The following is a 103,808-nucleotide window of genomic DNA, read 5'->3' as shown; positions in this document are numbered from 1 at the left end:
TTCTTTTTTTATAAATTTATTTATTTATTTATTTTTGGCTGTGTTGGTTCTTTTTTGCTGCATGCGGCTTTCTCTAGTTGCAGCCAGCAGGGGCTACTCTTCCTTGCGGTGCGTGGGCTTCTTTTGTTGCGGAGCACAGGCTCTAGGTGTGCGGGCTTCAGTAGGTGTGGCTCACGGGCTTCAGTAGTTGTGGCTTGTGGGCTCTAGAGTGCAGGCTCGGCAGTTGTGGCGCGTGGGCTTAGTTGCTCCACGGCATGTGGGATCTTCCCGGACCAGGGCTCGAACCCGTGTCCCCTGCATTGGCAGGTGGATTCTTAATCACTGCGCCACTAGGGAAGTCCCAGGCTTATTTTCTAAGCACTTACCATTATCTGAATTTATCTATATCTCTTGTCCTACTGACTGACGTAGAACATCAGCTCCATGAGGGAAGGACGGTTTGGGTTTTGTTCTCTTCTGTATCCCCAACTCCTAGGACGGTGTTTGTTCTATATATACCAAGCACTAAATAAATGTTCACTGAATGACTTAACAAAACACACGTACAGGAATCTATTTCTCATGATGAATGAACAGTGGAGTAGGTGAAATATAACCAAGTCAAGTGAGAAACGGAAGGACTTTCCTATAATAAATACATTTTATTTTATTTTTTCTTCCACACAGTTTAAGAAAACCAGACATTAGTATTGGTTGGAAGAACATCTCTGAGTTTGGACATAGGTCTCTGCCTTTTCATCCATAATGGATTGTCGACTGGAAAATCAGAGGCTGGCATTCAACAATATGTTATAAAGTGTTGTTATACCGTGTTAATAGCTGTTTCATATAAAAAGGGTACCATGCCCACAACAAATCTGGGACACAGCAGATCCAAAGGAAAGTTTTCTCCAATGTATCCGAAAACAGCATCATTTTTCCCCACCCTGTCTTCCTCAGAACATCTCCTGGGAGCCGAGTTCCTTCCACAAAAAACACTTTGAGAAAGATTGCAGCAGACCAAATATTTAAATCACTTTGTACTCAAAAGGCTTCTAAACATCCCACTTCTAATTCTAATCAACAATGACAAATTCACGTCCTTAGAAAGAAGAGGGAGAGTTCCTTTCTAAGAACCGAGCAAAGGAAAATGAAACTCTGGGGCAGTTGATTAAATGGCTTCATTCAAACATATCTGAGTTGTATCACAACAGAAATGACTGGCAAGTTTTATAGTAGTGTTTCTCAAGCAGGAGGAGGGGGAAGAAATACATCTCTTTAGGAATTCTCTCCACCGTCGCTCCCCCGCTGCCTTTGGAGACAGCAGTGGGAATAGGGTACATCTCTAAAGTGTATTTACATCTCTAAAGTGTATGTACATGGTACATTCTCTCCCCCGTCGCTCCCCCGCTGCCTTTGGAGACAGCAGTGGGAATAGGGTACATCTCTAAAGTGTATGTACATCTCTAAAGAGACATGAAAAAAATGCGAGAACTGCTACATTAAAAGACATCTTCCCAGTGAGGTTTCAACTGACCCACTGCCAAACTTTGTAATTTCCGGAACGGCTTAGGCAAAATTATACTCACATTAGACTTCATAATACTCAATGATAATGAATATATTTGAACCCATTCTCACTCAACATTAAAAGCTTCCAAATCAGTGTACTGCACTCTGTTGTAAAATTTTAATTTGTAACACTGTCCAAAAGTATACAATGGGACTCAGTTTACCAAACTTATAAAAACGTTACGAAACACCTGGTCTTATTTTGTTGATTTAACATTTCATTTTCATCATAAGGCACGCTGAAAAAGCAATGTAACCAAAGATGAAATTAAATAATCTAAAAGTCCTTCAAATTAGTCACCCGTTATCTTTCAACTACTTCTGAGCTAAATGAAGAACGTTACTTTACTCTCTATAAACAAGAGAATTTAAAAGCCTTCATGCCTTTGGCACTACTAGAATGGAGTATTTAAACTTTGTACCTTTGTCCACCATAAGACTGAAGTTACAATAACATGAAATGGAAGCCCACAGACCCTGCTGGAGTAAGATTCCACTCACAATGTCAGCCTCTTGCCAAAAAAACAAATTTTATCATGCAGCTGGCAAAGAATGTACCCAAAATTTACCAGCCCGTGTAATTTTATCAGCCTACCTTCCCCAGAGGAAGTAAACAAATAATCAAACGAATGAAATCATGTTTCTTGACCACTCGCATCCAATGTAAATTGTTACTTGTCCTCAGAAGATTGGACGATGATCTATTTATAAGGCCATTCGAGTGTCTGCGCCAGTAAACCATAGAGGCAGTATACTAAGATATGGGGGTGCTCCTGAGTCAGCAAAAGAGGATCCCGCATTGTGATGGATGGCCCCTTAAGTCAACAGACAGGTGCACAACAGGGGGTGATGGGCTTCTGTTAAAAGCTGTTTTGTGTCAGCATTTCTGTACTCTCCGAAAACATCATGAAACAGTGAACTTTCATTAGTGATGCAACAGATGAGAAAATACTCAGTGTTTTGTGATACTCCACACAGTAGAAAGCAGGGGACACATTCTTAGGTGGTGGGTTGCTAAAAGTTAGACCAATCACAACAAAGCTGATAGGCTCAGTACCTTCTGGAGTTTGTGACATCAGCGTTTCTGCAAGTTTGGCCCATGGCCCTCCTGACTCAGAATCACCCGGGGGACTTTCTCCAGTAGATTGTCTCCAGGAAACCAACATTTTAAACCAGTAAAGCAGCATCTCCTGATTTGCCTGGGGAATCTACATTTGTCACAAGCTCACCAAGGGTTTCCATCCCTTTGGCAAGGTCTTTAGCCTCCTCTGCACGTGAACCCGAAGCTCAGCAGCATGTATGAAATGCTGAAGCAACATCAAACGTATAATCTCCCCAAATATCGTGATGTCATTGGCTTAAAAGGTGACAGACAAGCACAACCAATTGGGATTGACTCAGCCAATGCCCACTGGGTAACACATGTTTCCTGTGCTGTGGAATACTTGGCAGCATCAAACCGGTGACAAGAAAACAGAGCAAAACAGAACACATAACACTTAGCCACAGGCTGTGGACTTGTGAGAAAATCCAAATCTATCATGACATGGGAACCTTGCATTGTGAAAAAGAATGTACTTGTAGGAAAAGAGGACTCTCTTTCTATTTATTCCCTTCTCTAGGTGGGGAAAGGAAGAAGACCGCTCCCCAAGCCAGGTTTCTTCATTCTGGAATTGCCTTCCCAGCCCCCAGGGCTCCCACAGACCCAACTTACTCTTTCTCAGGTTCCCCTACTGACCTTTCCAGCTCATTCTCTTCCCACTGTGGGAGCTCTTGGGAGAGGCTTTGTTACATGAAACTCATCAGATGAAGCACATTGCATTCTGCAAGAGTAATACTACAAGGGTAGTAAAGCTTAATCCAACTATTTCATAGTAAAGCTACAAGGGAGGTATGCTTAATCCAATTGGTTAAATAGGATTGGAGAACTCACTTTAAATAAATTAAAAACTAAATGCAATATTAATGATTTGCCTGAATAAGGACTTACTTGAACCCACGTTCCCCTTTTAAAACCACACATACGGAACCAATGCACGTCTAGAGAAACGTCCCCACGTCAATACCTTATTGACATGAATCCATTCAAAAATGCCAAGACACCAACCATTATAAATATTTTAGGCCGTTATAACCTGGTACCTTGACACTGGCTTTTGGTGGTTAGGAAGTTGTAGCTTAATGTTGACACTTGGCACAAAAAGCTTATGGTCTGAGTTATGTTTCTTTTTTATGTAATTCTGGCTCAGGAATCCGATACAGAGCAGCTGAGAAATAAGTTATGTTGCTCAGGCTGAAGATGAGGCACAGAAGTATGGCTCCGGCTATCTGAGAGAACAACAGGGGCCTGGAGTGGGCCAGGAGCCATTCCTTCCTGAGAGTCTTGTCCAGAAGGATGGCTTCCATCTGCATGTGTGTGGCTAGGATCACACACACATGAAACAGCTGGTGACTATGACCTACAGCAAACACACAAAAGACCACCAAGATCAGCAATACAACAGGAATGGATTGATACATGCTATGGCATGGATGCTAAAAACACTATGTGGTGTGAAAGAAGCCAGATACAAGAGACCATAAATTGTATGATTCCATTTATATCAAATGTCCAGAAAAGGGAAATCCACAGAGACAGAAAATAGAGTAGCGGTTGCGTCAGGCAGGGGTGGGAGTCGGGATTAATAGTACATGGGCACAGAGGATCTTACTGGGGTGATGAAAATGTTCTAAAACTCCTATATGGTGACGGTTGTACAATGTGGTAAATTTACTAAAAAATCATTGAATCATATACTTGAAATTAGGGTATTATGTAATATATACTTTAAAAATTTATTTTTTAAATGTAACATGAGAAAAATAAAAGGGCCATCAGAGCAAACCAAATCCATTTTTAAAACAACTTATCCACCAGTCCTGTTTTTCACGTGAAAAAGTTCTGCCAAAGGTTACCTCTTGAGAGCTGTCACTGATCAGCTCAGATTCTGGCTTCAATCCCAAAGGAGAAGCCAGCCAAATTTTCTGTTGGCCTCTTATGAGGTGCTCCTCTCCCCACTGCTGCTTAATCCCAGACACAACCAGGGGCTCTTCCTCTCCGATAACTTGCAGGACCCCAGTCACCATGTATGCATCCCCAGAGGGTGGGAGTCCAGTGCAGGGTGGTTGGAGTGAGCAGGGATGTGCTGACTTGGTGATTGGTGAGAAAAGGAGTCCATTGCCCGGGGCTGGGGACTGCTTTGGGGGACAGCCTGCAGAAACCATGTTTCACGGGCTGAGTTGTATCTCCCCCTCCCAAATACATATGTTGAAAGTCCCAACCCCCAGTACCTTAGAATGTGATCGTATTTGGACATAAGGCCTTTAAGAGACAATTAAGTTAAAATGAGGTCACTAGCGTGGGACCCACTCTGACTGGTGTCCTTCTAAGAAGGGGAGATTAGGATGCAGACATGCACGTACACAGAGGAGAGACCATGTGAAGAGAAACGGAGATGGCCATGGGCAAGCCAAGGAGAGAGGACTTGGAAGAAACCAACCCTGCCGTCCCCTTGATCTCAGACTTCTAACCTCCAGAATTATGGGAAAATAAATCGCTGTTGTTTCAGCCACCCAGTCTGTGGTTCTTTGTTACGGCAGCCCTAGCTAATACGACACAAGGGTTAAAGATTCTCCTTCAGTTAAAGAAAGAAAGAAAAAAAAGGATTCAGTGTTGTACCCCCAGGACTTAACCCAGAGTAAGTATTCAATAAATGTGTCCCCAGAAGGGACCAGCCTGGCCATCTGCCCAACTGAACAAGAACAGAGTCAGGAATGAGGATGTAGGAGAGTTGAGTAGATGGCCAATGGATTCCTTAGGGCAGGGAGCTGCCAGCACTCCAGCCTGCATGCCCCAGGGAGGAAGTGTGCCTGGAGGGGCCACCCCTGCCTCACTCAAGCCATACTACTGGGCTGTATCCAATTTCCAAATCTGTGTGTGATGCAACGAAGTGGTTCCTTATCCGGCAAGAGCCGTGTACTCTAAGGACACAGGGCCAAGAAGAAGGAGGTGATCAGCTGTGCTCACCAACTGAGGCACAAACCTGTCTCTGTTAGGGCAGCAGATCAAAAGACAGAAGAGCCACGAGCACCGAACAGATGTGAAATGTGCCTGCAGCAGGAAGAGTGATTTCAACAATCCCTCCTGGCAGGAATAGGGAGGAACTTCCTGTGGGCGTTGGAGAGGGAGCCCAGCATCTGACTGACTGTTATTTAGGGGCGGAGAACTTTCCAAACCCTTTGTTAAAGATCTGTTACTAACTGCCCGTCTGGCCAATTTCCCCCCATAGGAGTGTCTTTCTGCTCTAGGCCCAAGAGGACAGGATAGAGGCGAGTCAATAAAATGTTATTAAGAAGCCAGAGCTGGCAAAACAAGGCCCCCCCACCCAGACTTCGCACACTACCACCTCTATTTCATCTGGCTGGAGCTGGGGCGGTGGACGTGCTGGGCAGGTTCCCTAGGCAGGTTCCAATCCCCTGGCCCTCTCATCTCCCTCCTTTTTTGAAATGTGCCCTCTAAGTATTTTGCTCATTGTAATCCCTTCTGGCAGGAGAGAAGAAGTAAAGGAGATGAAACTCTAATCAGAGCAAACAAAGAAAAATCTGGCCATGTGTCTTGGGCGGAAGATGGAAACCCATGGACAAAATGGGCTTGGGGAGAACTGAGGTTCCTGCCCGCCACCTGGGAGTGAGGATCTGAATCCCCATGGTATTGGGAGCTTATCTAAGGAGCTCTCACCCCAGGACTCATCAGCCTCACCAGAAGTGGCCCAAGGGTCCCTCCTCCAGCCAGTCCCAGAGCCAGGGTGGAGGAGACACGTTCCGCAGTGCCACCCACTTCCCTAGACAGAGAGGAAGGAACCCTGCCAGCAGGTGTAAACCCCTGTGGTTCCGACACCTCCTCTCCACCACGTGGCTTCTCTAACTTGAGTGAGCTCAGGCTCACCTGGAGAATCACACAGCTTCTGAGACACGGGATGTCTGGGGGCTGGGAACCGAGAATCTGCATGTTCCCGGGTGACGCTGAGACTGCTGGTCCAGGGGCCATACCTGAGCACAGCTCCCTGCCAGCCGGTATTCTCAGAGCCAGCTGTACTGTCTTTCCTCTTCCTCTTTACGGCTGCCTTACATGTTCATTTAATAACGGGATTTCACATTCTAGGTAATAATGGGACTCTCCTGTCCCCATACCTGCTGGAAATGCTTTAGAATCCTAGATCCACCTCCTCTCCATCCTCCGCCATCCTCCCTGGTCATCCACTGGCTATGTACATCCTGGCCTCTGTCACCTTACAATTTCACTAACCTTGGTCTGTGCCTGGAGAACTTCCTGAAGAATCGCTTCTCTCCCTGCCCCGGCCTCTCTTTGCAACTATGTGCACTGGTGTCAGGGATTGGGAACCCTCCCTGGACGGGAGGGCAAGGGGCATCGGGGCCACCAGGCACTCACCGATGTAGTCGAAGCGTCCAGGAGCCAGGCGCTCCGGCAGATGTGCGGAGTAGAGGAAAGAGGCCAGGAGGGTCACGGCCATGTGCTTCTGGTGGTACAAGGTGGCTTCGTTCTGTGCACTCTCCCCAGGGAAGAGGAATAGCTGCAGGTATTTAAAGAAAGGTCAGGTCTTAAAATAGATAACCCACAAGGACATACTATATAGCACAGGGAACTCAATATTCTATAATAACCTAAACGGGAAAAGAACTTGAGAAAGAATAGATACATGTATATGTCTCACTGAATCACTTTGTTGTACACCTGAAACTAACACAACATTGTTAATCAACTATACTCATTATAAAGTAAAAATTTTTAAAAAGAGAGAGAGGAAGGAAGGAAGGAAGGAACGTATGTCAGGTCTTGAGAGGAGGCCTGCAGACATCCCCACGCATATGTGTGGACTCTGTGGGCCAAGGCCGTTCCCTCTCCAGTTCTGAGGCTTGGAAAGGGAACTCGCAGGGACTGTGTGAGCAGGCTTCCTGTTCTGAGTGTGGTCAGCTGAGACCCAAGGCAACTGTCGTTTAATCCCCCGCATGCTCATGAGAGCCTTTGGATTATTTAATTCCAAAAAAAAAAGAGGAAAGAAAGAAAGGAAGGAAGAAAAGAAAAACAGCAGAAGTGAAGACAAAATTAAAGGAAAAGAAAAATCCAGTTAGATATATCGCTACTTTCTTCCTGGGGCTAAAACGTAAGTATCATAAAAAATAGCCTATTCACACTTGAACTCACTTCTAACCAGCACATCCCCTGAATTGATGCTCCTAATTAAGGCTTTAAGGCCTAAAAATCCCTGGAAGGCCTTCTGAATCATCACAGACTATTAATTATGGACATTACCCTGGTGTGGAGTTCAGTACGGTTTTTGTACGATTGTTATAAATAGCGGCGGCAGCCACCACTACGGAGGGCACTAGGCCAGGCCTTTTACGTGCATCACTTCAGAGCCTCAACAGTGACCACAAGGCAGACACTCTTCTCCCCATTTTGCAGATGAGGAAACTGGGCTGGAGGGTGACTTGCAAACCACTAACTAACAGCGAAGTCAGGCTGATTCCAGAACCTGTGTGCTCAGCCACATCACCATTTAGGGTAAGCCCTCCCCTCCCCTGCTGCCCACTGGCTGGTGCAGTGCCAGGAGCACCCAGCGCTCATAATAGCAAGAACCTGTGCTGTATGCTTTGGCGGCCTTGTGGGACCGGATTGTTCTCTGCTCTGGTTTCCTGTGTGTGATCTGTGTCCTCGAAGAAGGATTCAAGGAAATGGGCTGCATCCCCATCTCTGGGTCCCCCCCAGGCCCACATGAACTCAGCAGGAGCACACGGTCAGTGCCTCAGCTAATGAAGCCAGCTCGACCCCTCTCCTTTATCCCTGGGCCCTGCCATCCTGGCCTCATGCAGCGGACCCTTACGCTGCCTCTGGGAGGGGAACTCCACCCACTGGGCCTGGGCTTGGCATTGCTGAGCCCATCAGTTCTGTTTATTTGATTATTCTCCCCTACCCCCTGTGAAGGACAGAATGTCAGCCTCATTTAAAGATGAGGAGGGCTTCCCTGGTGGCTCAGTGGTTAAGAATCCGCCTGCCGATGCAGGGGACACGGGTTCGAGCCCTGGTCCGGGAAGATCCCACATGCCGCGGAGCAACTCAGCCCGTGCGCCACAACTACTGAGCCTGCGTGCCACAACTACTGAAGCCCGGGCGACTAGAGCCCGTGCTCTGCAGCAAGAGAAGCCACTGCGATAAGAAGCCCGCGCACCGCAACAAAGAGCAGCCCTGGCTCGCGGCAACTAGAGAAAGCCCACGTGCAGCAACGAAGACCCAACACAGCCAAAAATAAATAAATAAAATAAATTTATAAAAAATTAAAAAAAAATAAAGATGAGGAAACCAAGGCTCAGAGAGCTTCTGTTCATTGCCTAGGGTCACACAGCCAGCGAGCAGTGGGACTGGGATTTGAACTTTCCCCCTTCTTGCCTTTCCTCCTACACCCTCTTCCTTTGTGTTCTCCATCTAATTCCCATCTATCCTTTAAGACCTTCATTCATACATTTTCCTTCACTACTACTACTATGTTAATTGATGATAATATATAACACTGCATTTACTGGACTCTCACCACCAACTAGCACTTTACACATTGTCTCATATAATCCTCCCCACAGCCTGACAAAAGGAGGTGTTATTACCAGGCCATTTTACAGATGAGGGAAATCAAGACACAGAGGTGGAAGATAACTCGTCCAATGTCTTGCAGTGAGTAAATATTACAGATTTGCCTCCAGAGCCCACTCTCCTGGTCACTCTACTGAACCCCAGGCTGCCTCCCCTGCCCAGCCCTCTGCGATTGCTCCTGAGCCCCCAGTCAACACTGGCCACTGGTGCATCTCCTATGTTCATCAGGGCCTCTGTGTTCATGCCGTCTCTTAACTAGTCTGCAAGTGCCATTAAAGGAGCATCTGGGGCGGGGGGGCTTCCCTGGTGGTGCAGTGGTTAAGAATCCGCCTGCCAATGCAGGGGACACAGGTTCGAACCCTGGTCCGGGAAGATCCCACGTGCTGCAGAGCAACTAAGCCCGTGCTCCACAACTACTGAGCCTGCGCTCTAGAGCCTGCTAGCTACAACTGCTAAGCCCGCGTGCCACAACTACTGAAGCCCGTGAGCCTAGAGCCCATGCTCTGCAACAAGGGAAGCCACTGCAATGAGAAGCCCACGTTCTGCAATGAAGAGTAGCCCCCGCTCACCACAGCTAGAGAAAGCCCACGCGCAGCAAGGAAGACCCAATGCAGCCAAAAAGAAATAAATAAAATAAACTTATTAAAAAAAAAAAAAAAAGGAGCACCTGGGACTCTACTCTTGTGTGTCCCACTGTGACCAGGACGGCGCTCTGACCCCCAGAGCTCAGGACACAATTGATTCCCTGATGCTGCCAACAGGCAGAGAGGGGTTGGAGCCGGGCCCTTACCCTGGAGAAGATGGGAAGGGAGTCCCAGGTGTAGGGATAAGCAAAGGCCAGGACACGAAGCATCTTACAGAGCCTGGGCTTCTGGACCTCAAGAAACCTAAATCAGGGAAGAAAAGGGGGGAGAAATGAGAATGAAAAAGGAATTTCAGTAAATAACACACACATGCACATTAAAAATAACCAAGCGCGAGTAACCCACGAAGGACAAGCATTTTTGCACAAGCTCCTCCTACGGCCAGCAGCTTCTCCCCCAGCGCTCTCCACTTCTCCCACCCTGATGGGAACGGCTCAGTCTCAGATGTGGAAAGAGCTCAGGGTGGGCGGGGAGGGGGCAACCATCTCCCAGCATCCTGAGAGGCTCCTGGGGCGAGCACCTCTGCGAAAGTTGAGATGCTTAATTAGTCAGAGGCGCCAGCTGATGACCCTGCAGAAGCCCTGGGTACAATTAGGTGTTTAATTACTTAAGAGATTTCTGGAATATTTAATACCACACACAGGGATACTGGGCTGGGGAAACTGAGTAAGCATGGTCCTTCCTTCTCTCTTTCATCATCACCCCCACCTGCCTCCGGTTCCAAGACAGATGAAGCCAGCATTAAAATGAGTGGTGCTGACTGTGGCAAAGACAGGCAGCTCCTCCTGGATGGAACACGATGGGGCCTCAGCTGGCTTGGGCCCAGCCTGAGGAGGGGGCAGCAGCTGAGGGTGTGCGGAGCCGGGCAGCACAGATGGCAGGCTGGATACTGGGAGGGGAGGGGTAAAGAGAAGCTCCACATGAAACCACAGCCCTGAACTGGGGCTTGAGCGAGGGAGAGCTCACACGCCCAGGCTGGGCCAGGAGGCAGGGCAGGTACCCGCTTCAGCAGCACAGCGTATTGTGGGGGATGGATCCTCCCTTGGTGCCCACAGGGCTGTGAGGCCAGAGGACCCCCAAGGGTGGTGTGCAGAGCCTGGGCGCCGAGGCTCGTGGGGTAGCTGTTCTAGTGCAGCCCGTAAGATGAGGGAGGCGCTGGGGCCATCTCAGCCCCCCGTCGACAGTTCTGCCCCTCATCGCACTCTCCAGCGGGGATGGAGTCTATGTCCCACCACTGCTCTTCACCTCTGCTCCCCAGATACCCTGTCCCAGCCCACTGGCCTGCCCTTTCTGCACCAAACATAGACTGCTGCCCCTGCAGCCCAGGCCCACTCCCCCTCCAGGTTATTCACGTCCCCTACGAGCCAGTGCAGTCACCTGACTACAAGCCCCACTGTGCCCACATCCTTTGGTGTGGAAAATGGCAGAGACACCCACATCTGCCTCCTGAGTGGTCGGGGAACTCTCCTCGAGGGCAGAGCTGGGTCTGCTCAGCTTTCCATCCCCAGCGTCCAGCTCAGAATCGTGTCTGAGGACATGACATCGCCAGGCTGCTGTGTGCCGTCCAGCTCTCAGGGCAGCCCAGCCTGGGGATCCCTGTTCTAGGTAAGAGGCGGCCACCGTGGACCCCGAGAAGCCCCATAACCTCCAGAGATCAGCTCCAACTTTGCTCCAGCCCATGGGCATGTCCCTCCTTCTTTCCTGACCCTGTGGACACTGGGCAGAGATGGAAGAGAAGTTCAAGAAGGAGGGGGAGACATAAGGGACCTCAATTCACCGTCCCCCAGAACAGAACCCCAGCCTTGGAAGGAACCACAAACCCCGGGATTGGTGAGGCTGCACAGGGTCACCATCTGGCAGACACCCTGAGTCTGATCCTGTCCCCGCCCTTTGTGACCATGTCATCCAGCAGGTGATGTAACCCTTGTGTGCCCCAAAATCCTCATGTGTAACATAGGGACAACAACAGAATCCCTGCAAGGGATTGTTGCAAGGGTTTGATAAAATGTTGCTCGCAAGGAACTTACAGCTGTGCACAGCACAGAGTAGCACTCGCGAAATGGCAGCTTTTAAAAAGAACCTGTGTTGTAGGAGCCATCCTGTCCCCATCCCCATCCTGTAGCTACGTTGTACCAGAAAATAGGAACAGGAGGGACCAGGTGAGTTCTGCGTGATTTGCCTAAAATCACAGGAGCTAATAAGAGGCAAAGCTAGGATTTACAGCCAGGGCCATCTGGCTGGCTTCCCACCCTCTCCCCTCGTGCGGGGAGAGCAGGCATCTGACCACTACCCAGCCTCTGTCCTTACCTTACAGACACCCCTCTGCCCGAGGAAGCAATCGGAACACACTCCCGCTGCCCCAGGAACCAGGACCCATCTCGATGGCCTTCTCAGTCCACGCTGGCAGACCCTGTCCAACCACGGCAAGCCCACTCCCTCCCTCCCCATGCACTGCCACCGCCTATCACCTCTGGGTGCAAAGAGACTCGCTATTAAAGCACGCTCTTTCTGCGGCCACTTACACAGGAAGAAGGCTGGCTCTGGCTGACGAGGACCATCCCCCAAACCATGGAGTTCCTGCAACTTGAGACATTTCGCCCGGCCTGATAAAGTACTTCCCCAAGGGCAAACGAACCAGCCTCTCCAGCTGCAAAGCCGAGTCTACAGAGGGAAAAAGGAGAAAAAGCAGAACAGACGAGAGACAGCAACAAAGAATAAGAGGCAGAAGGGCCAGCAGCCACAGAGGCGGAGGGGGGCGGCTCCCACTACCAAGGTGCAATTCCAAATCAGGCCACACGGTGTCGCCACAGCCAGAGATTCCGAGAGGGACGGGAGGGAGCCACAGCATCCTGCAAAGCACCCCACACCACAAAGTCTCCAAAGCCTCGCCTGGTAAGGCAATCCCTGCACCCCAGAGCTGGGAGTCAGGGAGCCAGGCCTCCTCTGCCTAGAACCAGGTGGGCAGGAAACACTGGATTTGGGGAGAAGCCTCCAGCAAGAGAGGGTTGATACAATACCAGTCTATTCTAAAACCTGATAAATTCTTGGTGCAACAAAGCTGGAAAGGTTTGCAGGTGAATTCTGGAACTAGTGCTTGAAAGAAGTGGGCCTTTGGAAATATCATACTGTTGCAGAGGTGTGTCTGTATGTGTGTTGGGGGCGGGTGTTATGGTAGTTTGGTTGTTGTGTGGGTGACATAGCAGGAATGTGGACATTTCCACGTGCTGGCCCCTGGCCCTAGCAGCACCCTGTCATCTGACTGAGCCCTCTGACCTCCAGATGTATCTGAGAACCACTGTCTGCTAAGCCTCCTGTCTCCGGCTCTGACCTCCAAACCCCCTTCCAGGCCTGCCCCACGCCTCTCTGAGCTGCCACGACGGCACTGCCACGGCAAGGCTCTCACAGCACAGCTCACTATCCACCAAGGATGAAAATTCATCTCTCCCTCACAGCACCGACCACAAGGCATTTCACTGAGCAAGTATGTGTCCAACGGTTGGATGCTTTGAATGGATGAACAGAAAAGTGCGTGCAGTGACTCGGGGTGAACAGCAAACACTGTGTAACTAACATTCCTGAGAGAGTGGTGGTGCCTTCCTGGGCTTTCGGGCTGTCGGCGGGTGTGAGCAGGCAGGGTCTCTGTCACCCTCACCTGGCTCCGAGAGCCACAGAGAGGTCACCCGTTCTGTCATTGCCCCCTTCAAATGCTGCAGAACAAGAAAGCGGTTTTCTGGAACGTGTTCCTTTGAACTGAATTCCATGATAAGGATCGAGAGACCAGTTGGGGGAGTCCACGTCTCCCTGGGTGGACTTTACCTAATGGACATGTATCGTAAGGGAATGAACGCCAGTAGGACCATGCTACTCTGGGAAGCATGTGGATAACTAAAGCATGACTCCTGAGCTCCACGGTCCGCTGCTCAGGGAAGGAGGTGGTTCTCAGCCACTCCCGGCCATACCACGGACGGATAGAGTGGGAGCGGGGAGGCAGACGTGGGCCTGGGGGGTAGAGAAGAAGGCAAGGAGAGAAAGCTTGGAAAAGGCGCTGAAGCGAGCATCATAGAATGCCCACACCAGAAGGAACCCAGGGGACATCTTCTTAGATGTCCCTGTTTAAAGGCCGTGATCGGCCAGAGGCAGCACAGCAAGTCTGTGAAATCGGGACCCCAGACGGCCCTCGCCCTCCTCCACCTGCTCTCTTGAAGTTAATCAGGGCCAGAGCCGCTCCGCACACACGAGTCCCCGTCCTCACTCCTCAGACACTGAAGACAAAGACAGAGAATGAAAACAAAGGGGACGGGCCTTGTAAGAGCAGGGATCCACGGACACACGGAAAGAAGAGCGGACAGGATGCGAAGGAAGCCGGACGGGCCCACAGAGGGACATCCCACTCTATCCCTGACTCTCAGCATGTGGCGATTGCCCCTCTCTCCCTTTCTGTCCCCCAAGCCCCCACTTAAGCCCCGCAGGGCACGGGAGCTGAGCCCACAGAATTGTCTTCCTAGGAAGTTGACTGTCCTTCACGAGGACAGGGCCAGTCCTCTGTAGGACACACGAGGTGCTTCCATTTCCCCCGCCTCTCTCTAGCCCCCCTCTAGCTTCTCTCCCCGCTTCCAGCCCCACAGGCTCTGGCAACTCTGAAGCTCCTTGTTGCCTCCCAATGCCATCCCATCCTCTCCAGGCCCTCGCCCTTGTCCAGGCTGTTGGCTCTGTCCAAAAGGCCCTTCCCTCCTCTCCAGCTAACGTGTTCGACCTTCCTCAACACTCATTCCTAAGGCCACTTTGCAGAAGCCTGGGAATCCAAGCAGGTGTCATTTTGTATTATCATTATTTGCTTACGTTATACCCTGTAATGCTACACACTGAAAGCCTTTTCCTCTGGCCTTTAAAGGAAAAGATGACTCCATCTGGACTTTTTGAGGGTCTGCAGTCTGCTTCTCATACTGCATGGGGCACTCTCTGAGGATGAGGACTGAGCCTCACTCATCCCTGTCTTCCCAGGTCTCAACATGACACTTGGAGCATGGCAGGCATTTAAGGAATGTTGAGTGGTTGGTTGGATGCATTGATGGAAGGATGGGTGGTTGGGTGGGTAGATCAATGCATGAATGGGTGGGTGGATAGATGGATGGATGGATGGATGTGTGGGTGGATGGGTGGATAAACTGAATAAGTGGATGGGTGGATGAATAGATGGCTGGGTAGATGGATGGATGGGTGGGTGGGTAGCTGGATGGAAGCATGGATGGATGGATGAATAGGTGGATGGATGATGAACGGGTGGATGGATGAATGGGTGGGTGGGTGGGTAGATGGATGGATGGGTGGGAAGATGGATAGGTAGGTAGATGGATGGATAGATGGATGGATGAAACAGCCACAGATGTGCCCCATAAACAGAAATAATCTATTTCATTGACAAGGGAGAAGCCCCAAATGGACATTCAAGAGATTCCTGGCCAAGCTGCCCTGCCAAACAAGTTTGTCTAAAGGTGCCAGGCATGTCACATCCAAAAGACCCATTCAGGGACTTCCCTGGTGGCACAGTGGTTAAGAATCCGCCTGCCAATGCAGGGGACATGGGTTCGAGCCCTGGTCCGGGAAGATCCCACATGCCGCGGAGCAACTAAGCCCGTGCACCACAACTACTGAGCCTGCGCTCTAGAGCCCGCGAGCCACAACTACTGAGCCTGCACACCACAACTACTGAAGCCCACACTCTCTAGGGCCCGCATGCTGTAGCTACTGAACCCACGAGCCACAACTACTGAAGCCCGCACACCTAGAGCCCGAGCTCTGCAACAAGAGAAGCCACCGCAATGAGAAGCCCACGCACTGCAACAAAGAGTAGCCCCCGCTCGCCACAACTAGAGAAAGCCCGTGCGCAGCAACGAAGATCCAACGCAGCCAAAATTAATAAATTAAAAAGAAACCAAAAAAGACCCATTCATTGTACCCGAACAATCAGGGAGGACTCCGGGCTAGAAGAAAACAATATACCCTCATGGCTTATAGGTGATTCAGGAAGATTAAAAAAAAAAAAAGTTCCAAGAATTGGCATTGGGAGTTCATGGGAAAGCAGTCCCGGATCATGAATGGCGGGACTGTTTCTTCCACCCATGAAGCCCACCTGCCCCACCCGTCCACAGTGCTCGCCTCCCTCTGATCCTAAGTTCGCAACAGCAGAGCCACACAGCCCCGCAGAAGCTAAGCAGGCAGGACAGTGGCTCGTCCAAGGACCTGATCCAGGTGTGTCTTTGGCCCAGGCCTGTCGGTGAGCCCTCACATCCAGACACTGTGCCTCCAGGCCACGCTTCATCTCTCTTGGGCTGTTTTAGCATCAGTGTTACTTTTCTATGTATGTTACACCTTGTCTCACCCGAGGCAGGGACCCGATCTCCTCCTCTCCCCCACCCGTGGCAGCCCTCACAGCTCTGGCCTGGCACAGAGGTTGCGCTTCAGAAAGAGCTTTTAATCGCCAGAGCCCTTGAGGAATTGGGGGAGAAGGAAATAATAACACCCCATGATGTCTGATTCCGTTTTCTACCCTCTGGGCAGACCCTATCTCCTCACAGCTGGAGGGGCGCTCTGATTTCCAGGAAGAGGGAAGGGGGAGTTTACCCCCCACTCCCACCCCAGGGACGAAGGAACACAAAGCCCAGTCTTGAGACTGAGCCTGGAAATGAGACTCACCCCCATGGCAAGCGGCTCTGTGCTTCCCACCACCTGCCTCAGGACAGGTAAGTGGAAGGCAAGTTGGGACAGGCATCCCCGATGCTGTTTAAGGCTCTATCCTTTGGTTTTTAAAGAAAACCAACCTGTCAGGTTTGGGGAACTTGCCTACCTCTGGATCCCACAAAACCAAAGTGTCACCCAGAGAAAGCTGGAGCCAAAATCATTGCGGGGAAGTTGCAGAAGCATACCTCTCCCTCCCTGTTTTCTCCTGGGGAGGGAAGAGGTGGCGGCTGCCAGGAATACGAATTCTATGAGGCCAGCAGCAGTCTATTCCGGAAGACTCAGACTGGCTCAGTGGAGTCGCGGGTAGGGGGACAGATGGCCAGGGGTGACCGCCACCCTTCCTTCGTGCTCTTCCTAACCCACCATGAAAGGCCCCCGGCACCCAGCACCATCTACACAGGGATGTTACCCCAACACCACCATTCCAGAGGTTTCCCAAGTAATTTCGGGTAGCTCAGTTTTATACCAAGAGCTGAATAAACTAGAGTAGTTATCCTAAAAAATGCCTCTTGTACTCATACTCCAATGAGCTTCCTTGAGTGGAAGGAAAAAAATAGAAGGAATAAGAGCCAGTGAGCTGGGCATGACTCATGGCCACCGGTCTTCCCCTGGGGATGTGTTGGACATTTGAATATCATCCATCACCCACCACACAGACAGGGATATCTTGTTTTACTACACTTTGCTTTATTGTGGTTTTTGCAAATTGAAGGTTTGTGGCAACACCGTGTTGTCAGATGATAGCATTGTTAGCAATAAAGTTTTTTATTTTTTTGTTTTTTTGCGGTACACGGGCCTCTCACTGCTGTGGCCTCTCCCGTTGAGGAGCACAGGCTCCGGACGCGCAGGCTCAGCGGCCATGGCTCACGGGCCCAGCCGCTCTGCGGCATGTGGGATCCTCCCGGACTGGGGCACGAACCCGTGTCCCCTGCATCGGCAGGCGGACTCTCAACCACTGCGCCACCAGGGAAGCCCAATAAGGTATTTTTTAATAAAGGTGTGCACATTGTTTCTTTAGACATAATGCTATTGTACACGTAATAGGCTATAGTGTAAATATAACTTTTATATGCGCTGCGAAACCAAAAAGTTTGTGTGACTTGCCTTATTGTGATGTTGGCTTTATTGCGGTTGTCTGGAACCGAACCTGCAGTATCTCCGAGGTGTGCCTCTATCAAGAAGCCGGCCCCCTCTGTCCCTATTAGCAGATGGCCAACGTATGGGGCACCTCCTATGGGCCAGGCTTGTGTTAGGTGTTCTGGATACATTACCCATAATCCTTACATCCGTCTCACAAGGTAGCTGTGTTGACCCCACTTTTTTTTTTTTTTTTTTTTTTTTTTTGGCCACGCCACGCAGCTTGCAGGATCTTAGTTCCCCAACCAGGGATTGACCCTGGGCCACAGCAGTGAAAACACCAAGTCCTAACCACTGGACCGCCAGGGAACTCCCTTGACCCCATTTTATAGATGAGCAAACTGAGGTTCAAGGAGGGTAAGTGACTTGTTCAGCAACAGGACAAGCTGCATAACTTGTAGAGCCCAGGGCAGAAGGAAAGTAGGGAGACCCCCTTGTTCAAAACTCATTAAGTGTTTCGAAACAACAACAGCAGGGAATTAAACCAAGGGTGGAGCCTTGTTGCTCACAGGGCCCTGAGCGCCTGCACGGGCGTGTGCCTGTGAAGCTGGTCCTGCCCGGCCACTGGAAGTCCATCTGGAACTGAGTCCCAGGTTCCCGAGCATCTTTTCCACTGTCCCCTCCAACAGTCCAGGGAGCTGTGTGCTCTGTGCCGCCCCCAACCCCATCCCACCTGAGACAGAGCAGCCGGGTACCTGGAATAGCAGGAGAGGCCGGTGCTAATGATGATGTTCAGCACTGCCAGGGCCACGTAGTAATCGTGGAAGACGGTGTTCACCAGGGCGTCCGGGAACACATAGGCAGAGTAGGCGATGGCCGAGCCTGGGAAGAAAAACCAGCCTTGGGCAATAAGCCAGGACTCAGCACTGTCCGGACTCCTTGGGAAGACCAACACCCCCCCACACATCTGGCTGAGCCCCCCCATCATCCCCACAGACCATGAGCAGTCCTGCCGCTCTCCCCTTGCTTATGCCATCACGCATCACCCCCCCCAGCACGAGAATGTTCTGTGAGCCCAGCACTGCTCCAAGGGCTTGACATGCATTAACTCACATAAACTTTACAACCACCCTCTGACATCAATCCTGCACTTAGCCTCATTTTACAGATGAGGAAATGGAGGCACAGAGAGGTTTAGTAAGCCTCCCGGGGCGCACAGCTAGAAAGCAGCAAAGCCAAGCTTCAAACGCAGGCAGTTCAGCAACGGTCCCTGCTGTTAACTATGGTCCACGATGACACCCCAGTGTGCTCAGCTTTGCTCTGAGTGTGCACATCTCACCTGCCTGATGATATGGGTGTCCCCTGTGGAACGATCAAGGCTGCAGGGGAGAGGGGGCTGGGATGGGGGACTGGCCAGCTGAGAGGCTGGGCGTGAGATGCTAGCATCTCAGCATTTTGTTTCGTTTTAGGTTTTGGAGTCTGTGAGAGAAGGGTTACTGAAGGACCTTTTAGAGACCTGTCTGCTGCAGCTTTTGTTTGAAAGAACAGGGGAGATCACTGTCCTTTTCAAAGGGGACAGATGTGTCCAGGAGCCTGGACCAGATGGCCTCCCCAGACACCCTCACCTGCTGAGGTCCCTTTTGAGAGAGGCAGCTGCAGGCCTGTCAGCCCAGAGCCTAAGATCAGGCCTAAGGACACCTGTTATCCAAAAACAAAGAACCCTGGAATGCTAGTTCAAGGCTGAACTCAGGCCATGCAAGTTCAACCTCTGCCTTTGATCCCATGTGACTGGTGAAATCTAGTGAAGCCCAGGGATGTGCCCAGGGTCATACAGGCAGAAAGGGCCAAGAATCACTACCCCTGGTACAACGCTCCCCACTCCTGCAGGCTACCTGTGAGATTTCAGCTGGAACTGCCTCCAGGGGGACAGATTCCTGCCTCAGCCTGATACCATGGGGAAGCTCCCATGTGGACCAGGATGCATCTGCTCTGGGTCTATTGGCTGGGGCCAAGCTCCATGGGTGATATAAGAGCGAAGGAGACTCAGTCCCTGCCAAAAAGCGCAGTGGAAAGGGAAACTGGTGAGTGCCTCCAGGCGGGTTCCAGGGTGAGGTGGACGTTCAGGATGGGCACACATGCAGTCAAGCGGCTGACCTTGGAAGCATCCTTGGAAGATGGGGGATTCTTACGGGTGCCTGAGGGCAGGGACGGCTTTCCAGGGAGCAGGACCAGGAGACACCTTGGGATGCCAGACTGAGGAAAGTGAACGTCCCCTTTCAGGCAATAGGGGGCCCACTGAAGGTTTTTGAGCAGGGGATTAAGATGGTCAAAGCCTAGTGAAAGTGCGCGGGAGGTCCAAGAGGGAGGGGAACAGCTGCACATCGGGGAGGAAGCTGAGCAAACGCCACCCTCCAGGGATTGAGGGTTTCCATGGGGTCGGGGAGGAGGAGAGATGGCTGCAGACAAGGGAGTCCCAGGTGGATCCCACAGGCTGTCTCGACTGACTAGACCTTCCTTCCAGGTTTACTGAACACCCCCATGTCAGGCTCTGGGCTACGGACTGGAAAACCAGATGTGAAAGACGCATGGCTGTCCTCAGGGAGTTGTTCCCAGTGCGGAGCAGAAATGAAGGAATCAGACAGAGCTCCACGGAGGTGGATCCAGGCCCGGGGACTTGGAGGAAGCCACAGGCAGGGGCCCTGAGGCTCCCAGGCCCTGGCTCTGCCATTTACAAGCTGCGTGACCCGGGTAACTTACCTTTAGTGTTCTCACCTGTAGCGTGGGTATAATGATGGTCCCCACCTCAGGGGCCTGCTGTCAGGGTTAACTAGGTAATCGTGGTAATCGCTACCTTCTGTTGCTTACTAAGTGTCAGGCACTGTCCGACACGCTTCATTTACAAAATGCATTTAATCTTTATAACACTCCCATGAGGAACATACTATGCCAACTGTATCTTGCCTAAGAGCATATAAGTATTGGGGGGGGGTGGGGTTAGGCCGCTAAGCCCCGTGTTATGCCACCCCTTGGTGATGTGGGAGGTGGGTCGGGTGCTCGGCATGGAGCCTGCCGTGATGCCTCTGAAACGCTTGCCCTTATCATAAATGAGTCTGGGGCAGGCGATCGAGGGTGATGGAAGCTGCCGGGTTAAGGAGTTTGGACTTCATCCCAGGTAACCGGGAACTTGGAAAAGTTTAAGTGGGAGGGGTGCCATGGTCAGAAGGCCTGGAGGAAACCCCGCAGGGCAGCTGGGTGAAGCCCAGGGGAGAGGTGTGAGGGACTGAGTCAAGCCAATGGGGGCACGGCCGATTTGAAAAGTATGTAGGAGAAACTCAACTGAGTTTGCCAACCGATTAGACAGGATGGTGAAGTGGGATGGGTGGCGAGCGAGAGGCAGGGGGAACTTGATTATTCATAGATTTCTGACTCGAAGGGGAGTAGATGCAAGGGCGGGGCAGGGAGGATGTAGACAGTCTCGGTCCCAGGGCTGGATGTGGTGTAGAGCTTGGGTGAGCAGTTTACTAGAGATGGGGTTTGGGAGTGTCCCCCAGAGGTGTTGGGGGATGGTGTGGGCGCAGAGATCTCCCAGGGAGCCTGACCACGGAAGAGCAGAGGCCCCAGAATGGACTCCCAGCTTGCGTACCCGTGGGGGGACGGAGGAAGGGGAACTGGCCAAGCAGGATTAGCATGTGAATGGGTGGGAGGAAAACTAGGAGGGAGTGATGTAACAGGGGCCAGAGGAAGCGGGGGAGGTTTGAGGAGCACGGGGGTGCCCCTGCATCAAAGGCTGGAGAGAGAGCCCACGGGGCCTGCGTGGATCCTGTGAGCCAGGAGGAGGCTGGGGCCTCGGCAACCAGAGTTTTAGTGAACAGTGGGGACTGGGCAGCAGAGCACTGAGGACTGGTGAGCATGAGAGACTCGTGTGTGTGTGTGTGCGTGTGTGTCTATGTTTGTCTATGTATGTATGTTGGTGTGTATGTATGCACGTGTGTGGTACTAGTGAAGAGAGAGGGAGAGGGGCGGGAGAACAGGTTGGAGGTAGGTTCCTCACACACCCTCTTGGGCAAAGGGAAGACGGTGACTTTGCTTTCACACCTGGAGCAGGACCAGGTGGGAGGAAGCGGCTAGAGCTGGGATGCCCACAACTGGGGGAGAGGAGAGGAGACAGGAGGAGAGGGTGTCAACCCCCCACCTCCCCTCACTCTATCCCTGCAGCTCTAATCCCTACAAGCCTCCAGACCGATGGGGTCTGTGACCACCCCCTTCTCTGCGGGGCACAACAGAGACCAGCACTGATGAGTGGCGTTGGCTCACCCCGGCCTGTGACAGGAGATCGTTAGCGTCAGAGAACTCGCAAGCCAATTGTTAAACACAGCCATCATTAAAAGTTGAATGACACGGCTTCCCTGATGGCGCAGCGGTTGAGAATCCGCCTGCCAATGCAGGGGACACGGGTTCGAGCCCTGGTCCGGGAAGACCCCACATGCCGCGGAGCAACTAAGCCCGTGCACCACAACTACTGAGCCTGCGCTCTAGAGCCCACGGGCCACAACTACTGAGCCCGCATGCCACAACTACTGAAGCCCGCACGCCTGGAGCCTGTGCTCCACTACAAAAGAAGCCACTGCAATGAGAAGCCTGTGCACCACAACGAAGAGTAACCCCCGCTCGCCCAAAGTAGAGAAAGCCTGCACACAGCAAGGAAGACCTGACGCAGCCAATACATACATACATACATACATAAAATTTATAAAAAAAAAAAAATTGAATGACATAAACTTACAATGCTATCCATCATATTAACAAGAGTAACAACTGTTCAGTCAATGCACCCGCTGTATCTGTACAGAGGAATTGCTACGTAATGGGGACCTACCATGCATCTCTCCCCAGCCCCGTGTTCAGTGATGTTGTCGGCTTGAAGCCGGCCGTGGCAGGAGTATTTACACCACAGCAAACCTGCCAACACCACGGACCGGGACTTTTGTCCACAGAGAGCCAGTTGTTAAATATTTGCCAGAAGGCCTTTGGACAAGTTTCTTATAAAACACTCATCAGGCACCCGGGCCGGGGCACTGGCATTGCGGTGACTCTTCCGGAAGCCCACCAGAGCCTCATGGTGACCCCAGCTCCCAGGGGAAGATGCAGGTGGTTCAGTCCCAGGGAAGAGGAGACAAGAGCAGCACCTGACGTACCCAGGCTGAAGAGGTTGACGGCGCCGTAGTCCAGGAAGTAACAGATGTGCCGGGCGTTCCTGGACATGGAGCTGAAGGTGTGTGCACAGCTGGATGCGAGGGGGTACACACAGCTGGCGCCCATGTACACAAGCAGAGGCCAGGAGTAGCTGTCATTCAGGACGTCCGTCACACGCAGGGTGCTCACAAACCTCCACATGAAGAACCTGGAACACAGGGGGACACCCTCAACCTCCGAGACAGGGGCCCCTCTTATAGTCCTAAGCCGACCGTCGTCTGCCTTCCATTTCCCTGGGATGACCGGCTCCTACATGGTCTCGCTTTGGTGACATGCCATGAGCAAGGAAGGGTGAGTGGGGTCCTTTTTGGTTGGAAATATGCAGGATGGGCAATGGTCCAGTCCCCTCCCCCTGCGTGTGGTGACAGATCCCTTTTACAGCATCTTGCCCAGGTGACTCTCCAGCTTCAGCTTGCATGCTTCCAGGGATGGGGAGCTCACCATCTCTTGAGGCAGCTCTGAGTGTTGCAAAGTTTCATTGAGACTCCGTCTGTCTCCCTGGAATCTCTCTCCATTGGATCAGCCCTAGGTCTCCCCATCAGCGCAACAGAAAACAAACCCATCAAATATCTCAAGGCTGTCTTCATAATCCCTCACACCTCTCTGAGCTTCACATTAAAAAACCTCGGTGCATTCAACCATTCCTCATGGGATCCAAATTTGGCCTTGTCGTCATCCCTGTGGTTGGTCCAAGTTCCCCTTGCAGGAGGGCACCTCAAAGAGGAGCAATCTCCTCTGTGGGGTCTGGAAAGTCTGGAAGACAACAGGACGATTTTCTCCCCCCTCTTCCATGCTATTCCTCCACGAATCTCACCATCTCTTTTCTGAGGGGCCTGGTCCCACGGCTGAGTCTCGGCTAAGCCTAGGCCTCCAGACCCTTCTCTACATGGAGACACTGCACAGTTCTGTGTCAGATCTGCCTAACCTATAACCCATGCGTGGGGTTCTTGCTTATAGAGCTGCCCACTTCCACAAACCTCTACTAGAGAGCCAGGCCCCTTGCCCACAAACTCTCCCAGGGAAGGGACTAAAAGCTTTTCACGCAGGAACCCCAAGAGCATCGCTAACTTCTCTGGCTACATTTGTGATCTCTTCCCTCCTGTCCCAGCAGAAATCAAGCTTAAGCTATCTGCTATTTTTCAAAATGTACCCTTTTATCATCTCGAGATTACTCCCAAGTCCCGCTTCCCTGGGGCATCTTTCTCCGGCTCTCCCAAGCCCTCCTTGCTGCTCTGTGTTGCGCTCTCAAGGCCTGGCAGTACAGGGGCGTCATGCCCGGTGGGGCGGCCCCTGCCAGCACGTCTCAGCTGTAAAACAGCGACAACGGGATCTGCGCACAGCAACTCAAGCCCCGCAAACAGGGATGGTCAGGCTGGCACTGTGTGGTTGGCACAAACTTCAAAATAGCCTAAGTCACCTGTGGTTCATCCAGAAAATGGGACACCGCTCAAAAGCCGGAGAGGCTTCTGTGAGGGTCAGACAAGAGATCTCTGAGGGAAAAGCAAGGGAGGAAAGAACCAGGTGCTGGGTGTACACACATGTCACAGATGCTCGAGTCTCTAGAAAAGCGTTCTGGGAGGATGCACGAGCAGCAGGTCACCCCGGCGGCTCCAGAGAGGACGAAGAGGGGCCGGGGGAAGACGCCGACTCTACTCCCTTCTGCAATGTTATAATTTATTATCATTTAGACTTTTTACCCTTCTGGGAGGTACCAGAAGGCCAGCAAGTGCATCCAGTTGACTTAAATTTAAAACAACGAGCAGCCTCCGTGAGTAGATCTTGCTGCCACCCGGACCAGTCTGCAGGCGCTAGGGCTTCTTTACGGGTGGTCCTATCCCACCCCAAGCCTGAGCTCTCCCTCTTCTCCACTGGCGACGTTTCTGGCACCAAGCAGACTTCCCCTGCCTTTTGCCCTGGGTCTGTCTCTAACTGCTGGCCAGGCAGGCCCCCGTCCTCGGGCCCCTCTCTGCCTGCAACACACCCTGGGGTCCTTCCTACTCTCTTGGCTTCTCAATATGATTGGGAGGGGGAGTCCAGAGACCAACCCGTGCCAGAACTTGCCAGGGGATGTAAGCAAGTCACTCCTGTCTCTGGGCCGCATCTGTGTCAGCCAGTGGTGGTCTGAGTCGGCTGGTGGCCCGCATGACTCCCATGGTCCTTCCAGCTCTCGTATACTATGACCCCATCTCCACCCTTCACTCGCTATGCACAGGCACCAGGTATGTGAAGCTGGTCTTCGGTCCTCACCTTTCTCAGCCAGGTCCCTCCTCACCTTCCTGGCAGCTCCCATTTGTGTGTGTGCACGTACCGGAGCGTTCTCTTGGCTGGCTCCATTTCAGTGCTGCCTGACCACGTGCCTCACGGCTGCTGTGGTCCCAGGCACCCACAGCTCCGTGCCCGATGCCTTTCCCAATGCCTCACCCCCTAATCCTCAGGGCAACCCCAGGAAAGGCGCAGACTGAGCTGCCTGGCATGTGGGAAAATGCGAAGCCCAGAGAGGTTAAGTGACTTGCTGAAGCTAGGGAATTTTAGCCAGGGCTTCCAAAAGACCCAGAAAGCCTCCAAGACCGAATAAGACAATCCTCTCAAATCAGGCCCCGAAGCAGGGGAGCAGGGAAAGACCGGGGAGCTTCCAGGAGCCCCTCCAATCCTACCACAATCTGGGTCCTAGAGCTCACCCCAGCAGCAGACCGCCACGCCTCCCAGCACTACGGGGGAGTCCCCCAAATGCCATCACGGAATCTCAGCTCTCTCCACCCCAGCTGTGTTTAAAGAAGCCCCAGTCCCCAGGCTCTGAGTGAGCAGCTGGCCAAGGGGGCTGGGAGGTACCAGAAGGGCAGCAAGTGCGTCCAGATGTTGAGGGTCTCATTGGTCATTTGGAAAAGGCTGAGGAGACAGGCCGTGGCGGAACTCTGTGGATGTCGGTAGCCGAAGAGGATGCCCTGCTCATGGAACACCTGCAGGGGGAAGAGAAAGGGGCGCCGAGGTGAGACGAGAAGGGTGGCGGGAAGGTCTCAGGAGGAACATCTCCGGTAGTCTCTAGTTTTCTCCCAGGCTGTGCACTTGTACACTGGAGCCTGGAACACTTGACCCCGAGTCCTTCACCTGTCAAGCTGCTCCTGCCTCCCTCCCATCGCTTCTAAACTCCCATGTCCTTCCAGAAGCCTGCAGTCAGGGGGAGGAGAGGATTCAAGGCCCTGACTCCCTTTGGGAATCCAGCCTGTCTTTGCATTCCAGATGCACTTACTCCTGTCATGAATATTGCCTAGGAATCTGCTTTGGCACCCTGTGCCTGGGGCCTACAGCCCAGTCTTCGGATGCCGTCGTGGTTGGTTGACATATATGCTGCCTGTTCGAGCCAACAAGCCTTGGATGTCAGGGGCTGGTGGGATGACCTCTGCAGAAGATCCCTCCCCGCCGGGGCCAGGATATATTCACCAAGGTACTTCATAAAGGCCTGTTGACGATGAAAACTATGATGGCATCAGCCTGCACTGCAGGTGGAGGAGAAGGCTGGTCACAGCAGGGCCCACGCGAGCTCCCCACCCCACGCAGCCCGCCTGGCAAGGCTCTCAGTAACCATCCCGGATGAGAACTTGGACGGGTCAGGTAAAAAAGGGGATGTCAACCTGCTTGGAGGACTGCATCACATCCATTAAAAATTATGGAGACAATGAGGCATGAGGGACAAAAGCTCAGGATGCGATATTACGTGAAAAAAAGTGGGATGTCAGCTGTATTCCTGCCATGATGATAGAACTATAGAAATTTTAAGTACACATAGTGGGGTGGAGACTGGGAGAAACACAGAAAAGGAAAGAGTTTTATTTGTTGAACTAGCAGGATTTGCAGGAGATTTTCTCCCTCTTTTGTGTTGATCAGATCAGGGTTTCTCAATCTCAACCCTGTTGACATTTGGGGCCAGACAATTCTTTGTGCTGGGGGTGGAGCTGTCCTAGGCATTGTTTAGCAGTAATGTGACAACCAAAAATGTCTCCCGAAATTGCCAATGTCCCTGGGGGCAAAATCTCCCCCAGTTAAGAACCACTGACTTAGCCGAATGTTGTTATAACTTTGAGAGGTAAGTAAAAATGAGTAGATTAACTGAGGCAAATAATGACAATGACAATATTAGTAATCGTAACGTAAATTGAATCACAATCAATTTTAAAGGTTTCCCTCTGATTTTCTAGGGCTGTGGGAGGAATGGAAGGCTGGGAGAATTCCTACCTAACCACCCATTTCCCATTTGGGTTACCAACTTCTTAATTTAAGAGAGGATCTTGATTCAAAAATACACAGTATTTGTAATGACCTATAATGGAAAAGAATCCGAAAAAGAATATATATGATAATAACTGAATCACTTTGCTGTACGCCTGAAACTAACACAACATTGTAAATTAACTATACTTCAATTTTTAAAAATGGTTTAAAAAATAATAAATAATCAAAAACAAAACAAAAACCACAAGAATAGACAATGTAGGGACTTCCCTGGTGGCACAGTGGTTAAGAATCTGCCTGCCAATGCAGGGGACACGGGTTCAAGCCCTGGTCTGGGAAGATCCCCCATGCCACGGAGCAAATAAACCTGTGTGCCACAACTACTGAGCCTGCGCTCTAGAGCCCGTGAGCCACGACTACTGAACCTGCAAGCCACAACTACTGAAGCCTGCACGCCTAGAGCCTGTGCTCCGCAACAAAGACAAGCCAGTGCAATGAGAAGCCTGTGCACCGCAAGGAAGAGTAGCCCCTGCTCAACACAACTAGAGAAAGCCTGTGCACAGAAACAAAGACCAAACGCAGCCAAAAATTAAAAAAAAATTTTTTAAAAGAATACACAATGTATGGCATAACTTGGACTATCTCTTGAGGTTCTGAGTCAACAGGTCTCATGGAATAGTGGAGAAATTAGTAAAGGGATATCAGAGTAAAGAGTCAAATCTGGGCCCATTAGGTGCCCTATGACCTTGAGCTGGGCCACAACTCTCAGGGCTCAGTGTCCACACCTATGAAATGGGGGGCATTTGCTCACCAGACGGTGAGCACATTCCCATCTTGGTTCAATTCTGGGTGAAACTAGTCAACTAGGGACAGGGGGAGAATGAAGTTGGCTCACGGTCCAGTGAAGAAATACTGTTTGAATTAGGTTTGGGTTTTAGCTAATTAAAGCGATTTGTTCCAGTTTTTGATTCACTGTGCATTTCTGCTGACATCCCCGGTTTTCAGTGGACAAGCTTCTCTAATGGGCAGCGGGCAGCTCGGCTTGCAGCTGCCCACCCACCAGGGTTGCTGACAAGGCGGCAAACGGGCTGATGGCCTTCAGCCTTTGATTCAAGCGAGGACGATGGCGCGTGCTTGGCAGGCACGCGTAAGGCCCTCCAGCAGAAACTATAGGCCTATCATTCTACCTGTTATGTTTATTGCTTTCTTCCTTAAAAAATTTTTTTTAAATAAATTTATTTATTTTATTTTTGTCTGTGTTGGGTCTTTGCTGCTACGCACGGGCTTTCTCTCGTTTTGGCGAGCGGGGGCTACTCTTCGTTGCAGTGCGCAGGCTTCTCATTGTGGTGGCTTCTCATTGCGGAGCATGGGCTCTAGGCGCGCGGACTCAGTAGTTGAGGCAAGTGGGCTTCAGTAGTTGTGGCGCGCAGGCTCTAGAGCGCAGGCTCAGTAGTTGTGGCGCACGGGCTTAGCTGCTCCGCAGTATATGGGATCTTCCCGGACCAGGGCTCGAACCTGCGTCCCCTGCATTGGCGGGCGGATTCTCAACCACTGCGCCACCAGGGAAGCCCTCTTTTTTTTTTTTTTTTTTATTAAAGCATTGGCCTCTTGTTAAAATGCAAGGACTCCAGAAAGGAGCAATTGTTATTAATTATTCACTGCTTCATGCGAATAAGTTCAGCAGATCCCGTATAGCAGGAGATCTTACGACAAGGGGCCTACGGAGCCCTGGGCATGTGAGGGTGACACACAGGGAGGAAGCAGGGCGGGGCTGCAGGACAGCTCAGATGCAGTGACAGCCACAGCTGGACGGTGGATGGACGGGACCCAGAGCAGGGGGGAGTCTCCCACATTTTGTCCACGGTGACTCAGGATATGACTACTGTCCTTCTCTCTTTGGACCCTGCATTCTGGGAGGCAAGAGAGGATGCTGATAGAGTCAAAAGCCAGAGGGGAACGAGGAGCTGGGAAGTCCACAAACTAGACAACTTGACCACACGGAAGAATCTAGCCCCAGACCTGGGGAGAATGCCTTACCACCAAGGCCAGGGTTGGGCGCAGATTAAAAGAACCTGCTTCCCTCTGACCGGCTATCCTGACGCCAGACATGGGGGTAGGATTTTAAGCAGCCCCTCCAAAAAAAAAAAAAAAAGACAGATGCATAAAGGATGGATAAAAGAAAGGGAGCCCCTCTGTCTCAGAAGAGAGATTCTGCCTCTGAGCCCCTCCAAGCACAGGAAGGGAGACACGTTCTCTCCATTGTCCGGCTCCAGCCTTAGCAAAGCACTTTGCATAGAATAGATCCTCACAGGATGCACGCTACATAAAATCTGAACAGCAAAACACTCGAAAACAATTTTGCGTTCGTGCCTAGTTTGACCCCCAAAGGCAAACTGTGGTCACGGCCTTAATACTCCGTAGCTGGGCCTCATTTGTAAGCGGCCCAAAGTTAGCAGGCGCTGGCATATTTGCACAGCAGAATTGATTTCCTCCCAGGTTGCAGGCTGGACAATTTAGAATGAAACGAAATCAAACTGCGTGTGGCCTATAATTTAGGAGCGAGAACCCCCAGGCAGCCAGATGGAAGGGCAAGGGCACGTCAGCGGGTTTTTCTCTTACTGCCTGTCACGAACTCGGCTTTCAAGAACAGCCCTGTGCCCCTGCCAGCTGATGCCTGAAATTCCACTGTGACCATTTTAAACCCTTGGTTTTTCCAGCTATTACACTGCAAATCACCTGGGGAAAATAATCAGGCATTCTGGCTAGCGGTAAATAAGAGAGGATTTTGACGGCAGGCAAAGCACAGAGGCTGTCAGAGCGGGGTCAGCAGGTCTGCAGCTATCTCCGGCTTCCCAGCCCAGGCTCCTGCCTCAGCATCGTGCTGTCACCTCCCCGTCCAGAATCTGTAGTTCATCACAGAAGAGGAGGTGCCCTTTAGGTACGTTAAGATGAACCCAAAGACACAGGCATGAAAAGCAAGGGAGGGGACAGTGAGAGACCAGCGAGGAGTCTGGTGAGGTGCTGGTAGGCAGAGGCATGGATAGAATGGGGAGGAAGAGAGCAGGCCACAAATTGCTGTATCGAGTATAACCAGTCATTTAGTGAGTATCTGCCACGTGCCTGACACTGGGTCGGACACCGAGCCACTGTCTCATGCAGGACGGACCATGCTTGGTCCTGGTAAAAGAGAACACTTAGGTTCTCAATCTAAAACACATAAAACATCAATGGTATACAACCCACATGCAATTACTAGAACTGAAAGTTGGCTGAATTAATAGCCAACCATTGTTGGTATTAAGCAATTACAGATAAAGGTCAATTTAGAACACTGGGGTGATGTTCTTTAAAAAATACGTGTCTAATATTCAGTCAAGCATAACGATGCTTTCCATACGTGCAGGACAATATTTATACAAGATGATGGCAAACTTCTTCTGGCCGAACATGTAAGATGGATACAAAGTAGTGAAACAAATGATCACTGTATCTAGGATGGAGGATCTGAAGGATATTAGTACTTAAATGAGCAATAAAGTGAAAAAAACAAAGACACATAGGATGTTTTTAAAAAGTAAATGTTACTCAGTACAGGTAGGTGTGCCAGGGTGAGATGCCCCCACTGAATCACGAACATTATACGGAGTGTTGATCCGCAGAAGAATAAAGTGACGAAGTTGAAACAATGGAGCATTCCATCAGTTTTACTTTATTATAATAATACAGCCTTTGATTTAAGAACTAGAAAAAGAATCTTAAAATTTAGGCATTGATTTAAAAATCTGCCATGGGCAAGCTTGTGATAATATGATTTGAGAGTCTGTGGTAGGCAAAATAATTGCCTCTCAAGGATGTCCATGTCCTAATCGCCAGAACCTGTAAATATGTTAGGTTACACGGCCAAGGGGAATTAAGGTCACGGGATGGTATTAAAGTTGCTAATCAGCTAACCTTAAAATAGGGAGATTATCTTGATTATCCAGGTAGGCCTAATGTAATCATGAGGGTTCTTAAAAGTGGAAGAGAGAGGACTTCCCTGGTGGCGCAGTGGTTAAGAATCCGCCTGCCAATGCAGGGGACACGGGTTCGTAGCCCTGGTCCGGGAAGATCCCACATGCCGTGGAGCAACTAACCCGTGCGCCACAACTACTGAGCCTGCGCTCTAGAGCCCGCAAGACACAGCTACTGAAGCTGGCGCGCCTAGAGCCCGTGCTCCGCAACAAGAGAAGCCACCGCAATAAGAAGCCCGCGCACCGCAACGAAGAGTAGCCCCTGCTCACCGCAACTAGAGAAAGCCCGCGCACAGCAACGAAGACCCAACGCAGCCAAAAATAAATAAATAAAATAAATAAAATTTTTTTAAAAACCTTTAAAAGTGGAAGGGAGAGGTAGAAGGGGATGTGACTATGAAGAAGGGTCGAGAGATGCAACATTGCTGGCTCTGCAGATGGAAGGAGTGGGCCAGGAGCCAAGGACTGTAGGTGGCTGCCAGAAGCTGGAAAAGGCAACAGGTTCTCCCCAGAGAGCCTCCATCGACACTTTGATTTTAGCCTAGTGAGACCCATGTGAGATTTCTAACCTACAGAACTGTAAGTTAATCAATTTATCTTCTTTTTTAAGCCATCAGATTTGTGGTAATTTGTTATGGCAAAAACAGAAAACTAATACAAGGTCAGGATATGTCCAAAAATCCAAAAGCATTCTTAGAGCTGGAGATGGCAGCACATGCTTTCAATTTCTTACTAGGAGAATTGATGCCTTCCTTTGGAACAATTCAAAGATTATATATGACATCCACAGAATCTTCCCCAATATGGGATAACTTCCTGAAACACATATCAAATTTGACCACAAACTACTCTTATTCTTGCAATGGGAATGCCAAATAAATATCATTAAACACTTAGGTAAAATGTAGGCAAGATGCAAGATGACTGAAAGAAATCAGCAAAACAACAGAAGGTCCTCAAATACAGAGCAAATCCCATCTTTGGTGGGAAATGACATTAGGTTTGAACCTGAGCTGTCCACAGATATATGTTATGGGATGTTGTTAGCAAAAGCCTACAAAAAAAAAAAAAAAATCTAGTTTGGCTATTTCACTTTTAAAGGGATTAAAAATGCGTATTTATTATTTTAAATATGTCTAGGACTTTTCTAAACTAAAGGAGCCACACATGAAATATGCAACAAAAATGATATTCCAATAAAATAAAATTCAAATAAGGAAACAAAGATGTCTGTGGACTATGAAAGAGAAGGTTCACATACAAACAATCCTGCAATTGATTCCAACAGAAATTATTTTTCTGGCCATTGCAGACTGAGGTATAATTTTTTTTTTTTTTTTTGCCATTCTATCAGCTTTTGCTTTGTGTATGTTGAAGCTCTTTTGTGAGGTTTATTCTCATTTATAATTGTTATGTCTTACTGATAAATCGACTATTTTGTGTGTATGTGTGTGTGTGTGTGGTACGCGGGCCTCTCACTGTTGTGGCCTCTCCCGTTCCGGAGCACAGGCTCCGGACACGCAGGCTCAGCGGCCATGGCTCACGGGCCCAGCCACTCCGCGGCATGTGGGATCTTCCCAGACCGGGGCACGAACCCGTGTCCCCTGCATCGGCAGGCGGACTCTCAACCACTGCGCCAGCAGGGAAGCCCTGAGGTATAATTTTGACTGAGCAAGATGCTATTTTGTTTTCTTTATATTTTTTTCTTGGAAAAAGAAAAATCAAGTAAATACTATATGGATCTGGATATTGTTTTAAGAAAGTGAAAACAGCAACATAAAAGATGATGATCCATATGAAATTAAAATATTTAATAATTTTCCCACTTAATTCTATCATACGAAACCTCATTACAATGTCTGAACTTGGTATGTAAATTTTATACTCATTCCTGATTCTAAATGTGGCTTTAAGAATATTTTTTGATAATTCCAGTTGCTCTGCCTCAGCAGAACTGAATAAAAACTCAACAGAAGTTTCTCCCAAATGAAATTAATCAAAATTTAAAAAAAAAATCTAAGAACTACAGTGATTCAAGAATAATGGTCTATTTTGACATCACTGTTAACAGAACACAAATTATGTGATAATGTTGATTACAACATCTCAAAATTTTGCTGAAATGAAGGCAAGAAAAATAAATTTTATAGAATAAACATGTAAATTTATGAATTATGTATGTTATGCCCATCTAAACATCACTCATCCATCAACATTATATCCAGACATGTGCGATAATAATTAAGTTTAGCTGTCTTTGACATTTCGTTGGCGTTAGCTATACAAAAATCGGAGCTTTACATATTGTTTTTTGTCATTATGAAGGAATATTTGTCAAGGTAGAATTTATATAGCTATGAGCTTCATTTGTGACTTTTACATATTTAGGCATATGGTCTGTGGCCTCTATTTGTTCTCCTGATTCAGATCCAGCACATGGCAGGGGCAGACCCGATTTTATTTGCTCATCATGATAGCACTGAAAGGTAGGGATTGTCAAGCCCATTTTACAGATAAGGAAACTGAAGCTCGGTGAGATGGAGCTTCATCTGCTATTTCATAAGAAATAGCAGAACCAAAATGCAACTCCTAGTTTGTTAGATTGAAAAGCCCAGGATGCTTCACTGCACCCAGCCTGGTGGAACCAAGGATTGCTACAAATATTTCATGGATGTACTAGATGTTATGCAAGTTTTCAGAAGGAAGGGATCACTGGACCCATGTGATGCAGGAAGGACCTGGAAGAATAGCTGGGGAACATCTGGTTCTGGCAGAATGATGGTCAATTAGATGTCATGAAGGATCCTTCCAACGAAAACAATTCAAATGCTGGATGAAGCCTGCATTCTACGCTGGATAAATCTATCAGCAAGATGGCACAAAAGCAAGGAGGTCACAAAACCCTCAAAACAAAGGGAAACCAGGAACCCTGGGAGGTACGCTGCTTTCGCCATCAGAGTTTCTGCTGCCAGCATTTGCAAATGAGAGATGAAATCCAAGGCCCATCAAAGGCAGGGAATCTAATAGGAGACCTCATCAATAAAGCTAGGACTTTCAAAATAAGTGAATGTAAAATAAATCCTACCAGACAGAACAATACAATTACAAAAGTTGTCTCTCTGAAAAAAAATCTCTCTCAAGAATTCAGAGCCATCAGCTCATCTTCACAGGGGTTTGTGGTCCAAATCCACACTACCACTGCGGTCCAGGAACTCTCAAGTGGAAAATTTAAAGTGGTTACAAATAGATAGAGGTCAAAGTTCTGTAGTTCCCTCAGGTAAGCAACGAAACGAGTGCAAATCCTCTCTGAAGGATTTCTACGTTAAAACAAGCACGCACACACCCAGAAACAAAATGCCATGAATGAGAAACAGCAAAAAATAGGAGATAGCAGAAAGAGAGATCAAAGAACAGGTACTGAAATGTAAAATAACTGTGTTCAATATGTTTAAAGAAAGAGCTTCAAAATATGAACGATAAGCAAGCAGATTTGAAAAGAACCTAATATAACTTTCAGAAATTAAAAAAAATAATAATTGAAATAAAAAGTCACTGAAAGGATACATAGCAGACTAGACCAAGCTGACAAGGAAATTAGTCAACTGAAAGTAGATCCGAAGAAAGTATCCAGGATGCGGTCCAGAGAGATTAAGAGACGGAAGATGTGAAAAAGCAAACAAGAGACATAACGAATATTTCTCTAGAAGGAAAAAATATAATGGTTCTGATGTGATATCTGAAGAGTTAACTGGTAAATGTCTAGAACTGTTGCAAGTCACCAGTCCTCAGATCCAAGAAGTTAAGTGAGGCATGGTAGAGACAGTTGGTGCTCACCAAGTATCACATGTGCGTTCTTACATTTCTCAGACTGTCTGGTCGCTAGGTTGCAGCCATGTTGACTATTTCTGGTTAAAGTTAATTCCAAGCCAGGGCAGTTGGAGAACAATGCCTTCTTGTAGGAGACGTCATGGTGGACTGGGGATGCAGCTCTTGCCCTTTTCAGAACTGAGCCACTATCCGTCTCTGGGAATCACTTTTGGCCAAAGGCTGCTACCTTGACCATATTATGCTCACTGTACAGGGGCAGCACATACCCACTAAGGATGGATACAAAGTCCTGGCCTTCTTTTCTCATTGGGGACAACTCTGAAGGGTCAACCCCACTCCAGAGCTCCCTGGGTGGTCAGCAGAGGCCTCTGATGCAACTTCTCCTTCTATCCAAGCCTGCTTCCCCCACTTCCTTACAGGTGTTCCTGAGAACACTCCCTCATGAACTTCTTGCACGTACATCTTTGTCTCAGAGCCTGTTTCTGGGAAACCCAACCTAAGACACCTCTCTCTCTTCCCCTTCTGTGGCGACCTAGAAGGCCACATGTTCCAGATGAAGCAGCTATAAGGTGGCAGACCTTCCATCTGCCTGGGCCCTTCACAGTTCCTCACTGACCACTTAGCTATGTAATGTGAGGGTGAAATAAACCTTCGCTCTGTTAAGTCACTGAGCTATCTGGGGTAATGTTTGAACTCAGCATAGCCTAGCCCTTCCTGCTTCCTACAATTATTCATGTAAAGACAGCTGAAGTAACCATTAAGCTGATGAATTCAGAGAATATTTCTAGCATATTAATTATAAAACAAGGGCAGGAGAAAACAGCATGTTCAAAAGGAAAAAGAAAAGAAGAATGTAAAGCTCAAGTCAAAGAGCGCAGGAAGGGAAGGGCAACAGGGGAAACAGGACAAACAGAAAGCACATAAGATGATCAAAATAAATGCAAATATTTCAATACTCATTATAAATATAAACAGACTAAACCGTCCCTTTAAATGACAAATATTGTCAATCTAGATGAAATCCAACTATGTGCCATTTACATGAGACACAACTAAAATATAAGGACTGGGAGAGATTATAAGTCAAAGTAAGGAAAGAAATAAACCAGACACATAACGAAAACAACAAAACTGGAGTCACTGTACAACTATCAGACAGATGCTAAGACAAAAAGCATTACTAGATATAAAGAGAATCACTTTTTTTTTTTTTTGCGGTACGCAGGCCTCTCACTGTTGTGGCCTCTCCCGTTGCGGAGCACAGGCTCCGGACGCGCAGGCTCAGCGGCCATGGCTCACGGGCCCAGCCGCTCCGCGGCATGTGCGATCTTCCCGGAGCGGGGCACGAACCCGCGTCCCCTGCATCGGCAGGCGGACTCTCAACCACTGCGCCACCAGGGAAGCCCCAAGAGAATCACTTTTTAGAAATGATAAGAACTTTACTTCACCGGAAAGATACAATTACAAACTTGGATGGACCTAAAAAAAACACAGGCTCAAAATATATAAAGCAAAAATTGACTTACCTACAAGGAGTAATTCACAAATCTGACACCATTAGGAAAGATTTTTAACACATTTCAATTATGGATACCTTGAGCAATCGTTAAGTTGCATAAAAAAATCAAAATGGAAGTTAGAAATTAATTAGAACTGCATATGTGGACTGCAGTTAAAGCAATACTTAGAGAGAAATATATATATATCTAATTGCTTACATTACAATGGTAGAGTGATTAACTTACGAAGTTAGAGCAGTAACAGCAAAATAAACCCAGGGTAGAAAGAAAACAACAAAAATAACAAAAAGACATTAGAGATATAAAATACACAATAGAGAGGCTCCACAAAGCCCAAATCATCTTCTTTTCAATTTTTTTTTTTAAAAAGACAAACTGACAAGATTAACCAAGAAGAGAACAGAAAAACAAAAATGACATATTCATGTCAATAGACACAGAAAAAGCATGTCACAAGATCCAATATCCTTTCATGACAAGAGAATACTCAACAAAATAGTAATAGGACTTCTTTAAACCAACAAAGGCCATCTACGAGAAACCCACAGCTAACATACTTAATGGAATGCTTTTCCCCTATGAGCAGGACGTCTGCTCTCACCACTTCTATGCAGCATTGTAGTGGAGATTCTAGCTAGGTCAACTGGACAAGAAAAAGAAATAAAAAGCATCTAGATTAAAAGGAAGAAGCAAAACTATCTCTATTTGCAGATGACATGATCTTACATACAGGAATTCCTAAAGGATCCAATAAAACACTATTAGAACTAATAAATTAGTTCAGCAAGCATGCAGGATATAAGATAAATATACAAAACTCAGTTTTCTATATTCTAGCAATAACAATCTGAAATGAATTTAAGAAAACAATTCCACTTACAACAGTATCAAAAACAATAAAATACTTAGAAATAAACCTAACAAATCATTTTAATGGTGCAAGACTTGTATACTGAAAACTACAAAACATCACTGAAAGAAATTAAAGAATAACTAGACAAATGAAAAGACAGCCCATATTCATGGGTTTAATTTACTTAATATAACTAAGATGGTAATGCCCCCCAAATTGATCAACAGATTCAGTACAATCCCTCTCAAAATCCTGCCTGGTTTTTTTGTTGGTCTGTTTGCAGAAATCGACAAATAGATCTTAAAATTCATAAGGAAATGCAAGGGACCCTGAACAGCCAAACAATCTTGAAAAAGTAGATCAAGGTTAAAGGACTTACACTTCCCAATTTCAAAACTCATTAGAAAGCACAGTAATCAAGACAATGTGGTACTGACATAAGAAGAGACAAACAGATCAATGGAATAGAACTGAGAATCCAGAAATAAACCCTCACATTTATAGTCAATCAATTTTCAATAAAGGTGTCAAGATAATTCAATGAAAAAATAATGAATAGTCTTTCCAATAAATGGTGCTGGGACTGCTTGATACCCACATGAAAAAAAGAAAAGAATAAAGTTGGACCCCTATTTCACATCACATGCAATAACTAATGCAAAAAAAATGGATCATAGACTTAAATTTTAGGGATAAAACTCTTAGAAGAAAATATAGGAGTAAATCTTCATGACCTTGGATCAGCCAAAGGTTTTTTTGCTATAACATCAAAAGCACAAGCAACAAAAGAAAAATAATAGATAATATTAAATTTTAAAACTTTTGTGCTTCCAAGGATACCATCAATAACATGAAAATGCAACACACAGAATGGTAGAAAACATTTTCAAACCATGTATCTGATAAGGGACTTGTATCAAAAATATATAAAGAACACTTACCACTCAACAACAAAAAGACAAATGACCCAACTTAAAAATTGGCCAAAGACTTGAGTAGACATTTCTCCGAAGAAGATATACAAATGGCCAATAAGCACATGAAAAGATGCTCAACATAACTAATCTTTAGGGAAATTCAAATCAAAACTACAATGAGATATCACCTCATATCCATTAGGATGGCTACTATAAAAAAAAAACAGAAAGTAACAAGTGTTGGTGAAGATGTGGAGAAACTGGAACACTTGTGCACTGTTGGTGGGAATGTAAAATGGTACAGCCACTGTGGAAAGCAACAGCGTGGTTCTTCAAAAAACAATTTTTTTTTAATGGCCAAATGATCCAGCAATTCCACTTCTGGGTACATACCCAAAAGGATTGAAAGCAGGGTCTTGAAGGGATATCTCTACACCTATGTTCATAGCAGCATTATTCACAAAAGCTAAAACATACAAGCAACCTAGTACTTATTGATGGATGAATGGATAAGCAAAATGTGGTATGTACATACAATGGAATATTATTCAGCCTTTTTAAATGAAGGAAATTCTGGTATATGCTGTAATATGGATAAACCTTGAAGACATTATGCTAGGTAAAATAAATGTCACAAAAAGACAAATATTATATAATTCCACTTATATGAAGTACTTAAAGTAGTCAAATCGTAAAGACAAAAAGTATTAATGGTGGTTGTCAGAGGCTGGGGTAGGGGAAAATGGGGAGTTCTTATTTAATGGGTACAGAGTTTCAGTTTTTCAAGATAAAAAGAATGGAGATGAATGGTGGTGATGGTTGCCAAACAAGGTAAATGTAATTAATACCACAGAACTGTGCACTTTGAAATGGTTAAGATGGTAAATTTTATGTTAAGTATATTTTGCCACAATAAAAATAAAAGTTAAGCATAGAGTTACCATGTGACCCAGCAATTCCACTCCTAGGTGTGTACCTAGGGGAATTGAAAATACGGCCACACAAAAACTTGTACACAGGGCTTCCCTGGTGGAGCAGTGGTTGAGAGTCCACCTGCCGATGCAGGGGACATGGGTTCGTGCCCCAGTCTGGGAAGATCCCACATGCCGCGGAGCGGCTGGGCCCGTGAGCCATGGCCGCTGAGCCTGCGCGTCCGGAGCCTTGTGCTCCGCAACGGGAGAGGCCGCAGCAGTGAGAGGCCCGCGTACCGCAAAAAAAAAAAAAAAAAAAAAAAAACTTATACACAGATGTTCATAGCATTACTCATAATAACCAAAAATTGGAAACAACTTAAGTGTCCATCAATTGAAGAATGAATAAACAAACTGGTATATCCATAAATGGAATATTATTCAACCATAAAAACAAATGAAGTACTAATCCATGCTACAGCACAGATGAACCTTGAGAACACTATGCGAAGTGAAAGAAGGCATTCACAAAAGGCCACCTACTGCATGACCCCATTTATATGAAATATTCAGAAGAGGCAAATCCATAGAGGCAGAGTAAATTAGTGGTTGCCATAGGCCTGCGAGTGGGGGCAGTGGGAAATGTCTGCTAATTGGTACAGAGTTTCTTTCTGCGGTGTTAACTATGTTCTAAAATTCAATTTGGCGATGGTTTTGTACAACGTACTTTGTGTGTGTCAACATGCTAAAACCCACTGAGCTATATACTCTTAAAGGGAGAATTTTATGGTATGTGAATTATATTTCAACAAAACTGTTACAAAAAGAACTTTCTACAGAGTAAATGCAGCTGTAGCATCGAGTTGCTCCTCGCACAATTCCGCAGTCTGTCACTCACGTAGACTAAGAGATAAACGATGCTCCCTCGGGTGGGCAACATGGTGGCCCTGCTCAGACAATTTTCCAGGTAAATTCTACCAAGGTGTCAGGAATGTATAATTCTAATATTATACAAATATTACATATATTTTCCATAGAATAAATAGGTAACACTCTCCAACTCATTTGTGGTTGGCACCATCTTAATCCCCAATCCAGGGGAGGGCAGTATAAGAAGGAAAAATTTCAGGCCAATTCAATAAATAGATTTAAGGATCCTAGACAAACTATCAGCTGATTTCAGCGATAGATTAAAAAGATACTCCATCGTGACCAAGTAATATTTAAATGCAAGGTTGGGGACTTCCCTGGCGGTCCAGTGGTTAAGACTCCACACTTCCACTGCAGGGGGCACAGATTCCATCCCTGGTCAGGGAATTAAGATCCCGCATGCTGCGCGGTGCGGCCAAAATAAATAAATGAATAAAAAGAATAAATAAAATAAATAAATAAATGCAAGGTTGGTTTAACATTAGTAAATCAATCAATGTAATTCACCACATTAATAACTTAAGTGAATCATATATGGCCATCTCAAAAGATATACTGATAGAAAAAAGAATTTATTACTGATTAGAGGGGAAAAAAAAATCCTAGGAAACTAGGGATAGAAAGGAATATTCTTAACCTGATAAAGGTTATTTATACACATACACACACACACACACAAACACACACACACACACACCCATACACACAGAAAGAGCTAACATTATATTAAATGATGAAATGTTGAAAGCATTCATTTGGGTTAAAATCAAGAACAATACAAAAAGCCTGCAATCATGACTCCCTTTCGTAAGCTCCCAGGTATTCTCGTGGTGGTGATCCAAGCGCCCACTTTGAGAAATTCTCGGCTGGAGAAACCAGTTGCCTATTGAGATGGCTTCCTGTTTCAGGTGCCCAAGCCCACCTACCCAACACCACTCCCAGCCACTGATCTGGCTCTGCTTCTGTTCCTTCATAATTATCCCACTACTCTATTTCATTTTTCTTGGATCTTCACAATAGCTCTGTGAGACAGATATTATCTCCATTTCACAGATAAGGAAACTGAGGCTCGGAGAGGTTACACGTCTTGTCCAAATTCCCACAGTAAGCGGCAGAGCTCCAGTGCCAGGCTGGGAAATGCTTTGTAGCACCTCTGGAATCTTCCTGCCTGTGCCCCTAAATTAAGGCTTCCAGGACAATACGGTGAGTTTACCTGTAGCCTGGGGGCCAAGGCTACAGTTAACAAAAGATTCTCAATTTGACACAAAATACCCTTGTTTCCTGGCCAAGTGTCATGCCATGTTCCATATTAACTTGCTGTCTAGACTTCCCTGTTTGTCTCTAGGTTGGGTCTGTGTAGGAATCAACACCTAGATATTTATTCCATTCCTTGAGCTGTTTGTTCACATCTTTCACAACTCCCTAATGTACCCAGGTCTGTTATTAGACACAGGGAGACTTGAAATTGTGAGGCATGTACCCAAGTCCTACCTTCTACGGGAAGGGAGAACTGTCCTTTCCTGTGAGTAGTCCATTAGGAGGAATGCACCAGAATTAGAACCCTGAAGATGCCAAGAGGCCGTGCCCCACTCTCCTCTGATGGGTGAGGCTCAGAGAGGGTAGGGAAGTGGCCCAGGCCACACAGCTGGTTGATGTATGAAGGGAAAGGTGGCCATATAGGGCAGCCTGCAGAGGTGCCAACCAACAGCTGAAGGGGCTCAGGCAAGGGAGAGGGCACCTGCAGCTCCACGGAGAAGGAGGCCAGAAAGGCGGATGGAGGGGCAAGGGAGGTAAGCCTTCTTCAAACAGAGATCAAGAGAAGTGAATGTCCAATCTGGTGGGAAGTCTAGAGAGAGCACCAGTGTGGCTGGAGAAGAGGGTTTACAGATGAAAAACAGTGGGGGAGGTGGGTAGGGGTTGGGCCTGTGAATATCAGGCAGGGAGCTGGGGTGGGAGTCTGTGGGACGGGCTGCTCAACGTCTCCTCCCAACACACTCCACCCCTCCAAGTGCACAGTGCACAGGAGAGCTGATAATAATAATAACAGCCAACATTACTGACTTCACCATATGCCAGGCACTTCCCATAGGTTACCTCATTTAATCTTTACCATTACCTGAGGAAGAGATTCTAGCACCACCCCATTTTACAGATGCAGAAACCGAGGTAGGGAGACTAAGGGCACTCTGCCCAAGGTCATTCTGCAGACCAAGTACTGGAACCCACAGAGCCCACCAAAAGTAAACTTAATATTTCTATGAAGTCTCCTATTTTAAATACTCATGAAAATTATGCATTCACTCCTTAATATGTTTGCATCTGTTTGAATATTTTAAAAATGCCTTTCCCCCTCCCCCACTAAATCCTCAAATAAAACTACCCTCCAGGCAGGCAGAGCCACTGTGTTTCCTCTGTGGCCGCATGAAACTTGGGCCTGATGCTGGGAAACCCAGGAGCCCAAGGAAGGTTCTGAAGTAAACGGATGTGAGGTGTGATGTTGGTTCTCTGCCTCTGACTGGTACCATTTTACTAAAAAGAAAACTGTCATCTCCATCATTTATGAAAAACCGGACAGAGAAGACAAATCAATCTTCAGCCCTCAGAGGCGGTCCGGTCCTCACCCTCAGAACCCCCATACATTCAGAATCCTAGCAGTTTACCCAAGGTTCCCAGTGAGACCATCCTCTCTCCTTCACTTCTTTCCTGGGCACAGTCTCTGAACCCAACCTTGACCAAAACTCCCAGGGAGATATCCGAGGAGATACCCATAATCCCCGCCCCAAGAGTTCCCACACCTGCCCCCTGATTTCCCAGCTCCAGGCCTTTACTCATGCTATTTCTTCACTTGGAGTGCTCTCCTCGCCCCCCAAATTCTACCCATCCTCAAACCCAATCTTACAGATCGCCCCCTTTGTGGAGACATCCCTGATTGCCTCCTCCCCCATGATGGAAGTGACCAATCCCTCTTCTGAACCCATCTGTCCCTCTCTGAGCACACACCCTAATCCACTTTGCAACGGAAGTGCTCCTGAACAGTTTTAAATCTTCCCAACCAACACAGAGCCCCTTAAGGGCAGGATTTGTACGTGATTCTTCTCTGGGCCCCACACAGAGTCACACCTTGCACATAGTAGGCAGTCAATAAAAATGTCACGAGTGAATGAATCAAAAGATCACCGTGTCCCCGCTAATCACAGCCACTAGTTCTCTGTGAGTAGGACCAACCGGGGCAGGGCACCAGGAAGAGATGTCTACAGCCTTGTGAGAACAGAGGTGGGCCGCCTGCCCAACAGCATTGTGGGAACCTGGTCTCATTTCCAGTGTGTCTGTTACCTGCCGCATCCTCATCTCTGCCCTTCAACAGCTCCGCATCCTTCTGATTCTCCCCCGATGCCATCTTGCTGGCATCACCTAGCCGCGCAGGCTTTCAGGAAGAGGGTTTTGTGGTTTGTCTCCTCTTAACCTTCCATTCATGATGCTGAGATCATTTGGGATTTATTTTTCTGGGGAAAGTCGTAAGGGCTTGGCGGTCGGCTGGGTGGAAAGGAGATCTCCCCTCCCTCCCTGACATCCTCCAGATGAAACATCCACGAAACAACAGTTATTCTTGTTCAAAGAGGAAGGAAACATAACACCGAAACAAGGGTGTAATGAGATGACGTTTACTTTGCAAGGGAAGGAGGAGGTGCACCGCTGGCACAGCTCACAAGCAGCATGACCTCACCTAAGGCTTATTAAAAACGCAGATTATCAATGCATCCCCGGTGTTTTGGGGTAGCTGCCCTTGGGCACCCAGGCACAGGCGGATCAATAACTCTCTTCATCACCTCAACACACACCTGGCCTGGGCCTCCTGCAAAGGATGAGAACAGCCACAAAGCCACACTCTGAGGTGACTCTGCCCCTGGCCTGCTTTCAAGCACCCACAGGAGCGTCCTTAAAAAACTGTCACTCAGACAAGGGCTGCTAGCTTCACCTCTGTAGCTTGAATCCGTAGTCTCAACAATGACTCTGCTTCGGGAAAAAATACGGATGTCACAGGGAAGGGCTACAACTGAAACGGTTTTAGGATCACTTCCGTTTCCAGGTTTGGTGTAGGTGAGGGAAACAGGAGGCTCGAATTCCCCAGAGGGAGTCTGGGAGGGGCTCCTTGAAGAGAGTGGGTGTACACAGAGCAGACTGGTTGAAGACATAGCAGTCGCCATGTTGCAGAGGCCAAGCCCTAGTCCCAGCCTGGAACTCAACCACCGGAACGACAGCACGTACCTGGGGCACCTGTTCTATGCTGAACAGTCTGGGGAGCTTCAGGCTCAGCATCTTGAAGCCGAGCTGGGAAGACTGGTGGGTGACAGCCGGTCCCTGTCACCAGGCCTCGCTCAAAGTTCTGACATGGCTCCGGATGCCTCTGGCCAGCCGGTGTCCGAGCTGCTTCACTGAAAGAATACAGCGTGAAGAACTCCAGTGAGTGTCAGCCTAACTCCAGCTGGATCAAGACTGTCAGACTGTTTACCTAAGGGACATACCCTTGCTTGTGATGGCAAAATAACCAGGCTTCCTTAAAAACAATAGTGAAACTCTCAGACTGCTGAGTCATTCACTCCGAGAGTGATAGAGGGAGGTACTTAAATCATAATAGGGTAATCATAAAATTACAGCAGCTGGAAAGGGCCGTAGAGGTCACCCAATGCCCTCATGTTGCACAAGAGGATCAGAGGGGTGGAGTAACTTCCTCAAGGTCACACAGCTCGGGGAGAGCTGGGGCTGCTCCCTCTCCCTGCATCAGGTGCTACACCTGGACAGACAGTGTGATCCCGGGTCCGAGTCCATCAAGCGCTGTGCTCCAGATCACCCAAAGAGATGCAGCACTTCCACAAGGCTGGCTGGAGTGTGGTTGCCCTAAGACACACCGAAGGACCAGACCAGGTAAATCCGAGGCACTCTGAATCAGAGCAACAGGGCTGCTTAAATGCAGGATTCAGACTGTTTAATAAGCTGTGAGTCATGTAAACTAGAGGAACCCAAAGCCCTCAGGGCAGGCCCAAGACACTGAAAAATACTAGCTCGGTTCCGCAAAGAAAGAGCAGAGCTAGGAGTTTACCATAGTCCGTGCCTCACCTACTCCCCAAATCTGCCACCCCCTCAGAGCCCCACGGGCGGGTTCTGTCCCTGCCTCCCAAGGCCCCAAGACCTTGCCTGTACCTCTCCTACAGCAGCAGCATCCACATCTGCCTGCAGGCAAAGCTACCGGCCTAGGCCTTGTCTCCCCTGCACCCCCATGCGCCCCAACGGGGGAGGGCCCTCCCGCAGGGTGTGTGCCTGGCTCATCCCAGGCCTTCAGCAAATGCTTGTTTAATGATGCAATGGTGTTCATCCTTTGAACGTAAAGTGATTTTTTTGTTTTTGTGGTTTGTTTATACTTTTGCTTTTTATTATAGTTCTTTAGGTCCTATATATTATTATCTGGAACTATGTAGCAAAATACAATATAGTTATGTTTCATCGCAAATATGCATCTTTATGGCGTAAGCAATCATTCATAAGAGTCAAAAGGTGGAAATGAGAGGGATAGAGAAGGATAATTAAATAGTTTAGAAATCCCACTAGGGGATTAAAGACAGGGAGGAAGGGAGTTTGGGAGACTGTTGTAAACTAAGGACCACTCAAGAAAAGAATCCAGTAACCTAGCAACAGTCAGCAGTGCCTTGAAGGAAGACCAGGTGCATCCGAGCGCCAGACACACTCAAGCCACAAACCCTGATAGTTACAACACAAGACAATAGACATGGGGTCTGAGTCTTGTTACATGAAGTCAGGGAGTTAATGGTCCTTAAAGAGTAGCATCTCTGCATGTAACCAAGACAGGAATATAGGTGAAAGGGGAAAGAAACTGAGATGAATTACTATATTTAGTATATGTTACCACTCTTTTGCTAACATACATATGATTTAAATAGTGCCATGACAGTCCCGGTTAAACCATGTAGGGTCAAAGGAGGAACTAATGATGTAAGCCTTGACGTCTGCCCAAGAATGAGGAAGAAGGTGGTCTTCTCCCCTCCCTACTTTTGCTTTGATTATAAAAATGTATCCCTCTTTCTTCTCGGGGCTGTGCTCCGTTGCCTGCCCGCTTGTCTCTCTCACAAACATCTTATGCTAATAAACTCACCCTGTGCCCGTTGCTTTGCCTCACGCTGAATTCTTTGTACAATGAGACAAAAGAACCTGAGCTTCAGTAAGTCCTGACACCAGGTGAGCCGTTTCAATTAAAAGCCAGTGGGTTCGAGACCCCTCCTAAGTCAGAGCTCGTGGGCTCAGGTCCCAATCCGAGGCGAGGCTGGGTTACCATCCAAGAAGGAGTGCTTCAGAAACAACCCAAGTGTCCACCAGCAGGTGAACAGACTAGCAAATAAGCAAAATGCAGTCTACACATACAATGGAACATTACTCAGTCTTCCAAAGGAATGAAGTTCTGATGCACGCTACAACATGGATGAAAACTTGAAAACATTATGCCAGGTGAAACAAGGCAGGCACAAAAGGCCAAATGTTGTGTGATTCCAGTTATGTGAGGGGCCTGGAATAGGCAAATTCAAAGAGACAGAATAGAGGCTGGCGGGGGAGGGAGGAACGGGGGCTGTTGTTTAAGGGGTACAGAGTTTCTGTTTGGGAGGATAAAAAGTTCTGGAAATGGGTAGTGGTGATGGTTGCTCACTCCTGTAAACGTAAAATGCACTTAAAAATGATAAATTTTATGTTGTGCATATTTTACCACAATAAAAAAAGTTTAAAAATATTTCTGAATGTGTTCATTGCAGCTCTATTTACAATAGCCCGGAGATGGAAACAACCTAAGTGTCCATCATCGGATGAATGGATAAAGAAGATGTGGCACATATACACAATGGAATATTACTCAGCCATAAAAAGAAACAAAATTGAGCTATTTGTAATGAGGTGGATAGACCTAGAGTCTGCCATACAGAGTGAAGTCAGAAAGAGAAAGACAAATACCGTATGCTAACACATATATATGGAATTTAAGAAAAAAAAAATGTCATGAAGAACCTAGGGGTAAGACAGGAATAAAGACACAGACTTACCAGAGATGGACTTGAGGATGTGGGGAGGGGGAAGGGTAAGCTGTGACAAAGTGAGAGAGTGGCATGGACATATATACACTACCAAATGTAAAATAGCTAGCTAGTGGGAAGCAGCCGCATAGCACAGGGAGATCAGCTCGGTGCTTTGTGACCGCCTAGAGGGGTGGGATAGGGAGGGTGGGAGGGAGGGAGACGCAAGAGGGAAGAGATATGGGAACATAAGTATATGTATAACTGATTCACTTTGTTATAAAGCAGAAACTAACACACCATTGTAAAGCAATTATACTCTAATAAAGATGTAAAAAAAATTTCTGAATGCAAAATAATATAGAAAATAATTTTTTAAAGCACATGTACATTTTACCCAGGTTAAAAAATAGAATTTGATACTTTGCAAACCAATGAACAACACTGATGTAAGTGGGCCTGGCACGCCTTGGTCCTCCTGGTTTTCTGATCTAAATCACCAAGACACTTTCACTCCCAGATGTACCACTAATTCACCTGGTGGCAGGATGAGAGGCAACGGTCTGGTACCAGGGGAGACTCAGGCACATCAGAAAAACCTCTAGCAATAGCGGGACCAAGGTTGGGTTTCCACGGACTTGCCCACCTTGGTCCCCTGGTTCTCCCTGGATTTCAATGTCATGGGCAAGAAAAAGGAAAGGAATGGTCCCTACTCTCACAGCACGCACCATCCAGGAAGGATGACCCGACAAAACATACAAAAGGAGGGTAATACTTAGCAGTATACGATTCACACACTTCATTCAACCAGTGTGTCTGGCATTTTCATCATGTGACGAATAAGGTTAAGGGCTCAATGTAGAGCTGATTACACCCTGTGAGCTGCAGCAGCTGGAGGGAAAAGGAGAATTTAACTGAAATAAAACTTGCATAGGTTTGTGACACACAGAATGGAGGAAAACAGGTGTCCTCCATACCATTGTATTCCTATGTTGTACAGGAAAACATTTTTAAAAAGATGAAAAGACAGTCCTTGTCCCCAAGAAGTGTATAAAGGAAAAGATGAGACAGATATGCACCCAACTAACCAAGACAAGTCACCCTCGAAGGACAGGAACCCTCACCCACTCTGTGCCAAGCCTGTGCTGGTCACCTTGCCTGCCCACCTGGTCTCCTTCACCTTCACCACTCCGTCTCAGGAATTAAGGCAGAGCAGTTAAGGGCCTCGGGGCTGGATTCAAGCCACATGGATTTAAAGACTGGTTTGCCATTTCCTGTGCAATTCCAATCAAGGAACTTAACTCCTTGTGCCTTAGTTTTCTCATCTGTGAAATGGAAATAACAGCAGTTACTTTCTGCATAGCGTGGTGGTTATGACTAAAAGAGACAGCCTACGTGAAGGGCCTGCCATAAAGTAAAGATCCAACAAACGCTTGCTATTCTTAATCATTTTCAGATATGAAACTGATTTTATATTTTGCAGGCAGGAAAACCGAGGCGTTGGAAAGTTAGGGGGCTTGCCAAAGATGCTATCATTTGATTTCCGGTTTGCGTGGATGTCTGTGGAGGGAGGTTGGGGTGGGGATGGGGATGCTTCTGGAGTTGTGTTATTTGATCTGAGGACTACAGGCTACGTAGAGAGATTGGAGACTTCGAAACTGCATTCTGTGGGACCCTAAGTTACATTCCAGGGACCACTTTTGTGGGGGTGGACGTTGTACCAGTAACTAGGAGAAACAGAAAGGTTACTTCTACCCCTATTTCAACCAGAAGATGTCTTGGTTGAAATTTTTCTTAATTATAGTAAAAATATAATAACACAAGTCCTCTCTTTGAGAAAGAAAATATAAGAGGCATAAGTTTCCTTTTGAGAGAAGTAACTTTGATTAAGGGGAATTAAGTCCTAGCACAAAGCACTAGGACTTAATTTTTCTTTGCTACTGAGAAAAGATGAAAAATACAGTGTTCACTATGATGTTTATAAACTAGATGCTGAACAATGACCCTCTTTGCCAATTAATCAGGTTGAGACAAAACTCACAGGTAAGACCAAACTTGACGTTGCTGTTTCAACAGGTGGAGATTTCTTGTGTGGTGTTTTTCCACCATTCAAAGAAATAAGGACTCTCCCATTAATACATTGTTATTTTGCATGTAAAATGTAAACTTTTATGTTTGTCAATACTGTGAAACATCCATGGATGATCATGGGCAGTGACTAAAGCATAGCTGATGATTTCTATGTTGTGCCCATTGTTAATCATTTCAGATTAACTGCACATAAAATGAACTCACTGGCCTTTTTAGCCATCACAAGCTAAAGTTCTTAATTTCACCAACATTGTAAAAAACCAGAGTGTAATTTCTAGTATTTCAAACTGCAGCTTGGTTTGTTGTCTCTTTTCACAGAGGTCTTAGAAATAAGACTGAATAAAACAAAAGCCTTCAGAGAATTCTGAAATCAAAACACAATGTGAGGGACTTCCCTGGTGGTCCAGTGGCTAAGACTCCGTGCTCCCAATGCAGGGGCCCCGGGTTCGATCCCTGGTCAGGGAACTAGGTCCCACATGCCACAACTAAGAGTTCGCATGCTGCAATGAAAAGATCCCACATGCCGCAACTAAGACCCAACACAGCCAAATACATAAATAAATATTTTTAAAAATGTACAATGTGAAGCTTTGCTGATATTTCAAGAGTATATTGGTGTTCCATATAGAATTTCATTTAAAAGAGGATCCACAGCTTTAAAATATGTTTTAAAGCAGCTTTTAAAAAAAAAAAGGAAAATGGGCTGTTATACACTTTCAGGGACCTGCCAAGTTCTCCTCATTTACCCCTAAAAAAAAAAAAAAAGAAAGACAAATCACAACAACAAAACCACCACCAGGAGGTTTCAGGCTAGTCCTGGCAGATTTAACCAAGGGAAATTAACAAGAGGTGAAATTTGCACCTGACTTCTTATCTGTTTCAGGCTAGTGCTCTATCCATATTCCTGGACCCTCCCCCAGTAAACTTTAGCCTACACACTGTGTATCCCAGGCCTTAAAGGACATGGCCAGCAAAACTTATCACCTCCCGAATGAATATGTTTACATATTAGGTGGCTGAATATAAACTGATGGGCTGTTTCCCCAATGAGAGGGTCCAAAAATACATACAACTTCTAGGGATGCAAATGGCACACACTCTCTTTATCACATTAATTTATTAATTTAGTTAGACGTACCTATTTAGAATCCCTTACCATATCCAACATAGTATTAATTTAATTTATTTATTTTAATAAATTTATTTATTTTAGCTGCGTTGGGTCTTCGTTGCTGTGCGCAGGCTTTTTCTAGTTGCGGTGAGCGGGGGTTACTCTTCATTGTGGTATGAGGGCTTCTCATTGCAGTGGCTTCTCTTGTTGCGGAGCTCGGGCTCTAGGCGCGCGGGCTTCAGTAGTTGTGGCTCGTGGACTCTAGAGCACAGGCTTAGTAGTTGTGGTGCATGGGCTTAGTTGCTCTGCGGCATGTGGGATCTTCCCGGAGCAGGGCTCGAACCCGTGTCCCCTGCATTGGCAGGCAGATTCTTAACCACCGCACCACCAGGGAAATCCCAGTATTAATTTTAAAATATTGTTTTTCCACTCCTAGTTCATAGAAATGTGTGTTCACAATCTCTGCATGCATCTTTGACAACAGTATCTTCATAACACAGCCACTTTTTGGAGTCACCTAACACAGTTTAAGTAACATATTCTCGGGCTTCCCTGGTGGCACAGTGGTTGAGAGTCTGCCTGCCGATGCAGGGGACACGGGTTCGTTCCCCGGTCCGCGAAGATCCCACATGCCGCGGAGCGGCTGCACCCGTGAGCTATGGCCGCTGAGCCTGCGCGTCCGGAGCCTGTTGCCCCGCAACGGGAGAGGCCACAACAGTGAGAGGCCCGAGTACCGCAAAAAAAAAAAAAATCGCATTTCCATCTAAGTTATTCGAAAGCTACACTTTTTGAAGCTGTGTTTAATGCTATTGCTAAAAATGTACCCCAAGTCACAAGTATTCATTTGCTATTATGACACTGTGGGCAATCTGCTTTCAAACACTTCACACAGTGTGATGTGAAAATGTTAGTCTTAACCCATACCCCTGGGGTGGTGGTTCATTAGCATTTGAAAGACAAACCTTAAGTTCACATTCCAGGGGCCACAACTTTGGTTCAGTTGGAGTTATTTTTGATCAACACTAGAGGGTTTACTAATTAGCCAGATGGATGCTGTCTCATTGGAGAAATGAGTGGAATTAGAGAAATGTACACCGATGAGAAGTGTTGCCCAGGCACCCTCCCTCCTGCATGAGCAGAGGGTGCCCCAAAGTGGCTCCCCCTCTGAATGAGCCCAGATGAGCCTTACCAGGAGGACTCTGGGCTTGAATCCATAAGAAGTTCAGCTGACACATGCCACCAGACAGCTGTCACATCAGCTCACATGAACGTTCAAGAAAGGTGCTTAAGAGCCCCTAAGAGGGTAGGTTGCAAGGACTTCTGCCAACAAAACAGGTCATCTTAATGTTTTTGTGCCCGCTTGCTGGAAAATATTTGTATGGGGGGAGGGGGCAGGGAGGTGGGACTCAGCCTGAGACTCCCACTGTGCTGCGCCACCTGCTGGTCAGGTTGGGGGTCCTCTAGCCCTCACGGACCTCGAAGTACTCACAGTGCCTGAGACTGTATTTCCAGGAACTTCACATGTGCTCGGCTGGAAGTCACACCACCACTTTGTGTACCACCAAGACCGAAAAAAAACTGTCGCCAATTATAATCATGAGACAGCGCTGACTGGAAATGAATCCTGATTTCAGAGCTGTTTTAATGTTTTAAAAAAAAATGTGCCAGACCCACTACTCTGGTTTTTACAGAGATCATTAAAAGCTCCTTTACAACAAAATCAGTACTTGCAAATGGAAGACCAGATTCCCGGGAATAAATCTCAATCTGTATTACATTTTTTGTCCTTCTCTCTTTTTAAATTGATTGTGTATGTCAGGTGTCTTCTGAAAGGATCCCAAACAAGCATTGACGGCGAGAGTTTCAGGTGACCGTGACTTCCTTCAAGCAGCCCATACAGCCCATTGTTCAGCATACAGGAACAGAGTGACCCTAAATAGGAAGAACTCTGGATGGACCCAGCTCCCTCTTTTCTGAAAAATGTTATGTTGGAAAACATAAAATTCCTTGCCGGGCATACATAGCAAAGGCAAAGAATGCTGTTTGGAAGGGAATCTCTCCATTGCTTGCTTTTAGAAAACTACAAGCATGAGATCAGGAAGCTCCTGAGAAGCCATCTCGTTCAAATTACCAACAGATGCGTGGATGTCACCGAGGGCATTTCAGACAAGAGGTCATACATTTGACCCAAAGAAGTGAGGTTACCAGCAGGAGTTCAGGTTCCGTGAGAAACCAGTGGGGAGTAAGTGGAGAGGGGACCAGAGTCACCTTTTGCCCCTACTCATCGGTCAGTCCTAGGCTGGGCGGGCCCCAGAGCTGTCTGAACGCTGACTGGTCCTGATAAGGCCCCAGCTTCCTGGATGTGGCAGGAGGCTGCTAGCTAAGGGGCAGCTGCTGGTGAGGCTCGGGGTCTGAGTCACACTTCAGACCCTCTACCTCCTCCAGGCCTGTCGAGATGTCCTTCATGGTAAACAGAAAACAGCCCTGAGCCCAGGAGGTGACCGGGCAGAGTTTCCATCCCATCCCTGTACCAGAGGACCACCAAAGGTCCCCAATACCACAGAGGACTAACGTGCCCTTGGGGAAGAGGGTGGGAGGCAGAGCCTAGAAGCAGCCCCCACGCCACCTTCAGACGTGAAAATTAAGATCTTTTGAGTATCAAAGGACACTATCGAGAAACCAATAAGAGCCCATCGACAGACGAATGGATAAAGAAGATGTGGAAAAAAAAAAAAAAAAAGAAGATGTGGTACATAAATGCAATGGAATATTGCTCAGCCATGAAAAGGAACGAAACTGGGTCATTTGTACAGACGTGGTTGGACCTAGAGACTCTCATACAGAGTGAAGTAGGTCAGAAAGAGAAAAACAAATACCGTACGCTAACACATACATATGGAATCTAAAAAAAAAAATGGTACCCATGAACCTAGTTTCAGGGCAGGAATAAAGATGTAGACACAGAGAATGGACTTGAGGACATGGGGTGGGAGGGCGAAGCTGGGGCGAAGTGAGAGTAGCATCGACATATATACACTACCAAATGTAAAATAGTTGGCTGGTGGGAAGCAGCCGCATAGCACAGGGAGACCAGCTCGGTGCTTTGAGATGACCTAGAGGGGTGGGATAGGGAGAATGGGAGGGAGATGCAAGAGGGAGGGGATATGCGGACATGTGTATGCATATGGCTGATTCACTTTGTTGTACAACAGAAACTAACACAGTATTGTGAAGCAATTATACTCCAGTAAAGATCTATTAAAGAAAAAAAAGAGAGAAAAACAAATATCATATATTAACACATATATGTGGAATCTAGAAAAATGGTACAGATGAACCGGTTTGCAAGGCAGAAATAGAGACACAGATGTAGAGAACAAACGTATGGACACCAAGGGGACAAAGCAGTGTTGGGGTGGTGGGGGGGGGATGAATTGGGAGATTGGGATTGACATGTATACACTAATATGTACAAAATGGATAACTAATGAGAAAAAATATATTGACAGATAAAAAAAAGAAAGTAATAAGACAGCCCACGGAGTGGGAGAAAATATTTGCAAACCACATATCTGATAAGAGATGAATATCCAGAATATATAAAGAGCTCCTACAGCTCAACAACAACAAAAATCAAACAACCCAGTTCAAAATGACTTGAATAGACCTTTCTCCAAAGAAAATATACAAATGGCCCATAAGTACACAAGCAGATGCTCAGCACCACTAGTCATTAGGGAAATGCAAATCAAAACCAAAATGATACCCATTAGGTTGGCTATTACAAAAAAGAAAGAAAGAAAGAAAGAAAAGAACAAGTGTGGATGAGGATATGGAGAAATTGGAACCATAGTGCATTGCTGATGGCATTATCAAACGGTGTAACTGCTGTGGAAAACAGTATGGTAGTTCTTCAACTGGTTAAACATAGAATTACCATATGATCCAGCAATTCCACTCCTCGGTATATATGCAAAAGAATAGAAAGCAGGGACCAAACAGATGTTTGTACACCCATGTTCACAGCAGCATTAGTTACAATAGTCAAAAGGTAGAGACGATCTAAGTGTCCATCAACAGATGAATGGATAAGCAAGACATGGTATATACATACAACGGAATATTATTCAGCCTCAGAATGGAGTGAAATTCTGACACATGCTACAACATGGATGAACCTTGAAACCATGCTAAGTAAAATAAGCCAGACACCAAAGGACAAATATTGTATGGTTTCACTTATATCTGGTACAAAGTCAAATCCATAGAGAGAGAAAGTAGAATGGTAGTTGCCAGAGGCTAGGGGGAGGAAGGAATGGGGAGTAATTGTTTAATGAGTACAAGAGTTCCTGTTTGGGATGATGAAAAAGTTCTGGAAATGGATAGTGGTGATGGTTGCACAACACTGTGAAAGTACTTTGTGTCACTGAATTGTACACTTAAAAATAGTTAAGGGCTTCCCTGGTGGCGCAGTGGTTGAGAGTCCACCTGCTCATGCAGGGGACGCGGGTTCATGCCCAGGTCCGGGAAGATCCCACATGCCGCGGAGCGGCTGGGCCCGTGAGCCATGGCCGCAGAGCCTGCGCGTCCGGAGCCTGTGCTCCGCAGCGGGAGAGGCCACAACAGTGAGAGGCTCGCACACCACAAAGAAAAAACAAAAAAAAAAAAAGTTAAAATGTTAAAGTTTATCTTGTGTATATTTTACTGCAATAAAAAGAAGTATATTTTTAAAAAAGCATTGTGAGTTTTATAGTCTGCTCCATAACCTAGCTATGTTTGTATTAATATAAAATTTTATTTTCTCCAAATCTTCCAGAAAAATATAAATCATAAATGTACATATTGTCTTAGTCCCTACACGTTGCTATAAAAAAATACCATTACCTGGGTAGCTTATAAACAACAAATATTTATTCCTCACAGTTCTAGAGGCTGGAAGTTCAAGACCAGTGTACCAGCATGGCTGGGCTCTGGTGAAGGCCCTCTTCCAGGTTGCAGACTGCCAACTTCGTGCTGTGTCCTCACATGGCAGAAGGGGCAAGGGGGCTCTCTTGGGCCTCTTTCATAAGGGCACTAAACCCATTCATGAAGGCTCTGCCTAATTACCGCCCAAATGCCCCACCTCCTAATACCAACACACTAGCGTTAGGATTCTAACATATGAATTCTGGGGGGATGTAAATATTCAGACCATAGCATGCATACACACACATATACATAGAGAGGAATTATATACAACTTACTGCTGCAAAATCCCTCCTTCTTTGAGAAGCACAGACTAGTACAACCACCCTTAATCCTATCCTATTGATAAAGACCCCAGATAGGAAATGACTTGTCTGAGGTCACTCAACGTCGGCTTGGCAAGGTCAGGATGAAACGAGGTCTGTAATGAACAGTGGGAGCCTATACATAGATGGACAACAGGATTTGAAAGATCAGCAGTCCCAGTGCCAGTTCTGAAACCCACCACAGGGAGAGAAGAACCAAATCCCAGGAGAGTGAGCGCATCTCTCCTTAGCTGGATGACTTGTACCTGAACTCCAGCCTGCCCACAGCCAGGGGTCACATGCCCACCTCAGCAAAATACACACAACTTCCAGATAGCTCACTGGTAATTGAAACCACGATTACCGGGTCTGTTAATGCAGTGTTTTCCAAACTGAAGGTCACAACCTGTCAGTAGATCATAAAATCAATTTCGTGGATCATGACTAGCATTTAAAAATAGAATAGTTTGGGGCTTCCCTGGTGGCGCAGTGGTTGAGCGTCCGCCTGCCGATGCAGGGGACGCGGGTTCGTGCCCCGGTCCGGGAAGATCCCACATGCCGCGGAGCAGCTGGGCCCGTGAGCCACACGGCCGCTGAGCCTGCGCGTCCGGAGGCTGTGCTCTACAACGGGAGAGGCCACAACAGTGAGAGGCCCGCGTACCGCAAAGAAAAAAAAAAAAACAATAGAATAGTTTGCAAAATAAAAGAACAGAAAATATCAGCGTACTGCATACGGTACAGATAAGTATCTTCTTGTAATATTTCTGTTATGTATGTGATGTATATTTGTGGTATTACATATGACCATATGTGTATACTGGGTTGTAACATAAAAGGTATTTCTTTTTTTTTCCTAATTATTTTTTCCAGCTTTATTGAGGTATAATTAACAATTAACAATTATATATATTTAAGGTGTAGAGCTTGATTCGCTCTACATACTCATCATGAAATAATCACCACAATAAAGCTAATTAACATATCCATCACCTCACAGTTACCATATATTTTTTTATGATGTAAACACTTACGCGATCTCCCCTCTTAGCAAATTTCAAGTGTACAATACTGTATTGTTAACTACAGTCTCAGTATTGCACAGTAGAGATCCAGAATTTATTCATCTTGCATAAGTGAACATTTGTAGCCCTTGACAAACACATCCTCATGTCTTCTCTCCACCGCCCAGCCCAGCCCCAAAGGTACTTCTTCTTGAAGGTCACAGTCAAAACAGTTTCTAATGTCACAAGTCACCTGTACTGATTTTGGGGAGCTATGGCTTTTTTTCATCTAGAGTCACACACACCGTGACGTGTCCATGGAGTTTAGAGGGGACCAAGGCTGCCAGGTATCTAGACAGAAGAACGGCTGGACCAGAAGCGCCCCCTCCCCGCTTTTTTTTTTTGGTACGGGGGCCTCTCACTGCTGTGGCCTCTCCCCTTGCGGAGCACAGGCTCCGGACGCTCAGGCTCAGCGGCCATGGCTCACGGGCCCAGCCGCTCCGCGGCATGTGGGATCTTCCCGGACCGGGGCACGAACCCGCGTCTCCTGCATCGGCAGGCGGACGCTCAACCACTGCGCCACCAGGGAAGCCCATCCCCCTTGATATACTGTAACAAGACCCCCTGGCCGGCCTGAGCTTGATGGATGTTTGGAAGGCTGCGCCCCAGCTCCTCAGAGGATCCGCCCCCTCCCTCCGCAGGCCAGGACTGGCTCCACGCCGTGGGAAACAGTTGGACCCTCTGGGTGTGTCTACCAGTCAGTGAATGAGGGCCGTGTTCTTTCCAGAAAGGTGTTCTTTCCAGAAAGGTGTTCTTTCCAGAAAGCTGTTCCTGCCCCCGCCGCCCCACCCTGGAAACTGGGCTGGGCAGGGCACCCCCTCAGGAGGTGTGCTCCCCAGAGGAGCCGGCTCTGCAGCCTCCGACGTGGGAACACCTACACACACAGCCCCACCCCACGGGCGCAGGGAGTGTTTAGCTCACGAAGACCCGGCTCTCCCCGGGGCCCGCGGGGTAAGGCCACGGGGACCCAGCAGGGCACTGCTAGTACCGCTACCTCTGTGGGCCCCCCAGAGTGAGCACAGGCTGGGGCGGGTCCGCTCCGACCCCAGGCCCTGAAACTCCTGGGGTCGTTCCACACTGTCTAGGCTTCAGGCACGTCCAGGAGCCTCCAGCATCGCACAGCAGGGCTCCTCCAGGAAGGAGCCTTCCCCAGACCGCGCCGCCCACCCCCTCTCGCTCCTTTCCCTGACCACCTCTAGACGAAGTGAGGGAGTGGCAATCACAGACTCTGGGCTCAGGCAGACCTGGGCTCCAGTCCCCGCGTCTCCGTCCACTAGCTGGCGCCCCGGGGCATGCTGCCTAACCTCAGTGTGCGGGTCCCCTCCCTCACTCGTGAGCTGCGGGAGGAGTGAAGGAAGCAACGTGTGTGGGCTCTTTGCATAGAGCCAGGCCTGCAGCAGACACCTCAGTAATTGGTAATTATTATAACTAGCCCGGTTGTATATTGTTCTCTGATTCTTTTTTTTTTTTTTTTTGCGGTACGCGGGCCTGTCACTGCTGTGGCCTCTCCCGTTGCGGAGCACAGGCTCCGGACGCGCAGGCTCAGCGGCCATGGCTCACGGGCTCAGCCGCTCCGCAGCATGTGGGATCTTCCCAGACCGGGGCACGAACTCGTGTCCCCTGCATCGGCAGGCGGACTCTCAACCACTGCGCCACCAGGGAAGCCCTCTCTTTTAGGTGGGCTAAAATTTAGGCAGCCACAATTTAAATTCCTTGAAGACAGGGCCTGGATCTGTTTTTAATATAACAGAAGAGACCCAGTAATAGCATGTTGAAGCATGTTGACTGTTCTACTCTGAGGTGGTCCATTGGGAATTCCCTGGAAGTCTAGAGGTTAGGACTTGGTGTCTTCACTGTGCCCGGGTTCAATCCCTGGTCGGGGAACCAATATCCTGCAAGTCACGTGGCGCAGCCCAAAAACAAACCAAAAGAAGAGGTCCATTCATTCATGTGTCCATCCATTTACCCATGAAATGAGGCTGCTAGGTGCTGGCACTCCACTGAGAGCTGGGACGCAGGGTGTAACCACAAGCTGCGCCTTGTGGGAGGCACACACAGAACAAGGGAGGCGCACAAACCAGTGACCCAGTGGGTTAGATGCTACGTGGATAATGGAAACAGTTCTGTGGAAGCATCTGGGGGAGGGTGGGGTGCTGTCAGGCTTGAGGGAGGAGAAGGTTAGGGTCAGCTTTACAGAGGAGGTGACGTTTGTTTGGGGCGTAAGAGGTCAGAGAGGATCCATCAGTTTGGAGTGGGCACAGCTGGCAGGAGGAACAGCGTGTGCAAAGGCCCAGGGGCATGTTACAGGAACAGCAAGTCACTGCTTTGGGCTCCGTCAGCGGAGTGGGAGGTGTGTGTCCTCTTCTGCCTAACTGGGGGCAGAGTTGGGCGGGTGCCAGCAGGAGGGACCCCAGGGTTGCCATCGGGGCTGGGGGCGAGGGGTGGGGGGAAGGTCAGCTTCACTAGGGAGGTGTTTTTGATCTGTTTTCCCATACTTGCTTGCTCACCCATTTTCCCACAGGAGGCAGCTGCTTGGGCGGGAGGGGAAGGGACAGGTGGGGGAAGCAGGGGGGCATTCTCTGGGGGCATCTCCTTCCCTGCTCCCTGGAGACCTCCGCTCACTCCTGCTAAGGATTCAAACATCCCACCACCCAGAGCTGTGCTTGTCCTCAACGTTCCCCTTTCTAAAACTGGACTTACTGGGACATCTATTCTCCCTCCCCTCCGTGCAGCCACCAAGATTTGCCTGGGTCTCCGTTGCTTGCCCCCTGCCCTCTCCCTGTCGTCAACTGCACCCAAAGCATTTTCCCTGGAAGCCCCAGACCCGGCCCATAAGCAAGCATGGACACAGGCTATAGTGAGTCCCCAAAGCATTCAAGCCCCTGCCCCAGGCGCTGGGGAGACTCAGCCTTCTAGACTTCTTAGCCTTCTCTGAGGGCCTCAGGGAACTTACAAGTCTGATGGAGAGGTGAGAGGGACAGGAAACTGTCCATGACCAGGGATAGGGAGCTCCAAGGAGTCCAGAGAGGTGAGAAGACCTGCGTACAGGGCTGGGTAGAGACAATGCAAAGGAGGGGCATAGTGGGAGGAGAGTGTGGAAAGCAGACTTAAATGGCATGACACTGCTGCGATGGATACATGACAGTATGCACTTGTGAAGGCCCGTAGAATATACAACACAAAGAGTGAACCCTAACATTAGTTAACAGTCATGTGTCAATATCGTTCATCACTTGTAACATATACCACACTAACTCAAGATATTAATAATAGGAGAAACTGTGGGGGAAGGGAAGGGGCACTGGGAACTCTTTACTTTCTGCACAGTTTTTCTAAAAACCTAAAACGGCGCTTAAAAAAAAAAAGTCTATTAAGGAAAAAAAAAAACCTAGGCCAATATTAAAAAATCAAGGGACCTCACGTAAAAATCTGGACTCCAGTTTCTCTTGACAAACCTAAAGATCTACAGCCCTGGGTCAAATTCGCCCATGGCAGCAGCTGGCTGTCCCGTCCCGTGGGGAAAGCGAGGGAAGCCTCTGAGGTTCTCGGTAGCCCCCATGTGCCAACCAGGCCTGGCCAGGAGCTCTGAGTTTGGAGACCTAGTGGTAAGGGTCAGGTTTCAGTTGATCACAGGGGTCTCAGAGGGTCATGTCCCAAGGGTTGGGAAATGGTGACACCATGAAGGGAGGGAGGAAGACCAGGGCAGTTTTCAGTAAGTTGGATTCGCACAGATTGCAATTTAAAAATGTGACCACGTTTTGGAGGAGAAGTTGAGGCTACATATCAATTTAGGAGGCAGAGACAGGTGACTTGCAAAGCACTTGAGGTTTCTCAAGGAGAGAAGCCACAGACAGAGGAGCCCAAGGAATGAGAAAAGGGTTCCTAGGACTGATGGGGCAAAACTAACAAAGTTGGGATGGGGAGGTGGGGCAGGGGCGGTGATATAAAGGATTCGCCCAGTACCTCAGTTACCCTGGCAAGGCAAGGGTAGGAAAAGAGATGACTGGGGCTTATGGAGGATGGAGCTTGGGGCCAGCTCTTGTCGGGCAATATTGGGGAACCAGCCAGGTGAGAGGCAGGGAAGCAGGGAGCGGCTCCTGGTGGGCAGGGTGCTCATCCAATCTGCTTGGGATAAAGTAGTCCCTGGGGCTGGAAGCAGAAATGGAGAGTGAACGGGAAGATGCTTGGTTATTTACTCATTCACTCAGCATACATTTACTGAATACCCACTCTGTGTCCAAGGCTATGGTAGGATGTGGGGCTGGAGAAACGAATATGATGATTCCACCCCTTAAGAGCTCACATTTTAGGAGCTTGACACTGACAACTGACACAAAGTACATCTGACGGTCAAACTGTAGTTAGAACCAGATACTTCCAGGGGAACACAGAGAAGAGACGTCACATTAGGGAGTCAGGAAAAACCTCTTGAAGAAACGAAGCTTGAGCTAAGCCTTGAAGAACAAACAGGAGGGCTTCCCTGGTGGCGCAGTGGTTAAGAATCCGCCTGCCAACGTAGGGGACACAGGTTCGAGCCCTGGTCTGGGAAGATCCCACATGCCATGGAGCCAGTAAGCCCATGTGCCACAACTACTGAGCCTGCACTCTAGAGCCCGCGAACCACAACTACTGAGCCCGCGCTCTAGAGCTCGCGAGCCACAACTACTGAAGCCTGTGCACCTAGAGCCCATGCTCTGCAACAAAAGAAACCACTGCAATGAGAAGCCCACGCACCGCAACAAGAATAGCCCCCGCTCACAACTAGAGAAAGCCCGCGCACAGCAACAAAGACCCAATGCAGCCAAAATTAAAAATAAATAATAAATAAATTTATTAAAAAAGAAAAAGAATAAACAGGAGCCCAGCAGCCACGGAGGAGAGAGCATTCTAAGCTGAGGGTGTAGCAGAAGCCAAGGCATGGAGGAAGAAAGAGCTGTCTATAGTTCAGTATGGAGGTGGCATAGGGTGTGGAGTGGCAGGTGGCCAGGGCGGAGCCTGGGAAGAGTCCAGATGAAGTCTCAGTGCAGACCCTGTCTGATGCGGTGGGAATGAACGCACTGGAGGGGTGGGGAGTCAGGACTGGAAGTCTCAGGGATGGTAAGGGAAGAGAGGGTGGCTGGCGACCCTAGGTCACGTAAGGAGAATTATGAGGAGTGGATGCAGGCCACTTTCAACCCTGGCTCCATCATTTACTGTGTGCCCTCGGGCAGATTACTTAACCTCTTCAACTTGAATTTCTCTTATCAGCTAAATGAGGATAATAAAAGTATTGATGGCTCTTGTGAGAATGAAAAGCCAAGGTGTATACCAGAGAACACTACTGCATCCTAAACCATCTCAATTCTGCATTAATGCTCCTTCATGCTGCTTCTGTGTTGGCTTATAATTCTGCTTGAAAATGGATTGTTTCCCCTTGTCTCTGACCCACCTCCCTGGCTGGAGCTTAGGCTAATGGGTGCGCCACACTGGGGTGGGGTTGCCATGGTGACCTCCTGTGCAGTGTGAAAGGAATCTTTCCTTTGTTCCAGCTATCCCAGCTATCCTAGATATTTACTGCTAGGCAATTACTGCACATCTAAAAAAAGCTGAATGATACTCTTTAGCACGTTGTAGAGAAAAACTGGAAACAATCCAAATTTCTGGCAATAGAGAGCTGTCTGGGTAAGTTTGGTACATCCATGTAAAATTGTACTGTGGGCTATAAAAATGTTACAGATCTGTGCTTATGGACAGGAAACGGTGTCATGACATGCTATTAAATGAAAAAAGCAGGTTATGGAACAGCATAAATCTTGTAATGCCATCTGTATAAAACTGTGTTCCATTTAAATGCTTGTATTTATGGACAGAAAAGTGTTTGAAAGGATTCCACAAAGTGTTCACAGTTGTTCTCTCTGGACGGTAGGGTTTACCTCCTGGGATTTGCTTTATTCTCTCGCTTCTACATTTCTATAACATTAGAGTTTGCCCACAATGAGCATGTGCATTACTATTTATTTATGTATCTGTTAATTCATTCTTTTTTTTTTTTTTTTTTAACCAAAGCGCCAATGCTATTAAAAGGAAATAAATGAATGAGTCCTCCAACTGTTGGCCAGTCTTGGATAAACTAGCTATGCGAGCCAGCCCAGGGTTGCAAATATTGGCATTTCCTCATGAGAAGCTCTCGTCTCAAGCCTTCCTCCACGCCTGCCTGCTGGCCCTGGGGCAACGCTGGCCTTGCAGTCCGCCATTCAGTGTCGCTGGGGCCGAGGTTCCAAAGCCAGATAGCTGACATGTTTTGGAAAAGCCACCGCCTTTCCCCAAGCCTTAGGCCTTAGGGGGCTCCCTCTGTGCCGGCCATGGTGAAGGGGGAAGGGGACAGGGGTGCCCTGTACTGGGAGCGCCGGAAGGTCACCAGTAGTAAACACACAGTGAGCCCGTTCTGCGTGCAGGGCACCGTGCTCGCCCTGGAGGCACGTGGAGGTCCAGGCAGACACTGACCGCCCCCAAGGGAGGGGCTCCAGTCTCGCTGAGGCCCCGCCCCGCGAAGGGCCAGGAACTCCAAGTAACTCCTCAGAGTTCCCGCAAGGCTCCCAGACTCACGGTCCACACCTTAGGTTCCTACCACAAAACTCTGGGGTCCCTTCTGGAAGGCCCCAGAGGCCCCCGCTCCTTATAAGGCATATCCTCGAGCCCGCAGTAGCCTCACCCGTCCCCAGCCTTGAGACACCCCCATCACTGTCCGGGCACGCACCGGGCTTTCACACTTCCATGCTTTTGCCCTTGCTGATTACTGGGGGAGAGACACCGCTCCCTCCACGCTCTCTTCTTGATGGAATTCTATCCATTGCTCCAGGCTACGCTCAATACCACCTGCAAGGGTCTATATCATCCCCTTTGCAAACCTCACGGTGTAATGAGCTCTGGCTCCCCTCAAGACTCGCCCAGTCTGTCTTGTTCACTGCTCTGTCCGAGGTGCCCAGCCCAGGACTGGGCCCCGCGTCACTGTGGAATGAACACATGTTTACTGAATGACTGAACGATTTTGCCGTCCACTGCACTCCGAAACCTAGAGACAGGGTCTGGCCTACTTGTCTAGAAACTTCTACCCAGTGGTTGCAGGCTCTGTTGGTGAATCCTGCACTTCCATGCCAAAATGGTCTCTTTTGCTTGGTCTAAAATTTTTATTTCAGAATTTTTTTAAAAACATCTTTATTGGAGTATAATTGCTTTACAGTGTTGTGTTAGTTTCTGCTGTATTTCAGAATTTTTAAGATCTGAAATCTCAAACCAACTGAAAAAAATGTATGAGACAACTGGGAAAATCTGAACACGGGATTTTTTTATGATAACAAGAAATGATCAATTTGTAAGATATAATAATAGGATGATGGTTACTTTTTTTTTTTTTTTTTTGCGGTACGCGGGCCTCTCACTGTTGTGGCCTCTCCCGTTGCGGAGCACAGGCTCCGGACGCGCAGGCTCAGCGGCCATGGCTCACGGGCCCAGCCACCCTGTGGCATGTGGGATCTTCCCAGACCGGGGCACGAACCTGTGTCCCCTGCATCGGCAGGCGGACTCTCAACCACTGCGCCACCAGGGAAGCCCCGATGGTTACATTTTTTAAAGGGCCCTTTTCACTTAGAGATGTATACTGAAGCAGTCACAGAAGAGATGAGATGATGTCTTGAATCGGCTTCAAAAGAATCTGGCAAGAGCAGGGTGTATGGGTAGGGGTATAGGTGAAACAAGGTTGGCCATGAGTTGATAACTGTTGAGGCCAGGCATGGAAATTCATTATACTAATCTCTCAATTTTGGTATGTTCTTAAAAGAAGACAATCACAATGTAAAGAAAAAAAACAAAAAAACCCAGAAAAAAACGCTGAAATGTAAAATATGTTTTAAGTCCTTTTCAGACATTGCACAGCAGTAGACAAAGCAAAATGCTGTTGCAAGAATAACTATTACTCTATTCACAGACTTTCCTAACGTGTGGAATATCAACATGACAGTTTTGAAACTGACACAGGAAGTGTTGCATCAGAATCTCCATCTGAACAAGATAAAACTAAAGAACTTAAGGACAAACCAGAAATGCTTTAGAAACAAAAACTATGGCTCCTTATAAATAAAAGACTGCAGTCCCAGAAAAAAAAAAGCCAAAAGACCCTGTCAGTGGAAAATGTTCGAAGACATCTCACAAATATATCTTCTTACCATTCCCCAACTAGGGTAGAGTCAGGGAAATATTTTTCTAGAAAATGTTACAGAAAAAAAATACTTGTAACATACTGCCAACTTTGATTTTAAGATTCTCCTCTAAAAGGGATCAAATAATTCATCTTCCATTTTTCATGACTAGATTTTATGCTTTGGGGTTTGTTTTTATGTTGGAGTATAGTTGCTTTACAATGTTGTGTTAGTTTCTTGCTGTACAGCAAAGTGAATCAGTCATACGTATACGTATATCCACCTTTTCTAAGATCTTTTTTTTTTAATAAATTTATTTTTATCTTTGGCTGCACTGGGTCTCCGTTGCTGCACGCAGGCTTTTCTCTGGTTGCGGTGAGCGGGGGCTACTCTTCGTTGTGGTGTACAAGCCATTGTGGTGGCTTCTCTCGTTGGGAGCACGGGCTCTAGGCACACGGGCTCAGTAGTTGTGGCTCAGGGGCTCTACAGCGCAGGCTCAGTAATTGTGGTGCACGGACTTAGTTGCTCCACGGCATGTGGGATCTTCCCAGACCAGGGCTCGAACCCATGTCTCCTGCATTGGCAGGCAGATTCTTAACCACTGCGCCACCAGGGAAGCCCCAGATTTTATGTTTTTGAAGTGTGTAGATTTCAAAGTTTTGAATACTTCATTTTTGTTTATCTGCTAATATAAACCAGAATTACAAGGTCTGTTTTTATAAGTTTACATTTACTTGAGGTTCCAAACTGTTACACAATTTTTGTCTTTAAAATTATTAAATACTTACTTTTACTGATTTAAATTTTTAAATACCTTCTTATAAAATACAAAGACGGAGCTTCATCCACCAGAGGGCAGAGAGCAGAAGCAAGAAGAACTACAATCCTGTAGCCTGTGGAACAAAAACCACATTCACAGAAAGACAGACAAGATGAAAAGGCAGAGGGCTATGTACCAGATGAAGGAACAAGATAAAACCCCAGAAAAACAACTAAATGAAGTGGAGATAGGCAACCTTCCAGAAAAAGAATTCAGAATAATGATAGTGAAGATGATCCAGGACCTCAGAAAAATAATGGACGCAAAGATCGAGAAGATGCAAGAAATGTTTAACAAAGACCTGGAAGAATTAAAGAACAAACAAACAGAGATGAACAATACAATAACTGAAATGAAAACTACACGAGAAGGAATCAATAGCAGAATAACTGAGGCAGAAGAACGGATAAGTGACCTGGAAGACAGCATGGTGGAATTCACTGCTGTGGAACAGAATATAGAAAAAAGAATGAAAAGAAATGAAGACAGCCTAAGAGACCTCGGGGACAACATTAAACGCAACAACATTCGCATTATAGCGGTCCCAGAAGGAGAAGAGGAGAGAAAGGACCCAAGAAAATATTGGAAGAGATTATAGTCAAAAACTTCCCTAACACGGGAAAGGAAATAGCCACCCAAGTCCAGGAAGAGCAGCGAGTCCCATACAGGATAAACCCAAGGAGAAACATGCCGAGACATGTAGTAATCAAATTGGCAAAAATTAAAGACAAAGAAAAATTATTGAAAGCGGCAAGGAAAAAATGACAAATAACATACAAGGGAACTCCCATAAGGTTAACAGCTGATTTCTCAGCAGAAACTCTACAAGCCAGAAGGGAGTGGCATGATATACTTAAAGTGATGAAAGGGAAGAACCTACAACCAAGATTACTCTACCCAGCAAGCATCTCATTCAGATTCCATGGAGAAATCAAAAGCTTTACAGACAAGCAAAAGCTAAGAGAATTCAGCACCACCAAACCAGCTCTACAGCAAATGCTAAAGGAACTTCTCTAGGCAGGAAACACAAGAGAAGAAAAGGACCTACAAAAACCAACTCAAGGGCTTCCCTGGTGGCGCAGTGGTTGAGAATCCGCCTGCCAATGCAGGGGACACGGGTTCGTGCCCCGGTCCGGGAAGATCCCACATGCCGCGGAGCGGCTGGGCCCGTGAGCCATGGCCGCTGAGCCTGCACGTCCAGAGCCTGTGCTCTGCAACGGGAGAGGCCACAACAGTGAGAGGCCCATGTACCAAAAAAAACAAACCCAAAACAATTAAGAAGATGGTCATAGAAACATATATATCAATAATTACCTTAAACGTGAATGGATTAAATGCTCCAACCAAAAGACACAGGCTTGCTGAATGGATACAAAAACAAGACCCATATATATGCTGTTTACAAGAGACCCACTTCAGACCTAGGGACACATACAGACTGAAAGTGAGGGGATGGAAAAAGATATTCCATGCAAATGGAAATCAAAAGAAAGCTGGAGTAGCTATACTCATATCAGATAAAAGAGACTTTAAAATAAAGAATGTTACAAGAGACAAGGAAGGACACTACATAATGATCAAGGGATCAATCCAAGAAGAAGATATAACAATTATAAATATATATGCACCCAACATAGGAGCACCTCAATACATAAGGCAAGTGCTAACAGCTATAAAACAGGATATCGACAGTAACACAATAATAGAGGGGGATTTTAACACCTCACTTACACCAATGGACAGATCATCCAAAATGAAAATAAATAAGGAAACACAAGCTTTAAATGACATAATAGACCAGATAGATTTAATTGATATTTATAGGACATTCCAATCAAAAACGGCAGATTACACTTTCTTCTCAAGTGCACACGGAACATTCTTCAGGATAGATCACATCTTGGGTCACAAATCAAGCCTCAGTAAATTTAAGAAAATTGAAATCATATCAAGCATCTTTTCTGACCACAACGCTATGAGATTAGAAATTGATTACAGGGAAAAAAATGTAAAAAACACAAACACATGGAGGCTAAACAATACGTTACTAAATAACCAAGAGATCACTGAGGAAATCAAAGAGGAAATCAAAAAATACCTAGAGACAAATGACAATGAAAACACGACGATCCAAAACCTATGGGATGCAGCAAAAGCAGTTCTAACAGGGAAGTTTATAGCTATACAAGCCTACCTCAAGAAACAAGAAAAATCTCAAATAAATAATCTAACCTTACACCTAAAGGAACTAGAGAAAGAACAAACAAAACCCAAAGTTAGCAGAAGGAAAGAAATCATAAAGATCAGAGCAGAAAGAAATGAAATAGAAACAAAGAAAACAATAGCAAAGATCAATGAAACTAAAAGCTGGTTCTTTGAGAAGATAAACAAAATTGATAAACCACTAGCCAGACTCATCAAGAAAAAGAGGGAGAGGACTCAAATCAATAAAATTAGAAATGAAAAAGGAGAAGTTACAACAGACACCGCAGAAACACAAAGCATCCTAAGAGACTACTACAAGCCACTCTATGCCAATAAAGTGGACAACCTGGAAGAAATGGACAAATTCTTAGAAAGGTATAACCTTCCAAGACTGAACCAGGAAGAAACAGAAAATATGAACAGACCAATCACAAGTAATGAAATTGAAACTGTGATTAAAAATCTTCCAACAACAACAACAACAAAAAATACAAAGATGTACTTTAGTATTAGGTGATATACATCATAAGACAGCCCTGGCTGTTTTACTCTAGTGAAACTATTTCCACACATTGTAGGAGCTGGACAGGTGGGTGCTGGGCACCTAGCCCAGTGGTTCTCAACTCTGGATGCACCTTAAAACTACCCAGAGAGTTTTTTGGGTTTTTTTTCAAGAGACAAAATTTAATATATGCACACAGTTTTATATATAATGAAGCATCACACCATGTAGGGCATTTACTCTAATTTTATACATTCAGATATGTTTGAAACGCTTCCTAAGGCTACAAAACAACATAGAAAAATAAACAGGAATATATTCAACACTTACAAAAAGTGATATGGTAAAGAATATAAAGTACTATTTTCCTAGGGAGTTTGAAAACATACTGATGCCTGGACCCACTACTCAGTTAACTGAGGCCTCCGAAAATCAGGGAGCTAAGGACCCAGGTGACTCTACAGCACAGCCAGGGTGAGGCCGCTAAGATTCTAGGCCAAGGCGAGAGCTGAGCTGGTCCTCCACTGAGCCCTGGAGAATCAGGACCAGGGTGCCTAGGCTACACAGCTTGTTGGCCTCCAGGGTGGGTGCAGTAGGCAGTTCCCTCCCCCAAGGTTGGGAAAGGGTGAGTCCCTGCCAGGTTGATGGAAGGTGAACCAGGCCCTGACTGTTGGCGTTCCCCTCCCCCCAACAGGAAATGTCAGGCTGCCGGGGAAGGCACGATCCTATCTCCACCCTCCTCCTCCCAAGCTGTTAATCTGATCAGAAGCTTCAAGTCTGAGACAAGGCTGTCAGCCTGTGAGACGGAGCCCAGACCACAGAGGAAGGAAGGCAGGGAGACCCAGGGAGGGCCCCGGGCAAGGGTGAACGCCTTCCCACATCCTGGGGAAGCAGCCCTGGAAGCCTGGAGGAGGCCATGCAGAACCAAGACACCCCCGCCCCCACAGATGGGAGCTTCTGGGAGGCAGGCGTCAGCTCAAGCCACAGAGACACTGTCCCCCAATGAGGAAGGGCTGCTCTATGGGCACTGAGCTCCCCACCCGGAAACTGTCCAGGTGGGGTCTGGGGTGCTGACTCTGGGGATGGGGTGAAGTTAGGGATAGAGGCAGGAGCCTGGAAAAACACTGTAGCAGTAGCCCCAAACCCAACCGTGCATCCAAATAACCCAGGGGCCGTGAACGCAGAACCTACTGAGTGAGTCCACCTCGTGCTTGTTCAATCAGAATCCCCAGTGCGGGAGCCCCGGGATCATCCCCAGTATCAAGCGCCGGTGGGGATTGCCGCGCATGGCCCAGGGGGGAAGCAACTACCCTGAGCTCCTGGGATCAGTCACCTTCTCGTGGCCCAGAATCCACTGTGCACTGAAGGAGCTTAGGTTCGAATCCACATCGCTCGGTGAGCAGGTGCTGCAACCCCAGGTCCCTGGTGAGCAGGGTATAGGAAAGCACGGCCACCCTCACAGAGAATCCCTTCTTTCTGAGAAACCAGACATGTCCAGTAGTGAAACCATGAGGGAGCGACAGGAGGGAGGGAAACAGACTTCTCCAAGGGACCACCAGCCTCCTGGACACACCCACGTGGGCGATTCCCAGGTGTCTGGAATGCCACACAGCGGTAGGTGAAGCATCACCCATCCAGCCACCAGATCATGCCTTTGTACTTAGTACACACCGCTCCCTCAGCTTCGAGATGCCTTTGCCCTCACTCCGTGTCTGCCTGGAAAGCTCCACCTCATCCTTGCCCGAGCCCCACTTCCTCAGGCTCCAGTGCCCCTCACCTGCCCACTGCCCCCAGGTCCTCGGGGCCTCCCTGCCGCACCCTCAAGCTGTGTGGGTACTCCAGGAGCACGTCCAACCCCACCTTGCCCACTGCTGGGTCCCCGGAACCAAGCACAGCCCCTGACATGGTGGAGAGCACTCAGAAAAGACCTGCCCAATGGCCCCGAGGAGCCCAGAGAAGGGGCCCAGAGCAAGGATGTCAGGACAGTCAGTGAAGGCCCCTGGGGGGAGGCACCGCTAGAAGTGGACCCCAAATGAGGGGGAGTACTTGCTCCGGCAGAGAGGAGAGGAAAGGAGACGAGCTTTAGAGCAAAGACCCCGCGCGGGGAAGTGGGCTGGCTGCGAACAGGGAGGCCTACTGGTGCTGAATTCAGACACAAGAGATGGGAGGACGGCAGGGGGCAGGGAGGGGGGCACAGGAGCCCCTGGGTGCACCCCTCCTCCCAGCCATCAAGCTCAGCGTGACCTCCTCAGATGATCTGCATCCTGAGAAGCTTTCCTGGCAATCATTAACTCTGAGCTTCACCCACTAGGACTGGGGGGAATTATTTACTGATCTAACTGGCAAGTGAGCCATTTCATGTAATTATTACCCAAAGAACACACCTCACAAGCAAGGGGGAAATGGTCAGGGGCAGCCAAGGAGCCAGGGAGGTGTGAACTGGCAGGAGGAAGGAGGTCACATGGACCTGGCAGGGGACTGGCACGTGCCCAGACCTTCATCGGAGACTAGAGGATATTGGGGGTCAGAGAAGGACGTGGGGCCCAGAGGGGGAAGGGGAAGGACACAGGGCCCACATGACTTTACAAGTGGCCCCATAGCCAATGAGGAGTTCAGATGGGGGGGCGGTGCGAGGGCAGGTGGTGGGGGCAGCTCTGTAACATACAATTATTCCCATCGGTGATGAGTGAGTCTGGGCCCTGGAGTCAGGTGGACCCGGCTTTGAGTCCTGAGGTCTCTCTAGGCCTCACTTTCCTCCTCTGTAAATGGCGATGATGGCACTGATATGAAATCCCTCTTTCTGAGCACTTGGTCTATTCCAAGACCCTTATGGGCATTTTACACCCCACTGAGTTTCCACGATCTGCCTCCAGGTGGGTGCTTTTATAATCCCCAGAGTGACTACGCCATTGGTCTGTCTCAAGCATTAACAAGAGCCCATGTGTAAGGCCCTGGTGCACAGCAGGCGTGCAGAAAGTCACCTGCCCGTACAACATTGTTATGGCAGACAGAGGATGTTCTTTTGCTGGGCTGCCGCAGGCTACAAGGTAGACCGCAAAACAGATCCTCCTTCCTCCTCGCCGGCACGGTATTCTTCCTGCTAACCAATGTCAGAGGCAACACAATTCACAATATCTGAATGCAGCGGTGGATTAAGAGCCCCAGTGGCTGAAGTGTGACACAAGGTCATTACTCTAGTACTATTAAGCACAGGCTTTTTTTTTTTAAGGGCTGAGGAAAAATGCATTATTCAAAACCCCATGAAGAATGGGGATAATAGGTGCCTTCAAATCAGCCCCCAAGAAGGAGCAGCCAGAGCTCGGGAAGTTGTAAACAGTTAACCCTGCCCTGCCTGAGCCTCTGCCAGACCACCTCTGAGGCTCTAGGCTGGCTTGCACCCCTGCCTAGAGGCCGGCCCAGAACCCGAGAGGGCCCAGCAGAGGCAGCAGCGTGGGATCAACAAGCAGGCGACAGTGGGTGCGGGCTCCAGCTGCAGCCGTCCCTGGCCATCCCTTCCTGCCCCGCAAAGCCCCAACTGTCGCTGGTTTCTGTGGACAGTGATTCACTCTGCCCAGGCATGGAAAGCTGGGCCTCTGCATGAAAAGTGAGAAAGGAAAAAATCATTTCCATGATTAAAACACCTCTCCCGGGCTTACCTGGTGGCGCAGTCGTTGAGAGTCCGCCTGCCGCTGCAGGGGACACAGGTTTGTGCCCCGGTCTGGGAAGATCCCACATGCCGCGGAGCGGCTGGGCCCGTGTGCCATGGCCGCTGAGCCTGCGCGTCTGGAGCCTGTGCTCCGCAACGGGAGAGGCCACAACAGTGAGAGGCCCGCGTACCACAAAAAAAAAAAAAAAAAACACCTCTCCCGATCACGTCCCCACAGTGTCCCACAGAGCACTGGGAAGCAGGAAGTACCATCAAGGTGGAAACACGCGTGGAGATAGATCCCTTTATTTCTTGGCCCAGGAATGTCAGACTGGACTGGCATCTACATAAGGAGGTGGAAAAATGGTCACTCTGCAGTTTGAGTCAAGGGCCACCTCCATACTGTGAGGCTAGAAATTTTACCATTAGAGATTCATTTCTTTGGCCCTTTAAGGAAGGGCCTGAGGAACATGCTGATACTTTGGGGAGAGGAGAGGTGTCATGGGGAGTAGCAGAATTTATCGGAGGAATTTTTTTTCCCTCTTACTTTTCATGCCGAGCCCCTGATCTTCCTTCCTGCACAAAGTGAATTCATTTCCACGCTAACTGGTGGCAGTTGGCACTTCAGGGGGATAAATCCGAGCATGAGGGGTGAAACAAAGGGGCAGAGAACCCAGCCGTGTAGTGTCCATCATAAACAGTTTGTGGGAAGAGAGCACTGGACAAGGAGTCAGAAGACCTGGTCAAGTTTGACTGAGCTGCCCTGGGTGGCCCGGGTGACCCCGCATGAGCTGCGTGACCTTCTGTGCCTCAGTTTCCACATCCCAGTGTGAGAAAGCGGAGGTGGTGATACCTGCCAGTACCAGGAGGCGCTAGGGGAACAGCGTGAAGGCACAGCTGGGCACCACCAAGTGTGTGAAACCCTTTGGCTCTCCCAAAGCACGGATCATCTAGCCCCACAGAGACCGTGCCCAGTCTCTGTCCTCCTCACACCGGCGGGACACACGAACTGAGCCCGGGAGCCCGAACAAAGCTGACTTGCGTGGAACAAGGCCCACTTTATCAGGACAGGCGTTTTCCCTTTGAAAGTCAAATCTGAGGCCTTCGAACAAGGAGGGGTATTCACAGCACACCCAGGTCAGTGGGGTGGAGGCCCGGGCAGAGGCTGCATCCCTTTCCCTTCCCCTCCCTCCTTGGCCTGCTGCCCGTGAGAGCCTGACCACTGGACTTCACTTCCTCAGACTCCCCTTATGTTCTTTCAGGCCCTGATGGAAATCTGAAGGGTGGTAAGCAAAGACTTGATCATTAGAAAGAGCCTAAAAGGTACCTAAAGGACAAAACTGATGCTTCCAAAAGAGAAGCCAGGTGTTAAACCGGGGCCCAGAGATGTTAGGAGGCCTGCTCAGGGTCACCCAGCAAGGTGATCCTAGGGTAAGTCCAGAAGCCCCCAGTCTTGCTAAGGGATAACATAGAAACAACATTCTAGCAGCTGGGCGCCTGCTGGACTTGGAGGAACTGTCCCTGGGCGGACGGTCAAGATTAAACCAAACCAGACCAGGAGTGGGGAGGGCGGAGGGCAACAGCCGCTTTCCCTTCTTCCGGAATCCCACCCACTGCCCCACCCCGCCCCGCCCCGGCCTCCTGCTTAAGCCAGATGTTTCGTCATCCTTCACACAATTGCTTTTTTAAATCACAACTTTTCTTAAAGCATCGGTCAGGTTCTAGAGAGGATGTGTACCAAAAGCATCAAAGAAATAAACCACTGACATCCCATATTTCAGAAATGGACACCCCCCCCACCACTGCTGGCACCCTTCTCAAAGCTGCTGCTCCCCAGCTCCACCCATCACAAGAAAGGACCCCATCGAGAAGCATTACTGGGTCCTGATCTGGGGAAACACTTGTTTCCTGCCCTGAGGGCCACTGAAGAATGCTTGAGGGGACAACAACCGCCCAGCTGGAAGCATTTTCAAAGCCTCACTGCCCCTCACAGAAGTGCAAGGTCACACTCCAGCCAGCCAGCAGCCCCCCAGGGCTCCCCTCCCAGCAGAGAGGCGACACTGTTGACAGAGCGCAAAGGGGCTCTCCTCCTCCCCCCCCCACCCCAGTCCTGTCTCCTGTCCCGTCTCCTGCCCCATCCCTTCCCAGGGGCTCACCTGTCGCCCTCAAGGCAGCCATCACCCGTCCTCCTGCACCCCAGGGGGCCTGATGCTCAACCTCCCCGGGGACACCTGGCCTCACCTGGCCTCACCGGGCTCCTGCTGCCTCCTTCCCCTTCGAGGAGACCCACTATCTGCTTGAGCTCTTCCTCCTTCTGGAAGTCATCTCTGCCAACCACAGCCCAGCTGGTTTCCCCTCATTCTCTGCACTGGTATCTGGGGCGATAGAGCATATTGGAGAAGGGGACACCGTGCCTTTGCCGGGGAAGCAGAACAAACGCAACAAACCTGCAAGACCCACAACACCCAGCCCAGTTCAGAGTTCAGGGGAACTAGGTAAACACTAGCTGAATGTGAGGCTATTTCCCCACAAATTCCACTCTCAAAAAGGTAAATAACTCCAGAGGCAACAATAAAAGAAAAATCGCAAGGTAGCACGAGTGATTGCCAAGCGTGCACGTGTTTGTAAATTTCCAGTGGACTTATTGACTTAGAGCACACAAGACTGGGAGGTAGACCAGCATTACTAGAATAGGCAAATCCTCCCCCAGCACACGCACACACACACACACACACACACACAGATTCTGTGTGATTTGAGGCAGTGTGGACCACGGCCCCCAGCTCCAATACCAACCGTTCTACCATTACTGCTCTATTCTCCATGTTTTGAAGACTTTTTGATCTTCAAGAATTCTTCTCTCAAATCCAATGCCACTGGAAGAACCAGCTGCCAGGGATGAGCATCTGATCCTGGAGGAGTAAGGCTCCCGGAGGGAGGAGGGAGCTTTCATGGGGGGCAGGGAGCAGAAAGCACCAAATGGTGGGGATACTTGAGAAAGGAGGGGAACACCTCTGCGGTGGCACAGGCAGACGGGGTGGTGGGGAGGGGGCAAGCTGCGGGAGTGAAGGCAGATAGCTGAGCTCATCCAGGGATAGGGTTTCGTTAATGTGACATCAAAAAGCCAGAGCTGGGGGCTTCCCTGGTGGCGCAGTGGTTGAGAGTCCGCCTGCCGATGCAGGGGACACGGGTTCGTGCCCCGGTCCGGGAAGATCCCACATGCCGCGGAGCGGCTAGGCCCGTGAGCTATGGCCGCTGCGCCTGCGCGTCCAGAGCCTGTGCTCCACAACGGGAGAGGCCACAGCAGTGAGAGGCCCGCATACCGCAAAAAAAAAAAAAAAAGCCAGAGCTGGGTTAGACCCATGTCATTCCCAGGTCCTTCATCATCTGCAGCTCCACAGCCCCACCCCAAACTCACAAAGGGAGTTAACACTGGGAATTTAAACACTGTCTTCAAGAAGCATCCACAGGACCCAGCCTGCATCTTTGACCCCACGGCTCCCTCCTTCCCCGTACACTGTCAGATTCACCTCCTCTATGTATATTTTCCTCCAGCCTCCCAATTCTGATCACCCCGGCCGCCCGCCCCCCTGCCCCCCCCCCCACAGTTCCCTGTGCCTCCCAGTCTGTGCTCCTGCCCTTCCCACCACGAGGCCTCTCCTCATCTCCAGCCACCTCCTCCAGGAAGTCCACCCTGAGAGCCTGCTTATTTAACCACTCACAGGGTGACAGCTCTGGAGCCCCACTGGGACCTGCAGTTTACTCGCCCTCACACTCTGTCCCGTCCAAGTGTCTCTCTTGTCTTAACTGTACCCATAGGATTTTAATTCACGGAGGTGTCTGAATGGCACACGGAGAGGCTAATGACGTTGAAAGAAGAACGTATTACTTACATTTCCCAAGAGAAGGGGACACAGCACAGCACACAGGACCACAAGGAAAGCACTAGGCTTTGGTCAAGAGGCAGAAGCAGGAGCAAGGGGGAAGGCCTAAGGCCAGAGCCTCTGTTGGGGTTTCCAATGGGAAAAGCATGGCAAAGCAGCTTGGGATTGGCTGGTTTGAACAGTTCCAGTGGCCTCTGAGGCATCGGGGCTGTCCCTAGTTGCCTGGTACCTGGCACTGGATTGGTTTAGGGCAGGGGAAATATTGGCTTGTGACAGAGTGAGATAAGCAGGGGATTCAGAGTATGGGGTCTGATCTCAGGGGAAATGTAACCACGTTGGCCGTTAGCCTGGCCTGGTGATTACTGCATGCCAAACAGACAAGTACCCTATCTAAGAAAACACAGAACACCCATCCACTCACTTCCCCTCCTCTTGCTCTGGTGTCAGCGTTCATTAATCTGATCACTCTCTCACTAATACAGTAGTCCTCCTCCCCTCTAACTTTCTGATAACTTGTTAACACAATCCCATGCCTGGATGAACCCACATATCTGCCCTTGCTCTCGAAACTCGCTGCCACCAACCCCCTGGCACCGGCACCGTTCTCCCACCTGCCCTTCTGCCTGTTTACACAGCAGAGGTGTTTCCCATCCTGGTCTCAATCTGGAACCCACTCCAATGCTTCCTCAGGGACCCCTGAGCTAGGGACCCCCACACCCTAGCAAATCTCTCCCATCAGCATTCATAATTCTGAAAACATAGCAGCAACAGCAAAAAAACAAAACAAAACAAAAAACTTCCTTGATTAACTGGGGGGGAAAATGCTTGTAAATCACATTCCCAACAAAAGACTAGTTTCCCCTAATACACAAAGATCACCTCTAATTCAATGAGAAAAGGGCCAACAACCTCATAGAAAATGGGCAAAACATATGAATAGACAGTTCATAGAAATGGAAATACACATGGCTCTTATATCTATGAAAACATGTTCAACCTTACTCAGAGCAAGAAAAATGCAAATTAAAACTACACCAAGAAACTATCTTTGGGACTTCCCTGGGTAGCACAGTGGTTAAGAATCCGCCTGCCGATGCAGGGGACACGGGTTCGATTCCTGGTCGGGGAAGATCCCACATGCTGCGGAGCAACTAGGTCTGTGCACCGCAACTACTGAGCCTGCACTCTAGAGCCCGCGAGCCACAACTACTGAGCCCACGTGCCACAACTACTGAAGCCCATGCGCCTAGAGCCCATGCTCCGCAACAAGAGAAGCCACTGCAATGAGAAGCCCGTGCACTGCAATCAAGAGTGGCCCCCGCTCGCCGCAACTAAAGAAAGCCTGCGTGCAGCAACGAAGACCCAACGCAGCCATAAATAAATAAATAAATAAAACAAAAAAACTATCTTTGTCTTCCAGATTGGCAAACATCAGTAAGTTGGTAACACTCTATTTCGGAGGGTGTAGAAAAATGAGCGTCCTTGCACACTACCGGTAGGAATGTACATTCTTATAAATTCTATGGAGAGCAACCTGCTGATATCTTTCAAAATACAAACCATCCGACTCACCAATTCCATTTCTGAGACATTTCCCCACATGCACCCACCAACACTGCAAAATGATTGAAGCACAAGGAGATTCAGTGAGACACTGTGATGTCCCCAAACAGGGGATTTGTTAAATAAATTACGTGCCATCCATATCATGGAACATCATATAGCTGTAAAGGAGAATGAAGAAGCTCTCCACGTACTGATCTGGAAGCTTCTCAAGAGAGCTAAGTGGGGGCTTCCCTGGTGGCGCAGTGGTTGAGAATCCGTCCGCCCACGCAGGGGACAAGGGTTCGAGCCCTGGTCCGGGAAGATCCCACATATGCCGCGGAGCAACTAAGCCCATGCACCACAACTGCTGAGCCTGCGCTCTAGAGCCCGTGAGCCACAACTACTGAGCCCTCGTGCTGCAACTACTGAAGCCCGTGCACCTAGAGTCCATGCTGTGCAATAAGAGAAGCCACCGCAATGAGAAGCTCGCGCACCGCAACGAAGACCCAACACAGCCAAAAGTAAATAATAAATAAAATAAATAAATTTAAAAAAAAAAAAAAAGAGAGCTAAGTGGAAAAAGACCAAATCAGGGGTAGAAGAATACATATAGTGTTGCTACCATGTGGAGGGAAAGACCACATATGCATTTACTGATCTGTGCGTGAAATATCTCTGGAAGAATATGTTAAGAAACTGGTAAAGTTGCCTCTGAGGAGGGGAGGGCACTGGGAGGCCAAGGGAGATGGGGGTGGAGACTTTTTCACGGGGAAATCTTCACAATTTTTGAATTCTGAACCATGTACTTTTATTTTCTAAGGAAAAAAAAGGGAGGGTGGGGGCAAAACAAGCAAGATTAAACAAAACAAAACCCTCCCTAACGCACTTCCCTTCTGATTTCCATGCTCTCTCCTCACCTTCTGCTGACACAGGTTTGGAAAAGCTGCCTACTAGCCCCCTCCCTCCCCTCCTTCCCCTTCCTCAGCGACCCCAGGCTGACCTCCCCCATGGCAGCCACCGGGCTCTAAATCCAGCGGCCACTTCCCAGTTCTCTTCTTACCTGAAGGCTCCAGAGACTTCACCATGGGCCAGCCCCCATCCTTCAGCATCCTCGGGCTCCTCCAGCACCGGGCTCCCCGGGTTCCCTGCTCCCTCTCTGGGACACCTCCCAACGCTCTGTCTCTGAATGCTGGCACCCCTGGAGTTCACTTCTAGGCCCTCCTCTCTGCTTGGTCCACACACTCCCCCTGGGCCATCTGGTCTACCCAAGGCTAAGCTCATCATTTCCACGCATGTCACTCCCAAATGTGCATCTCCAGCCAGACCTCTCTTTTGAGCGCAGGGCCCCACCTGGAGGACTCCCAGGTATCGCTCACCCAACAGGCCCAAAATGTAACTTGCCAGCTTCCAGCCACTTTCATCCTCCACACCCAGGAGGCTCCCTTGCCTGTGTTCCCTCCTGAGTATCCCTGAATCCATCCGCTCTTCCCTGCCCCCACCACTGCCCGCCTAATGGAAGCCTTCCTCATCGGCTCCCCCAGCCTCCTCACTCCTTCCCACCTCAGGACCCCCGCACACAGTTACCTGTGCCCCGAATATTCCCCTCCACTCCCCACCCCTGCTTTATCTTGATTCTTATCTAACTTCTAGAACCCAGATTACCATCATTCTCAAAAAAAGAAGTCTCTCCTGGCCCCTAGGCAAATGGCTCTCAACTGAGGGTGATTTTGCCTCCCAGGGGACATTTGGCAATGTCTAGAGACATTTTTGTTGATCACAACTGGGGGTGGGTTGTGTGTGGCTACTTACTGGCATCGCGTGGGTGGAGACCAGGGAAGCTACTAAACAGGACAGACCCCACGACAAAGAGTTACCTGATGCAGAATGGCAAGAGTGCCGATGTGAGAAACCCTGCCCTGATTAAGCATGTCCTCTGACACACTTTCATAACATGCCCTATTTCTCCCGCATAGCACCTGTCCCAATTGTGTCAATATTTAACTGTACAAAGGTATTGGCCAAGTTCCATTTTCTAAGCTTTATGGGATGAATAAATGAATTAGTCACTGGCTTGGGTTTATCTCTGTATCTCCACCTCCCGTGCCCAGCCTCAAGCTCAGAGCCTCGAGCTTGGCAGTGAAAATGTGCGGATTGATATGAAATACGCAGGGCAGGGACTGAGCGGTACTGAGCAGAGGCCTCCCTGTGTCCTGGCCTCCAACTCCGCTGGGTCTTCTGTGCCATCCGATGGCGGTCCTTTCCCTGCCCCGGACCAGCTTCTCCGCCTATTCTACAGCACCTAGCTCTGCCCAGCTTTGCGCAGCCCTCAAATCCTGCCTCTACACAGGTGGCTCCATGGCCCCTTCAAGCCAATGGATATGCCCTCATTATCTTGTCAAACTGGCTGCTCCTCCTATAAGCTTATCGGCAGCCTCACCACCACTCACCCAGCACCAAAGCGCAAACCTGGGCACCCTGCACAGCGCACCCACCCTCCAGACCTGCTCCCTCCACCCACCCCGACCACGAGGCTCCAGTGTTACCCAGTTTTCTCCCACTTGGTTCTTGCCTTAAGCCTCTTTCCCTCCCAGACCATCTGTGACATCACTCCCAGCTCTGTCCATCTAAGATGATAATAGGCCTGTATCACTTCCTGATTAAAAGCCCCTTCAGTGCTTCTCTCTGCCTACAGCGTGGAGCCCAAGTTCCTCGCCTGGTCCAAGACCCTTCGCACTCTAACCGTCCAGGGCCCCCATCTCTAGCTCCAAGCACCACCACTGTGCCACTTGTCTCCTGCTGCAGTCCAGGCTCTCTCCTCCCCTGCCCTCCCTCCTCCCCCTCCCCCTTTCCTCCCTCTTCCTCTACCTAGAGGCCTGGAGAGCTCATGTTCATCCTTCAGATCTAGTTCCAACACCTATTCCTCAACGGTATGGTGGTTCCTCAAAAAATGAAACACAGAATTTCCATATGATCCAGCAATTCCACTTCGGGGAATACACCCCAAAGAACTGAAAGCAGGGACCCAAACAGACATTTGTACAGCCATGTTCGTAGCAGCAATACTGACAACAGCCAAAAGGTGGAAGCAACCCTTGTCCATCGACAGATGGATGGATAAATCCACAACTGGAATATTATTCAGCCTTCAAAAGGAAGGAAATTCTGATGTATACCACAACACTGATAAACCTTTAAACATCATGCTAAGTGAAAGAAGCCAGACACAAAAACTCACATGTTGGGCTTCCCTGGTGGTGCAGTGGTTGAGAGTCCGCCTGCCGATGCAGGGGACACGGGTTCATGCCCCAGTCTGGGAGGATCCCACATGCCGCGGAGCGGCTGGGCCCGTGAGCCATGGCCGCTGAGCCTGTGCGTCCAGAGCCTGTGCTCCGCAACAGGAGAGGCCACAGCAGTGAGAGGCCCGTGTACCGCAAAAATAAAAAAGAATAACCCAAACCGATCATTTTGGGTTAACACTACCCCAAATTTCTGAGCCTGTTGTCCTCAGAACAGTGATTTACTTCCAAGGTTCATTGACAAACTCCTCCCATTCCTGGAGAAGATAAATCTTCACCCTTCCATTAAGCAACAAGGTCAGAAGGGGCTTCCACGGGTTAATAAACAACTAACTTGGGAGGAATAAACAAAATAAAACCAGGGATGGGTTGGGGTAAGGGTGTGTGGCCCTTGGGTCTAACACTGCTGTGCTCCACCTTCCCCTTCCTCTGCACCGTGGGTGGGCTGATTCACTTCCTGTGTCCCCTCCCAGGGCAGTGGGAGAGGGGACCACGGAGCAGCTAAGTCCTTAGGGCATGTAGAGATGATTAGTCACTGGCTGGAAGGCTGCTGACCTTAGCGCCTGGGCCAACCACAGGCCTGCTTCCCCCGCCCCCTACCTTCTTATGTAACCCAAGGCCTGGGAGGCAAAGAGACCTTGGCCTTGGCTCTCAGCAAGAGGCGCAGTGGGCCCAGAGCCTTTCCTGTTCTCATAGCTCACATCCTACCCTGTAAGCCCTTGGAGACCCCATGCACAGGCTCCTTGGTTCTCACACAGTCAGCATCTCCAAAACAGGGGCTGAAAGAGAAAAGTGTCTTCCTGGTCCTGGGGGTAATCAGTGGGAGGGTCTTCAGAGGTCATCTAACCCCGTGGTTCTCAACCAGAGACGATTCTGCCCACCGCGGTCGTTTGGCAATGTCTGGAGACACTGCTGTTTGCCAGGAGAGAAGTGAGAGGTGGTGTTACTGGCATCTAGTGGGTAGAGGCCAGGGCTGCTGCCGAACGTCCTACAAAACACAGGACAGCCCTGCAGCAAAGAAGTATCTGGTCCTGATCTCAGCCAAGCTGTCTCTTCGACAGATGAGAAAACTGGGGCCCAGGAAGGGACAGGGCCAAAGTCATACTGTGAGTTAGATCGTGTCAGAATTAGAATCCAGGGGGACTTCCCTGGAGGTCCAGTGGTTAAGACTCTGAGCTTCTGCTGCAGGGGGCCGGTGTTCAATCCCTGGTGGGGGAACTAAGATCCCGAATGCCACGCAGCACCGACAAAAAAAAAAAAAAAAAAAAAAGTATATATATAAAAAAAAAATTAGAATCCAGGGCTCCCCACCTGCCACACCAGGCCTTCAGCTCCCCAGACTCCAGTGACCGACTCAAAGACCAGTGGCAAGCTGGCTGAGTAGCCGAATTCAGGCCCCTGGGATCTAGACACCCGTGATGGCTGGGCTCTGTGCCTCTGGCCGGCTCCAAATGCATCCCACCAAAGTCATCCTGACCACAGGGCTCCCACATAATCAAAGAGGAAGAATGTCTTAAGGGGCTACAGTGTATCCCGGCAAGATGCCCATTTGAGGCTTAGGCAAAATTCATCACGCAAGTTCCCCACAGAGCTCTCTGGGGGTGGTCCTAGCCTTGTGTCAAGGATGGAAGAAAGGACAACTCTGTAAGATAAACCCTGGGTGAGAGGACAGAGCATGGGCAGAAATCACACCTAGGATCACTGCTTTGGGGGAACACTGTCTTTTTCCCTAGCTGCCAAAAAGACTGTATCTCTCACACCTGTTGGCACCTTGCTGCCATCCTGCTCAACTTCAGGATAACACCTAGAGTCACCCTTGTCCTGTTCCCCCAGGAGCCAACACTATGTCTCCCACCGTGGACCAGCACTAGGGCACAGGTCCAGGCATTAGCACTGACAATGCAACCCCATTATTTATGAAGGACTGATTCACGTCATGTCACAACAGGCGTACTTTTCCCTCTACTGTCGCTGAAAGCCACCAGACTTGTAGTGACGGTGGTAATAAAGGAGGCAAGGGACAGGAATGCATAAGCTATGTCTCATGTCAGGGTCTCCCCTCTTCACAGGAAGGGAGCCTATAAGGAGTGGCTGGGGGACAAGGATGGGGGGAGGAGAGCTACAGTGGCCTCAGACACAGGACGAGTCACTTTTTTTTTTCTTTTTTTGGCTGGGTTGGGTCTTCGTTGCTGCGTGCGGGCTTTCTCTAGTTGTGGCGAGCGGGGGTCACTCCTCATTGTGGTGCGCGGGCTTCTCATTGCGGCGGCTTCTCTTGTTGCGGAGCACGGGCTCTAGGCACGCAGCCTTCAATAGATGTGGCACGCAGGCTCAGTAGTTGTGGCTCGCAGGCTCTAGAGCTCAGGCTCAGTAGTTGTGGCGCACAGGCTGGGTTGCTCCGCGGCATGTGGGATCTTCCCGGACCAGAGATAGAACCCGTGTCCCCTGCATTGGCAGGTGGATTCTTAACCACTGCGCCACCAGGGAAGCCCAGGACGAGTCACTATTATGGACTCATTTCTTCAGGCAAAGCATTATCATTGTTCCCTCCACCTGCCCTGCCCCCCTTCCTCCCCAGTTTTCCCAACACGCTGGTAAAAACTCCTACACATCCTTCAAAGCCCAACTTCTGGAGTCTCTCTTCCAACATCCATTTCAGCTCTTAATCTGGCAAACCACAATACCAATGGGAAAAGATTTGGGGGTCAATAGCAGGGAAAACGCCAAAGTTCCCTATGGATGTAATGTGGGGGCCTACACAGGAGCTGCTTCCCCTGTCTCCACGTGTGTGTCGACCACCCTGGCCTCCAGGCTCTTTGTCCTGTCTGTGTGGCCTACTTGGCTGACTGAGGTAGCACAGCATGGAGGCTAAGGCTGCAGGGTCTGGAGCCCGACTAATTCTGGTGCCCCTTTCCCTGCAAGTGTCATTGTGGGCAAAGTTACGCCACCTTTCTGAAGCTCAGTTTCCTCATCTGTAAAATGGAGATGATATGGCTTCAACCTCATGGCTGTGGTAAGGACTACCTAGTACAAGTAAAGTGCTTAGAACAGTGCCTGGCATCCGACTAGCATTTATTGCATGCTTATTACTATTATTAAAAATGTAACTCAGGGGACTTCCCTGGTGGTGCAGTGGTTAAGAATTTGCCTGCCAATGCAGGGGACACGGGTTTGAGCCCTGGTCTGGGAAGATCCCATATGCCGCGGAGCAACTAAGCCTGTGCGCCACAACTACTGAGCCTGCGCTCTAGAGCCCGTGCTCCACAACAAGACAAGCCACCGCGCTGAGAAGTCTGCACACGGCAACAAAGAGTAGCCCCCGCTCGCCGCAACTAGAGAAAGCCCGCACGCAGCAACGAAGACCCAACGCAGCCATACATACATACATAAATTTTTTTTAAAATGTACCCCTGCTCCTCCAAGCAGCTAGGAAGGGTCTACATTCCCAGTGAGTGTCAGGAGGAAATACACCTCCAGGGACCCCATCTCCTGTCTTTGTTCCTGCAATAACCTCTTTGGGAGGTCTTCTTGCCATAGGTATCTTTTCCTCCAATCGATTCCACACGGCCTAGAGTTCTCCCTTAGAACACAGACAAAAGTCCTTTACAGAAACAACACTGGCCAGCAGAATGATGGGGTGGGGAGGGAGACTGAAGTTGCTTGGTGTTTGTGGATGTGTCTCCCATATTTTCTATCCCATAGATAGTTCCAGCTTCTACTCTATCCCCCCGCCCATACACACACGCAAGCTTCTCCATCCTGCTTGTCCTGACACAGTGCCTCAGAATTTCAAGTTCTTGGGGCCTCCAGAAAACCACTCATCAGATTCCTAAGTGAGGCCTAAGAGCCCCCCACCTTCTCCCACGCCTTGGTCAGAATAGTGTCCTCGCTCTTCCTGGCCCACACATCTGGTTGCATCTTCTCAGACTGGTTTGTTATCCTTGACCCAGCAGATCTGAAGCTCCACCTCTTTCCCCAGGGCTGCCAGGGACTTGGCTTGTCCGCCTGGGTCGTCCAGTGCCCTGGGGAATCTGAGAAGGCTGCCTCGAGACGGCACTGTTTTCACCACTAATAGAGGCACCACCCACCTTTGGAAAGCAGCATTAGGAGGTTTCTTTTGGGGATGGGGTCTAACCGGGAGCGCTCCCCCCTTTGCTCTCTCAAATCACTCTATGTGGATGGTGATCTGTTCAGCTAGGAGCTGCCCCTCTGAGTAACTGGAGGCACCTGGTCTGAAGGTTCTTTCCAAGGCAGCTCCTAAGCACGCCTAGCAACCTGGTGCAGGGGACAGAGACCCAGCGTAGAATTAACTCAAGTCCAATCAAGAAAAGCTCCAGCTCTGTCTTCAAGAGGTCACTCCTGTCTCTGGGCCTCAGTCTCCCCAACCGTACAATGAGGAAGCGTGGCCTGGATGTATTCATTTACTCAACGCATATTAACTAAGCACCCGCTGCACACCAGGCACCGCTCTGACTCCTGGGAATAGATCAGAATAAAACAGACCGAAAGCCCCGCCCTCATGGAGCTGATACTCTAACAGGGGAGACAGCCAAGAAACAAGATTCTTCAATATTCTTAATATACGGGATGTTAGATGGTGATATGTGCTATGGAAAGTAAAGCAGGGAAGGGGTGTAGAGATATGACCTCTAAGGCTTATTCCAGCTGAGATATTCTGTGTCTAAAGGTCTTACTCCACTGGGTTCTTGTTAAGAGCCAGGAACAGGCAGTAGGAAGCTGGGTGGGCCCTACGTGTGCACAAACCCCTGGGGAGGAACAGGTGGTGTGTGTGGGGGGGGGGATGGGAGTGGGGATGTGCAGGGGCTTGAATCCCAGCTATGTTCTCAGTGGTCTCCCCCAAGGAGCAGAACTGGTCAACTCTGGGTGTCCTGGCCTGTCCTCAGGCCAAAGCAGACACCACATCTGCTAAGGAGTCCAAGGTTATAAGGTTCCTGGCACAGCCTCAAAAGTCTTCAGGGCACTGCCATGGAAAGTCCGCTACGCCCTGCCTTCCCATTCGTTCCTGGTCTTGGATCTCAGACCCCTCCCATCCCTCCTATACCCTCCCCTGTATTGTAGAGTATCCCCTCTCCTTACATGGGGGCAGGGGTGGATTTTTCACCAATTTTAGCAATTCCTCTTCCATTCCTGTGAACCTACTGTGTGCTCACAATGAGGAGAGCTCTCAGAGGGATACCAAGATGTGTGATCCCTTCCCAGAAGGAATTTACAGCCCACCTGGGGAGGTCAGGCTAACAAACATGTGAGGAAAGAAAAATCGTCTCTCACAGTCTGCTTTGCAGCTTGCAGAGCGCTTTGGACCACACACTCTCATGTAAAGCCATGCAGATTCTATTGTCCCCATTTTACAGATGAGGCAATTGAGGCTCAGAAAAGCAAGTCCTCTTCCCTGAATCCATGGTTGCCCCATGGAAGGATCAGGGAAGAGGCAATGAAGACTAGAGTTTCCAAATAAGATTTCTTGGAGAGATGGGTAAGACTTTGGTATAGACGGGCCAAGGGTCCTCTGCCTTCAACCTAGAGCAGGGCCAAGTTGGGCATGGAACCCACTTCCTGCTGCTTCTCCTAGCCTGACAAGAAGTAGATTGGGGGTAAGGTGAAAGCCTGGCTGTCTGGAAAGGCACACGGGATTATGGATGTGCTCACTGGCTTAAAAGAACCAAGTGGGGTAAGGATTTCAAGGACCCGCAGTGATGGCATTGGGCACATTTCTGGTCTGACTTTTCCGAATGCCCTTTCTGTTCACCAAGGGCAAAGATCCATCAGCTGGAAAAGAGGCTCTGCTGTTTCAGGTTAATTCATTCCATTCTTGTGGGGTACCTTCCGAGAGTGCCAGGTACTATGGTTACAGCCGTGAACAAAATAGGTCCTCGCCTCCTGCAGACCTCCTGGCTTAGCAAGGAGTCGGCCCTCTCTTGGAGGAGCTTCCTGACCAGATTTTATTTCCTCTTGGAGGTGCAATCTCTGGGCCTACCCCTTTCGGGGAAGAAACTCAAGGGAGGGGGAGAAGAAATGAACCCCTGCTGATCAGGGGCCCAGAAAAATGAAGAGCCAACCATCTGACTGTGGTTTGTGGTCCAGGTCCACCACTTTTCTCCAGCAAGTTACTTAACCTCTTGGAGCCTCCTTTTTTGCTCATCTGACAATGGATTAAGACCTACTACCTCACCGGTTAATTAGGGAGGGGGTGTGGATGAAATCAAGGAAGTGTCCACGTGAGTGCTGTTAGCTCTTCTCTGATGCTCTGACCTCCCCCACCTGTCCTCTCTGCTTCTGCGTGGTTAGGACCATCTTTCATCCCCTTTCCCACACACAGCTGAGCCCTCCTCGCAAGCCAAGGCAAGAAGAAGCCCATTCTGTTCAAATCGTCAAGGGTTATAGAGGTCGCTCTAGATCCCTGCCTCTGCCTACCCTCTCTCCCCAGTGCTCATCTCGAGGAGTGCTGGGGGAGCCGAGGATACCCCGCTGGGCTGTGACCTGCGGGAGACAAGACAAAAGCCCAGAACTCCCCGTGGCTGGGCACCCACTTCAGCAGGGCCCAGACGGCGCCCGGCCCCCACCCCACGCCCGGCAGAGGGCCGCCCCTCACCCGCACCCTGTCTGGCTCAGTACAGTCTCCTATCGTACATGTTGGCCGGAGGAGGCGGGAAGCACAAACGTAAACATCCCTTAAGAAATCGCCAACTCTGCCGTCCCCATCTAAGGATATATACATATTTTTAAAGGAACTGAGGGACACGGGGGAGGGACGCAAACGCTCAGAAGAGTGAGGGATGGGAAAAGCGAGAAGGCAAACTTCCAACCGATCTCAGCGGAGACCCCGTGCACCGGGGCCACCCCACCGCATCGGCTCCCGGGCGGAGGGCGCGAAGGCAAAAGTGGCTGCATTTCGCCGCCGTCCGGTGCACGTCATTCCGGGCGCAAACTTTCCAAGAGCCGCCCGGGGAGCGGCCGGCGGGCTCCGGGGAGCCTGGGGGGCGGCCGCCGAGGCGGGGTGCGCACGGACAGGGAGGCGGGAGGACGCGTGCCGCGGGGGTGTCCCGCCCTCGGTTACCTGGGTTCTGAGTGTCTCGGGCATCCGGCTGAGAAGGCGCAGGGACGCAGCACAGGCAGGAGGAGACCCGAACTCTCCTCCCGGCCGCGTCCGCCACGGGACAGCCCGCGCTGCACCTGGCTGGGAGGTCGGCGCGCTTCCCCGCGGGCCCCGCCCACCCCTCCCGCGCGGGGCGGGGCCGGGAGGGGCGGGCGGGGGAGGAGCCGAGGCAGGGCACAGGTCCCATCGTGGGGCCTGCACCTAACAGTGTGCCAGCCACGCCGGGCTCCGTGACCTCCAAAGGGTCGCCCCCTCACTCGCCAACCTGCGGTGCGAGGCAAGCCCGGCGCCCAGGTGGAGTCGGGGGTGTCCATAGGCCCCCTCTCCCCTGCACCTTCCACGCCCTTCATGCCCACCCCCACTTTCAGGGGCAGAGACCTGGGAGCCCCGAGGCCTCCTGGAGGGCAGGGCCACTGAGCCTGCTCTTCGGAAGAATGCATGGGGTGGAGCACAGGGAAAAAAACAACTGGGTGCCCGCAGCCCCACCCGACCATGAACTCTCCCCCGTGGGAGAGGCTCCTGGCTGCTCTGGGCCCCTGTCATCAGTTCCACCCAGATGTCTCGGGAGTGCCCCAGCAGGGGGGTGCTTTGCCACCCTCACCCTTTCCCCAGGTCTGGAAGGTGCTGGGCCTGGACCTCTGCCACTCAGAGGACACGGTGATAAGAGTCAAAGGCACACAGAGGGCAAAGAAAAAACATCACCCCCTGACCCCCGCCACCCAGACTCTGTGGCTACTCCCATGTGCTGAAGGAACAGGTTGCAGCTACTTCCTGCCTTCCCCCCTCCCCCTCCCAGAGGAGCTCAGGAAAGTCCACTCTTTGGATAAAACTCCCAGACTGAAGTGGAGGTGCACCCCACCTGTGGCCCCAGGCTATCTGAGCTCCTTCTCCCTGCCTCGCCTTGTTTGCTAGGTGTGCAGGCAGTGGCAGGAGTACTGGACCTGGAGTCCAGAGACCTGGGCTCTAGCCTCCATTTAGCTCTGTAACCTGCAGCAAATCTCTGTCCCTTTCTGAGCCTCAGTTTCCCCGTTTGCAGTGAGTGGGTTGCAGCTGATGATCGCTAAGGTCCTTTCTGTGGATCCTCAATCATGCTAGTGACCATCCGGCTTATTAGGTTTTCCTGTGGCTACATATCTTGTAAAGGGGTGTGTGTGTGTGTGTGTGCCTCTCAGTCTGGACTAGCTTGTCCTCTCAGACTTAAGTTCTTGAAGGGCAAGTGACGTGGCTGTACCGACAGGGAGGCAGTCATCCTGTGCAAACCAGAGCTTGACAAGGGAGCGTGGATCCCAGTCCCAGCTTATGCTGAATTCAGAGTGGCCTCAGGCAGGTCCCTCGTTAATGCTTGCTCTGCCTTCCCAAGGGTACTGGGGGACTAGATGAGCTATGAGCTATGAAGGCCTTTGAAGGGGGAAGGCAAAGGGTGTGTGCTTTCTTTTGATGCCCATGGCAGCGAGGGGCTTCGGAGACAGAATGGGGCATGAGCTGCTTGAAGCCTACAGAGCTGGCTCGTCCCCACCCTGTAGGCGCTGCAGCAGGTACAGGTACCCCCACATCCCAGCCATACACAGACACCAGGAAGGTGAACAGAGATGCAGTGCCCCACCAGACTCCAGCCCCCTGCAGGCCTCCGGGTGTGTGGCTTGGGAAGCAAAAGAGGGAAGATGAGTCTCCCAACATAAAGGGAAATGGTCAGTGGGTTTCTTTCTTTCTTTCTTTTTAATTAGTTTTGGCTGCGTTGGGTCTTCGTTGGTGCGCGCGGGCTTTCTCTAGTTGTGGTGAGTGGGGGCTGCTCTTCGTTGTGGTGCGCAGGCTTCTCATTGCGGTGGCTTCTCTTGTAGAGGAGCACAGGCTCTAGGTGCACAGGCTTCAGTAGTTGTGGCTCGTGGGCTCTGGATTGCAGGCTCAGTAGTGGCGCATGGCTTAGTTGCTCCGCGGCATGTGGGATCTTCCCAGACCAGGGCTCGAACCCGTGTCCCCTGCATTGGCAGGCGGATTCTTAACCACTGCACCACCAGGGAAGCCCCAGACACCTTATAAAACGTAACTCATATAATCCTTTTTGGGAGATTAGCCCTGCGCATCCATACGACTTGGAGTCTCCCATCTCTCCCTCTGCCTCTCCCTGGCACCTGCGCTTTTAGGGTGCAGGTATGGGAAGTTATTTTCCCAACTAGGCACCTACTCCTCAGGGGCCCGGCCAGCTCCTCCTGGGTGGGCCCAGACTGTCCTCTTCGTTCAAAAGGCTGTCTGAAGGCAGAACAGTGCCAAAGAGACTCTCACCCCTCTTAATAGCAGAACATGGGTCTCTTGCGCGTTCTCGGCTCCCTTGCACCCAACCCTAACTTAAGCCATCAGAGCCCCTCCCACTCTTATCTCGCCTGTGATGGCATCATCAGGTCAGGGCTGACAGCTCCACTTTGAGAAAACTGAGGCCGCGAAACGTGCTAGGATTCATCCAGCAGTGGCGGATCTGGCACGGCACCTCCCGCACACTGTCGGAGCGGCCCTGCTGACAAGGCCCTTTCCCGGGCATCATCTCATCAGGGCTGGAAGCATTCGCTTCCTTTCACAGAGGCAGAAATGGCCACTCAGGGAGAGCATGTGTTTGATGGGAACTTCTCGAAGAGCATTCCTTTCAGCCACTGTGTTCACACAAGTGGGCAGTGCTGGTAGTAGTTTCCTAGGGCTGCCGTAACAAATTACCACAAACAACAGAAGCTTAATCTCCCACAGCCCGGGAGGCTGGAAGCCCCAAAGATAGGTGTCAGCGGAAGTACACTCCCTCCGAAGCTTCCACAGGAGGGTGTGTCCACGTCCCTTCCAGCTTCTGGTGGCTGCGGGAGTTCCTGGGTTGTGGCAGCATCGCTCCAGTCTCTGCTTCCGTCTTCCCGTGGTCTTCTCCTCTGTCACTGTGTCCTCTCCCCTTTGTGTAAGGACACCAGTCATTGCATTCAGGATGATCTCACTTCGGGATCCTTAATTACGTCTGCAAAGACCCCTTTTCCAAATAAAGTCACAGTCACAGGGACTGGAGGTTAGGAGGCAGACTCAGCTTTTCAGGGGAGTCCCAGGTGTGCTGTTTTTGTTCAGTGGGAATCTCTGGCGGTGGGCCGAGGTCTTCTGTAAAGCTCCCCAGGTGATTCTGATATGCAGCCGGGGTGGAGAGCCCCAGGTAAGGCAACTCCCTCGGCCGCCTGACTCTGGAGTGACCAGCAAGCCAAGGCCACATCTGCATCATCGTCCTGCCCCAAGGTGCCCTGGGTTGGCCCAGCACGCACCAAATATAAATACAAATAAATGTGTGAGGGGGCAGGGGGCGCCCACCCCGATGGCTCCAGCACCCAGCAATGGCGGTGGATTTTCCCAGCAGTGATGGCATTTGCACTTCTTGCCTGATTTCTGGGCCGCTCATTGCTCACCACTTCCCTGTGTTTCTCCCTCTCCCAGCCCCCTGAGCCTGCGGGGCACTGGGGCTGGATGCTGCAGAGCTGGAGGGCAGTCAAGCACTCCAGAAGGGGTGGGAAGACGGGAGCTCCTCTGGGCAGCCTCTGGCTTCTGCTCTCAGCCTGAGGCTGCTGCCTCTCCTGCATGGCTAACGGCCTATAAGGATTGCCACCCCCCAAAGTGTTGACTGCCCCCAGTGAACCCAGAGATTCCCCCTCCCCGACCCCCGGCTCTCTCTCAGCCCCCAGGCACCAGCTCTCCGCAAGCTCTGGGCAAAACCTGGACTCGGCTCTCTTTCAAGAGCCACACGAATATCCATCCCCTTTAACCCCGCAACCCCATGCCTGAGAATGCATCCTAAGGGAGTAATCCTCAAAGAATGAAAACGCTCTTTGAACAAAGTTTCAGCCTTCTAACAGCAGGAAATGAAGGAACCTGCGTGTACAGCTCTAGAGCGCTGGTAAGCAACAGCGCACCCATTTTAAAAGCTAATCGTGAAGACCGTTGCACCATGGGAGAGCGCCGATGATACTCTGTTGAGTGCAAAACTGCACCAGGCGGGAGGCCAGCTGTGAAAAAGTTGTATGTGTGCATGTACAAGGGCTGGAGGGGAATTGGGGGGGAAAGAAGGAAAACCGAAACGCCCGTTTACTAGGTTTGGGATTGTGGGTGATTCTTTTTCTAACTTCCGGTATTGTTGTAATATTGTTTGCGCAATAAATATTTGTTTGAGTATATAATAATAGTAATTATTGTTAGTCTTGAGATCAGGAAAGGCTCCTGAAGGCATCTATTCAAAGCCAGGTGTAAATGAGCACATGTCCTCGTGCGGGCCGCCTCAGTGAAGTATTTGCATTTGAAAGAAGCTAAAGTTTCAGACAAACAGTGGCCTTCAGGCTGGGCCGGTAGAGCTCTTTTACAGGCGGGGTAAGGTCCTGCAGTCCCCACCTGTGGATGAGCCCCTGTCTCTGCACACCCAGTCCCGGCAACCTTCTTTAACTCAGTGTGCCCACTTTACGGGGCAACGGAGGAACGGAGAGCTTACAGGTTATCCAGCCTCTGAGCCTCACCTCTTCTGCACATTATTTTATCCAATAATAAGAATATCTGTGGGGGCACTTTCCTGGTGGTGCAATGGTTAAGAATCCACCTGCCAATGCAGGGGACCCGGGTTTGAGGCCTGGTCCGGGAAGATCCCACATGCTGCAGAGCAACGAAGTCCGTGCACAACTACTGTTTAGGGGTCTTCCCCCTGAGGTGGGGAGGTGACCCAGTGCTGTCCACAGCCACCTCAATGGCAGCCTGGATGGGCAAGGACAGTTCGAGAAATAGGGCTGGGACCGAGTGCTGACCCCGGGGAGGAGGGGGGTTGGCACTGGGCCTGAGGCTTTCTTAAAGTCTGGGTGTGGACCTTTTGAAGTTTGTTCTCAGGAAAGGCCGGAGAAGCCTTGCTGTGTTCTCTGTCCCCACCCAGCTCAGGAGCTGTGAGAGGTGGAGACAGAAGTGCTCCCCTGTGCTCTCCTGGGGGCTGACCGGCTGGGCAGGGCAGCTCGGGACAGCTGATGAGCCCTGTGACGTACCTGGCTGCTTAAGGCGCGGAAGTCCAGATTTACACAAAACATTTGGCAGAGCGAAAAGGCTTCACTTTGACAGGAGGATTTCAAGTGACAGTCATAACCACTGTTTACCAAGCTCTTACTACAGTACAGGCCAGGTACCCAGAGCTCTGTAGACACGGAATCCCATTTGATGCTCATCAAGAGCTATGTCTATCTTTATCCCCATTTCATAGATTGGAAAGTTGAGGTAGTGACTTATACAAGGTCACACAGCCAGGACTCGAGACTGGTCCAGAGTTTGTGCCATCAATCGTTGTGCTACAGTCTTCCTTGGGAACCGGAGGGCACATTTCAATTTCCAAAAATTAAATATATATACAATTTTCCTTGGAGCACATCTGCTCTGAGACTCACCACAGCATATATCCTACAGGTAACATTGAATATATGACTCCTATTCACATTAGCCCGCCAATCTTGAGGCTTTCACAGGATCGAGCCTTTGAGAAATGGTCCACCTATGGGAAATAGGACATGCTTGTAGTCAATTTCCTACATTAGAATACAGGGATGTAGAGATCTATTAGGTATTGTAGGAACAGTGAACTCCTAAAAGGGCAAGTGACTTCCACGAATTAAAGGCTGAATCTGCATTAGATTGCCATCTGCCCTGCTCGAATTTCTCCCTCCTCAAAAGCTGTTGTGCAGCTATTTTCGAGGTGGTTTCTGAATGAATACCAGAAAGTCCCTTTGGGTTCAGCCTGTGTCAGACCTAGCCTACATGATTTTGTGGGGTTTTTTGCCCTCTAAAGATTCAAGTGCGATGTCTTTCTTCTAACACACAGATCTGGGAATCTGCTAAAAGCAAGTGGTCACCATCGCCCTTACTCTCAAGTAACTTTCTGCACCACAGCTGGGTTTGAGAATACTCCTGAAATCCCTGCTAAATATTTTAGCGTGGGGAGGGAGCTGCTAAAGAGAGGGAGAAGATAATTGAGGGCTGTGTAAATATTTAATTTAGCCCCAAGCTAGTATCCTTAATTACAGAACACTGATGTCTTTATCATAATATTCTCCGGTCTAACTAATGACAAACAGCCCTTTCTCAAGCTCACTTGAGTCAGAAGACTCCAGGCAGAGCCTCTTTCTATTACTTGCACGCTCTGTTCCCTCTGTCCTCCCAGTCCGCTCCTGTGTTACCCTTCACCTCCCTGGCACGTCCTCACCACCCAGGGCCAAGGGAGGGGTGGGATGGATTGCATCATCTCTACTTACAGATGGGGAAACTGAGGCTTAAAGGGTCAGCAAAGCTGACCAAGCCCAGGTGTCCTCACCCAGATCCTGAGTATTTTCTGCTCCACCTTGGGGCCCACAGGGAGGCCCTCTGGACCATTGGGGCCCCTATGGCTCCTCCCGCCTCTGAGTTCAGTTCTCTGTAATGAATGAGTAAAGCAAATTGCACAGAGAGAAAGGGCCATGGACTGCCTCACTCTCGCCCAGGACTGCCAGGGCTGGGGGCCAGGGGCCTCTGGGTAATTGCCAGGCAACCAGGCAGAGTCAGCACCAGCCCCACCACCGCAGCCCTGGCCCTGGCTGCAGCTCCCCATTTTGCACCCTGAATCCCTGCCCTCATTCATCCGTCCAGGGCCAGGTACTTCATGCCTTATCTCTGGTTCTCACGACAACCTGACAACCTGGTGAGGCTGGCGTTGCCATCCCACATTGCAGATGAAGTCACCGGGGAGGTGCAGAGTGGTGAGGTGGCTTGTGCAAGCTCGTGCACTTGGCAAATGGCTAAGTAAGGACTTGACCCCAAAATGTGTGTTCTCCAGACACCGAGCTCTCCATCTGGCACCCCAGTCTTCCCCTCACAGCCCACCTTCCGATCGCGGGTCTGCCTGCCCCAGCAATTGGTGAGGCCAGCCTGCCGGGCTCTGTCCTGGCTGGTAGAGCCTCACCTGCCCAACATACACTGCACCTAGTCACTTGCATTGAAGGATCGATGTGCTGATGCCATTAGCGTGGTAGTGTCTGGGCCTGTGTGCTTGCATGAATGTTTACCGGCTTTATTCAGCATGCCATGTGTTTTTTGTTTCTCCAAGGCTCGGTTAGTAAAGAATCATAACTTCCTCCACATTCATGTTCCAGTGCGAGGAAGTTATGCTTCCAAAATTCTTAAATATTTCCAATTTCTTTCCTACTGCTGCAGTTCAGTGGGATGTCAAAGGTTCCCTAGCAGGAAGCTGATCCCCTAAGAGGAAGGGAACAAGGAAGGTGGCTTAACAGCTGTGTTTATGTCAGTTGGAGGGTTTGGGACCAAAGGATAAGAAGCCAGGGAAGGGGGAGATTTCACACTTCTGAAGCAGAGCCTCTGAAAGCTGCTTTCCCACAGGGAGCAAAAGGAAAACGCTGGCAAGGATGAGCACACACACGCTTACGAGCAGACGTGGGCATGTGCTAAGGCCACCCAGCCCGTCAGACAAGAACGGCCACAGGCTTTCTCCAAAGAAAGGCAAGCGCACGCCACGTTTGCCAGAGCTTCCCGACGCAGGCTAGGGAGATGGAAGGAAAGGAGAGATACTTAAATTTATATTGTTTTAAGCCACTGTGTTTGTGACAATTTGTTATATCTGTACTAGGAAACTAATACAGATGTGAAGATAAATGACATGTGGTTCCTAACCTTGAGGAGCCCTTTATGAGGCCCATGCAGCATCCCCTGAGGGTTTGTTAAACACAGATTCTGGGCCCTACCCACAGAGTTCCTGTTTGAGTAGACCTGGGGCGTGGTGAGAGTTTGCACTCTGACAAGCTCCAGGAGATGCTGAGGCTCCGGCTGGGGAACCACACTTTGTCGCTGATGTACAACAGCGGTTCTCAAGTTTTAATGTGCATTCAACTGTCCTGGGGACCTTGTTAACATGCAGGTTCTGAAGTTAATTTGTTCATTTGTTTGTTGCCATGTTAATTGCCTGAACCCTCTTTAGAATGTCAGGTCTGTGAAAGCAGCACCTCTGCCGTTGCTGTTAGAACAGGGCCTGGCAATACATACTCGACAAACATCTGCTGTTAGGACGGGTGAATGGGCAAGGGTTTGGAACTTGCAGGAACAGTTTAGGCCAGACATCGTAATGTGGGTGTCCCGGGTGCCCTTGCTGATGCCACAGAGTGAATGAAATCCCAGGGGGACAGAATGAAGATCAGGAAGGAAAAGGGGGTGGAAGGGGTCCTGGAGGACTCCATCATAGGAGAGGGCTGCAGTGCCAAGAGTGCAGAGAGCCAGAAGGGGCTTCTGGATGAGGCTATAGGGAGGGAAAACTTCAGCATATACCTCCTGCTATTGGGAGCTGGGGCGGCATCTCCTAGGTGAAGGACTGAATGATTAGGGAGGACTTCAGGGCTCAGCTACTATGCATCCTTTTTTCTCTCTCTTGACTTAGACAATTTGTAAAAGCAATATGCATATGTTGGGAAATATTTTGGAGAATTCTGAAAAGTATAAATAAGAAAACTGAAATCTTTTATCATTGTCATACCCAGAAATGACCCCTATTTACATTTTTATGCATATTTCCATCTTTATTGAATACATGTATGTAATACATAAAATTTTCCTTCAGATCGGGATAAGACTGTTTATATCCTGTTTCTTTTACTTAATACATTGTTCCATAAGTATTTTTCATGTTATTTTGAAGAGCAAAATATAATTTTGAAGGGTAGATAATACACCTTTGTACAAATACACTGTAATTTAACCATACCCTTGTTTTTGAGTATTTAAGCTGTTGCATTGTGGTTTTAATTCGAATGACCTTAAGGCAAACGATGCTCAGCATCTTTCGTGTGTTTATTTGCCTTATTTCTTCTTTTGCAAAGTGTCTGTTGAAATCTTTTGCCTATTTTTGGATTGGGTTATTTCTTTTCCTATTTTTGAGTCCTTTATATATTCTGAGTATAAGTCCTTTGTCAGAGATGCGATTTGTAAATATTTTCTTCCAACGTCCCAGGACATTTTCAGTGTCCTTTGCAGAGCAAAAGTTTTTAATATCGATGAAGTCCAATTTATCACTTTTTTCTTTTAAAGATTATGCTTTTGATATCTAAGAGCTCTTTGCCTAACCCAAAGTCACGAATATTTTCTCTTGTATCTTCTAGAAGTTCTACAGGTTTGCATTTTACATTTAGAACTATGATCCTTTTTGGAGTTAATTTTTGTATAAGATGTGGAGTAAATCTTGTATAAGATGTGGAGTACGTGGTCTTTTTGCTTTTTTTTGTCTTGCAAATACATGTTGAATTGTCCTAATCATTCATGCACTTGTACAAAGCACGTGAGTGTGCACCCTGGGGCTGGCACATCCCCATTTCCACACAGCATGGACACAGGAATTTGCCTTTGCACCACACTCCCACACAAGGGGAGACCATGCTTGGCAAGGAGCGCCCTAGGCTCGGGATCAGATCTCTACCCTGTTTCCAGCCTGCCCCTGACTCTCAGGAAGAAGTTACACCATCTCCCTGGGCCTCAGTTTCAACATCTGAAAATGGCAATAACAATCCTGACCTCACTGGGTTGTTGTGAGGCTTCGGAGGTGTAACTTGGTAGCAGGATTCTAGACACACACACAAACAAACTGAGGAGTTCTGTAAGGCAAGGAGATGGGTCTGAGCGACAGTTTTGGGTGGAGGGATGGGGTCGGCTTGAATGGGAGAGGAATTCTTTTTTTAATGTATTTAAAAATTGAAGTATAGGTAATTTACATGTGTTAGTTTACAAGATATTGAGTATAGTTCCCTGTGCTATACAATAGGTCCTTGTTGTTTACCTATTTTATATATATCGATAGCAGTGCATGTATGTTAATCCTAAACTCCTAATTTATCTCTCCCCTCACCCCATCCCCTTTGGTAACACAGTTTGTTTTCTGTCTGTGAGTCTATTTCTGTTTTGTAAGTAAGTTCATTTGTATCACTTTTTGAAGTTTCACATATAAATGATATCATATGATTTTTGTCTTTCTCTGACTTAATTCACTTAGTATGATAATCTCTAGGCCCATCCATGTTGCTGCAAATGGCATTATTTCATTCTTTTTCATGGCTGAGTGATATTCCTTTGTATATATATGCCACATCTTCTTTATCCATCCGTCAATGGACATTTAGGTTGCTTCCATATCTTGCTATTGTTTAAATAGTGCTGCTATGAACAGTGGGGTGCATGTCTCTTTTCAAATTAGAGTTTTCTCTAGATATATGTCCAGAAGTGGGATTGCTAGATCATGTGGTAGCTCTATTTTTAGTTCTTTAAGGAACCTCCATACTGTTTTCCATAGTGGCTGCACCAATTTACATTCCCACCAACTGTGTGGGACAGGAATTCTTGATGGATTTCCAGGGAGCTGTATCTCTGCAAACCCTGGGAAGCAGCTACAGAGACTGCCTGGGGTTTGTCCTATTCTCTGTTTCCCTGCAGTGAAAAGGGCTTCCATTGCAGTCTGAGGGACTGAGGTTAGATGTTGGGAATAACTTTCCCTCTGACAGGGGAAGAAATGAAAAGGGATAACTGAGTTCATGGTGCAGGGAGTAGCGTGGGTCTTTCCTGGTTGTGCCTGTCCAGACTTCCTTCCTTCCCTGAGGGACCCAGCTGGGCCTCTCCAGGCTGGGGTCTGGCTCTGATGCAGGCAATTTACTGGACAAGGGCCTCGCTGCCCTGCAGGTGGCGCCCTTGAGCCTGCCCGGGAGGTGGCTCGGTCTGCACTCAGCTCTGCAGCAGCTCGAACGGGCGGCCGGATTCTGGTCCCCACCCTGTGCCCACAGGGCCTCAGGCTAGGAGTTGCAGGACCCCAGGCCTCAGGCCTGAGTGAGCCAGAAGTAGCTGCTGTAGCATCAATGTGAAGACGGAGAAAACCCTGGGTTTGGGGGCCGCCCACCTGCCCAAAACAGTTCAGGGGCCCCGCCCTGTGGGCCTTTCCAAGGGTGGCGCTCAGTGTGTGGTGACTCAGAAAAACCTGGTACAGATCTTAGTTCTTCCCCTCACTGCCTGAGGACACCCGGGCATGTCCATAGTTTCTCTGTTTTCCCACCCAAAAAAGTGAATGGTCGTCCTCCTTCATAGGGCCGTCAGAACACCTAATAAGCACTTAATAAATGTTAGCAATTATTGTTATTCAGCAAACGCGATGTGTCAACGCGTCATGAAAGATTATATTGCCAACTAGATGGATATTGAACGCTAGAATCACAAGTGGTTTTATTTTTAGAAAGTATTTAAGAAGATTTAATTATAATTTCGAAACATTAAATTGAGAATTCCAGGTTTAAGTAAAATTTTGATTTTACATTTTGATATCCATTACTTATCATTTGTATCTGGCCTTTAAAGTTTAATAGATATGTTTTAATATTTTAGAAAAAATAATTTTTTTCACATACATAACTTCAAAAAAGTTAATTTTTACAACTGATTTAATTTACATTTCTATGATGAAAATGTATTCAAATTTTATACTCTGGATGTAATTCATTTTATTTTTAATCCCTTGGATCATTGAGAATGAGTGCAAATAGACATGATGATAGAAAGAGCAATTATGGAAGTGGAACTCAGACAAAAAAAGGCACAAAGAAACAGAAAATCTTGAAAGAGACAGTCTGCTTAAAATTTTAAAAATTGCCAACAACAAGTGAGCAGCTTTCACTGTACCCCTCCCCGTCAAAAACCCCACTTATATGATTACTAGAAACGAGAAAGGAGCTGAATAAACCGCCAACGGTGGATAGTCTTCAATAAAGATAATAGGGAACGTTGATGAGATGTTCTTTTTTTTTAAGGTTTTATTTTTATTTATTTATTTATTTTGGCCAAGCCAGGCCTTAGTTGTGGCAAGCGGATCTTCACTGTGGCATGGGGGACTTTTTAGTTACAGCAGGCAGGCTTCTTAGTTGCAGCACGCATGCTGGATCCGACCAGGGATCGAATCCGGGCCCCCTGCATTGGGAGCGCGGAGTCTTACCCACTGGACCACCAGGGAAGTCCCCAACAAAATGGTCTTAAAGGGATCAGAGGTAATTTGGACAAGATACAGTAGCACTAGAAGAGTTCAATGAAACAGCAGATGATCCTCAAAGAGCAAACCGTGGACTTTGGCGGAAAATGAAAGTATCTTTAAAAGTTTGTTAATTATTTGCTTGTCACTCATAACGTTAGCAAAGGGTTATTTTTAAAAAACAAACAAATCTAAATTGGCTGTGTCATTTTTTAAAAGACTAAAAATATTTTTAAATGGTAGAGAAAAAAGTTTTTATAAGTAGAGAGAACCTTCATATATAATATGCAGTAAAAGTAAGATTCCAATAAAATGTAAGGAAACTAGAAAGCAGAAATAAAACGCTCATATGACCGTAAAGGAGAAGATTCACATTCACATAGTCCAGTTTATAGAGACTATTTTCTAGCCATTTCCGCCTAGATTAAGGCAGAATCTCAATTGAGAGATTTGAACAAATGAGCAAAATACTGGTATTTCGGGTTTTCTTTATAATGTCCCAGTGTTGAAAAATGTGAAAGAACTTAAGAAATGCTACATGGATTCTTCATGCTAATCAAGGAATATAAATTAACACACTGCTTCCTTTATCTGGAAAGTCCTGCTATGTACAAATATCAGCTGAATTAAAGAGTGTGCTTGTGGGGTACAGACTATCACAGCCTCCCTGCCTCATCACAGACCTGCAACAAATATTTTATGGTTTGGCATTTGGGGTACCACCAAGCTAGATACCGCTTCAAGAGATGTTGAAATCTATAATGAGAGAAATTCCTAGGGGACAATTAGAATATTACGTAACGTTTCCTGTGATAATGATGAGTTATTCTACATAAGCTTATTACACTATTTGAACATGCAAAATTTATGATTCACTTCCGAACCTAAGGACCACTTTAAGGAATATATGACTAATTCCAGTTGCTACTGTCTCAGAATATTGAACTTTCTCCATACAGAATTTAAAGAAAAACTAAGAACTCAAGAAAGGTTGTCTAACTTGGCATTTCTGGCAGTAGAACAAAATTTTGTTACCAATTATTTAACAACATTGTGATTTTGTTGAAACAAAGGAAGAGATGCACTGAATAATGTATAACTTACCTGTTTTTATTTTATTAATCTTTCAAACATCATGAACCCATCAACAGAACACTCAGACATACATAGTAATGATTAAATTCAGCCATCTTTGATATTTTACTAACTTTCAGCCATATAAAAGCCAGTTTTCAGTCACATGAAAAACACTATTTTCAATTTTGTCATTATTAAGGTATATCTGTTAAGGTAGGAGGAGAAAACTTTCTTTAAAGGGCTTGTGAGCCTGATTAAGGACTTTGAAATATTTAGTCATGTGGTTGGTGGGCCTCCATTTGTACTCTTTTTTTTTTTGCGGTATGCGGGCCTCTCACTGTTGTGGCTTCTCCTGTTGCAGAGCACAGGCTCCGGACGCGCAGGCTCAGCAGCCATGGCTCACGGGCCCAGCCGCTCCGCGGCATGTGGGATCTTCCCAGACCGGGGAACGAACCCGTGTCCCCTGCATCGGCAGGCAGACTCTCAACTGCTGTGCCACCGGGAAGCCCTCCATTTGTACTCTTGTTCCAGGCCCCAGAAATGTTAGGAGACCACCTAAAGACCCTTCTTCAGAGAGGCTGTGAGGCATAATGGAGAATCACTGAGTACCAAACAAGAAGACCCACCTTACTGGACTTATTTTCCTTCCTTGTCCATGAATCCGAGGTGACACGGCCTGCCTCCCAGCACCACTTAGAATTCCCAGGACGTAGTACATGTGGAAGTGCTTCCTGACACGGAGACAGCTCTCCAGGTTGTCTGGCCCAAGACCCCTGGTTTCATGCCTTACCTCCTTCGTAAGGGACACTGGCTTGCCCCAGCTGTTGACTCACTGGCAGTTCTAGGCCATCATATTTTATACCACAGCTGTCCTCTTACCCCTGGTTGACCAAAGGGTAGTCAAGTGAACTATGACATAAGAGTAGACAAAGGTGAGCTGGAATGGAGAATATTTCTGCCTTCCCATCGACCCCACCCCCTTCCCCAGGACATCCTGTGTATACTCAGCAACTCTGGAGTGCTGCTAAACTTCTGTCTACTCTGCCTGCCCTCCTGCCCCACCCCATCCCTCTAGCTCATAAATGTAGTCTCAATTTTTTTGTGGTATGAGCTAAGAAATTGTTAGAGACTCGCCTTTTATCTAATGCAGAGAAAAACTGAGATGGCTAAATTAGACCGGTTGTTACCTACTACAATTATGAAAGAATCAAACGATCCTGACCAAAGTTAGAACAAAATTTGACCCTAGAAAATGGACTTGGTAGAAATAAAGCTCACAAAAGAAAACTTGCCGTGACAGAAACTATCATCAGTGAAATCTGGTACTGACCAAAATGTGATCTATGAACCAAATTTCTAACCTAAAACTTAAGTGAAAAAGAATTGGTCCCCATGAAAATAGTTTTAGTCAACTCGAAATGAAAAAGTGAAAAAATTGGAAATGGCTTAACTGGGCTTTATAGAAAATTGATCAAGGAATTAAATTGACTTAATGGAGTCTATTCCAGAAAGCCCTTTCCCAAGGAAAATTCATCAGAGTCAGCGTACTTCCTAGTTACATCTTTATACTCAAAATGTCTCCAGTGGATTCTCTGTGGAATTTTCAGTAAGAAACAAGGAGAGGTGGTTCATGGTGGTTGCACCTGAAAGGTCACGGTGTAGAGGGGCTGGGGAAGGTGTGGGCAGGGTCTTTGTAGGTGGGCTCCTCTCTCCCTAAAAATGTACTAGAATTATATGACTGCATTGGTATTACGACAAATATAATCCAGGCTGGATTCATTGTTTTCTATTCGCCATTATTATTATTTTAATTAATCAATTTATTTTGGGCTGTGTTAGGTCTTCGTTTCTGTGCGAGGGCTTTCTCTAGTTGCGGCAAGCGGGGGCCACTCTTCATCGCAGCGCGCAGGCCTCTCACTGTTGCGGCCTCTCTTGTTGTGGAGCACAGGCTCCGGACGCGCAGGCTCAGTAGTTGTGGCTCATGGGCCTAGCTGCTCCGCGGCATGTGGGATCTTCCCAGACTAGGGCTCGAACTCGTGTCCCCTGCATTGGCAGGCAGATTCTCAACCATTGCGCCACCAGGGAAGCCCTGGCCATTATTATATTCGTCTTTTTCTTCTAATTTTAAAAGAAATTAAAATTAAAACACTTCTGTGGGCTCCTAAAAAGCATCGAGGGCCTTAGGCACTGTGACTAATGGATAAGTTGGCCCTGGTAGGGGCCCAGGTCAAGGGTAAGCAGGAAAGTCTGAATGAACCTGGGGGTAGGGTGGGGCCAGATGGAAGGAAGAGACAGGGCTTTACCTTCATCTTCTTAATGGAAGTTGCCAGGGTGACGGTTCCCAGTCCAGCCTTCCTGCAGCTGCTCTGCTTTTCCTAAGGCCTGGTTTCTATTCCCACATCTCTTTACAGTGAACGTTCCATCTCTCAAGGAGCCCTGGGTTTCTGTTCTTGCTACCTTAACAGCCCAAGTAAATAAACAATTCTAAGGCCCTCTACCCACACTCGTGAAGCCCCTCTCAGCAATCCACGTCAGGGTCGTCCTGTCTCGGTTGAGTTGAGTTGTTTGTGTGGAGGAGAGCCTTGTGCGTGTGGTCCCATCCCTGACTCAGCTGTGCACTACTGGGGCCAAGATCGGCTTTCTCTTTAGACCCACCCCCTAACCATTCCACCTCATCAACATTTGAGTACCCTGTGTGCCAGGGGTCATAGAGCCTGGGTCATAGAGCC

General features: G+C 48.7%; 1 protein-coding gene across 1 annotated transcript; it reads right to left on the bottom strand.

Moving 5' to 3' along the window:
- Nucleotides 1–3,768: 3,768 nt before the first annotated feature.
- PAQR5 (progestin and adipoQ receptor family member 5) lies at nt 3,769–43,509 on the bottom strand. Its single transcript, XM_065871740.1, has 7 exons — nt 43,495–43,509; nt 25,795–25,922; nt 22,908–23,113; nt 18,468–18,594; nt 10,044–10,140; nt 7,040–7,181; nt 3,769–4,010 (listed from the first exon to the last, which is right to left on the bottom strand). The coding sequence occupies exons 1-7, from the start codon at nt 43,507–43,509 to the stop codon at nt 3,769–3,771; spliced, it is 957 nt and encodes a 318-aa protein (XP_065727812.1).
- Nucleotides 43,510–103,808: the final 60,299 nt, after the last annotated feature.

The sequence above is a fragment of the Phocoena phocoena genome, chromosome 2, assembly GCF_963924675.1.
Source record: "Phocoena phocoena chromosome 2, mPhoPho1.1, whole genome shotgun sequence".
NCBI classification, from domain to species: Eukaryota; Metazoa; Chordata; class Mammalia; order Artiodactyla; family Phocoenidae; genus Phocoena; species Phocoena phocoena.
This window is presented reverse-complemented; position numbering and strand designations above follow the sequence as displayed.

What these genes read in the sequence shown, in the direction of transcription:
- PAQR5 (XM_065871740.1), bottom strand. An exon ending in GGCCTCTCCTGCTATTCCAG is followed by an intron (nt 10,141 to 18,467) that starts GTACCCGGCTGC and finishes TCCCTGATTTAG; the next exon opens with GTTTCTTGAGGTCCAGAAGC. An exon ending in CCCTTCCCATCTTCTCCAGG is followed by an intron (nt 7,182 to 10,043) that starts GTAAGGGCCCGG and finishes AAATACCTGCAG; the next exon opens with CTATTCCTCTTCCCTGGGGA.